This window comes from Ostrinia furnacalis, unplaced genomic scaffold (assembly GCF_004193835.3).
Source record: "Ostrinia furnacalis isolate ACB-3 unplaced genomic scaffold, ASM419383v2 OfSCF6103, whole genome shotgun sequence".
Classification (NCBI taxonomy): domain Eukaryota; kingdom Metazoa; phylum Arthropoda; class Insecta; order Lepidoptera; family Crambidae; genus Ostrinia; species Ostrinia furnacalis.
This window is the reverse complement of record NW_021136342.1, coordinates 12,167-156,345: the sequence shown is the minus strand read 5'-3', so window position 1 is coordinate 156,345 and position 144,179 is coordinate 12,167. Positions and strand designations below refer to the sequence as shown.

Genomic DNA, 144,179 nt, shown 5'->3' with positions numbered 1-144,179 from the left:
TTTAGATTGGAAAAAAACAAAGAGTACCTACCAAAGAGTAATTTCTATTTTTATTGTAATTTAATGTTCATGGATTATAAAAGATTCCAAATTGTACAAAAATAACAACAAGTTTGATTTGATTGATCAGAATTGCGCAATCTTTCCCAATCTGATAGTAACACCCCGTACATCCACAATTTTTTGAAAAAGCGTACCTGTTACCTAAAAGACGTGGTCTTTACTGCTGGTACTAAAGACAATTCTTGAATAAAGCTTAATTTGTAAGGACTAAAATGATAAAAAGGTTTACTAATGATGATAAAGGAGAAAGACAAATGTTCACTTAAATTATGACCACAATATTTAATGTTTATTTCGCAGTAGATACGCTCCGCTCCCGCCAGAACCATTTGTTTCTATTTGAATAGCTAAATAAGGAAGCTATGCTTGCCATATTATGTTTTATCTACAGCAAAGTCGGTGGATTTAATATATTTATTTATATTTTCATAACCTCCTAATGGTAAGTAGGTAGGTGCATGGGGAACGGCGCCCCATAAGTTCTTGTTTGTGATTTTTTGGGCCTATTTATTTTGATAGCCCATCATAAAAACTCCATTCAGAAATGGAGTCTACTTTTACTGAGATAGGTAGCTTGCATAGCTTCGCTGGAAGGTATGCAAGCTACCTATCTACCTATAAGGTAAGTATCAGTGCCTTTGAGAATTAAATAAAGAAAGTAACAACAACCTTTCAAAACTGGACCTTAATTTGGAGGAGGCTTAGTTTGGACACAGATAATATAATACTAGGTTTGGAGGAAAAGCATGTTACAGATACAGTTTCAGCAATAAAAGAAAAGCGGCTTCATAGTATAATGAAAACTACACCTCATCTAAAGCCCTATTAAATAATCAAGTATATAATTTTCCTTTGTTTTAGAGGACTTACCTAACTATAATAAAGTTTCTTATTAGTGAAAAACCGGTTTAAGTTAGTTAGCAAGCTAGCCAGCTATTTCACATTCAACGCAGTTCCAATCATGATAATTCTAGGCTACGAGAGCCAGTTTAATAAATTTGGCAGTTCATCAATACGAAATCCTATTTTAATCCTTATTTCAATTGTCAAAGCTAGCTAACGAGCGTTTTTCTAGTTCAAATGTCTTTACTGGCTTTCATCAGTCGTTAATTATTCAACAGTTAATTCCGCTTTGGTATGAGTTTATTTCTGTGTACATTGGCTTTCATAGCATAAAGTAGGTATCATTAATACGGTCATATACCTACCTTTTGCGAATACTACGTGTCAAGTTGTAGGTACGAGTATGTATAGTACACTTTGAAACTTCATCATCATCTCAGCCATAGGACGTCCACTACTGAACATACGCCTCCTCCAATGCTTTCCATGTTACCCGGTTGGTAGCGGCCTGCGTCCTTTGAAACTTAAGTGAGTATAAATATACATTTGTAATTACCTACATAATAGTTTGCTGGCTTTTCTTTGGATATTATTATTAGCTTGTCAAAAGTCGATGTAACAAGGGTGTTTCTATGAAAGACTGAAATATTTGACTGGGAAATAGTAGGAAATAACGCGAAAGATTAGTGGCTTTGGTTTATATTTCTGTCAACATAAAATTGTGAATTCTGTCGGATTATAATCTGACGTAGTCAGATTACAATCTTACCTAACCTAACCTACTGTTAGTTTACAATCTCACGCGTTATACTTATTAATTATAAACTGACGGAGTTCACAATTTCGCGCATAATAATTTATGCTTTATAGATTTGTGGAGGATCTGCGACAGCATTTCCGTCAAGTCTAGCTTCCGTGATAATTGTAATCTAACAACCTAAGGGCTAAGATTCGATTCACTATGGGCATAAAAAGAAAATATTATAGCACACGCGTTAAGAATAGTACATTACTGATGACAAAATATAGGTACGTGGACATTCTATAACTAACCTTCAATTGCGTTGCGTACTTTCAGACTGAATACTGATAAGAGTAGGGCGACATATTCAAATAAAGAATACTTAAATTCGTCCATGAACTTATACACAGCGTGATGCTGCATAAGTTAGCGGTGTTGTAGTGTTGCCAAATAATCGAATATGAATTAATCGATTATTACGTCCTCTCCGATTATGAAGTAGTCGATTTTCAGATAGAAATATTGATCAAATTTATGATATTGATCTTAGCTTTACGATGATAAATAACTGATTATACAATATTATTTTACTAAAATCTAAGTAATCATTACCTATACTATCGATTAAAAATGTAATACCAATCTTAATTTTATAACAATACAATGGGTTACCAAGTCAGCAATCGATTATAACAATAATATTGATACTCTATCGATAGTGCGACAACACTAGATACTGAAGCACTAGGTCGCCGACAGTTTTTTTGATCGAATAAACATGTATGCGTGACGTGGGTGACAATAAACGAAACATTGATAGAAATAAAATATTTCCATAAATACGATATGTATGAAATATTAAACTGATAGTACGAGAGCCCACGACCAAAACCNTGTATATGTTACGGCTAAAGATAGGTGTGAACATAAACTTAAGATTAGCCGGCGAAACTTAAGTTTATCTTCGACGAGTTGTTAATGTTAGTTTCTTCTATCTTTAGCCGGCTAAACTTAAGTGTAACCGCAGGCCCCTGGCTAAAAATGTAGAAGGAAATGGAAAAGGAAACAATGTAATAATGTTTACTATTTTGACGCGAAAACTTTATTAACACGTTCCGACGCTGTACTCCAGTCCACTATGACACTAACAATCTTCACATAAATGTTTCATACACCTATAATACCCGTACTGTTGTTCACAATATTTTGCAACAACAAGTCTGCTCTCTATGAAACTCTAATGTAAAATCGACGGTTGTTGCCGTAGTGATTTTTAGATTGATTTTCGTGAAAACAGCGAGACCCGTACTGCCATAATATTAATGACTTCCACCTTTACTGTATGTGCCGTTACCGCGGCGGAACGTGTTAAAAATAATCACTTTCATTGCACATACTTTTATGTACCTATGTAGGTATTCAAAATTACAATTATTACAATAACAAAATATTAATCACTTAAAACAATATCTACCCAATCATTAAAATAAAATAATAAGGAACCATTTGGTCATTACAATTGAATCTTCTGTAGGTATTTAAAATTACAAAATAAAACTGCGCGCGCGTTGTCTCCTCACCGCCCCCTCAAGCCCTCCGCCGGCCTGGCGCGCCCATCGAATACATTTTTAGCCGTTTCGTTTTGGCTAATGTGCACATTAGCCGGCTAAAGATGGAATATCACGACGCAAACTAACATGCTATCGAACTTTAGCTGCTTCTCGAAGATAAACTTAGGTTTAGCCGGCTAAACTTAAGTTTATGTTCACAACTATCTTTAGCCGTAACATATACATAAACTCATTTTCGCGCGAGAGTTTTGGCGGAGGCCCTTGAGGTAGTGGGAGTAGTCTTGAGGAAAAGCTCCTTCTCCCACGGCCAGTGGCATGCTAGAAGCTTGGTGATTCTAGCACCTGTAGGAAAATAAAAAAAAAGTTTACCAATAATACTGCGGTAGGTGTAGTTTTCGATTTCGTTGCAAAAAGATAATACCACCGATCAAAGGCCGAGCTGCATATTCATAAAATATAAGAAAATTTTATTTTTATGTTTATTAATTTAACCTTTAAGATTTTTATATTTTATAAGTATTCAAACATTTAGATAATAACGTTAAAAACATTTAAAAATCGAATGAGAACGTTTTCGACTTCTCCGCGGACGAAGTCGCGGGCAAAAGCTATTTGTAAAATAATTAGACTAAATTATTAAAAGTGCCTACCCAAAGTCATTATTCCACGCGGACGAAGTCGCGGGCACAGCTAGTCACAGAAATTAAAATTGAACCAAACCCAAACTTGATGCGATTGTGTCGTTTTATTGCGAATTACCTTCCAGCTCCATCATTAGACCCCGATTACTATATAGAATTAAAATACTCATCAATACAAAACGAACGAGCCCAAACTCGATGCATTTAAGTCGTTTTATTATAGAGTTCCTATGGCCACCTTCCAGCTCCATCATCAGATCAGCTCCATGTCATCATAATATTGCATGGTCATCCAAATCACATGTGTTTGCGAAATTTCAGCTTAATCGGTTGCCTGGAAGTGGGTCTTAATTCAGTTTGCAAGATTCCACCCATACAAATATGAGCCAGTCGTTGTAATATGACGTCACGCGCATAAAATGGCGGGCCGGCCGCCGCCCGCACTTTTAAAATTCAATATCTTGGAAACTAATTGACGTATCGAAATAATTCTTTCACGTGTATTTTTTATTTTTAACAGAGAATACAGAAAGCTAAAAAACAAAATTAGTGAACATTCTTCATTTTAGCGCGAGGTTTTTCTTCGAATTTAGGAAAACCTGGCCGCAAAAATGTTAACCATTTATGAAAAAAAAAAGAAATTCCATTAGCGTTTTGTGTACCTACCTATGTTGGGTTGTTTTATCAATTATCAAGTACAAAAGTAACTCGTTTGAGTTATGCGAAAATGCTGTGATTTTAGGATTTTCTCATTAAATCAAACATTTCGTCGAAACGGATGTGTCGTGCTCTTTGTCAAGTTTAAAAAAATGATTTTACATAATGGCGATTCATATTGAACAATTCAAAAAATAACCTTGAAACACATTAACCTTTCAAGCAAAATATTACAGCTCAAAAGATGCTATTGCGTACATTTGCATATCAAATCACAAAATAACTGCCGAAAAACATGTTACACTGGTAAATACGAATCCTCAACATCGTGTTATGCGTGTGCACGAAATTGAATATTACTTTCGGACTATTTGATCGTAATCAAAACATTTAAATATGCAATAACTTCCGCGTTTGAGAAAAACCCTGCCAAAATCTCTTTTATACGTGCAAATAAAAAATAATGTTGGGAATTTGAGATGAAATCCGGGGAAATAGAGCAACGTATAAAACATTTTTGTGACGTACTGTATCCATTTGCGGGTTAATAAACGTTTACTTCATTCTTGTAAATGACGTAGGCATTTTAAAGACTACGCTTTGAGGGCAAAAAAATTACGCGTTCAAAATGAGGCTTTAAGCTTACACTCATAAGCTACCTCAATTAAGTTGTTAACTGCTGCACGTACGCCACATTCAATAATTAATTATGTTATAGGTATACCAATTTGTACCTAATAAAGATAGCATTCAAGTTATTAAAGTTTAATATTTTACTAATTAATTCTTTTAATTCATACATTATCGTGGACTATTGTGGTGTACTTGTACTTTAGATGAATTAGGTAGGTACTCCTTACGCAAGAATTCTTGTATGAAACATTAGTTAGTAGGTATTTTGTGTGCTAAAAAATACGAGTATAATGTTATTCCATCGTTTGTATCTGCTTCTGTAGCCCTTTCCATAGCGTCACACCAACAGGTTGGAGCTTTGAATAATACGCGATATCGTCTTTTATTTAAAAACTTCATTTTATTTACTGAAAAAGGGACATCAGAATTTTGCGTAATCAAATTAATTAGGTGTCTGTGTAAATTAAGTTCTTTGATTTTCAATGACACTTAACTTAGAGGGCAGACACAAGCCAAGAATGGAAATTTACAAAGCGTGAAATCTATTCCAAGTAATGAAATTCTAGATGTTAATCTTGGGAACTTACTTTTGGGTTATTACTTTGAAAATGCTGAAAACACAGGCTACAGTTTTCTCTAAGTTTAAATTAATAGCAACTATTCTCAAAGGACAATGACCAAAAGTGGTCCAAATGTCCACCACTAATGAGACCTATATTGGCTTATAGTCCATTAAATAGAGATTAACTTTCAGTATGGGACGAAAAAAAAATAAGCTGTCAGTAAAAAGTTATGACTGTTTGAAAAATTGTAATAGTTTACGCGCTAATCTCAGGAACTACTGGTCCGATTTGAAAAAATATTTTTGTTATGGATAGCCCATTTATCAGGGATGGTTTTAGGATAAACAACATCACCCTACAACCAATAGGGTCGGAGCAGTAAAGACAAATGTTGTAAAATGGGAAATATTATTCAAACTATTTTCACGCATACAAAGTCGTAGGCACAGCTAGTATAATATTTAATAAAATTCATCTATAACCCCGCGCCACATGCGACATGACATAACATGCGTAGATTAGTCCAAAATATACAATGGATAGAATGATATCAAGAAATTTTTTCGGATGAAAAGGTAAAAAACAGACTTTTCATTCAGTCGTAACTTTTTACTGACAGCATATTTTTGATTGCGGTTTGGTTATCATGAATCAGTATTTAGTAGAGTATTTTACTACATAGGTCTCGTTAGTGGTGGACATTTGGACCACACTCCATACATTTTTGGTCATTGTCCTTTCTCAAGTTTGGAAGGGTCTATTATTTGGTACGAACCTTTCTCAAGATAGCATCTGAATTGTTATCATTTTACGTTATTATTGTTATGGTCGTAGCAGTCTTGTATTAGATTAGATGGCGGGGGTTAGTTTTCTATACTAATATTATAAAGCTGAAGAGTTTGTTTGTTTGTTTGTTTGTTTGTTTGTTTGTTTGTTTGTTTGTTTGTTTGATATAAAAAAAAGTTTACCAATAATACTGCGGTAGGTGTAGTTTTCGATTTCGTTGTAAAAAAATAATACCACCGAGTAACTTTCACCGGATCAAAGGCCGAGCTGCATATTCATAAAATATAAGAAAAAATATTTTCATGTTTATTTAACCTGATTTTTATATTTTAAAAGTATTCAAACATTTAGATAATAACGTTAAAACATTTAAAAATAATCGTATGAGAACGTTTTCGACTTCTCCACGGACGAAGTCGCGGGCAAAAGCTATTTGTAAAATAATTAGACTAAATTATTAAAAGTGCCTACCCAAAGTCATTATTCCACGCGGACGAAGTCGCGGGCACAGCTAGTAATATAATATAGGTAGGACTTTCAAAGACAATTTTAATCAACAAAACACCGAACGCCTGCTAAACTATGCACCGCATGCCTCTATGAATGTTTATTGAAATACTGAATGATGTTATCATGAAAAACTTCTGTACTGTACTGTAAATTAATGGTATTTAACACGCTTTTACATATAAGGGTTGAAACTTACATTTGTCTTAGAGCTTAAATGTAGAGTTAAGATAATACATTATTACATTCTTGAATGAACACTATAGTGTGCAAGATATATTAGTGAAGGCGAAATGTGTAGATTAATTTCACGAACCAAAAGGCCATTATAAAAACGCTTAAAGCATTTAATCGTCCTTCGTAAATTATTGTCTGTGGTTTAATCTAACATATCCCAAATAGCAATAAAATAAATTAGATCTCTCAAATCAATCTGTAGGGCTTTGGGCAGATATATTGGATAAGTGCGAGCATTGTTAATTTGAAGTGAGTAATAGGTTCAAAGATACTATGTATTTTAACGAATTTTTACAATGGTAGCCTATCCAAGCATTCCCTTTAAATGTTACTTTAATTTTTTTCTTGCATTTCCAATTATAACGAGTTTTCTAATTATCTCTATGCACTGAAAGGCCATAAAGCTCTTTGTGTATTGCGGAAATTAGTCGAGCTTCCATTATAATTATTGCCAGAAATAATACATTCTTTGTTCAAAAGGATACTGTTCGTCACCATAGCGATGAACACACTTATAAATTATACTATTACTTAACAGTCTAGCCAAGAATTCCAATTAATTTAGATAGACTTGAAAAAAATCATACACAAACATAGATAAAGGACCATCAACTGGGTTCATTAATTACAAACCGTCTAGAGATATTTTAACTTGATACTCGATTTAATAGTAATAATATCAGAACACAAAGGGACACAAATGGATTATTTTGAAAAGGGCAATTTATCATCCACAATCCAGATCGAGTGTTGTAATTTCAAACTAAGCTATTCGTTTGCATTAATATTGGATTAAACAGATTGTTGTCAAAGTTTTGCTGCTGCCGCTAATCAAAATAGGTACTACATTTTAGTAGAGTTTATTATTGAGTTTAGATATTTTCGTAGTCGCCTTCCCCTTTTTGTCTGAGTTATCTGGAAGATAGTGTTTCGAGCACGGCGTCGCACCAACAATATCTAAGCTAACTGTACCTACTTATCATAACTTGGAAACGCTAGGCAGAACGAGTGCAAATATTTAAAGCTGAGTTTCTCTACTTATCTTACTTTAACCGTAACTAACCTTATGATTATTCATAACCAATGTTTTTGTATGGCGTTTGATCAATTTTTGACATTTAATACAGTTGAAGTAAGATGGTTCGTACACCCCAGCCTACAAACTGGACGTTTGTAGTTTTTTCTATATATATATTTCTGGATTAAGCCTTTCTTCCTTAGTCTTTTGACTTAATTCATCATCTACATCTTCATCAACAGCCCTTTACAGTCCACTGCTGGACTTTGAGCCTCCTCCACTATAGTGGCGGGTTTTGCCATAATCCCCACGCTTGGCAGGCGGGTTGGAAATCGCAGAGAGCTCTGCTGCCCGTTCTCTGCCGGTACTCTGCCGTCACCAAACTTTATTAAAACTTAATTATTATTATTTTTTACGTTACAATAGGATAAAACCCCCAGTTTGAGAATCTATGAGAAGCTAGATCTTGCTCCCTCCCTTGCACGTATCACGTCCTAATCTCCAAAATTATAATACACTATAAATCACAAACGTTTAAGTGACGCTTTGTTCGGTTGATTCATTTTATTGTAGCCCAACAATGTTGTCTACAATTGGAAAATGAAGCTGCCCTTTATGCTAGATTTAGATAGTGTGTGGGGTAGAAACTTACATAGTTATTTATTTATTGGTTTGGAACATGTAGACACGTGGGAGAGTTTCAAGCCAAGTTCAAACCTTGTAAAGGCTTTAGCGATGAAATACTTCTTAGAACTTAATAGCTTTCGGTAACTCTTATTTAGGAATTATTTAACCCTTCAAGCCCCACGAATCGAGACAATAGATAAATCAATTGTTAGTAGGTACACGGTCATGCGACTGCTTTGGGATTGATGATTGATTTTAAAAATTTACCCATACACGGCATTATACTCACATAACTAATTAGAGATAAGTAAGTACCTATCAATTGAAAAACTTAACTTTTGAGCAAGTTAGATTTGACAAAAAGTAACAAAATAATGGTCAGTTAAAACGCTGAAACAATAGATATTAACTAGGTAATTTAGTTTTTATGAATATTGGAACAAAACGTTTTTTGTCTTCATTGGCGCATTGGAAAATAAAGTCCAATGCGTCAATGTTCGATTGGCCCGTCGAGTTCGGCACGTTCCGCAGATTGCATTACAAACAAACCGAATAGGATTCTCAAATCTTCGTTGTTTATTTATATGCCAATTTCCGGGTGATTGAGGGCATAGTGAGGGCAACACCCTCGGTCTATTTCGCAAAATCTAATTTTACTTGTGGCTGGAGGGTAGCTGCGGTAGTTTAAATTAAATTTCTAGTGTGATATGGGATAAGAAACGTTTATGTTGTAGAATAAGGCGAGAAGCAATGAGATTTAGAGGCTCTATTGCGGTTTACATACACTTCCGTAGTCTATGGTCGAGTGGATACAAAGATAAATTGATATAGTAGGTAGTTAGGTACCCATAGGGGCACAAGGCGTCTGTGTCGTAAATCGTTCAATGTGCCCCACTGTGGGCAGAATCAAGTCTTTAGTCCCATTGAGATAAATCAGATCCCAGTAGAAACTTGGTCAGAAAGTGTAACCCTTGTTGTGACCTTAGTTGTTACATTTTACACAAGGAAATCATATAAACTCATCAAAGTCTGATGACTAGGGGAGGTTGGTGTAACCGTGTATACTTGATTCAGAAAAAAACTCGTTTTTAGACGACCATAACAGACGTTTAGCATCATACAATCAGATGGTGATGGCAATTTTATCGCCTATGTTTTAAGATACGGCGATAATGTCTTAACTCTGAAAAATTATTTTTTTCTTTAAGGTTTTCTGTTCAAAAATTTTATTGCTGGTGTATCTGTCCCTAAATTAAAGGTTTCCAGTATCAAAAGGAATCACTATCTTAAGAATTACGTTAAGACCGAATAATAAGATTCTACTAGAAACTTATTTAATTACTGAGCTCAGGATTTCAAGGAAATACCTACTCAAATCGAACTTGTAAGTACTCCGTTAAAGTAGAATAAACGGAAATTAATTCTGTTTAAGGTTAGCCGAAAAAAATCTATTTTGGGATTGCTTACTTGGTAGTTATTAAAGTCGGTATCTTTATATCAATCAACTTCCTGTTAGTCAATCTTTTATCTCTTACAAAAATTTAGAAAAATATATAATTACCTATCTTGGGTTAAAATACAAATGAGTTAGAGTAATTTAAGAATTGCTTTTCATGACACAGTTTCACAGCTACACTCGTATACCTAATTAATACATTTCCAAAATTAGTTGGCGCGTACTGTAATGACTGTACTTGAAAAACTAATAAACAGTGTCTTTTGAGATGTTTATTTCTAAGTGGGCGATAATTTATGCTCTATTGAAACAGTTCTAGTTAATCGAAATTAGTTGGAACCTTCTGGAAGCAAGGTGCCCAGAGACTTAATTGCTCCAAGTTCGCTTCACTTTGTATTCTCAAAGAGAATAGAAAGTGCTAAGTTTTGATCTTACTTCACTTTTGTTAGTCTTCGTCTGCAGGGACAATTATACAAGTTAGGGGAGACCGAGGAGAGTTGTAACATAGGTGATTTGTTTAAAGTGCATTTCTCTGAACCTATGACATTTTCACGAGCCATCAACTTCGCGAATTCGTTGCTCTTTCGACACTTTACAGTTTGCGTGAAATTGTCAACCCCCTAACTATCATAGGAAGAGAGAAATTGGCTTTGTTACAACTCACCTGTGTTACAACTATCCTTGGTTCCCCTACAAGGTGATCTCTCTACGTAAGACGACCCTGCGGTCAAACGTCAACCTGTTGTTTTCGAAGGTTGGACGATTCTCTTGCTCAAATTAGGTAAAGTTGGTACATAATCTTGTTAAATTCGAGAACAAAGTCCTTTCTTAAGTTTAGAAGGGGAGATATCTTCTTGTTTGAAGTCACTTGGTCGAAATCAAGACGTAGTCCACTTAGATTCTAAGTGTTAGAACATTAGGTGCCATTCGTGCGGGTGCTAAGTGAACTATGTCGAAATCAAGATGTGGAAAAAGCCCGAAATAAAAATTGTACGTGACCTCAATCAAGAGGCCAATTTGATGAGATAATTGCTTTTGTTTTTAAATTGTTTTGTATTTTTATGGTACCAAAAAACATTTTTTTATTTCTAAAAACATATAAATTAACGAGATTGCATAAGCCTGAGTTTGTGATCCTCATAGAAAATGGTTTTATGTATTGTTTCATAATCAAACGTCCAAATTGCTCTGGGAATGCTTGTATTATATTTCTCTGTAAGAAATGAATTCCTAATTAAACTATGTACATAATAAAGAGGTATTGTTACGTATAATTGTCGACCAAGCTCAAAAGGATCTCACTTCTAGGATCCACTTAGGCTGTATTTATTCAGGACAAAACCACGTTTTACAATAAGTCATTGTACCCTACTTTATATTCATTGAAAATATTGTGTACAAAACACAATTTCAGTTGTATAATTTCAGCAGTCCAATGAAGGAAATATTTTTGAATATTCATATTGATGTTGTCCATAAAGCGGTCATAATAATGTGCGGCTACATTACAAAGTTTACCACAAACGGGCCCGATTCTGAAAATTTTATTTATTTTTACTTTTTTTATATTCATGGAAATTTTAAGGGTTAAAGCTGTGGTTAAAGTGACAAAAATATAATTCTCGCTTAGTTTATTCAAATAGAGAAAATATTTCAAAAGGTTTCACCAAGTTTTCCCCGAGGAAAAAATATTTGAATAATTAGGTCTTAGATTTCCAAAAATCTTCGCGACAAAGTACTGACAAAATACCTACTTACCTGATAAAAAAAACACAAATTACTTAGGTACTAACAGTTACATTTTTTAAAAAATTTAATTTGATCATACTTATAGGTATTATTTTTTTAAATAAAGAAGTAAAAGGGAAATATTTTTACTAACATTAAGTTTTACCTATTACAGTAAAATATTCGGAATTGAGCCTAATGAGAACTTTATGCCATAAGTTATGTTTTCTTTTGCAAAATGATATTTTAGAAGTCTAGGTAGAAATTTGGCAGGGCTTTACATGATATTATCATAATGGCACTTCTAAAATTGTTTTCATAAAGTTATTGCCTGGCACCGCCAGTGGAATTATAAGGCATTACATAGAAAATTCCTGTTAAAATGGTCATCAACATAAAAGTAAACGTTATAATCTTATGGGTGCTATTTAAAAAAGTCTGAGTTACCTACAACTAAAAATATACTCGTATAAATGATAAGATATAAAAGAGTTTGAATAGAGCACTGTGAGCCGAAATGTAGTATAAAAATTACAATATGCTATATAATTCAACGGTTTCATAATTAATAAATGACAAACGTAGAGCTGTTTAATTTACAAATACTGACAAACTTAGCAAAATTAGAGATGATGACGGTTCTTGAGGAAGACTTTCGATGACTAGTGGATTGTCATAAACTGAATGATGATGATGATAATGACAAAATTGTATCTTAATCGGTAATTACTGTAACAATAGACATTCAGAAAATACACTCGGCGTCAAATAAATCGCACCTCCCGCGATAAGTACTTTCAAACGTATGCGGAATGCATACGTACATAATATTGGTACCATTTGAAAGCCTAGTTCTAAGCTTCATTTCATTGAAGGAAAGGTTTTATTTACCCCAAAATGTGTCTTTAGAAGGATCCAGTGTCTCTTCATAAAGCGACAGGTAGTTACGCTCGAGCCTTTATGGTTATAAAACAGTTAAATTGGGATTAATCGCTATTCATCTGTTAAAGAGGACACGTGAGATCATTATTTGGTTTCATAATCACAGAAATTGGTCTAATTGGTCCCAGAGGCGAGCCCCAAGTGAGGCATTTTTCAAGCCACATTTATGGATGGTACCTGTTAATTATTTATAAAAAAAATTAACGTATTTTTCTTTAAGTTTATTTATGGGGCTTTCAAATAACACCAATATTGGTGGAACACCATGATGGTGTCAGAAGAAAATCTTCAAATTTATTGTCGCGGGAGGTGCGATTTACTTGATTCCGAGTGTAATTGTTATCTCATTTCTATTCAGCGCAAAATACCTACTTTGTAGGTGTGAATGAAGACTGATTACCTCTGTACCTTTATTGTGGCGAAATTTGCTGTAATCAACCAAATTACGCGAAATCCTTCAAGCTGAAACCTTTTGTACTTACACGAGTACACGATTACGTCCGTAAATTATTATAATTTACTCGTGATAAGTATAATTCGTTTACTCTGAACAAATTGTACACTCATCTCTATTTATTATATCTTCCTTTCAATTAATTAAGCAGGATGATGAAGTGAGCGAAGAATAAGTACATTAATTATGCGATTGTTTAAAACATATTTACGATTGTATGTATAAATTTTAATAAGAGTGCCAGTAATAATAATAGGAGCTTCTGTCTTATTAAATTTATTTGTATTTTTGAGTTTTATGTGGTAACTAGCGGCCGCCCGCGACTTCGTATGCGTGGATCCCGTTTTACCCCCTTCGTCTATATTACGCGGTTTAGATTTTTTCATACAAATGTTTTTTCCAGCTAACTCCCGTTCCCGTGGGAATTTTGCAATATCCTGTTGTAACTAAGCTTTAAGTTTACTAAGGTACCTTCATGCCAAATTTCAAGCTTCTAACTTAAGCGGTTTAGATTTTCCATACTAAAGGATTTTCCCGCTAATTCCCGTTCCCGTGGGAATTCCTAAGTATCCTATAACCTGCCCAGGAGTACGAAGAATAATTGTACCAAATTTCGTCAAAATCCGTTGAACAGTTTTTGTTTCTATAAGGAACATACAGACGGACAGACAGACAGACAGACAGACAGACAAAAATTTTACTGATTGCATTTTTGGCATCAGTATCGATCACTAATCACCCCCTGATAGTTATTTTGAAGATATGTTTCATGTACAGAATTGACCTCTCTACAGATTTATTTTAAGTATATATATAGATAATAAGGGTAGTATACCCGTACACCGCATACAACAAATTATTTTAATTTATTTTTCAATCAAAAGTTCTAGATTGAATTTGATTTGATCTTAGATTGAATTGAAGAGAATCTAGATCGTGATTGCTTTGCTGCACCCTCAAGTTCCGTACAACGAAGTAGATTTAGGGATGCGACTTTTCAAATCACTTGATAAAAAAATATCGGAGATGCACCCTCGCAGCGACCAAGGGTTAAAAAACCCTATTTAAAATTTTCACTGCAATAAACGTTCAGCTAATCAAACTGACAACATCAGGATTCGGCAAGGAATGATATCTATAACCTTGGAGCTCTGGGTAATATGATTAAACGCATACATTTGAATAGGATGCAATTATAAACTTATAAACNATTATATTATTATATTATTATATTATTATAAAGTGAATTTTGAACTTTAATTTTTTTTTTAAATTACGAAACTGAAATATAGATACAGAAAGGATGTATATTAGTAATAGCTATCTACTTACTAAGAATAAGTTCTTGGCCAGTATTATTGAAGATATTTAAAAGATATTCTTAATAAAGAGTCATTGCAAAACTATGAAACGTAACTTAGGTAGGTAACGCATTTCAACATTTAGGTACATTATAACAATTTATTTATATTACTCAAATATTTGTAATAAAGTCAATGGCGCACTTTCAACAAATCAAACGGGAATTCTTTAATACCCACTGTGGCACGACAAAGATTTATATTTTTTCTTTCGTTTAACGACATTATTAACCAATGTAATCAATTATGAACTTATCCCCAAACTCTTGAACATTGATGGGTCCAAAAACCGCGGACCGTAAAGTCCCGTCGAAACGATTCCCCTTCTTTTATCAGGGAGCCAATGAAACGAATGAAGCCCGCTTGGACTGAACTTAATTTTGGGCTTATCCGGACTGGCTTGTCTGTATTCGTTTATAATCTGTGATATGGTTTAAAAGCAAAGTATGTCGCTGTTGGAGTGACGGGCATTATCTAGGAATTTGGCTACGATTTTGGTTATATAAGATCAGTTTTAAAAATCCTGCTGTCAGAATTTGAAAGCTATAGATGTGAGTCTTAGGCTCACTTGCACCGTTTTTTTTACTTTAACAAACGTCAAAAATCTGTCAAACCGTATACAAAAAGCACCGGTTATCGTTATTGTTACTGTTAAAGTTAGGTGGTGCAACTCAGCCTTAGCTATCATTTGGATCTACGGCTCTGTAAGCTTTTGCATACAATCCAAAGCTTCGTTGAACTTGTTTGTGCGTTGATTCAATCCTGAAATGTAAAAACCTGAAATGTAAAAGATAGGTATTTATTTAATTTCCGAAAAAACAAATTCTAAATCACCTGTTACCTCTGTCACGTACAAATGGTTAAAGCTCAACAAATGATGGCATTAATTAAATCGTCCAATTTTGTCAACGTCTAAATAATCTTGAACAATGAAACGTCGGGGTGCCTATTCATTTTGTAGCGTGTAGACGAGATTTCCAGACCTGTATCCGGACCTAGACAAAGATTAAGTAATGCGCGTAGACAAAAATAAATTACTACATTACAACGAGCACTAACACTGAATCCAGCTTATTTATTTAAACTCATGCATACATTTCTTGGCTAGTAACTAGTGCCTAAATAGGTGAGGAACATTTTAATATTCAAGTCTTAATGATATACCTACCTGGTCTACATAATATAAAATATGTATTTGAAGATTTGTCAAAAGGTAGGGGACCATGTTGTGTAAATTTGAATTTACCTATGAATTTTCTTAACCTTTAACCGACGACGTGATTTTTTTGTCACGCCGTCTGCGACGTGCGGTCTGTGGGACCGCTATACTGTTTACTCAAAAAGTAATATTTTTTTGTATAAAAGTATATTGGTTTTATATTTTTTGAGAACATTATAGTATTACAAATAAACATACGTATAATTTGCGAGGAATCAATGTATATTTTTTATTTAAATATGGCTAAAACTTTTTTGATCCTTAATTTCATTGAAATCACACTAGAGCTCAATAATACCTATAGAACTTGTAAATTTTAATCAAAGCAAGAAAAACTATACTCCTTCCTAAATATAGTGAACATAATGAATAAAATAAAAATAAATGACACGTAAATTACATGCAGAAAAAAAATTGACGTAGGGGTAAACATCAGGCAAAATCAAGACATTTTTTTTACCGCATGCCAAGCATTTTCATGCTTTATGCCAAATTTCAAGATTCTGAGTTTACGGGAAGTATCCTGTAGGTTTTGATTCCTTTGCGAGTGTCGAAAATTTGTTGAAAATATCGACATAATCGGCTGTATCTTTTGATTGGCTTGGCTTAGAAGTTTGATATTTTCACAGCTTAAAGGGACAGTAGACCTGAGTATTTCATGTGAATTTCAGCTTGATATGTTCACGCGTTCTTGAGATAAAGGGTCTTGACAGACGGACGGACAGACGGACAACAAAGTGATCCTATAAGGGTTCCGTTTTTTCCTTTTGAGGTACGGAACCCTAATTAACTTCGTTAAACGTTAAAACGTTACATTTCGCAAGATTTAACGCAAGTTAACGTTAATCGTTACTCCGTTAACACATGACAATAAAACGAAAAAAAGAATTGTATGCAAGGTTCAAATAATTTCGAAAGCTTGTATCGCGCATGGAATTTATTCCTCTTTTATGTTTGCGCTACAAGCTTTCGAAATTATTTGAACCCTGTATAAGTACAATTATTTTTTTCGTTTTAGTACAACTGCATTTCAGGAAAATGCTTGTTTTAAAAAAGTTTTTTAAATATTATAATTTTATTTTACACTTTTTAGTAGTATCTCAATCTCAGAGCCTTGGTTCAATTACAATACAATTTAGCACCAAAATGCTCGAAAAGACAAATCCAACAAACCCAAATTTGATAAGTTTCCACCGTTTCGTTTAGGAATTCCTATGGCCACCTCCTGACTCTATCATCAGGACCCTGGACATCATCTAGTACTAAAGTGCTCGAAAAGGCAAATCCAACGAACAGAAATTCGATGCGATGCCACCGTTTCATTTAGGAGTCCCTATGGCCACCTCATGACTCCATCATCAGACCAGCTCAATGGTACCATAACATTGCATTGTCATCATACTTACATAAGTATACCAAATTTCAGCTCATTCGGTTGAGGAAAACTGGTCTTAAATTCAGCTGCAAGAGTTGTCCCACACATACTAACAAGTGTCGTTAGTGATCTGGTTACAAAAACTGTTGTTTTGGGTTCTGGAAGCCCGAACGTACTTGTCAGAACGCGTTTTTCAGCGTGCCTGCTGTATCTTTTTTAGTAAATAGTAGGTACTGGATTAACGATTAACGGACTTAGGATAATTTAACGGAAGTTAACGAGTCCGTTAACATTTTTTAAAGTTAACTTAAAAGTTAATCCGTTAAGAGAAATGTTAACTTCGTTAATTAACGATTAACGGATTAACGAGTTAATGCCCAGCTATGTGTAAACCAGCCAAAGTATTTCGAACAATAAAAGCTTTCGGCTAGACGGGCACTTCATTTCAACGCGGAAAATAAGACTAACGCTAGATTAAAGGAATGATATCCCTCTACTGCAACGCTATACACATTTATCACGGGGATTAAGATGGGTGAACGAAAATATTATGTAGAAGCAAACCGACTTAGTAGTGGAAATAGTGTAGGACGCTTGCTCGACGGATCAACGAATAGCTAGGTATATATGAAAAAAGCCGGTGATAGTGTATGTCTAGATCGATACGTAACATTGCGGCACTCCAACAGTTGAAGAAGTGAAATGATGATAAAACGACAAGGAAATTGTGACATAAATGAACAAAGAAATTTTTGAAACCTAGATTTACGTGTGCTTTGTTTGTGATAGAGTTGGCTTAAATTCCATTGTCCATTGAGCCTGAAAAATTACTAGAAAGTAAATGTACTTTCATATTTTAGGTACGAAGAACTAAAATACTAACAAACAACAGGTGTAGTTTAACATGACAGGTAGGGGAAGAATAATTTATGATTTACACTTCTTTAACTGAACTTATTCATTGCTTTTCCCGTTCACTGGATGTATTCGTATATCAGTCCAAATCAAATTTCCCTTAAACCGTGATATTAAATCTTCACTTAGGTAGTTGTTTATGACGCTTCACAAAGTTAACCGCTTTCTTCTTGTAAACTTAATAAAATCCGAGATAGGTTTTCAAGAGCTGTAACTTAAATTACAAAATAACCAAGTACTAGGTAGCCGAAGTTTGAGGACTTTTATTTATTTTCCTGTAGTTCAATAAACCTCCTGAAATCATTGCGAACCCTTCAGTTTTTCTTCAACTCCTATAAAGTACTTGTAAATACACTACTATATTATTTTCAGAGTTATTATAAACGGTTACAAATAATTTCTTTGTAGCAGAATACGAGTAACTGAAAGGTTTCTACCTTTTCTTATGAATTATTTATTGAGACAGGTATTACTTATATGCTCACTTGGTTGCTAAGGCTAAAGACTGGTCCAAAGTAAAATCACTGTGTTTTCTCTCGACAGATCTTAATATTAAAGTGATTAAGAAAGACTAATGTGATTAAACAAACTAATATTATAATACAAACATTAGAGCCCATTTTGTCAGGTTAATTAAACTTATTACCAAAATATTTCGTTGGTTTCAATAGATCTAAATGGGTAGAATGATGAATGTATGAGCACCAGCATATGGCCCCTACCAGGGTTGGGACCCCTACCAATTGAACACACGTGTGTCCAGTCTCTTGTGTCGAGTTGGATATAATGCTATTATTCAAATAGAACTCAGTTAGATAAACTTTTCAAATAGACACACGACACGAAATGACATAAAATGTACTAACGAGATGAGTTTTAAAATAAAAACTCAGGCAATCATGTGACCACTGAAAAATGAACATTTGGAATCGCATCATTAGGTAGGTCTTTGGTCCTATCTTGTGATATTAATTTATTATAAGAGATCTAAAGTCACCAGCCTCAAAGAATACTTGAGTAATAGTTTACCTACTCGAATTGCTTTGCAAAGTCAGCAAATCTCATTCTATGCCATTTTTCTGGATGTCACAGATTAAGGTCCTGGAACCATTATCTTGAAATGTGTCCAGATCAGTACCAAAATGGCGAAAACGTTCCTTGGCTTTTGGAACATTTTTGTTCACCTCAAGGACACTCATATAAATCTTATACAACCCTTCAATGCCGCGAATGCCTTTCCACGCTAAGTCCCTAACATGGACAGTACTCGTATAATAAAGCAATTAATAACTCGATCCCTTGTCCCATTCATGAATTATTGAACACCCATTGACAAATCTTTCCTCTGATACCATTTGCAAAATCTTGACCCCTAATCCCATGAGGTAAGGTTCACAAAATCCTGTATGACTGGTACAAAATGATTGTTAAAACTTATTCCTCATTTTGAATTAAATTTCACCGTAACATTCCAATCTCTTCTCTCCATACCTCTGCCTAGTACCTTACATAGCATTTTTATTGAAATAGATTACTCACAAATTCTTGACACGACAAAAAATATTATGAAGAAATCTATTTTATTAAGCGTCAATGTAGTCCTGTTCATGAATAAAAGATTCTACTCAAGTAATCAATTACTAGATAAACCCACCTTGTGGCATAATATTAATGGACTACTAACTAATTGCGCTTACACGTGCTAGGAGAAAGGAGTTAGGGGATACACTAGCCTGAAGTGTAAAAAATGCTTGTATAGGATATAGTAGAAAAAAATCACAATATAACGTCCCTGAACTCTTTTTAAGTGTTTCATTCTGAATTATTAACTTTATTTTCCATTCAAAGTAAACATCAAAAACATTCAAGTTCAACAAAATCTTGTATTTAGAAACTTTAAATGTTACGGTAAAATTAAGATGTACATATTTATTACACAATAACATAATGCCATAGGATGAAAAACTTCGGAGCGTGACAACCCGTACCGGAGTTGTAAGAGGGCTTTGTTTTGCAAAACTTTGGGTACAGTCTTGTTTGTTTAGTTGAACGGGCTGTTAGCAAAAATTGGTTTTCTATCCAACCTGATTCCACTTCGGAAATGATCTTCCAAGGAAAAACTATGAAAACACAGGAACAGTAACTTGGCTTACTTCAATAAGGCATTATGTTTATTTTCGCAAGGCTATGTTAGAACAAACGAATCTGCTGGTTGTAAGTTAGTAAGAAGGTCCGAGTAGTTAGTAACTAGGTAATTTAGAGAATTTGGTGGAATTCTAATTAATTAATTATGGATACGCTGAGTGATGGCGTTAAAAACATTAAAATTTTGACTCGTGAAAATCATAGCGCAATAAAGTTCACTAAACATAAACAATTGAGGATCGATTTTGTTCGAAAGAAAGATGAAGAAAAAAGTTTCGTAGTGGNTAACGGAAAATGTTACTTAATTGATACCGAGGCGCAACCTGGAAGCATTGCTAAGTGTGCTCCTCGTTACTGGTTCATCGTTCGTCATCGTCATTGTTCGTAAAAACCGGGTCGCGGCAGGCAAATAATAAAATTAGTCTTATGTCTTCTCCCTTATTAACTTCGATGGATAAATAGCTAAACCTCCTTGCGCGTAACTGACGTTTGTTGGAAAACCGATTTTTTCAGGCCATCGGATTTTAATTTCAAAAGTCATTGACCAATCCCAGTTCATATAATAACTATTATGACGTTTTCTATTGGCCAAAAGATTTAACTCTCTAAAAATCCGCGTGCAACCATATCCTGCTTAAATATTGTGCACTTTATTCAGCACAGATTAAACAAGCTAAATGACAAATAGAATAGATTGAAATGACAGATTGCACTTGAATTACCCTACAGGAGTCACAGCAACCAGTATTTATGACGGATATGATCCCACATTATGACCAATGCAAGTCTTGCTTGATAATAATTGAGTCACAATAAGTTTTGGTGTGTCTATTCGATGAACATTTTCTGAAAGTATCTTCGCTGGTAGATATAAAGGGTCTTCTCATATCTTTTCTTTTGTGGTAAATTTCTTTCACGTTTTTCCCAATCGTTGAAAAGAATCTCACCATCCCATTATGCAAATTGGAGTCGGGACTAATAGTGTTTGAGCGCGGCATTAGCTGTTACAACAACATTTTTACATTAAAATACTTCCTTGGGATTCCCCGTTTGTATTCCATGTTTCTTTTATCCATATCACCGATCTCTACTTTTCCATACATTACGAGTCTCTTAGGAAAGTATTCTAGAATTTTGTATACTAAAGATCTAACTTTAAGCAATCTACTAAGAAACCTAAAGAGTTTCCTGAATGTATTTATTACACAAAGCGTTTGGGCAACGACCTAAGCAGACTAGACACTGTTTAATATAGCCGATAAAGTTATATGAATTGCCTATTTATTTTGGAAACAATGTCTTTATGGAACTTCTTTTCTCGCAAGGTAGGTATACCTGATATATCAAATTATAAGAGAAAACCAATTAGGTACCATGCTAGCTTGCGTTTCTAATACTCGTATATCTAATCATCGCATTATAGTAACTTTTAATACATACAAACTTATAGTTCCTTACAAATAACACAAAAGTATATATGTCGAACTTGTTTATTAGGACTTTTTATGATACTTGTAAGTGCGTACAGAAATAATTAGTGCAAAGTTTTTTATTCCAGGCCAGGTAAGAAAAAATGGAGTAACGTAAGAATATGTTGATTCAGGTTATTCTGAAATTTAATTTCAGGTTTTCAATTATACAACTTTGATGTCTGCGAATCATAAAAGCAGGCGATTAACTGAAAACACCGTTTTAATGTTGGTTTTGAAATCTGAAGTCTGAAGTTAGTAATCGGCATAGTAAAGTTAATGGAGGGGATTGAGGTGAAACAATTAAGCGATCAAAAGTTTAGCGTTCTACCAGCTGTATTCAATGATCAACTTTGTTTGATTGTTGATTGAAATGGAAGGTAATAAACCAACTTGAAGTTATTTAATATACTCGTAATAAGAACTAATATAAGTATTGGTAACTTCCAGTCTTTCGAAAGCTAAGAGTAATAATTATGGTCGTTTCATAATGGACGTCCACTGCTGGACAAAGGCCTCCCCCAAGGATTTCCACAAAGACCGGCCCTGCGCTGCCTGCATCCAGGTACTTCCTCCGACCTTCACCAGCCCCCTTAGACATAATGCACTTTTTGATGGAATCGAAAATCGAATCCGTCAAAACTCCATACAATAAAAGGGCTTTCGACCACTTTTCGACTGGTTTGCGATTATAATTTGCACTTTGTCTAGACCCACAGATTGTCGGTCAAGACATTATTTGCATGCTATTTGCTAGTCTGAAAATAGATAGAAGAGCATGCAACCAAAGATGTTAAATACAACCTCTTATATTAAAATTATTTTTGATTGACATTGGGAAATTATCTATGCCACATTTTGAAGGAACATTGTTTACGTTTCATAGTTGATTTTTGTGAGTTAAATATTGTTGAATATGATGAAGTTTTATCAAACTAAATCAAAATGAAAATTGTACACGCAAGTAAATAGTATAATCATACTCTCACAATGTTTTGTCTCCTATTAATTTTTCGCAGATATACCTACACTTTTTATCCATTTTTATGCCTCAGTAGCTCTATTTGTTGAGTTGGAAATATCCTCAGATCGATTTCTAAAAAGGGCACACGAAAAAAGTGTTATAAGTGATGACAGATCAAGTGATCTGTTGTGAGGAGCACAATAATTTGGCCTCGTTGCAAATCCAACAGTACGTTCTTATCTGGCACGCGAAGCAACAAGCCAAGTGGTTATCGTTTTCATTATTTAACTGGAAGACGGTCTACATTACGCTTGTATAGTCGTGAAGAAAAATACCATGTCCTAGAGTAATATCGTCCAATGCTGGACAAATGCCTTCCCCACGAATTTCCACAACGCCCGATCCTTTTCCGCCCGCACCCAGGTTCTTCCCTTGACTTTCACCAGATCGGCGGTTCACCTACCTTCTTATGTTTTTTTTTTCTTTCAGAGCGAAGGCCTTCTCGTCCTTTTATGGACAGGTTCGTCCATCTGGCGGTGGAACTGGTGAAGCTGGTGTTTAAGATTATAGAAGGCATCATCAGAGCTTTGCTGGAAGTAGCTGTGGACCTGTATTTCTATGGCATCTGTGCTGCCACGGGATTGGTTATAGGATTCTTCATTTTAAGGTCAGTTATTTTGAATTTATGAAGCCTAAAAAGGAATGTTATGTGGATGTTTAAAGTTTTGAAAGTATGACTGCAAGGAGACTACAAAAAAATGATAAATTACTATTACTATCAATTATTTTGTCTCTTTTCATCTTAGCGAAATCAAATTTTAGTGACTGAAAAAATAAGTAATTAAACGCTAAAATTTTTCCATGGACATTGCATTACATTTTTATTTTCGTGGATATTGCGATCATTTATTGATATTTCTACATATTTACATACAAGCAATATTTACAAGCAATGTTCACAAACAAGTGTTAACAATTATTTAACGTTGTATTTTTGAAATCCCTATTTATTTCTATTTGAAAGGTTTAACTTTAAATTGGGATATAACTTCAGCGATAATCCAGGATAAGTCGACAAAACTCCGACACTTATTAGGCTATAACCTAGTTAAAAGCCTATCCTATGCTTTTATGACGGCAGAAAATTACTGATGCTAAAAAGTTCTTAACAAACTTGTATTTTTATAGCGCTTACAAAATTAGGTTTGTTCTCTGATTAATCTCAGATTTTTTACTATAATTTACCAAAAACTCTTTATTCTTTATAGTGTTCGTCTTCTTATCGTGTCAACAACAAACCTACACAGTGTCAGCCCAAAACTCCGCTTCAAGAGTGGCCTTGTCAGCAGCATTCATGTAATCCTCCTGAGTGCAGTTGCTCGGGCACTCAGGGCACGACATGTGCTTCATCGACTGGGGAACAAAACCGCACCTGCACTCCATGTTTAAGCCATCCAAGAATCTCCACCTGACCAGTGTTTATAGTGTTAAAATACCTACAGTCGACTCTGTTAAATCTTTTGATTCGCAAAGAAATACAGCTCTACCACGCAAATTAACGGTATGGCAGCGTATGAAATGATTTTGAAAAAATTTTTCTTTCAGGAACGGGGTCTGCGAAGGGAAGAGTTGCTTCTCCAATAGTACCTTCAACAACCTGGTGATGATGACAGGTTGTGCCCTGACTCTTATAGCCGCCTACACAATTTACAAAAGACTAATCTGATTTGAAAAGTAGTAGCTTAAATAAGCATGAAAAATAAAAACTTTCCTTTTCACAGTGTGTTGTTTACATTTCTGAAAAATAGCCAGATATTATTTCTGATTTTGCATACATTTATGATAGATGAAATCGTTAATCACGATCCATATCAAAATAAACATTTAAACTTTGTTGGAAAGCAATCACAACTTTTCTCTGGGCAGTATGTAATTTGTTAAACATCGAGGGACTACAAAGCGAGTCAGTAATGGTAATTCGTATTTTGCGCTGTTATATTCGAAGTAAAAATATATTAGTTACTCTATAATATAAAAATGAATCGCAAAATGTGTTTTGGTAAGCGCATAACTCAACAACGCCTGGACCAATTTTACCAATTCTTTTATTTTTAATGTTCGTTGATTAAGTAAGTAGTAAGTCCAAGGTCCAAAATTCAACCCCTAAGGGGGTAAAACGGGGTCCACGCGTAGATACGTACCGTACCTACTTTTATAGCAGCTGCTGAAAGACTACTTTGACAAATACTAAGTGCTCGTAGCAGACGTGTTTTTGTGCTGTGTACAGTCTACAACACAACGTATTTTTGTTGTACAATAGCTCTTATTTCAACAGCAATAAGAGCCGCAGTGCTTAACTTGATGTGCCGTCCGTACTTAGTTTAATTAACTCTAACTATGCAGACCGCATCAAGATTCGCATGAAGAAGTTTTTAAGTTCTTTGAAGAACTTCGACTAATCTGTCTCTGTTTCAAGCAACTTTTTCTTTGGAACAATTCTATCCCTACAGGACTGTAGGCAAATGAGATTCTTAATCACTGCTGAAACGGTTTTTAAGATGTTTTTTTCTTTTATTTAAAGCAGCAAACGGGCGTTTTCAATAAATGTTGTAAAATATTAACGTCATCATTTTCTAAAGACTTTTGGATACTGTAATTGTCATGGCATGGATACTTTTTTACCACAGTTCTAGAATTACCTACATACATCTCACAATTTATGTGTCCAAATAAAATCTTGGACGGAAAACTGCAAGACTTGAAAAGTTAAGTGAGCTTTCACGTGCTAAGTGCTAGTAATAATTTAAGCAGTAGCCAATTTGCCTATCCCAATCGTATCTCACAACTATTGGAATACCCAACGCCTGTAATAGGACGTTACATGACGTTACAGGCTGTCGTTACTAAAGCGCTTCATTGTCTTTGATGGTGTTGAGGATTGGCTTTGGAACTGTCGACTTAGGTCTTACCAGGGCTTGAGAGCTAGTTAATTAGCCTAGGCGCAGACCACCGATTTTGTTGGCCGATAGTTGGGTTGGGCTGTTGATCAGTACGGAGATGTATGAAAGTGCGCACATTACACCGATTTGGTATCGGCCGATTTAGAATCGGGCCCAACTATCGGCCAACTGAAATTCGGTGGTTTGTGCCTAGGCTTATGCATGGTGATTTATTTCTTTGTTATGCATTTTTAGAATTTTAGACAGTGTTATGGTATGGATAAATCTTATAACAACAATATTTTCAAATGTAACGTCCTTCGTTTGTTAAAAAAAAGATTTAAGGCCATCATATTCATGTTCAACGATCTTAAGAACAAGCTTTTAAATTACACTGACTTCTAAAGCTTCCAATTCAATATACTGTGAATTTGTGATGAAATGTATTCATAATGTATGTAAATAAATTATTTTGCTTGTACTTGCAAATAAAATTTGCCTGTAGTTATGAAGAGAGTACGCTACGCAACAGCTGATGGATTTGGATTTTTGATGGATTAAGGGCTTTTTACCAAGGCGACATCCCGTTTATGCAGGTACTGTTTTTTGCAGGATCCTGTTTAGTTATAAGCATTTTAATACTAAACATTCACACGAATTGCGATTGTAGTGTCTGGCAAAAACCAATCCGTATAGGATTTTGGTTTTTGTCATTAAACTGGACCAGTGAAAAACAGGATGCAAGTTCCCACTTGTAGCTTCCAGCATAATTTTTTTGCTGACATCCGTACCACAAAACACCGTACTGTCGTGTGAACACACACGTCCAGTTTTGCGGGAGCCAGTAATGCAGGACCTCGGGCTCACAAGTCACGACACTAACCCCCGTTATGTTAATTTCAGATTAAACCATCAGCCGCCCGTTTGGCCCCACCTGTCACCCAGTTCGCGACTCAGTGAACCGAGGGTTACATGTATCACCGATTATATTTATTACGTATTCGTCCTCGACCCAGTTTCTTTGACGAATATATTTTCGGCAGACTATCTGACATCTGTAGTGTGATACAATCTGACGCGAATCGGGGTAAGGGTGTTTTCTTATTACGTCAAAGGCTTTTTCTCTTTGATTTTTCATTTATAAATATATGCTATGTTATTTACTGTATGTAAATACAAGTACGATATTAACATCTATTTACATGACGAAAAGTCAAAATCATGAATGCCCAGTTACTAAAAAGGTAAAAGCACGGTAATACTAATTACCGTGGTAAAAGTTAGGTACATTTCCTTTTTCGTAGCTTCGTAGCACTGTAAATCTGTAGCACCGTAGTCTCGTAGTCGATCGTAGTCGACCGATCACTTCCTACGTCATTTACTTCAACGGTTTCATATTAGAGAGAGCATTGAATATAATTTATTAAATTAAACCAAACGCCTAATGCGTTATGCGGGGATACCTATGTATTCCCGGGTGTGCCTCCATTCCGGTAATAAAATTAAAGTTATGGCTATGCCAAAGGATAGTGGGCAAGTTAATTGGAATTAATTTATCATGGTATAGACCGGATTTGGGCTAATTAATTGGCTAACTTCGGGGTTCGAACTCACCTATTTCGGTTTGTTTAGTAAGTGGAAAGTTCGGAATTAATCGAATTAACTCAGGTCAACGTTCATATGAATTTATTAACTCACTCATCCGAGCATGTTGAGTCATAGTGATTTTATTTTAGGCTTAAAAATATCCACCTATTGCGATATAATATAATTTAAGTCTATAGTGTAGTCTTAAGTATATATTATATATTTAGTGTCTGAGGTATTGGAGCGGCACTCGAGGGTGTTTTTTGTTACGTCTTTCGGCGAGACTTCTTCCTATTCTTTTATTTTGGCTACGACTTAGTTTTTTATTTTGATTTGTATGCTCTGTCACGTCATAAATTATGTCAAAATTACCCCTCCCGTGCCGTCTTCTTAACTCAGGTACTGATTAAGTTAAGCGCTAGTCCTATAAGTCTAGAGCTTTAAAAAACATAAATTGGGTTACATTATGACTTTACAAAAATAAATTGATGTAAGTTACAGTCACCTTTTGGGGGAGTTTCAATTCTTAAAGGGAGCTTTAAAAGCACGAATACAGGTCTAGATTTTATGTTTTTCAACTTGGTTCCTTGCTATATTTTATAACATCAAAATTCCATATTCGTGGCGTTTAAATAAACGCATAATTATGTAATGTAGATTGCACAGAAACGGATTTGCGGCGGGAACGTGACCGAAATCCGCAAAAAACTTAATGGGAAAATCTTGTGGTTAGAATTATTACGAGTTTGGAACATTCCTAATTATATTTTGAACTAGCTTTCCGCCCGCGGCTTCGCCCGCGTGGAATTTTGTCTGTCACAGAAAAACTTTATCGCGCGCGTCCCTGTTTCAAAAACCGGGATAAAAACTATCCTATGTTCTTTCCCGGGACTCAAACTATCTCTATGCCAAATTTCATCAAAATCGGTTGCGAGGTTTAAGCGGGAAAGCGTAACAGACAGACAGACAGACAGACAGAGTTACTTTCGCATTTATAATATTACTAGCTGACCTGGCGAACTTCGTACCACCTTAGCGTAGAGATTTTCTTAATATTTTTTTCCGTAAGAACCATCCTTGGACTTCCACAAACATTTAAAAAAAAGAATTATCGAAATCGGTTCAGCCGTTCACACGTGATGCCGTGACAACGCGAAACGGGTTTCATTTTTATATATATAGATAGTTGGGATGAAGAGCAAACTTACGCACATAATGTTTGTATAGTATTAGAAGCTTACGCACCTTCTACCTATGTCAGTTTATGGGGCTCTATATCTCTATTTTCTGTCAAAACCAACATCATTAGTTATACATTTTTTAAGGATAGTGATTGTAGAATAATTAATTTTATTCATTAGTACGCAGAACTGACGGCCGATGGGGCAGCAAGTTTCTGGAGTGGAGGCCTCGTACCGGAAAGCGCAGTGTAGGACGTCTACCCACAAGGTAGACTGACGACCTCATAAAGGCTGGATGCAGGCCGCCACCACGGCCGCCACCAACGGCCATTGTGGAAATCATTGGGGAGATCTATTTCAGCAGTGGACGTCCTATGGCTGAAAATGATGAATGATGATGATGAATCATTATTATTGTATTGAATTTAATTATATTACATTATTAAAATCGAATAATATTCGTTTCAAAAAGCACTTTTGTAGCAAATAACACACGTGTAAAATACAATGCTTTGAACTTTTATATTTACATATTTCATCAAGAATAGTATTATATTATTTCCTATTATATTATTTCAAATCAAACTTGGTTCGCTTGTTCGCTCTATTATGTTCGCACGTGTTATTTATTACGTTATGTTTAACCTTTCCTTTATTGAAAACTAGCTTTCCGCCCGCGGCTTCGCCCGCGTGGAATTTTGTCTGTCACAGAAAAACTTTATCGCGCGCGTCCCTGTTTCAAAAACCGGGATAAAAACTATCCTATGTTCTTTCCCAGGACTCAAACTATCTCTATGCCAAATTTCATCAAAATCGGTTGCGAGGTTTAAGCGGGAAAGCGTAACAGACAGACAGACAGACAGACAGACAGACAGAGTTACTTTCGCATTTATAATATTAAGTTGGGATGGAATACCTATTACTGCCTATTACGTCCCTAATATACTTGAAGCCCTTACACACAAACTGGACCGAAATAAACGAATTCATACAACTTTTAGGGTATTGTGGTATTAATAAATTGTTGTAACAATATTGGATACGCCTACGAGCTTCTTGAGCTTTTTCAGGGTTCCGTTCCACACTGTGTGAAGTAAACGAAACTTTAATATGTTCACAATGTCATATTTTGTTAGAAACTACAATCAACTACGGCCCAGCACAAACCTCACGAAATTTCACCAAGGCGGGAGGGGGGTTACAAAAATATCCAAAATTGTCTCATGTAATTAATTGTCCCCCCCACAATATACGTAAAAATGCTAATTTGTTAGCGCCTTAATGCGTATAATTCAAGGTGTGAATATTACAAAATTTTCTTTGTCACATACTGCTTGTAGAAACTCACCTACGTATTAAATTACCTATCCATTCAAAAGGAAATGTGGTGATGCTTATCCCTAACAAATCGATCCTGGGGGTATTCCCCGATCTTTATTCATTATTCACTGACAAGCATCGGCTGATTGCTCGTAGGCGAACGTTTTTAGTGAATACGCCAACCAAAATCCCATCCTCATTTCTAATTTGTCAACAGGCACTTTAACCGACCACTTCGGGTTTTTCGTAAAGCAATTAAACTTTGCGAATCAATCACTTCGAGATAAATCGGATCTCTAATCGAATTAAAAGTGTTTTCTCGTTACTACGAGTAATCGCTTCCATGGTTAAGATTGAAAGTTCGATGACTTAGAGCTTTTGGGTTCAAGGCCCACTTTATGTATTTTTCTACAACTATCGTCGAATCATCATCATTATCATAATTTCAGCCACAGAACTGTTGAACATAGGCATCCCCCGAATCATAAAAATACTTATTAAGGTGATTTTAACTAAGTATGGCTGGTGGCTCGTAAAGTTAACTATAGAGGAGTGATCTGTTGCAAGACAGAAAGAATTAGAGTAACCAAGTATGTATAAAATTAGGTACCTAAATACACAATCTAAGCATTTCAGAAATATGTGATAACAGGAACCTAACCTATCTATTGTGTGCCTAATCAAACAATAAATATTTATGATCACAAATGATTCTCCATCCCAATAAATACGTAAACAAGAGAAATTGGATTTATTCATACAAATTCATTGATGCGAAACGGTGGGGTAGGACGGATCCGGATAAGTAAAATATAGGGCTTCGAGTAATAAGTCAACCTTTGGCAATGTTCACGACTATGGGATATAGACCGCAACACCATTCCCCTTTATTATTGCCTACAGCCAATGTGCAGAAAAACCAGTGAACCCAAAAATATTGTGTTCTACTGTCAAGATAAAAAGAAACAGGGGATTCATAAGGGTGATGGCACATTTGCATTGCGAAATTATCGCCCGTATTCACAAACATTACTATGAGGTCTAACAGTGCGCGCTGCTTCACTTAAGCAGACATCATTTGTGAAGCGGGCGTATGACACTTCATAGGATATTGCGACTTATGAATGTTCTATAAAGGCGCAAGAAAAGAACAAGGAAAATTTTACTTATGTATATTACCATTTCGATAAAAAAGAATCACTACAATAGTTTCTCGAGGAAAGAAATACAAACAAACACAACACAAAAACTGAATACAATTATATTACCTACCAAACGCCTGTTACTTTTCCGGAGCAAATGTTTCGCGCAAGGAATATGCTGTAATAGTGTTTGTATTATTTTTTTGGTTGTTGTTGTATTGGGAAATCTTAGTAATAGCAACACAATCTTGGAACTTATTGAATTTCTATGTTTATTTATTTCATGGTGCATAATTATTGTGTGCTAGGATGGGTACCTATATGAAATTTATCAACTCATTTTGCAATAGAAAACAATTCAAACGCTCTCAAAATAATTGTCAAACAGTATCACTTCAATTCATTTCGATATTAAATGCATAAATCATTTGGCTTCTTGAGTAGGTAACATTGCAATACATTTAATATTGCAACCCTACTACTGCAAGCGCGATAGAAATCAACACCGTGCTTAGTTAACGCATATGCATTTACCAGTTAATAACTCCTGATAACTTGTAGAACTTCAAGCAATCGTGAGGAATATGGAACGAAGAGTATTTCAGTTTTGTTACTTTTTCATTTATCTAAATAAAACTTAAAGGTGAGTGACTGACTGACTGACTGACATAGTGATCTATCAACGCAGAGCCCAAACCACTGGACAGATCGGGCTGAAATTTAGCATGCAGGTAGATGTTATGACGTAGGCATCCGCTAAGAAAGGATTTTACGAAACTCCACTCCAAAACTGGATCCACGCGTACGAAGTCGCGGGCGGCCGCTAGTTTATAATAATAGTTTGGATACAATATTATACACTTGCACGTTTTCGATAGTATTAGTGAGATAGTAGAGTGTATTAGTATTAGATAGGTACTTAGATGGGACCTATAAATAAATCATATTAAAGGGATAAGGGCTCAATAAATTCCTAAAGCAACCCATCTAAAACTTAATATATACTATTTATTAAGAACTAGGGACCCGCCTCGGCTTCGCACGTGTGCTAAGTATACATTTAAACCTTCCTCTTGAATAAATATCTACTAAAAAACTGCATCAAAATCCATCGCGCAGTTTTTAAGATCAAAGCATACATAAGGACAGACAGATAGGAAAGCGACTTTGTTTTATAATATGTAGTGAAAGTGATAGTAGTGATTGTGACAGTAGTGATAGTGACAGTAGTGATAGTGACTATAGTCTGGTCCGGGAGCACGTAGAATTTTGTCCAATGACCCCAAGCTACCCATCCTTATCGCTCGCGCGTAATTATATTGCTGTCGCGACTGTGGGACGGGCGCAGTAAGTGTGCGAGCGCGCAACAACATAATTACGCGCGAGCGATAAGGATGGATACCTTGAGGTCATTGTGCAAAATTCTACGTGCTTCTGGACCAGACTATAGTAATGCTTAAATTTAATGTCTAAGATTTAAAAAAGAATCTTATTAGGAAGATGACTACATAAAATACTAAAAACCAAAATTAAAGAGCCAAAAATTCATTTCTTCTATTACTTCTATCATGGAAAACTTATTGTGATTTCCTATTCGGTTATTGTTTTCTTTTATTTCAAAAAGTTCCAGTACAAAATATGATATGTGCCTAAGGCCCATTTTCACTTACCCTTGTCAAAAGGAAATGTTTAATTGACGTCTCGCCTAATTAACTTACTTTAATGAAAACGTCGTAATCAGATTTCCACAAAAATAATGAATTGTCTTTGATATTACGAAATTATAAGGAAAGCTTAGAAGTGTTTTTATTAATTAACGAACCTAGATTACAATTCAAAACTAAGTAAAACTCGTTTATTTTTGCAAATAGGCTTTTAAAAAGCACTTTTACACGTCCCAGTATTAACCCTAACACTGCTTCGGGACAATAAAGCAGCGCAAGAAACTCATAAAAAACTAAAACTCATAAAACTCATTTATTTCTGTAAGTAGGCTTTAAAAAAGCACTTTTACATGTCCCAGTATTAACCCTAACACTGCTTCAGGACAATAAATGGGCCAGTGCTGAGAAGAAGCAGCGCAAGAAACTCAAACACTATTGTCAGCCTCTTTTTCAAAGGTTTACAGGCTTTAAAAATACATAGAAAGGAAGGAAAATCCGGAAAATCAGGAAAAGTGCGTACATTTATACATTTTTAATTTCAGATTTACTTCTGACTTTGCGATGGAAAGAAGAAATACCAATCTTAAGAAGTTCACTTAATACGAGTAATCGCTGCGTCATGCTACCTACCCTTAATAACTTTCACTCTGAGGGTCCAGTTATTGTAAAAATATTCATTTCCTTCGTCTTTCTATTTAATAATAAATCTTTGTGGTAGTAGAAAGTATAAAAATAACGAACCATTATAATAATCATGAAAAGACGAGACAGTAATTAAATCCTCCTTTTATTGTTTTAAAGAATACTCTAAGGACATTGTTTGCAAATAATGGGCGTCAGACGCTTTTTTTCATTGAAAACTTTGCGCTCCTGCAAGTAATGGCTGCCGCAAACTAAAAGTCATTCAGACATTAAGGAAATTGTTATACTCCGAAATTATTAAACCTAAAACGTTGTTTAAAACAAAGCTCTTAAAAGTACATTGATCCTTAGCGTAAGTATTTAAAATTTTAATTTAAGTTAAACAAAGTCTAGGCATAATGAGATTTATATTTTTTGTAATTTTCTGTTTTGTTGACGTTTTATTGACCGCATATCAATCTGAAAAAGGTGCCATCGCCTGAATTTCATAGTTCTTTGCTTTTTAGGGTTTCGTTTTAATACACAATAATGCCTCTGCAGTCTGCCCCAGAATTTGTATTTCCGCTGTCATTTTAGTCTCCACTGAGGAAGCACGACTCTCTCTAATTTAATAGACGCAAATGAAGGATTTGGCACAGTCCCCACATGCTAGTCTTGCATACAAGAAACGTGTTTCGGTTCGTTGCTGTTCTGGTGATGAATCTGATGAAGTTTTGGCTTAGGATAGGATGTGATAAACTTTGAACGAAGCATTTTTCATTTTACGCGATAAGCCCGTACATTTGTCATCTAAAATCATCGATAACATTTTTATCTTGATGCGCATCCTATCCTAGCTGGTACGCAATACTCTTCGACTTCGACAAATGGTATCGGATTCATGTGTATTCTTTTACTTTGCTTTTTTGGAAAATTGTACTCATTTTCCACGGCACAGTGACAAAAATCGTTTCAAGTCACCTTGGAGCGAAATGTTACACGCCATTTGCTCAGCCCCTCGGTGGATAATGAGGATGTGCGTCCGCCGAGGGATATGTCACGCTCGTCATAACTCGTGCCGGGACCTAGATTTGTTGCGTGTAAACAAACGCCGATCAATCAGGTCTTGTCGTGATTAAAAGTTTTCGTGGACCCAATCACGTGGCATAAAGTTGTACGCTGTCTGTAGTGTAGTGTTTCTTGTTGCCTTGACCCGCAACTTCGTTTGCGAGAATTTCGACAAAAAAGCTTTTGTCTTATTCTGATTGTTCATCAAATTCTGTGTAATATTTTTTGCATGAAAGAGTAATCTAAATATAATAACTCAAAGGTGACTGACTGACTGACTGACATAGTGATCTATCAACGCACAGCCCCTCAGATCATAGAAAGAGAATAGATATGAAGTCGCGCGTAACTACAACGAGAACCAGTGTCCCCACATTTCCCCCACCACAGTTCCCACACACACATTCAACTGTGTAAAAACAAAGCGACTGAGAGTCTACGACAACATGTGCAACCGGCTTAAAAGTGCAGTGATTGGCCAGAAGGCGTGCCTTATGGCCAATCAATGGCCGCGTGACGTGACGCACACTTTGAAAAAAGCAATTAGAGAGAAGAAAGATAAAATGGAGTCGATAAGATATCGATACTTTAAATCCTGGGGGCAAGGCTCGAAATTGGTTTAAAAAATGCTTGTATGAAAACCTTTTTATTATTATACGTTATTATTATGTTCTTTAACGATTTTTGCATAAAGGAGTCAGTTCCATTTTGTATGGACGAAAAACTCAGAATCAATTATTGGGACTAAATGAAGTTACCTTATATTAATTTACCCCAACCAAAGCTCAATGTCGTTATCGATGGAGTATAGAAGTTATAGACTGACAAAGTTTGTATGAAAAGTCATGGGTTAAGTAGGTACTTGCGATTTTTACCAGTATTTACAATATTGGTAATATATTATTATTTACTTTAATAATAATAACAGGATCACTGTAATTATTATTAACTACTATCGCGCATTAACTTTTTAATTATGGCGAAATTCGTACCGCCTATGTTTATCAAAAATAATGCCTATATTAGGCTTTCAACTAGCTCTTATAGTAATTACATAGTTGACAGTTACTAATCCCTTCTACTATTGTTATTGTTTTTGTAAAAACTTAAAAATCGCAAGCAACTCATGATTTTTTCATTCAAAATTAGAAAATAGAAAATAATAATTTACTTCTATTTATCGATAATAGGAAACCGTATTAGAACACGAGCCCTGCACTATGTTACGACCGGCACATGCGGCCGTACTGTGTATTTTCACGCGTCAGTGGATATCGGAAGAAATAAAATACATTGCGCAGTAGTTACGCATGACATAAAGTGGTTGCTAACTAAATCGTCAATGTACAACGTGTTTGAATTTTTATCACCACTAATTTCGATATCGCAGTAAATGTCACGGCACTGAATTCGTTCGTAAAAATGTTTAGTTTTTTTATTTATAAGCAAAATACCAATGGATTTGCAATACTTACATGTGGTAAATGACTTCATTGTTCCTGTAGTTCTTCGTTTCACTTATGGTATTGCACGTTACGACGCATTATCCAACAATATCGGAGAACATTTCCTCAGTACGACTGAATCGCGACTAACCTGGCGTCGCGGGCGATGTTCGTTTCTGGGCATATCGCGGAGACACGCGCCACGCCCCCGTTTCACATCTATTCCCTTCTATGATCTGAGCACAGCCCAAACCACTAGACGGATCGGGCTGAAAGGCATGCAGGTAAATGCTATGACGTAGGCATCCGCTAAGAAAGGATTTTACGAAACTCGGGGGTAAAACGGGATCCACGCGTACGAAGTTATAATTTTGTTGTCAAAAAGGTTAATTTGTCACGTCTGTCATAAGTATTGCACTGACTATACATTTAGTCCTTTGAAACCTTGAAACTTTACCGCTTTAAGTTTATTAGCGGTTAAACTATAGTCCTAGCTACTACGGAGTTGAGATGGTTCGAACGATTTCCTACGAGGTAAGAGTAAGAATAATAAAGGTAATTACTTACTAAATTTCAACAGTGTAGAACTGTAGAGAACTATGTTAAAACTTAATGTTTAGTAACCAATGAAGCCCAATTTTATTTTACCAGCAGCAGCATTATGTAGTAACGAAAGAACAAGATTTGAGTATCATCGTTCGTTTCAGCCAAATGACGTCCACTGCTGGACAAAGGCCTCCCCCAAGGTTTTCCATAATGAACGGTCCTGCACTGCCCGCATCCAGGCTCTTCCCGCGACCTTTACCAGATCGTCGGTTCACCTAGTAGGAGGCCTGCCCACGCTACGTCTTCCAGCCCATGGTCGCCACTCGAGAACTTTCCTGCCCCAACGGCCATCATCTCTACGAGCTATGTGCTCCGCCCACTGATTACTTGGTCACTTGATTTTAGCAATTCTGTGAGCTATGTCGGTTACTTTGGTTCTCCTGCGGGTCTCCTCATTTCTGATTCGATCACGCAGGGAAACTCCGAGCATAGCCCGCTCCATCGTTCTTTGGGTGACCTTGAGCCTTCTTATGAGGCCCATAGTAAGCGTGTTGAGTATCATATAAACTATTTTTTATGTGACAGGAGGCAAACAAAAATCACCTGATGGTAAGTGATTACCTACCGTCGCCCATAGACACCCGCAGTCCCAGGTGCGTTACAACTAGACTAAATTATAGTCAACCTTCTACATACTTGTTTAACCATAAATAGTGTTTACTCTCATCACTTTCCTAGCTCTTACTATCGTCGTGAGTCGTGAAGTACTTCAAACGCTGTCGATGCTAACATGTTCTCCAGACGGTGAGCAGACTGGATGTTTATTTTAATATGCACGAACCGAGCCATATTTCTAGATTCTGTTGTAAAACTTTCGGCGTTTATGGTAATATGAAAATGCATAAAATGCATCAAACTCTGCCGAGTCGATTTCGCTTAGTCGCATCTCTATGGAAATGGCGATAAAATTCAAAACTTTTTAGTTTTGGTACGGTAGTTACACTAAGCTGTCGTTGTATAATGGAAGTGTTTTTATTCAACTATTCAATATTATCGAACTAGGTTTTTCAAAAATAAATAAGGTGAGAATACTTGCCAAACTGTCTACTCGTAATCTGAAACTGTTTTTGATTTGTCAGTTATCATCATCGTCATCATCATTTCAGCCACTGGACATCCACTGCTGAACATAGGCCTCCCCCAATGACTTCCACATCGCACGGTTGGTAGCGGCCTGCATCCAGCGCCTTCCTGCTACCTTTATCAGGTCGTCGGTCCACCTTGTGGGTGGACTTTCCACGCTGCGTTTTCCGGTACGCGGCCTCCATTCTAGAACCTTATTGCCCCATCTTGATTAGTCAATTAAATTAAAGTAAAATCAACATGCCTTAAATCACAATTTATTTTATATCTCTATTAATGTTATATTACTATATGTATTTTTTCTAATTACTTTTCCTATGTGTTACCTAATTAACTAAGTTCAATCTGAAATACTTTATCATTAAGTACTTAAACATGACGGTTTAATTAAAGTTATCTCCATCATTCATTAGAATATTAATTTCTTAATATTAATCATGGCAATGAAGGGCGGATCTAGGTTAATTTTATTCATTTATCATTCGTCGTGGTTTATTAGCTGCTTTCAAAACAAATATAAATCAAAACTAGCGGCCGCCCGTGACATCGTACGCGTGGATCCCATTTAACCCCCTTACGGGTCGAATTTTGCAAAATCCTGTCTTAGTGAGCACCTACGTTCTAAAAGGAACCCCCATGCAAAATTTGAGACTCCTAATACATGTAGTTTCTGAGATTAAGTGAGTTAGTGACCTTTCGCTTTTATAGATATATGCCATGCGTTACTAATCAAACTGTAGAGTATTTTAGAATATTTTTAACCCACTAACCGCTTCAGCATTTTCGCGTTCACTTTTATCAACTGTAAAATACGTTCAGCACACAACGCCCAGTTAAAGCCTTGACAAATGATAGGCCCTGTGATAAAATTTACAAAAGCTGCAAAAAACGCCCCGTGCCAACCTCAGCCGGACGTAAGCTGGCCCCGTTAATATAGGGTCCCTTGGTGAAATGGTTTAGGCTGTTATGGTTAACTAGCTTTTTCCCGTAGCTTCACCTGCGTGAAATTCAGTTTGTTACGATCGTCATAAATTATCTGGGTTATAAACAATAATACTGTAAAGTTACAACAAAATCCGTTCTGTAGTTTTTTTGTGAAAGTGTAACAAACATCCAGACATCCACACAAACTTTCGCATTTATAATATTAGTAGAATAGGATGCCATGCGTCCTTCGTGGAAGACACACTGTTTTCTCTGGAATTCAGTTAACTACATGTACGAGGCTGATGCTAGTTGTGTTACAGAATTCTCGTACGTAGGTATTAAAGGCTTTTTAAGGCAACAACAACATTTAACCTTTTAAAAATTAGTGCAGATTTGGAAACCCTAAGGTCTCCCTAGAACTCTTATACATTCCTTCTGGACCCAAAACAATTTTATTATGACTGTGTCAAAATAGGGGATATTAATGAAAATTTTCCGCACGATTTCCCCATCGCGCGTTAATACCAGCTGCAAATCTTCGCGACATGACGACATAATGTATCATGAGGCACCCTCTCTTCAGCATATCTCTAAAACAATTTACAACATTACGCAACTATCTAAATGCTTAATAAAGTTTTTCTTATTTATTAAGATTTTAAAATAAAATACGGAACTCTTATTGTGTATCTGTTGTTAGCCTCACGTCAGTTTTTATTTTCCGTTCCCGTTCAAAGCGGTCCCAGCTTTGTTTCACGCCTCCGGACCGTGATTAAGGGACACGTTAACTTTTGGGAATATCGCCCGTATTTCCTTCGGGCTGATTGACGTTTTCATTGTTTGTTGTGTGTGCACGCTTATTATGTTTGTTGATGTGTTGCTTAGTAGGAAGATAAACTGCTTACTATGGTTTTTGTGAGCTGCCTTAGGCAATATCACAGTTTGCCCTGTGCCTCTGAAAGTTACGGAAATATACAGGGTGGAAACGATAAGTGATCTCACTCGATAATTTCTAAACCATACAAGACATCGAAAAACTGGTTACTGACCCTGAAAGTGCTTTACGAACTCTTTCGAACGGTACCAATAACAGGTTACAGAATAAACTGGAAGTATCTGAAAATTCAATGTTTCCAGCTTCCATACTAAATGTATGCCAACCACACAATATTATGTGTAATTTTTTAAAATTAAATAATGAACCTAAAAAAACTCGTAAATTGCATTTTTATTTAAAATTATTCAAGGAAAAAATTAGTTTTAGGCTTTACTTGCTATAAAGTGTTGTATCAAGTATCAAGAGATGAGTGCCATGACTGTGGTAGTTNAATCGAGTGAGATCACTTATCGTTTCCACCCTGTATTTTAGTCAAGCACTCGGGGTTATGTTGTAACTAAACTGGGGAAAGTAGGTACCTAAGGTTGGGTTGCACCATCTTACTTTAACTATAACAAACGTCAAAAATCTCTCAAAGTCCGTACAAAAAACACCAGTTATTGTTAAAGTTACCGATAAAGTTAGGTGGTGCAACTCAGCCTAAGTAAACACTACAAATTTTCAATATTTTTATATTCTATTTGTCTGTTTAACCTAATTGAAATTGAAGGCAACAATAGCCCTAGTGTTGGGGTCGGACTGCCGATTCCGGACTTGCCCACCGACTCGTAGCACAATTTTTGTGCAATAAGCCATTAAAATTTAAAAAAATCTTTCGTTTTTCTTCAACAAACTTGCGTTCACTGATTAGTTTTTTTCTTGACAAGCAGTCAAGCTGTAATAGCTTGGTAGGAACGAGAGATAAGTATACAGGGTGTTAGGTAAATGGGTATATGAGCCGACACTAGCCCATGTTAACATGGTTATATAAACGGTATGGTGAAGTCAGAAAATTGATATCTTCATTTTGATTATTTTATTTTTCATACAAATCGTATTTTATAAAATTTATTTTGTATGAAAATTTAAAAAATAAAATGATGATATCAAATTTCTGACTTCACCATACCATTTATATGCCCATGTTAACATGGGCTAGTGTCGGCTCATATACCTATTTACCTAACACCCTGTATAGTCCTGTAACATCTCTATAAACAAAAGAACGGTGACCAAACTGTCGCATTGCAGACGGGATTATTTACAACGGGTTTTTCATCCTCAACTAAGTAGCCCGCGCATTTCATAGCAAGTTCCGTAATAAATCAAGGCCCTTTTGCCCTCAATCCCACTCAGATTTACGGCTGTGAGCGAACTTGTCAGAGTTAGAGCATAAAGTAGATAGTAGCAGAAGACAATCAACTGTTCTTTCGTTCGTTCGTTTCAGCCAAATGACGTCCACTGCTGGACAAAAGCCTCCCCCAAGGTTTTCCACAATGAACAGTCCTGCGTTGCCCGCATCCAGGCTCTTCCCGCGACCTTTACCAGATCTTCGGTCCACCTAGTAAGAGGCCTGCGCACGGTACGTCTTCCAGCCCGTGATACAATCATCTGTATGTACTTCATTTTGGATACGCACACAGACGCGTGTCGCGGGCGGCATCACTGGTTTAGATTGGTCCGCGACACTTCGTTGTGCTTCGGGCGCTATTTGGAATATCGTGTCCGAGATGTGTCAAGTGTCGTATACACACCACACATATACACACACCACACACATAATCTACATACAGCGCGCAAAAGTATCTAGTATGTTTATGGAATATTTTTTTACGGAAGTGGGCGTTAGTAGTTGCACCACAGTTTTCTCAAACTATTGCGGCTATTATCGTACACGCTTTTTCATTTACAAATGTTCTTGATTCCAATAAATAAATTTTGAATTTGAATTTTGAATTTGTGATCGTTGTCTATGGGTGTGTTGCCTGGGCGCATTTTGTACGTAGACTGTCTTCTGCTCCTTTCTATTTTGTGGTTAGACTCAGATAACGGTGACAGTGCGTTACAACTTCCAACTGTTCCAACTACTGACAGACCTATCGGATTGTACTCCTGACAGATGAAACGTATTGCCCAATGACGTAAATCTAGAATAATCCTGGTTTAGAAAGCTGGGCTGGCTTCAAATAAACTGACAGGTCTTGAATGATGTATCAGTGGTTGAGGGTTAGTTTTGATTAGTAGGAAACTCAATTAATTTTATTGTGAGTTGTTAATGGTTTATTTATCAGAAAATTGCGATTTTTTGATTAACGGTTTGTGAGCATGATAAATGGATGTTTATATAATTTATAATTTTGACTTTAAAAAAGAGGAAAACTTATTGCTATTATTTTAAAATTTTAGTAGCTGTCTTGCAATACCTACCAAACATCAGTAAGACGATGTCAGTGAACTGGCGCTATAAAATATTGACTGATACGAGTATTTATATAAATTAATTTAATAGGTAATTAACACAGTAAATTAGACCATACACGTAGCAGTGGACACACCAGAGCCCCGATTACGGTAACTTTTAACGTCTACAATCCAGACGCGTTTCTGATTCTGCAATACGATTGGTCAAAACAGCTGACGTACGCTGTTGAACGACCAATCGTATCGCAGAATCGAGAAGCGTGTCTGGATTGTTGACGTTAAAAAATACCGTAATCGGGGCTCTGAAGAATGTTAATGAGTCTTGATTGAATCACTAAACGCACAGATAATATAATACTAGCTAAACGGTAGGAACTATGAAAATTATGTAATAGGTAATTAATAACATAGGTGCTGATTAATGACACTAATAGTTTGTTAAAATTATAGAAGCTGATTTGTTAAATATGTACCAAGCATTGCTCATCGGAATCTTAATAGCCAATACAATTTCCACTCTAATTGCTACTTAATAAGTAGATAGGTACTTATATCACTTATTCTAATGGTTCTCCTTGAGTCTAAAATTGCGTTGACCTAATAAGGAAAGGAGCAATAATAATTAGTCTAGCGATCCCAAAAAAAATGTGATTAACCTACAAAGTTAAATTAAATTAGCAGTAATTAATATCCATGTGATTCAACGATGTTAACAAAGGTATTGTGTCTAAAAGTTATGCTAATTGATCACTAGTCACCTTGCTCTGATAATGATCATGATGAACTTTGAATGCTTCATTACGCTCATTTTCTAATCAGGTTCATATTATACAGATTATGTTCGCGATCGCGCCAAAATGTCGTACCTACTTAGGCTGAGTTGCACCACCTAACTTTGACCGTAACTTTAACGATAACCGGTGTTTTTGTATGGAGTTTGACAGATTTTTGACGTTTGTCATAGTTAAAGTAAGATGGTGCAACCCGGCCTTAGAGTATGATAGTACTGACTACACCTGAAGCATTGTAACAACATAAAATATCATGCAACTATACCTAAGCTTATTTTACTAATTGACTATAAATTAAAAACATGTATAATCTTATTTAACTCTTTAATTTTGTGCATTTGATATAGAAAGTGCAAAACATATTGACAGTTTGCCTTAATAAATTAGTTGACAATAAATAAATGCATAGGCACCTACTTCCTCATACACTTTCGGTTTTTATCAGCAGTAAAATATTTAGGGACCGACGCCGACCTGATAAAGGTAGCGGGAAGGCGCTGGATGCAGGCCGCTACCAACCGTGCGATGTGGAAGTCATTGGGGGAGGCCTATGTTCAGCAGTGGACGTCCTGTGGCTGAAATGATGATGATGATGAAATATTTATAGGCAACTAATTTAATTTGTCAGTGCCAATAAAAACTGTTTATTTATCAAATAAAGCCAAATAATACTGACACCAAGCAATCTATGTATCTATTTTTTCAGTAACAATAAGGCCCGGACTACAAAAATTGCGATCACACAACTGAGACAAAAGACGTCCGAAAAAAAAAGATTAGGTATTTTAGTATGATTTAGTTATGTACAGACAAATCGTAATTTTTGCTTCAAAGATTTGATATTTCATCACAAGCATTAATAAGCTCGATTTGAGGTGTTCATCCCAAATACAATTAATTAAGCTGACGAAACGTGGCGGGGGTGTAAAATTTCACTGTCCCACTTTTGCGAAGCCATTTTGTTTATAGCCTCAGGTTATTCGGGACGGTTCCTTATACAGGGTGGTGTCAAATGTATATTGGGCAAAAGATGTGTTATAATATAGCATAATAAAACAGAAGCCTACAAGCCTATCTGCAAAAAATAAATTACCTATTTTGGTTTGGTACCAAGTAATTCGGTTTTACTTGACAAAGTAATATACTTATGCGAAAAAATACATAACGTCATAAAAATTATGCAAATGAAATGGATCCAATTTTGACTGTCTTTTATGGATTTTTCTGGTAGGTAGTGCAAAGTTAAGAACAAGATGTGGATATTTTTTTCTTAATCTTTGTCCCTTTGATGATAACAATTTAGCAAATAAACTAAAACTGTGAAAGAAAATAGGTAAATCGTTCTGTAAAGCAGACGAAATCACGGCTTCCAACTAGTTACTTACTAACTTAGTTACTACTAAACTAACTAGATTAGATTTCTTGCCTGCCGAACTCGACTGTTTTACGTAGTTTTTATTCTTTAAAATTCTTTATTTTCCACTTTAAAGAATCTTACAAGACAAATTAATCATCTTATCGACTCGACAAATTAATAAAAAATAGCGCTAATTACAAACTAAGTATGAAACCATTGCATCGAGATTCGCTACATTAAGTTTTATGATACTCTTTTTCAGAGTTCCTATTTTATTTAAGGTGCTTAAATAATTTTATTTAGTGCAAAAAGAGTTAACAAAGTAGTTTGAGTATAAAAGAACAGAAAAAATAATATCAATCTGACCGCTTAACACGTTGACCTCTCAGTCGTGCTAACCACAAAAAAAAACTATTTAGGTAAAACAAATGTTATAATACTGTACCTAATGAAATGCTTAAAAAATATTTCAAGTCAATTATCAACAGAATCGAAGCAGTTAAATTTAATATAACAATAAACCAGTTAGTTTCGTTCGTTATTGTAAAGCGAATGTTTTCTTTATTAGTAAACATTTATCTATGACAGCATAATATTATCACGCAAAGAATAAGCAATCGGAAAAATATTAAATTCTTTGCATTTTCAGTATTATTTGTTTTAATTTAATATCAGATTGGTTAAGGATGCTGTAAGGTGAAATAAAATTGGTTTTTAAGCGAATAATTTGAAGTTAATCATATTATTTAATTGCAACTTAATAAGTAAACAAAAGTATTAAGATGCAAATTGAAAATTCCAGCGGTAGCGATAGTAGAAATTATTAATTAAAAAGTATCGATTGCGATTCGTGCGAGTTTCATTCGTGTGGATCGATATTATGCGAACATTGATTAATTTATCTTTACGACCTTGTTTAATAATAATAATAAACAAAACAATCTGTTAATAGATAAATTAGTACTATTAAATGAATTAGTTGAAAACTTTTTTTACAAAATGAAAAATCCCTAGCTACCAAAAGCACAATTTAAAGCACAACTACAAACTCAGCCCTAAATATTCAGAATTAAAGTAAAATATTCTTAACCGTAACATTTTACTTATAGCGTTTTAGAATTGTACTCTAAATTGAACTTTATTGTAAAGCAATAAAACTGGAACAGGTTTGCACTTTGAAACATGAATGACGCAGCCAGCTGTGGCCGTACGAGAATGACTCATTCCGGTTGTACCGTCCCATGACGAGTGCTAGATTAGTTATCAATCTTACCATTTTGTGAATAGAGTTTAAATTGTTGTGAGGTTAAAGCCTTAGCGTGCTTGTATTGACAATGCGCATGGGCATTGTGCGTTACCGTCTACTATTTGATTGTGACGCTCAGTGTGACAGATACCGTCATCGGCGACGCACGTGTGTACGAATATCTTGCCGCCTTTTTCGTAAAAATAATATTTATGTGACAAAAAATATTGTGATGAACGAAACGGTCAGATATGTGGCGAGGATTGTTATAGTGACGATTTTTTATTATACCATTTTGAACGTGTTCAAGGAAGCTAAAAAATACTGGTACGGGATTGAAGAAGATACTGTGTGATTGTGATCTCCGTTTGCTGACAAATTTTCGTAAGTTTTTTTCTACCCACTTATATTTTTTAATTCATTACAGATGTTGTCTGTTAAATAACATAAATTGATTAATTACAATTCTGTAAAGAAAAAGTGTTATAATAACTTCTTCCATTTTAATACGTAATTAATTAAACAATTATTCTATTAAAAATTATTGTGAAAACGATTTTGCTATTTAGATCATAGATAACGAAAAATACACGAAACTTGAGACATTTTAAAATATGTGACCGGTTATCCGTGAAATAAAATAGATCATCGTAACCAGGAAATTAATAAATATACCTTTATGATTCATAAGCATTTCCTAGTGAATAAAAAAAGAAACAATCGTTAGTCTACATGTCTACGGATTGCACGCATTGCTATGACTAATATGCATATTTTGTAAACACGTCATAATTGCAAAATAAATACCTAGTAATATAATACCTACTTAGTAACTGTCAATAAACTCGGAATTAGTATGAGGAACAAACACCTCACTTCCTAATATATTCACGCACGTATCATTAATGCGAATAACATGTTGTGGTTGGCGTTACGGCTCGCCGGATAACTGCGAAAAACATTACAATCTTTTGTTTTAGTCACGGCTTTATCATAGTTTAATTAATTGACCGTAGATCGCGTTTTGCACGGGGTTTCTTCGTGCCGGTAGTCATGAAATAACGAGATTACTTACCTAATATTTGTGTGGATTAATCAGATTTTTTTGTTTGAAATCTGATGCTGCTCTGGCGTTTGAAATAGACATAGTTAGTTACATCTTACAGACAGTATTATCCCGATACATGTTTTTTTTTCTTGGGCAGTTAAAGTGTTAAGTCTTTTAATTCTACAACCAATTTACATAAACATTTAACTTGTCCCACTTGAATTGGGTTAAACTTTAAAAGTACTTTAATTCACCACAATAAAACCCACAGCATCTAAAAAAAAACCTTTTGTACAGTAAAATAATTGCAGTGCTAATTAGACTATGTCGAGGTGATAAATTATTTTTTTAAATCTAATCAGCATTATCTTGCTTTTTAGACTAGGACTCAAAGATATTTAAAAAGCCTCTTTTTCATCACTGTCAAGTTTTCCAGATTTTTCTCATGACAATATTGCAGCAGCTACAAGCAATTATTGGGATATTCTGAATTCAGGTTTTTACAAAACGAACGCCCTGTATTGTTTTGGGGATAATTCCAATATATTTGCTTGGGATACTCTAGCAGCTCATGGATATTGTATAAGTTTGTTTAGGGTAAACGTTCATTTTATATCGTGTATCCTTCATCTTCAATATCTCATCCATATTGAGTTAATTATGCAATGACCCGTCAGTCCGTCAGTCACTAGAGCTGGAGTAATATCTTGTAGTATTGGATCTGTTTTACTTTTCTGGAAAACAAATGACTCGAAAATTACAATATTTTCATAAGCATTTATTCTTCTTCTTTTCGTGGTGACAACAAACCTACACAGTGTCAGCACAAAATTCCGCCACAAGAGTGTATTCTAGAAATACCTAAATGCAAAAAAAAAAACTTATCGTTACTTACCCATAATAATTAAATGGGAATGTGTAAATTATACCTATTATATAATTGTCAATTTATTCATAGAAAACCTTGTATTCTACTGAACATTAATCTTGTTCTTAACTAAAAAAAAACGTAAAACTTCTAGACAGATAGTACGTATCCAAACAATAGACCATAGATCCTATTTTGTGCCATAGACATCTACTCGTCAATCAGAACCAAAATACTCTTCTGTATTCATCTATTAAACAAACGTTTACCCTAAGCGGGAATCGACCCCCGATCGCTTCTAGCTTTGTAGTCTGCTGTGCAAACCACAAAGACCACATGCCAATTAAATTTCTTATATTATTCACAAATTATTTACCGTCAAGTAACATTTCAACGGTGTATTTCCGCGATGCTAGTTGTTTACCACAACTCGACGACCAAACTAAAATTGGCCACTACTAAATTAAGCCTACACTGTAGAGCAAATAAATCGAACAGTTTAAAGCTGGTAACTATTAATTCATTTTGAGGTGATGTTTACTTTGATGTTGGACTGAACAAACTGACTGTAGAATTATTACTTTTTTCAGTTCATGCCTGTGTTGACAATTTGTAACAGCAACACTTAGGTGCTTATTCAGTGTCGAATACAATTTGTCTGACTCAATTTATTCCACCAAGTCTTTACAAACACGTCTTACAATTTAAAATAATTGATTAGAGACAAGCTGGGTTTTTCAAACATAGCTGAATTAAATTCAATTATTGTGTACGAGAGGGCTTTCGCCCGTCTCAATTCCTATAACCCACGATCAACTAAACACGCCGTGTGAGTTCTAAAAATAACGTCAATAAATTCGATTATTTTGTCCCCGCGTGTAAGGTAGGACTAGGGTTGCCAGGTCCAAAAACACAGAAGCCGGACACGCCTTTTTTGCCATGTGTTAATTAGTGTCATAGCTCATGAGTGAATACTATCAACTATCATCTTCGAATCGGTAGCCCAACATCCTGATACGCGCATGACGTGTGCTTTCGACTGGCGCGATAAAAAGCCTTATAAAAGCCGGACAAGAGAATTTTTGGCCGGCCAAGTCCCTAAAAAGCCAAACATGTCCGGCTAAAGCCGGACACCTGGCAACCCTAGATAGGACGCACCCAACGGATTTCAGTGAAACATGAAATAAATCCCTTTCACATCGTAAACGTCGGTTCAAACGCAAATGAAAAATTACTTCGGTTGATCTAATTTTGTTTCAAACCAAAATTAAAGCCGATTTTTTGTAAAAGTTTTCGGAAGGAAAGGGACTGTATTGAAGCAATACAAACGATAACAAATTGACCTTTTTAATGTCCTTTGAGATATGATTTATTCATTTCAGAAGTAAAATCTTTAATTTTATTTGGTTTCTTAGCCGATGTTGATGACCTTTTGCCCTAGGGCAAAGGTCAAAAATCACAAGGTATAAAAAATAACAGACAGGTCAATCGCAAGTTAAATTTCCTGCTCCAATTCATAATTAGTCAACTGGGACATAGTGGCATCACATAGAACATAAAATGTGATTCATGAGCCATTTCAGCTGCCTTTATAAAACTTGCACTGTTAAGTGTCCATTAACCGAGACCACAGTAAAAGGGAATAGTAAATCATCTTCAATTATTTTTTCGTTGAAATAGTTCCTTGATTTTTTAGTCAGAGAGCCTGAGATAGCCACTTTTACTAGTTTGTTCGGTATAAATTTATTTTGTTTTATTCGGTTTTCCTTTAGCTAGCTTTGCCATATGGATTTTAGACTACGGGGATCGCGCAACCCCTAGCGGTCTAAAACACCGTCCTACAAAATATTAACTAAATTTTAAAAAATCTCCCAATATCCTAACACTCTAAGCCTAGACCATTGATTTTTCGTCGGCCGATGGTTTAGTCGGGACGTTGATCAGTGCATCATGTCAGTCATGGGCATGTATGGAAGTGCGCACATTACACCGATTTGATTTGGCCGATTCTTCATACAAATTAAAATCTGGCCCAACTATCGGCCAACTAAAAATCGGTGATCTGCGCCTAGGCTAAATCAGGACAAAAACTTAATTTTATTTTACTTCAAGTTTTACTATGCCTTGCCCACCGCCGGCTATTTATTCAGTTGTAAATATGTGGGTCACATACAATACAATCACTCAAGACAATGGGAAAATTATTCGCAAGTAAGGTCTGCAAATTACAACTAAACTTTTTTCGTGTTGACCTCACAGTGAATCATAAGAAGAAATAGGTTTCTCACCCAAAAAGATAAATTGATTCTGATTCTGATGAACTATTCATAATTTAGGTACAGTCAGCGTCAAAACAATAGGCCGTGATATCCAAAGTGGCCAAAAAGTCGATTCCAAATGTATTTAAGGCGATTATCATACTGCGCCGCGCTCCGCCGCGCGGCCGCGGTCCGCGTGATTTCATATAAAAAATCCCGCGCGCAGATGCGTTGTCGTTGTGCCGAGCGTGTTTTCTATACAAACTGAGGTACTTCCATACAATGATTAAATCAGTCGTCTCACGAACCGCGGCGGAGCGCGGCGCAGTGTGATAATCGCCTAAGTACAAAAACGTGTTGCGAACTTTTTGGCTACTTTGGTTTTCACGACGTATTTGACGCTGACTGTACATATCGTGCATACAACTGCAGGTATTCTAATCAAAGATGATTTACTAATATAGGTAATTCTCATTTACAATAATTTATCTGATGAAAAGCGAACCTAAATATCCATCTAACCAGAAACATGCTCATCACACATCAATAAAACGGTTTGGCGTCCTATGTGGTTGTAATAAATACTATTATTCAACAAAAAAAATATGTTTTGATGCGCACACTGTATACCTAACAAGTCAAGATATTTAATTAACCGTTACATGTAGGCAGTAAAAGACCAGTTATGATCATAATCAACCGCCTCTGTGGTCTAGTGGTAAGACCACCTGCTTCAGACGCAGAGGTCCCGGGTTCGATTCCCAGTGGGGGCAAATTTTTCTGTTCGGTTTGGTTGGTGGTAGGGCTTGTTCTAAGCCCACCTGGCTAGCTACCACCATCTTACCTAAGTCTGTCGCCATAACAACAATGTTAACAGCATTGTTGTTCCGGCAGTTAGAGGTAAGATAGCCAGTTCCTCCGTGGTTGAGGATTCCGGGTGAAGCTCGCTTTCACCTTCGGCCTGATCGTCACTTACCATCAGGTGAGATACAGGCCAAGAGCTTCCTCGTTGTAGATTAAAAAAAATTAAACATGAATAGGAAAAAACTGGCTAACGAGTTTGTTATAAAATAAATAAAAAATCATAATGATTACATAGTCTCAAAATAAGCAAATCGTGTTCCTATTAGGGAATTAGATAACAGTTGTTCACATAAAATGTTATTATAACAAACATAATAATCCTTTTTGTGCTATTATTAGTACTTTACCTACTTATTTTGAATCATTCATTGACTTTTACCCAGTGACTGTGCGAGGTTTGTGTAATTAGATTATTAATATAAAAAAAAAAACAAATAATTATAATTAATCATCAATTTATAATTATTTAAAAGACCCAAATTGTAATGAGTTAATGAATTTAAAGGCAAACAAATGACTAAATAGGCATGCTAAACAATAACGTCACAGTATTTTATACAGTTTAAAAATATTAATTCATAAAGTTTAAACTGAAATCTATGTAGTTAAGTAAGTACATGTAAAAGTAAACTCTACTCAAATTCTCTGTTTTGCCTAACTTTTTGGTTAGCTGGAAGAGAATGCCATATAATATTGGCATTAAGCTCGCCTGTTTGAACCGCTATTTAGTATGTGTGTGCAATAAAGATTTTAAATAAATAAACTATAAAACAAGTTCCCTATTAACCAGGGACTTCCATCTCATCTCATCTTTTCAATCGGCAGAGCACGTGCATGGCGATTACAGCTGTCTATATTTCTAGACTAGCTTTCCGCCCGCGGCTTCGCGCGCGTGGACCATATTATCTACATATTTTACGGAACCCTACTTTTTTTCAAAATAAAATTTAGCCTATGTTACTCGTGGATAATGTAGCTTCCGAATGATGAAAGAATTTTTAAAAACGTTCCAGTAGTTTTTGAGCCTATTCATTACAACCAAACAAAGAAACAAAGTTTTCCTCTTTATTATATTAGTGTAGATGGATTTCCAGGGCACTTAATGTTAATGAAACCCTTAATCTCTCAGGCTAGGCTGTAGTTCCCGAGGGCATAACGTTTTCCTGTGAAACCAATTTTCTTTATCACGTGGTAACAAATGCTTTTAGATCGTGGTCCTTTTGACAGCCATCGATTTATCACTTTTGAGTAAGTACACCACCAAGTATTTGTGTTAACTTTAATTTGGTACAAAGTGTCCTAATTAAATGTTCTAAGTTACAAAAAAATACACTTTATTTACTACAAGTTATAATTATGTTGCTGTGCTACCTATGTCATAAAATATGCAATAAACTTCATTGGCACAAAACGGAACGTCTTAATAGCGTTGAAAACGAATTAAATTTATCGTAGTGCGAAAATCTGTAAATGTGGTAAGTAGGTATTAGTCAGTTTTAATCATGAGTCGTTCCATCAATCCATAGCCATACAATGTGCACAGAATATCTAGTACCTACTTAGGTAACTCAAAATCAAAAATATCGTTATTTGTTTAGACTAATTAAATAAGTTCTTTTACAAATCATCAAAGGCGTCTGCTTCAACCAGAGTCTTTGCAAAGGTTGACAAAGCGCCGCAACAAACTCAGTCACCAGTGTCATCCTGTACTAGTCATCATCATCATCATCTCAACCATAGGACGTCCACTGCTGAACATAGGCCTCTCCCAATGCTTTCCATGTTGCCCGGTTAATAGCGGCCTGCGTCCAGCGCCTTCCTGCTACCTTTACGGTGTCGTCGGTCCACCAGTCGATACTAATAATCATCAACATTCAATTCTCTCTTATTTCTGGAAAAGAAGTCATAGTATTATCAATTGGAAGTCCTTGCACTTTGGCACAGTTAAAATATATTTCGCTAAGACGGACCGGAAGATAATTTAGTGGATTCAGGTCACGATAAGATGTTTAAGGTCAATTTGAGTAACGAACCATTCGGATGATAAACGAAGCAAGTGACAATATACCGTGGAGAACGCTTTGAATTTTAACGATATTTTTTGCATTTCTTTTTCTTAGATTCGAACCGAATTAAATATACTTTTATTCATGACATTTGAAGTGTTTTTTTTATTAGAACACAGTGTTTTTCCAAATGAGTAGATAGGTGATAGGTATAAAAAAATAGGTTAATAAAGATAATAGTCACATGGTGGATTTGGTTTGAACGCAATAAGTAGTAGCGTAAAATACATATTAAAGAAAATTAGTTTTAAGTAAAAGGTGTACCTAGTCGCATGTGCTAGAATATATATATCTACATACCATGATTTATATTAATATTCCACGGTAAATATGTATAATTGGTACACTATTTAACTTGTTAAACACTACACACACAAAACATTGCACAGCCGCCATATTAACTGACAGATTGAAATTCAGATTTATATAATTCGTAAATTAGAATTTATTGTAAGGTTTTTGGTTTCTTAATAATTCAGAATTTAACTATCTCCGATTCTAAATATGAACGATAATATTACCCTATTTTTAATATATTGTAAAATGAGAAACTCCAACTTCCGCTTCCGAATAAAAATAGTTTTAAGATCCTGTGCCGTGATTGGTCGACTGTTCTGATTGGTCGTTTTAAGCCGACCAATCGGAGTTGAGTAAAAAGAGGGAGAATTTGTGTATAAATGGATGGAATTTCTCATGGAGAAGTAGTCTCGACGGATCTTTGAGGTGATGCTGACCAAAGTTAAGTATACATTGTTTATTGGTACTATTATTATGCTTGTTGTGTAATTGTATTGTATTATTGTGATATTGTATTAATACGTGGCTATGTGGCTGCGCCAGGCCTATTATATTGACACCTGGCCAATTGATGGTGACATGCCACGGGGTCGGGTCGGTAGTTTGATGACCAGTATAAAGAAGGACAATGCTTATAGTTGCCGGTTATGATAAGGTACAAAACCTAAGTCTAAACCTAACCTTACCTAAACCTAAGTCTTAACGTAACTTAACTTAGAACTTGTGTTCTGTGTGTTTGATTATAAATACTGGTTATACAAAATACCGTCAAAATGTTAATAATAAATAAGACTTAATTACTGCTAGAGTACTCATTTTTATATAAGTTATAAATATAAATTGTAACTGGTTGAAAAAGAGGCTGACAAAGGTGACTGAGTTTCTTCCGCCACTTCTTCTCAGCACCAGCCCATTTTGTCCCGAAGTGGTGGTAGGGCAAGCTATATTTGGGACGTGTATAAGTGCCCTGGAAAAGGGCTTTATACTGAATAAACCATTTGAATTTATAATTGGATTTTTAATTTGGAACTTGCTTATTTATTAAACTACAGTATTATAGTCCTATATATTTCCACGATATAATACGATATGATAGGAATATAACGTAAAGTATTTTATGCTAGATTTTGCTTAATTTTATTCTTCTTTTTGTGGTAACTTTATTAATTAAAGAATTTGCTTTGATACATTAATATTTACTAATTTACAAATGATTAATGCCTAAAATTCTAACACATGCATTTACATAACATTACAATGATTCTTACTAGAATCTACCTACTATACTTTTCTTAGTGAAATCTTAATTACTTGCTTATTTTCTGAAATTAAAATAATATCTTCTCCTGAATTTTAGTCTGCAGAGTCCTGAAAATCGTAAGCGTGCCATAAAAAAAGGTTTTTTTTTAAATTCCACTGAAATCGGTTCCTTCTCTTCTAAAAATAACATTGCGAATTTTGTTAAAAACAAATAATTCTTTTTATCCTTCAGCTCAAAAGTTACCTATTCTTTTTGTGTTAGCAAGCATGTTAAAAATACTTATCTGGATGTTACTTAACTTACTTCGGTAATTATTATTTTTTACACTTGATTAAAAATTCGTCACTTTGAATTCTATTTACATCGAATGTCAAGCGACTTGTCATGTGTACATAGTAAGGCTACTTGAATGTCTGTGCTATTTCTATATTTACCCCTAAGGTCGTAAAACTACGTAACATTATATCATTGCGTATAAATTGAATTAATTAAATTGCAGCGTCGTACAAAGACCATTCTTCATCAAGGCCAAGACCTTATACTCGTATTATATCGGGAAGATACCAAGTGTGACTAATGTGACAAATAGTTTCTTGTACAATCAGCACATCAACCTACATACAGTTGCAAAATAGTACTTAACACAACTACAATAAGGTCCTACAGTCTTCACCTTCTGCGTCGTCCGTACTCACGATAAAATAAGGTGTCGTAAATTAGTACGCATCAAAATATTACATGCGTACATGTGTGATTTATGTTATTAAAGTCTTATGTACGATTATGAAATGTAACACAGATATACTTTTCATTCTGTTTAAAGTAATCCTAGCTGAGTAAGCAAATAAATTAATTGCGTTGTGGTAACATTGATATTACGAATTTTAAAAAGTAAAACGATCAACTGCTGTAACGCCCCTGGGTCTGCGGGTGTCTATAGGCGACGGTAATCACTTACCATTAGGTGATCCGTCTGCTCGTTTGCCTCCTGTCACATAAAAAAAAAGATCTTTGTTAACATTTAAACATTACAATTAAAATTTTGAGAAGAAAATTGAACTAATAGTTAAATCAATTACCAAAAAGTGTTAAGAATATACATAAAATAGTCTAATGTCTACATAGTACAAATTCTTAAAATCTAGAAAGTCAAGGTGGGATTCCATCTGTAAAGACAACAATTGATAAACACAAACTTGAAGTTGTTTTTCATGAATTCATGTACAAAGTTTATTGTTGTGACTGTGTAAACACAAAGTTTTATGAAGGAAAGTTGACGTCGAGATATTGTTTAAGCAAAAGACTTGTCTCTGGCATGAAAGGTCACCAGTTAAAGTCATCAACCTATCACAAAAGACGGATGTTGACTGGAAAAGTTTGGTTCTGGTACACTTGCGCGAAAGACACTAGCACGAAAGGCATTTTGCCCGAAGACACTAGCGCGAAAAGCCATTTGCGAGCATGGACACTTGCGTGAAAAGACATGAGCGCGAAAGACACTAGCACGAAAGACATTAGCGCAAAAGACACTAGCGCGAAAGACACTAGCCGGAAAGACATTAGCGCGAAAGTCATTTGCAAAATTTTTCGCGCTTGTGTCGTCGCGCAAATGTCTTTCGCGCAAGTGTCCCGAAACGGAAAAGTTTCAGTAAAATTCAGTAATTTCCAGATTGTTTATGTTTATTGTTTACTGTACTATCTATCAACCTGCGCGTGACTAAGACAAAATATGTTTTGCATATTTAAATAAGTATACTTAAATAATTTATTTTTCATAATTTTTAGTTAAAGGAAACCATCGAACATCAATATCTTAACTCATTATAATAATTAATATTCAGTTTGTATTCTTTATGTGGAGGAAAAACCAAGTTCACCGTTATGACAACAAAAATAAAACAGACAAATTATTAAGTAGGTGTTTTTGCTTATAGGAAGTCTTCCAATGACTTGGCCCACTTTTAGCTTGGTCCACGAGCCAAGTCACTGGATTGAATTTTAAATATTTTTTCTTGCATCAACTGGACTCTGAGATTCTACAGTAGATGTTTGTTGATTTAGTATTTAATTTATTAAAGAAAACTTTGAAGGTGGGTCGAGTTACTGAAAGAAAAAAATGATAAAATTTCAATCAAGCGATTTGGCCCGTGGACCAAGCTACCAGTGGGCCAAGTCACTGGAAGACTCAAGCAAGATAACCCTTCTTCTGTCGCAGTCGGGTAAAAACTGGTCAAAATGGATGGCTACGGAATACACCGATCCACTAATGACAGGTCATCATGCATTTTGCGATGTTTATTCTCAGTAGTCATTATTCATTCATACGAATGAATAATACAAAGAAAACTTTGTAAAATACATGTAAAAACGCGAACTTGCGTAAGATGCATGCCAAATCGAGGAATTGTAGGAAAGTTTCTGTTTTTTCTTGGATAATGCAGTGGCCGTATGAAAAATACATGTATTGTTAACTCTGTTTGTATTACAAAGATAGAACCATAATTTTCTCTGTATCCTTTTAGATTATAGTGTGTGTTGTTAATTGAGACGTAGGTATCAAGTTAATCTCAAATAATAAAGATGTAGAGTAGAGCTTACTACTACAGACTTTCAGTACTGCCCTGGAACCAGTATATCATTAGGAGATTATGACACTTCTGAAAATAAGAAGACATGTAAAGAGACAGGCCCCACAAAGGCACCAAAGTGCTAAAATAATGGGTACAAATGAAAAAAAAAAATATTTCGACCATTGCACTTTTGCCTTTTCTCAATACTTACAGAGATAAAGTTCGCTAAACTCAGACAAACACTCGTTTGTCACATAAATTAATAATCAAGTCACAGTTCAACTAATTCCACAGTTCACATCATTTGTATTAATTGCAATCCAGAAAACATTTCGCGTCTCTATTACCAGTAATTAAAGTTTAAATTCTCGCATACAATTTGATGGTATAACCTTACATCTGATATCAACATAACATCGCTGTTATCAAAACAGAGGACTGTTATGTTACCTTTTGAACACACTGGCATAATTCAGGAGATCATTTGATATGAGAATAATGACTTCACCCCGTCTGCGGTGACGTAGAGTCAGCTACAGACAAAAAATACTTTATAATAGTTGCTATTTTGCATCAAATAATAAGTCGTGTAGGTACCTACATGTTAATATTTGCATTTTTTTAAGATTTATCATTATGGGCACAATTTTAGAATAATTACGAGTATAATAGATAAGTAAATCGTAACAATTTTTACGGTTCCTAGTTTTTTATTGCTCAAAAACAATATTTTGTCGCAAATTATATTGGCTTTAAATAATAATACCTACATAATATCTATCATTTTATTACAAAATCATGTATTGACGCTACTTGTCAATTACAATCCACCTATTATAATGTTTGGACCATTCTAATTATGTTGTAGGTAAACAACGATAAATAATCGCATAATATTCCTACAAAAAGTGATAACCATCGGAAGAAACGGATCACACCAAATGTGTGTTTCCTTCATAAACTGAACAAAAGTAATTATAGCTTTCATAACAGTTACTATGAAAACATAAACAGATAATAATTCATTGTTTCCGTTTATTTGGACAACGTTTCACATATTTTCCCTGTACAAATGCCTAGTACAAAACCAAACGATGCAAAAGTTAATTCGTGTCATAAAGTACGATTATTTGTTGCTACGGCTCTCCGGGGTAATTTCAAATGTAAGACTTACAAAGACTGAAGTGACAAACGGCGTCTGAGAACCTCTATAGACTTCTCTACAAAACAAAAGTAGGTATGCGTGTCACATATGTATGTATGTATAACAATGCTTTGCAGAAGCAAGTAATAATTACAATTATTATAATAGGGTGTGTTGCAGTAATTTGTTAACTTCTTGGTTTCCAGAAAGTCTTTAAGATTTTAAACTTTCGCGTTCCATTTTAACTAAAACAGAGAAACACGGGTCTCAACTCGTAATTTTTATATGAGTATTCACAAACGATGCTTGCTTAAGTGTAGCAGCAAATTGAACGCACAGCGTCAAGCTCTGTGATTGGGCCGTGTGTGACCCTGTGCGTCCACGCGCACTGTGAGACTTCATAGTAATGTTTCTGAATACGGGCGATAGTTACTTATAAGCATAGCAGCCGAAACATTAAGCCGTAAATGTCACTCATATCAAATGTCGCGTTTAGACCTGTGATTTTCTCTCCAGAAAGTCACCTTTATTAATGTCCTTCTAGAAGAAAACTTGTCTACTAGGTATTTAGAGGACACCAACTTACTAAGTTTCTGAAGTTAGGGTCTGGAATCTGGAATTCGATTCCTATCGATTTGTTCCCCGGGCAATATGACCCTTTCAGGGCGAAAGTGAATAGATTCTTGCTAGGCAGGTTTATAGGTACCCTAGGCTGTCCCAATGTATGTCAAGTAAGATCTAGGTCGAAATACGTTCTGAATAAAAATTACTGAAATGTAACAAGAAATGAGACTAAAATGAAACATGCATGAAACAGAAAAACTCTGATGCTATTTCCGATCGTCTTTTATTTGGTATTAAGTATTAGGCTGATAAAAATGTTTCCCCTGTAGGGATTCCTGAATTATTAACGGACTCTTCATTACTGAAACTTTTTTACAATGTCGTATAAATGCGAATGAAATTCAAACAAAAAGCTGTTTGAAAGTAGCAAGATGAAACTTATTTTATATTAAAGAAAAATGCCCAAAATGAAATGAACAGAACAAAGTTTTTAATTCAACAAGGTGCGGCTTTTTTTTTTAATTGTCTCATTAACATTAAATATTCCTGGATTGGATTTACGTCAAGCATGCTTTTCGCTAACTTAAAGAATTCTATTATCCTATATAATATCCTATATTATATAATATATCCTATAATGTATATAATATAGGACCTATATCAATTAAGATTGGATTCAGGCCGGAACAGCCGGTGAATCACATACTCGTAACATCACATCACACTAAAAAGGCGAAAGTTTGTGAGTGTGTATGTTTGTTACTTCTTCACGCAAAAACTACTGAACGGATTTTGATGAAACTTTACTGTATTATTGTTTTTAACCCAAATAACATATAGGCTATAATTTATGACGATCTGTGATACTGTATTTCACACGGGTGAAGCCGTGGGAAAAAGCTTTATCACTATAACCAAACTTTTTCCAAGAATTATTACCGCAATTTGCGGCATCACCATATCGATACACTTTCCCCATCCGTTCGGATGTATAATTAGAGATCCCTGGTTAATTAATATGCTCAGTGGGTAGGTGGTCGACGACCGCCGAATATGCCGGGCATAGGGTAACCTTCAAACCAGATCCATCCGGACACAGTCTCTTAACTCTTTAACTGGATTTTTCTTGTCTTAAATAAAAAAAACCCTGCGCATTATTTTCCTTTTCCATGATAAAGCTTGCTAGTTCCTTATTTAACTACAGCCAACGGTGGTTGCATCTTCAAAACCCTCCAGGGACTTTTAACGTCATGAATATTTTGTACGTCGTTTACTGGACGTTTATTTATTTCTAATAACGTATTTTTTCATAGAGAACAAAATCACATTAGTAACTCTACATACTAGTTTATTACTTTGTCATGTAACAAAACATAACCCTCCTTCTGGCGCAGTCTGGTAATAATGTGATCCCAATTGAACTGGACTTATTCTACATCCGGATTTTCATGGCTTTGCAAATATCTAGGTGGTCACCCTTTTTGACCTAGGAAAATGGCTACTATCGGAGGCGGCAGGTTATGTGGGGGCTTGATCGTACTAAATCAAATCAAATCAAGGGTACTAGACACGATCAAGACGCTGTCCGTGGACATCCCGCCCTTGGTGGTCACCCTAGCTAGGTCTAATGGATGCTACCTACGCCATTTGATGCCCATTCAGTAAGTTGGCAGACGGCTCTAATAACAGGTTGTTTTAAACTTAGCAAAGTAGGAACAAGTAAAGCTAACAGACTTTCCTACAAATTATTTAGATAATAAACAATATTATTTTAACAACTGTAATTGTATTATTTCCAAATGTTGAAGTTGAAGAAATATAACTTTAAGAAGTTAATTTTAACGCTTGGGTACGAAGCGAATTTAACAATATCAAAGAATTATTTCCATAAAGTGCATTGACACGTAATTTAGAGACTTTTTACCTATTTCTTATATTGTATAAGAATAATATTTCACGTACTTATTATTATGCAAATAATTAATAAAGTTGCTGTGATTGCTGCCAGTTATTAGATAACTCTGTTTTTTCGATCAATTGATTTCTAATAAGTAGTCTGCCTCTATTATTATTTTTTACAAACATAATCATTATCGTAACATGTAAATAATTGATATTGTGCTCTGTTAGCAAATATTTTCATGTACAAATATATAAAGAAAAATTATTTATTTATTTCTTAAAAATTATATTCGCATAAAGTACAGTACATATGGCGAACTTAATGTCATTCGACACTCTCCTCCAGTTAACCTTACAACCTATGAATAACTCTGTTATTTATGCATAAAATATGTCTTCTTTAAGCTTCTTGCATTCATAGATTACAATTTAGTGTTATTTTTATCTTCTTAGTCGGTCACTCTTGTCAGAGTGGTCGTGGTTGCGCTGACGAGGTACAAGTACAAAGTGGGTTGATGTCATCTCCGAGGGTAGCTCTCCTGGCGATGTGCTTCCATTTCTGTGGTTTAGAAGCGTCGCGAGTATATTGGACCATGGTGAACACAGTAACCTTTGTGATAGCATCTATCCAGCGGATTGACGATCGACCGCGTGCTCTCTTGTCTTCCACCTGGCGTGACCTGGCCCTGAACTACTAGTCTCTTCATCGAGTTCTCATTTCTAGAGACGTGACGTGACGAACTTCAGTATTCGTGGTTGTACCTTGAGATATCTCCTTGAATACATTGGTGCGAAATTGAGGCGTCTCCAGCACCACATCTCTAATGCATCGATTTTACGACGATCCTGCAATCTCAGAGACCAAGTTTCATAGTTTAGTATTTATTTCTATAGATCCCGATTATGTCAAATACTGCAATTATTAGTTACTGTATATCTTTAATTCTAAAACAGCCGACGCAAAGGTTTCCCTATAACCGGCGTATACCAGATGACCCAAATGAATAATTGCAGCACGTAATGAGTGGACGCCCGCATCGTCGCGATCTTGTCCCAAATGCCCCAATTAGCTTTAATTGTCGGCGACTATCCCATTACAGGGACTTACAGACCGCGACATAACTCGTTGGGTTGAGTAGAGCATAGAGCCAGCCAGTACGTTCAAGGAGTATTTTATAATAGAAAAATAAAAAAGGATACCTATTCTATTTTTCTTTTTTGTTGTTGGCAAATAAAGTATATTTTGAGGCCAGTGTGTTCAAGGACTAGAGTTTGAGATAAAAAGAGTCAACCCTAGTGCCACAAAAGAAATAACACATACGAGTACAGCCAACGGCCACTTAGCCTACAAGGCTAAGGAATAAAAAAATAACACAATAAGCATCACTTCTAATAATGGCAAAAGTTGACAGTTACTTTTATGTCGAGAAAAGTGAAAGAAAACAGCAATATTAAATCCAATTTTTCCTGTTTACTCACATCATACAAAATAGGAAACTCGCACGAAATAAGTCATAAATAATTAATGCGGCAAAAATAAAAAAAAAACTCTTTGTGAATAACATTAAATTAGAAAACCTTTTTATTCTTCAAGTGAGGTAAGACGTTTAGTGTAATTGCTTAAAATTAATGACATCGTTAGAAAAATACCTCATGTTATTCGCTGAAATTTTCTCTTCGATAAAAGATCCCTTCTTGAGAGAAAATGGAAATGTTTGCAGGGACGGAAGCCACGAAATTATGTCCGCGCCTTGACCTAATAATGTTGGAGGGTAAATCGCCATCTGCGTTACGTAAACTTACAGAATTCGGAAGATTGATTTTGGGGCACATTTTTGCACTAGCCTTTTGCTTGTTACAACGCTCACTGTATCAAAATGTCAGGGCAAAACAATTAATCATAGTTCGAAGAGTGATTTACAGTTTGCTATTAAACAATGTAAGTCGCAATATGCCTTAGACATAGCTCATTCGAATGCCCTTAGAAATACAAACAAAAGCCCAAGAAAAAACGAATTTATTTTAGAATGTGTCTATCTGAAAATTAGACCCAATATCTGTGAGTCAATATAGTCCAATTTTTTAACCACTAGGACACTGTTATCTGTGACAATCAATCAACTTGGCATTATCCACTGCAGGAGCACGGTCGAATCCTCTATAATTTACCAGGGACAAATGGAGGCATCTGCCTACGTTCCCCACGTTGGCCAGACGGATTGGGAAGGCCTGATGTTCGGAAAAGTGGAAGAGAATCTTGTTTACTTTATCGGAACTATACGATATCTNGAGTTTAGTATAGATGTATATTTAGATAATTATGCTAAAAGAAGTAGCGAAAACGTGATAATTATCATTAAAATATTATGCCAAAAGAAGTAGCGAAAAGTTATCCTTGAAACATTTCATTTAAAATGTATAACACTTACACAACTTGTTAACTGGCAACTTACTTGAAGTCTCGAAACTGGGCTGACCTAAATAACGCCATCTGTGTCGTCAAACATGACTGAGTGCTGAAACTGGCTGCTAATGGATTAGCTGTAAAATTCGCTAATACCAATGTAAACGCATTTCGGTAATCGATTTGATAGATTATGGATACGTTATGTTTCCCTCCATCAATTTGATTAATATTCTGGCCGAAAAGAAAGCACTTAAGGCTGTTTCGTCTCTTTTTGACATCAGAATGATAGATCTCGTCGATTCTATGTTCTAGGTTTTAGTCATTTTACTTCTCAAGAGATAAAGTTCATATCTATATTCTAGACAAGATCTTTAATATGTCAACTAACTACATAAAACGCTTTCATAGACAATAAAGATTATTTAATCTTTGGCTATAACATAATCTATGCTCTACTCCGGCATAAACACCCATAATTTACGACAGGGCCGTTAACAGATTTAATTGTTCCAATGCACAGACAAATTAAATCTAGATACCACCGATTAACAATACTTAGATTCATCCATTCAATTTGTAATTTGTTATTGTGGCAGTTCTTTCAATTAAAATTGCTAACTACATTCTTTGATGTGAAAAATTCAAGCATTGAAAATACAGGAGACAAAGTATGCGTAGTAGTTATTGCTTTAAACTAAACAAACTAGGCTTTCAGGTTCAGGTATCTTCTTAGCGTAGATACTATTTATTTATCAGTCTTAACAGCACGTTTACTTAGCATTTAATTATTTTCAAATAATCACTAAACCGGAGGTGCTCCCAAATGTAGGTCAAATTCAAATTCAAATTTAAATTTAATTTCGACTCTATAAAACGCGGAATCTATTGTACTAACTTGCCTATGCCCGCCCCATAAAGCTCAAAATAAGTCAACAATACGGACGCAATAAATCCCATATTAGGATCCGAGTTCATTGCACCGTCCGTATCAATATTCAGATCCTAAACACCAAATACCGGGGCTTAAGTTGACACTTAATACTATTGTCCTACTCTGAATAGAATAATTCAGATTCGGTAAATCTGTGTTAGATATTAATTGGCTTACTACGTAATATTAATGACAAACTCGGCTTGGTAATACGGTAATTCGACGTTAATTCGCGAATATACAGGGTGGAAACGATAAGTGATCTCACGCGATTATTTCTAAACTATACAAGATATCGAAAAACTGATTACTGATCCTGAAAGTGCTTCACGATCTCTTTCCAATGGTATAAGTAATAGGTTACAGAATTAACTGGATCTATCCGAAAATTCAATGTTTTTAGCCTCCATACTAAATGTATGCCAGCCACACAATATTGGAACTGTATTTTTTTTTATTAAATAATAAACACTTAAATTGAACTTGTAAATTGCATTCTAATTTAAAATTGTTCATGGAAAATATTGGTTTTAGGCTTTACTTGCTAAAATATTATCAAGACATGAGTGCCATGACGGTGGCAGTACTAAATGTATGGAAGCTGGAAACATTGAATTTTCGAATAGATCTAGTTTATTTTGTAACTTATTATTGATATCGTTGGATAGAGCTCGTCAAGCACTTTCAGGATCAGTAACCAGTTTTTTAATCCCAACTAATATTATAAATGCGAAAGTAACTCTGTCTGTCTGTCTGTCTGTCTGTCTGTTACGCTTTCCCGCTTAAACCTCGCAACCGATTTTGATGAAATTTGGCATAGAGATAGTTTGAGTCCCGGGAAAGAACATAGGATAGTTTTTATCCCGGTTTTTGAAACAGGGACGCGCGCGATAAAGTTTTTCTGTGACAGACAAAATTCCACGCGGGCGAAGCCGCGGGCGGAAAGCTAGTATCTTTTATAGTTTTTAATATTATGTGGTTTTACTAAATGTATGGAAGCTGGAAACATTGAATTTTCGGATATATCCAGTTTATTTTGTAACTTATTATTGATACCGTTGGATAGAGCTCGTGAAGCGCTTTCAGGATCAGTAACCAGTTTTTCGATATCTTGTATAGTTTAGAAATAATCGCGTGAGATCACTTATCGTTTCCATCCTGTATAGCCTATTTGAACGTCATGAATCGCGGCTTTACAGTTTGAGATATGTAAAGCAACGGAAAATTACATAATTAATTAAATAAACATAACAAACTACTTAAGTGAGTTATAATTTTGATGAAACAAATTTAACACAATGTTTATTCTTATCTCTAATGTTAGTTAACTTTAAAATCTACCTTTTACATTATACAGATGACTGCACAGCAGACTTAGGCTGAGTTGCACCATATTACGTTAACCGTAACTATAACAATAACCGATGTTTTTTGTATGGAGTTTGACAGACTTTTGACGTTTGTTAAATTTAAAGTGAGATGGAGTAACCCAGCCTTAACATTTTTCGAAGGATTGTAGTGTCTCTACATTACAAGGTCCGTTCATATCAATTCATTAACTCTTGATACCTGAATAAATCATATCTTACAAAATAATATCTCTCCTGAAATACAAGTCTTCATAATTGGTTATTGTTCAACTGAATTAAGCAATCAAGTAAACATGGTAACCGTTTAAAATTGAACAAAACCATCCCAGCCATAGGTCGAAATTAATTATGAGGATGTTGTGTATTTATGGACATGATTCATTTGTTTCGTACAGCGAAATAAGAACATTTACTATGGCTTGTTTAATTGTTGCTATACGATATTCAATAAGTATAATGCAAGATACGCATGCCTAAGGCTATGTTTTTAAATAGTTTTGTATGTTCGTGATCCAAAGTATTACGGGCCGTGTTAGTAAAGGATTAGGTGATTTATTGATGAAAGCTGGAACTAAAAGCTCCAAAATGCTCACAACCAAAATATCATTCTTAAAAAATCTAGAAACTGCATTAAAATTAATTGGCGAACACTTGTAGCATAAATCTACTGCTTCCCAGAGCTGGGTATCTTGAAATTTCTTTGAAATTCACGTTTTGCCCGTCGAAAGTTTCCCTTTGTTGCCTGAAGAAAACTTAATAAGAGGTACGGAAACTAAAGAATGCCCCGTACAACGGAGGGCCTTTCACGCTTTGATTTATATTTCCTACGAAATGTTTCTGAGACAGCTCTGAGAACAAAGATTTATACAAGAAACTCTTACAAATAATGTACAGAACATAGTAAGAGTGTCAGAAGTGGTCGACCCCCCCACCCCTATAAAATTTTTTTGCGAAGAAAAATTGTGATAATTACGAGTAGCTAATTACAACTAGTTTACTTTAAAGATACAAAGTTGTCTAAACCTTCATGTATGTTCGTTTGGTCGTAGATCAATCATAATTTCAATCATCATGTTTTAAAGTAGGCCTGTGTAAGGGCAAGGGTAGGCCTTTTTCAAGTGAAAAACTTGTGATTCTACGAGCAAGATTGATTTGTGATTGTCAACAGAACTTAAACTCACCCATCCTACATTTAAGTGTTAAGCGTCGTATAGGAATATAGTATCCATAGCTGTATAATTATGTAAACGCTGATAATGTTCCCTGAAATCGTAATATTATGTCGATATCTCACATTCGTTATCAAAATCGATCCCATAATGTTAACAGCTGCACTCACTCTATTTTTAGCATTAGCGATTAGTAGGTACTCGTAATATGCAAAATATCGACTGCTTAGGTAATTGCTGCTTCGCGTTTTTAGGACTTTATATGCTTTGAATTAACTTGTGATATGGTTCATTTTACCTTGAAGTTTGAATCGGTTTTAAATCTTTACGATAATGAACTGTCAATCAGCTCAAGATTCATGTTATGAAAATTAACAAGACGTCTGATTAGCAGCAATGAGCAAACCAGTAGTCAAGAATGTAACAATGCCTTGTTCAAGTCATATAATAAACGATATAATAACCAGTTAAATGTTTAACTGTAACGAAACAAAATAACGATGAACATTTGAAACGAAAGCATACATTACAGAGTGTTGAATATGTATTGCGAAACGAGCCGGAACGTAGTTACTTATTGAATTTTGCGTCATGGTAACGAATTCATCGTTTTTTTGCTATACTCCAGTAATTGAGTATAACAGATAAACATTTGTCTTTTGAGAAATATGCAAAATACTCTTAATTGTATAAAGAAACTAAGATTATGCTAATGGATTGTTTTCATTTCAGATGTTGTAGGCGTTTACAACAAACTTCTCCTGTAGTACACGAAGGTAAGTCTCTTTTTTATGTTTTTATTGGATTAGCGATTATGTAAAAGCAAAAGCAAATTTGGAATAATGTTACAAATTCATGTAAATGTCATTCCTAAGCAATTTGAATAATTGCAACAAAAATATCAAGTTTACAACAAAATTTTCAAAGCTTGTATTTTCGTGCGTATGCAGTTACAACGGGGACATTTTCATAAATGTGTACAGTTCTGTTTTATTTAGGTGGGTTACTTAAAATATTTAAGCTCCAATATTTGAAACATCTATTCATCATAACTTTAAACAACTAACCCTTATCCCGTAGCTGACTCTACAAACTCAAACTACCCACCTATTTTCCAGGTCAAATATTTCTATAGTTTGTGTTTATTCGGTGGACGAGTGACCTTTCCATTTAATATAAAAAGTATACTAGATTCACCTTCATATAATATCACGGGTAATGTCACCTACAGGGAAACTCATAACAGGATATTCAAATTGGCCTGTCCGTCTGTCACCTTTGTTTATATGTATAACGTTTTGCATTTTAATAGGATGATATGTCACGTGTCACGTTAACAAGTAGTTAATTCACCTAGACCTAATTTGTCTAGGTCTACGCTGTGGTTAGGTCTAGACTATTAATAGTTTAATTTACTTTAGATCGAATAATGTGTGTTGTATTTCAATAAATACTCAAAATACGAGTAAGTAGGTATTAATCCGTATTTTTTTCGATGTAAGAATTGAATACTTAGGCTTAGTTGCACCACCTACCGTAACCGTAACTTTAACGATAACCGGTGTTTTTTGTATGGAGTTTGACAGATTTTTGACATTTGTCAAAGTTAAAGTATTAGTTCTCTCTATGGCTTAATAAAATATTTTTTATGACAATCTTCTATTCATAATAACCCATTTAAGAACAAACTATGCAAGTTTTTTTACTCTTTTTATAAAACATACTCTTTTTATACTTTACTCCATTTCTGATATCGGAATCAACTTTTGAAAGTAGTGAGAGTCTGGAAAATTATAAGGAACCAAACAAACTTAGTTTCAAACTGCAAGTGCTACGAGAAAGCGTAAATTGGCCTGCATGTTCAATAGTTATGAGTAGTTTTGAGTTCTTACCTGTGTTGAAAAGTTCTGCTTTATATCTCGGATCTTGCCGCTACTAGATCTAACTTATATTTATACATATATCATGAGAAAAACTCTATATCCATTATGATACCACTCAAACTCACGATAAGTAAGTTTAATCGATTCTAGCTAAAAGTCTGTTAATACGTCATACTAGTTGTTTACTTTCGTAGTTACCAAGTTACTTCAACTTACGGATAAGATAGAGAACTAGATAATTTCGATAAATATAACTTATACAACCGTGTGGACAGTCAATTACCGCCAATATGTTTGCTGAACAAATTCACGGCAGTTGCGAAAACACGCTCATCGGTCTAAACGCGTAATCGATTTGCAAACGAGCACTCAATACTCGATAATAACGAGAATCGATCATCGGGATCTAACGACAGTAGCGCTCTACTAATCCCAATGTTTCCACATCGGTAATCCCCTTATTTGTGATGCGAATTCTTCGGTAGGATGCTACCGCTAAATGCTCAGCGTTCCCAAAGCACACGGATATCGGAACAACATCCTTAACACCTTAGAAACACAGTGCATTATTAATTACCACACACCAGCGGTCTAACTAGCCGATTACGATGACAGTACAAAAACTAATTCAATCCATCAATGCAAAAATAAACTCAATCACATTGTTTCAAGGAACACAGCTAACGCATTGTTGATAGCCGTTCCGATGATGCGGTAGATTTGGATAATGGTTCGACAGAAGATGTATGTTGGGTTAAAAAGCGTGGAAATGGGCCTAACGGATACAGATTAGGGATATCTAGTCGAATGATATGTGGATGCACGGGACGTGGAGCCACAAAGCGTTATAATTACCGACCTTAATGGGAACACGGTTCCATTTTCGTGCAAAAACCTTTGGAATTAAAACAATCTCGCTCTAACGGGGCCCCACACATATTATAATCCTTACAGAAAACGCTATGAATTTCATCATCATATTTAAAGGTCGGCTTAGGCCTGTAATTTGTTACAGGTTGTAATTACATTAAGTTAGGTAATCACATTACCATGTTTCCTAATAAAAAAGCTTTGATAACACTTAAGTAGGACATAGAATATCATTTTCATCAAGTAATTGTGAGAAGTCCGGGTGGCCTTGATCCAGTTATTAAAATATTTTCTACCCTTGTTTACGCCATAACTTTTAACGTAACCAAATGCTGTAGTTTGGTAATATTTTCCCAACACAAAAGAAAGTTGTCTGGGAACAAGACAACTTCGGGAAAATAGGGCAGATTCATAGATACTCTAACATTATATTTATGTTTGTTTGTTATACTAGTTTATGAAGCATATTAATAAACATTCTCTTCTGCCTCATGCTAATTTCCGTTTGCAAGGAAGGAAGGAACTTGCAAGGAACTTTAGAAAAATTTTTACTCCATTTCTCACTATCTCAGCATATTTTTTTAAATGTTATAGCCTATCCCTAAGTAAAAATTCAGATATTCCTTATTTTTATTCAAGCCACCCAAAGTCATGTACTTAGACTGCAAGCAGAACCGTGGTATCTCACTAGTATCGAATGAACTTTGCGTAAAAGTTGTGTTGTATAAAAAAATATAGGTTAATCACCTACGGAACCGGCATTTGTAAATATCAGAAGGTCGGTTCGCGTATCCTGAAACCGTTCGGTTCAGCTTCAGGGGATATTGAAAACAAATAAACGATCAGAAATGATATAACTGGCTTATATTTTTTGGAAACAACAAGAAAAAGCAAAGGCATATTATATCTGTACTTACAATGCTTTTGTTTATAAGTAGATAAATTATGTATATTAGGTATACCAAAATCGTTAATCCTTACAATAATGTTAAAGTATCTTATATTGCCGGTATTCGGTATGTATTAATTTCCATATACTTACTAAACTTATTTATAACGCGTGTCACAATATTTCATATTTATTATTCAATAAAATAGAAAGAAAAATCTACCTAATCAGATTTAAAATAATGAAGTCTTATTAGTATTGCCACAGATTATTAATAAGTTAGTATTGCGGCGTCAAAGATGCTTCTGAAAAATAATCATCCAATTTTATTTGAATAAAAAAAAAACAAGAAAAAGCAAAGGCATTTCAATACAAGGTTTCTGTTTTCAAATCAAATAGTGTAGCATGTCAAGTTGTTCGCTGAGTCAGTACAACAGCAATGAATACAAACTATGGAAGGAGGAATTGCCAAGTGAACCGACCACCCATAGCGTGTAATAAATACTTACCTCTTTGAAGTAACGTCAACAAAACAGGTCATTATAACATAATTTTTCTAAATTACAACATTATTCGAGCTAGTTAAGCAACCTATACCATGGCCATGGCCTTTAATGGATGGGTATGGCCGACCATATAAACTGGTATCTATCACAATCACTCCACTTATATCGCATTCGGTGTACCATAGATATGGCGAAGGTCGCACGAAACCTGGATACAGACAGCGCAGGACCAACCATTGTAAAAAGCCTGCCTTTGTCCAGCAGTGGATGACACTATGTTGAAACAAAAGAACTCTACTTAAACATTGCGTGTAGGTTAATTTTTATGCTGCAAAAACAAAAAGTTACATCTATAAGATATTTTTAGGTAGATACTTGTGATTTTATGTAAGATGAAACATTAATAGCCGGGCCTTTATAGGCGAACAAGTTATTAGCACGGCCCTCTTATGGTGAATATAATTTAATAAAATAGGTGTCAATGATATCTCCGCTTACCGCTTATCGTTCTAGAAAACTATATTATTTAATTTCCCAGCTTATAAAAGACAGAGTACCTGTGAAACTTGCTGATGGAATATCCAACGAGAGTTATGGGCAATGTGGGCATCGTATAAACTTACTTGATGTTTCAGGCCTTTCACTAAAATAAAGCCTAGGAAATGGCCCTAAAAGGATAAGCTTCCATCTTTTGTTGTTCCTTCAAAATTATTCAACATAACGAAACAAGGTAACATTTATATAACTTTTTAAAAAAATAAAACCGACTTCAAATGCGTGAACACAAAAAAAAACTAAAAATTGAAAATATTGGGTATAAAAAGTTCATCCAATTTTCCACCCCTTGGGGGTTGGTTATTCTATTATTAAATTTAAATGGGACCACCCTTGAGGTATTACCTATACGCAGAAAAAAGATTTGTTAAAATCGGTTCATAATTGGCGGAGTTATCGCGTAACAAACATAGAAAAAAAAACATACGGGTCGAATTGAGAACCTCCTCCTTTTTTGAAGTCGGTTGAAAAGCAATTAGGTATACCTACTTATTCAGTAAAAAATATTTTTCAGATTATTTTATGTAAGTACCTTTAAAAATATTTTAAATGACAAAAGATATTAGATAACACTTTGTTATTAACATTTTTTTTTTCATAGAGTTCTAATTTTAAAAAAAGTAGGCATTTTCTCGACAAAGTAGATAGCGGGACTGTCTCATTCAAAATGGAACTTATGGTCAACCGGTTCTTTTGTAAGCACTTTTAACCAAATTCTTCACGGAAACTTATTTAGCGTTATTCGGTGTTACATATCAGTAAATCAAATTCAGGTGGAAATCCTAAGCCAATGACTCACTAAGATGCTGAGTCAACTCTCATAGCGTGCCATGAGTCAGTATACGTCACGTTTATGTTAATAGTGCCCCGTACAGGTATATTAGCAAATACTTAAATGGTGATAACGTAAATGAATATTTATGTCTGTTCGCGCAACCTTATAAGCGGCCTTAGGGAAATTAGATACGTCCTTGTTTGGTAAGTCTATTTAGTACATTTTACTAGGTGCTTTGTATCATAAGGATTTCTTATAAAATATGCAGGAGAACAGTATTAGACTCCCTTGATTTTGTTCGTTAATCAATGTGAGATTTAAACTTTATCATATCTGAAACAATCACAATCACTAACTTCATTTCTTAAACAATAAAGAACTAAAGACTTCTAAATGAACTAGACAAGCTGTTCAAAATAAAAGGCGGTGTAGCTTATAAAATTTTCAAAATAAAATGCCTGGGAAAACCTCGCATCGTAGCACATCTGCTTGCTCTTCATCGACTAAATGAAGTTTCTAGAGATCTACTTGTAATTGAGCAATTATTTTTAAAACAGCTTGTCTAATAGTAATACTAGAAGTCTGCCTTTTACTCACAAACCGTATTCGAAATCGACATTGAGGTGGCCGTGACTAAGCGACCTGTCGTTTGTAAGTATGCAAAAAACCTTTTACCTACCTTTTGTGGTCGTGATTCACCGTGTCTCCACCACAGACTACGGGCACCACATAATTGATCACGACTTTAAAACTTCATTAGAGTCCTTTTAGATGTCAAATTTTACTTTCTACATGCTCACCACATAATGGAGCTCAAATATTTTAAGGTTCGTTTTTGGATAAAGTTTTTCATAAAAATAATTAAAAATCCATTCAAATTCGAGATGTGAAAGAACCTAAAACAAAGGAACGTCTGATTTATAAACATGATGAATGAGATTTTAGCCGATGTATTCGACTTCAAAGCTATTAATTTGATTCGTAGCTTCACTGGACTATGTGACAAGCACATAGCTCCAAAAAACGAATTGAACGGCGACTTTTTGTAAGATGAATTTATCTCAAATAGAAATCTAAATGGAATAAACTAGCTATATCATTTGACCCGTATAAAGGTCCAACGCATGATTCTCTATTCATTTTACTCTAAGCGATAAGCCAATTAAAAGTGCATTACCAACCCTTCGTAAAAGCTCTTTTAAAACTGCTTGTGTGCTTTTATACGATCTCGAATGTATAGTTTTCAAATTAAAGTTATTGAAAACGTATTGAGACAAAATCTAATAGCCATTTGATAGATTAGAGTAAATGTAAGTTAGTAACTTATATGACCTTATTTACATTAAAGAAATTTAATAGGTAGATAAACTAAGTAGGTATTAGGTTGAAAATGTACATGCTCAATATTTCGAGTTAGGTAAGTACTAACTTTTTTAAGTCATTTGTTTTCTTGGTAATTCAATATTTTCCTTACCTATGATGCATCACTGTCTTTTTAACCGTAATTAAGTTTCAGAGTATCACCTGTATTATTTAGCATTCGAGTATCCGTTATGCGAGTGCGACCATTGCATTTAGACTAAAATCAGTCGCTTGACTGACTTTGGAATCCATTGATGACTTGGTAGGCCTAAATTGGTCAAAGTGCACTATAAGTGATAGTTCCTACCTATCAAATAGCATCGAAAGGGTTACAACGATGCTACTTTTACCACATTATCACCACAATACGCCAACGCTCTGAATCTGCTCACTTATGAATCATTGGAAAGTTCAAATTTTAAAAAGGATGTCAAGCTTCCCTCGTAGGAGACAATGCCTTATCCACTTGAACATGTGTTGAATTAGTTAATTGTCAGTGCAACGCTCTCGACCGATATATTTTAACGACATCATACCAAAGATGTACTCTGTCGTCAAGTCAGTGGGCTCATGAGTAATGTGCATACTTACATTAGTAAGTAGGTACTTCAGTTAGTATTAGAAGTCGTCTATTTTATTGGCTTCAAAGGATAATTAATTTGTAACTTTTGAAAAGCTTTGATGCAAAGCCAGGGAGCTTTTATTCAGCGTTACTTTGTACTCGCTATTAGAAAGCATTTCCAATTTGAATTTAAATTTCCACGAAAGTTTGTACGAGGAGATTCCAATACAATTTTTATTGGCACATGTAAAAGGGCTCTTTACGAGCCATAACGCCCAAATGAATTTGAAAGCGCTTTGCAGGCGTCGATCTTGTGTAGACCTTTTATGTCTCATAAAGTACGACAGAACAAGAGTAACTTTTACTGATTATCATGAAAAGTAAACCTACTGCTCATTATTTCGAATATGATCAACGATCACACTGACTCCAACAATTGAGTCTCATTTATACCGCCTACATCACTATTCGGTCGCGGCGACCTCTTCCACTAAACGGTATATCAGTTGAGTCTTTCAATTGAATTTGTTATGCTAACTACCCAAATGGAATCATTCCGAACTGAAATTGTAACTGATGTTTCAAGTTTCATAAGCTTTATCTATTAAACAGCTTTCGGTTATGTAATAGACTATTATTCAGCTTTTAGTAATAGAGTAGACGTTCCACAGATAGATTGAAAGGTCTAGTTTATAGTTGATTGCAAACTATGCCATTTACAACAGAAATATTATAGCAAACTTAAAAAAATCAGATCTCGATCCGCGTGGGTGATCTGCAAGTCAAAGCGATGAATAACTCAATGAATCAAATATGTTATTATTTTTCATCACTTGCAATTCGATGACACGATTTAATTTTCTGGAATTCATTTGAATTCTAAAAGCATAATATCAATTTCGTTTTAATGAAGAACTAAACTTTGAAACTTTTAATACAGCTTCACGTAGATTTCGAGTTATCAAATGTAAGTAGCTCCAATAAATCTTTTCAGAAGTTTTCAACTGTTTTTACACAAAATATTGTCCAAGATTCAATTGGGTCGTGAATTTATTGATATACCTAAAATACCTGGCTACAGTATAAAAGTAGAGTTTCTACTCTAGTTCTAGCATAAAAATCTTAAAATAATCTCAAGTGATGTATAGTTTCTATACATTTTTATAAAAAATACGATAATAATTTATGAAATGAAACGTAGGTATGTACATATATTTTCAAGTAAAGTTATTATTTAATTTAGGTACCACATAATAAGATTTCACAGTGTATTCCATGAAGCAGGATATGAATCACAAAATGATTACCTAAGACCTCATCGTATGATTTGAACTTCGACCGAGTTTCAAGAAGGCAGTTACGAGTTCGAAGAAAATAGTTTGACCTGTTAAAAAGGTTAAGACCCGTTGGTGTATTCGAATTGAGACATCTCTATCATTATACCTACCTATGTTGATTTATGCTGGTACCTACCTAAAAACTGACATAAGTTACTAGACTGCATACATATCGCTGGACAGTATACAAAACATCTTTTGACAGTCGCCCTGTTCAAAATGTTTATCTTTTATGACCTCTTGCGACTTTTATATTTATTTAGTTAGTATAAAGTTAGTAAGTATAAAGTTGCTTAAAACATGTGGAGTGGACTCACTAAATACTTTTGTCCTTTACTTAGTAACTCTTCACAATGCGTCTAATGCGTCTTTTATTCATTAACAGATTCACTGTCTCCTTACAATTTAATTTTACACTACACCAAGCAGCTAAGTTATAAAGATTTATTCGAACTAGAACAAGTCTTACACCTAATTACCTACCTAAGTAACTTATAAAACTTCGACTCAACGGACATTTAAGTCACAAATTCGTCCTTCATTATGCTAAAAAAGGTCAAACTTTTACTTTTTCTCAAAATGTTAAATAGACCAAAGAATTTTATGCTAAAAAGTTTTTAGTGAAAGTATTTTTGACCGTTTGATGTTAATTGATGTTTCTACTCAGTAGGTAGGTATTTGAATTTAGCCAGTGAATATTGTTTTTTATAAATCAATCAACCTAACTTTTTTAAACCTCCATAATAATTTCACAGTGCGATACTGAAATTAGAGAAATTCATTGAATTTTTATGTTCATTGTTAAAAAATAATTTGCTAAGGTACTTAAATTTACTTACCTTACTCATTTTAATTTATAGACATTGGCAGCAAAACCATCACTTTTCTAATGTTACACAATTACAATCCTGAAATAATTTTATTTCAAGGCCACTTTAAGCAATAACAAAAGAGAATCTAATAAAAAACTCTTTAATTTTCTTTAAGCAGACTTAAATATTTAATTACTTACTACTCAAACGATATCAAAGATCCTGTAAAAAGTATTATTAAATTTTTGTTACTTTATCCTTTTTTTCTAAAGGAGTGTTCACACAGACTCAAGATATTGCGATTCAGGCGACGTTTTGTGGGTCGGTGGTGTTGGGTCGTGACATCGCTAGCTTTAATAAATTATCGTTAAAAATCTGGCTGTTCAAAGAAATTAGTATTTTTGTATTGAAAATATTGAAGTCAAAAGATTTATGCTAAGATTTATGATTTAAAATTAATTAAAAAAGATTCTACCTAACTAGTTAAGTTTAATTAATGTGACTGTGAAAAGAAGTTTTATTCAAACGAAGTAATTGAAATAAATTTAAAATATATATAAGACAAAGAAAATTATACTTTGATTAATCTTTTTTGCGCCCTCGTAAATTCTTTTGTCTTTGTTATTTAAATTCTCTTAAATTTTTAACAAGCGATAGTCCACGTCTCGTCCCACATGATACGGTGTAGTTTAAAACGATGTTATCGCTTATAACTCTGTTAAACAATGTATCTAGTGTCGTCTGATAATACCAGACGCTTTAACAGATAAATATCTGACACCAGAAATATTTGAGCTATTAAAATTAAGTATAAAGTTTTATACAGTAGAAGATTCAGAAAATATTCGGTGCTATGCGCCTTAGCGCGATAAAGCGACTTCCAACTTAATTTGTTTTGCGTTGAAATTACTAACTTCCTGCTCCGTCACGTGTGGCCGCAGCCTTATAATATACATCTATAAGTGCAGTGTAACCTCTAAGTGGACTAAATTGGCGTTTAAACAATTGTAGCGCAATGGCAGGCCGGTGCTAATTACAAGTCACACCATAGCTTGAGTGTTGAATCTTTCTTTATTTTTATTTCGGTGCATGGTGGGGACTTTCATTATTATTTATCTTCGTTCTTGCCCTTCGCATTTCGTTAAACTTAGGACTACTACGTTGAAATGTTTTGTTTATTCTAGCTTACCCAGAAGGTTAACACGTTCAGTAGTTTTAGTAAGTAGAATACATGTGCGTGATCTAGACAGATGATGTCGGTCATGCCTCTAGATCTTTACAATTACTATGACATTATAGGTAGGTGCACTCGAGGTAAATTCATTTGATTTATTTTTTCTTTACTCTTGACGATATTTTACACCTGCGTCGTTGTAATTGCGATAATCCGTCGATAAAATAACGTTATCACTTTTTAAACTTATAATATTTAACAATGTGTATACTGTCTATCTTTAATTAAAAACTTACGCACAACACATTCTAGGCTGGGTTGCACCATCTTACTTTAACTTTAACAAACGTCAAACATCTGTCAAACTCCATACGAAAAGCACCGTTAACGTTAGTTACCGTTAAAGTTAGATGGTGCAACTCAGCCTTAACGATACGAGGCTAGGAAGTACATTGCAATCGCATAAATTTCATTGTAAAGCTATAAATACTTCAAGAATAAAATGTTTTTACGTCCGATTTTTAGTGCGGCTTCAGTGCGTAAACAACGCACCAATCAACACAAGTAATGAAAAATTCCAATAACTGTAACATGAATTCAAACAGAATTTAGATTAATTTCAGCATGAACCTAAAAGATAGACTTTTAAACCCTTTGTCAAATCTAAATAAAACGTGATTTTATGTAAGCACTTTAATGCTTAGTAATTGAAATAGCTTGTGAAGCTTCAAAGCAAAATATCTAAGACTTTTAATAATACTGTGGAGATATAGTGAAATGTACGAGTATGTACGAAAGTCAATAGTTTTCAAGCAAATATTGCACCTAGAGGGTTATATTGTAACTAGCTTTCCATCCGCGGCTTCGCCCGTGTGGAATTTTGTTTGTCACAGAAAAACTTTATCGCGCGCGTCCCTGTTTCAAAAATCGGGATAAAAACTATCCTATGTCCTTTCCCGGGACTCAAACTATCTTTATGAGAAATTTCATCAAAATCGGTTCAGTGGTTTAGGTGTGAAAGCAAGACAGACAGAGTTACTTACGCATTTATAATATTAAAAGTATAGAAGTATAGATTAGTATAGATTGCGCAATGCCAATAGTGCTACGTAACTATAGTTTATGGTTCTGTACGCTATACACTCTGCAGGTGCAGTGTTTACAAAGCATCGGGAAAACGTGTCTTCGTAATATTATGAGAACGATTAGCCATAATGTTTTTACTTCAAGCCTTAAAATCTCCTACCTACAAGAGAAAGATGGAATTTTAATAAATAATATGACTATAGCAAGGATCTAGCAATCAAAACGTCAGTATGTGTATTAAATGCGAGTTATCAACAAAAGTCTAATTTGTTTGGGAATAATTAGGTTAATCAGTACAGTAGGATAAAAATAGGTGAAGGAATACCGGAAGGATAATCAATAAATAAATAAGTAAACACCGCAAGCCATCTTAATTACCTATAGTGGTCTTTAAATACCCAATTGAACTGATAAAAGTAAAATTTAATATCCGTATCGTTAAACAGTTAGAGCTATAAATGTTTCGCTGGAGTTTTTAATGAAGGAATACAGCAAGCAACTTAATTATTAGGCTTTATGAAACTGATATGAGTAAGTAATACTTCGTAGTGTTAAAACAGTTAGCTGTTTTTAGTTCGTTATTTTTAGTTAGAGCTATAACTGTTTCGCAGCATGTTTTAGTTACAGCAAGTACATTTTACAACCAAGTTGTAACTCATATCCATCGATCTGTGAAAGTAACATGGTGTCTTCAATTCTTGGTCCGGTTTCTCCACACTAAACTGCATGACCAGCTGAGCGTGGACGATGATTACTGACCATAAATCTGATATAACATGGATTACCACATGACTATGGATAAATGACGCCTAGAAATTGACGGATCTTGAATTGTAGATTATCTGACTTGATTAGTGTCGATGCAGTTATGTGGTGAAAAGATGGGATATGTGTGTTACACTGTTTAACAGCTTCGCTTTTTCTTTTTTATGGGAAGAGAGTAGCAATTAAGTTTACAAACCTTGGTGTAGATTTCTTGATCCGTTTGGGCATGAATTCTCTATCGAACTAAGTGATCTTTCATTTTTGTATAAGGCCCCATTTGGAAATCGTATCAAACTGAGGACAAATTGAAGACCTTATATGATAGGAATAGTCCACCTCTTTACTACTAAAAAGCACAAGTTTTTTGTGTTACTTACACAGCAATAAAAAGCAGTGTAACACAATGAAGCATGTAAAGAATTCCGTCCTTCCTAAACTTCACCCCTTCATACAAAAGCAAGGCACAGGTTCATACAAATCATACCCTTCAGCGTCTATCAAGCCCGATATAAATATTCGTCGTACGAAAATTACTTAGAATTTTCATCCCGCTCCTTTTCCGGGTGCTAGTATTTATTTGACAGCTGAAGAATCCAATTTTGGGCTTTGTCTCCTTCAGACTTATACAGTCAGCCGCAAAAAGCTTGTTTTATTACTATTACTACACACTATTGTAGATATAGTAGCCATAAATACATACCTCGTACATTTCGTAAAATATTGTATTTTTAAAGATGACTAACCAAAACCATTGATGACGGACTTTTAAACATTTTTAGCCCCACAACTTCATACCTAAGCAATTTATTTTTCAGAAATGAAGAAGAAATAAAAATGTTTTAATTCAAAGAAGAAGATGACTACACTGCTCTACCATCATTGTTAAAGTGGACATATGTACCGATATAAAATGCCACACTGTTTTGCTCGATGTGTCATAGTCTCTCCCATCAATCGATAGGCCTGCTGACGTTTTTATAATGATTTTGATTAAACTTCCGACTGTACAATCCAACAAAGAAGTATTTGTCTGTATTTTCGTAACCGGTGGCCCGTGACGTGTATTGTTGTATGCCATTGCTCATGCATGGGCGGACACGATTGGACGGTGACCTCATGGTCGGTTTGGGTTATGGGCATCTTTATTGGGTGACATTTATTATGTATTTTATTAAACAATGTATAGCCTATCGAACATTCCAAAAATTTTCGTTCTTTATTATAATATACCAGATATTGGTAGGTACTTATTGGTCCAATAAATAAATCAGTTTCAGATTTTTTGTTAATAATCATATTTTCACTTTCTGCTTATTTATATTAATTAAACTAGATTAAGTCCACTTTCTACTGATAGTTATGAAATTGATTGGTAGGTACCTACTGATAAAAGATATGGCCAATATTCAGAAAAAATGCACGCTTTGAGTGGGTTTCAACAAGATAATCTACTTCCTTGTTACCTAATCGTATGTACCGCTAAACACTGTGATTTATCTCGAGAACAGTCCGACTCAAGGTCTAATGAATAACAGGAATTATACCTAACTGGCCATCTAAGAAAAAACCGAGTCACATTGCGATAAGTGTGCAATGACTCGGCCAGTAATTGGAGGGGTCATTTCCAATTGTTCCGCTAACCTTAGCCGGGTTATATCATAGTTACCAGTCATGTAACCAACTCCGTTTGATGCTGACTGAAAATGAGACATGTGTCTCACAATTTTATACATATAACGCAGATAACATAATAAGTCCAAAAGTGTGATCATACTTTCGCAACTGACTGTACTTTGAACTGCGTGATGGCTTTGGTGTAAGCTTCGTGTTTTNGCTACCCATACCCATTTTCCGGATAAAAAAAGAATAGTAAACAGGAAAAGTTTGTTTTGAATAGAACCGATTTGAAATAATCTCTCACCATTAAAATTCAAATTTTTTTTTGCTGAACATAAGGCTGTATAAAATATTCTCAAAATAGTAAAAAAACCTTTGATAATTTACTATTTGATAAAGAATTTACGTATTTATTATTGATAATCACTAATGTATACCATTATTTATAATTACGGAGTCGGTGTTGGAAGATTTAAAGATTTTATAGTTTCCTTGAGCTGTCACTTGACAGCCTGGCACACTTTTACGATGGTGGATCAAAGTATTTTGGTTTGACTATAGAGCGTGAGAACACGCACACAGTCATAATTATTTTAGTGTGAATAAAACTAGCATCGAAATTACCTAAACTTGACATGCCACGCTAGACGTAAACGCTCTTAAGAAAGTGATTCAATAAGATGTTTTTTATAATGAATGATAAATTTTAAGCACCGTTTTGTTTGTTTCAGATTTCTCAAAATGGCAGATTTCTTTAACATATCAGAAGAAATAAACCCCAGCGTGGATCCGGGAGTAGAGCCTAGTGAATTATCAAAGTAAGCGAACTTAACTGTTTTGGCTAAATAAACTGGTAATTATATATATTAACTGAAACCCTTAAAAACTTCAACAGATAAATTTTGTTTAAAACTGTAGGCATCTCAAAATATTGAAATTCAATATTCACCCTTGTACCCCCAAATCATTTTTAGAATAAGTAGAATCGAATCTTGTAAAAAGGAACTTTGAACAAACAAGTACGTAGGTCAATATTAAAGAGATTCAAGCCCTACATTTCTTCGCAGGGCAAGTCGTGTAAAATAAATAATTTTGAAGCTCTACAATGCCTTACTGAGGCCTTTCACGGATCTTCCTGTCTTTTATTCTGGCCACATTTAGGGATCTTGGTACTTCCCTTTGGTAGCCCTATTTAGCATTTGTGGCATTCATTTCTTACAATTGAGCATATTTCGTAAAATAATACTGGCGGATATTACCATAAAGTCCCATTGAATTTGCATTCGTGCATTTGTTTGGCTCAATTTAGAATTTCCAATTGTGTATTTGCCGCCGAAATTGCTTTCGTATTAATCAGTTTTAACGTTGAAATCAGTTTTAACGACAATAGCGATATTTTCGTTCACTGTGTTTACATTTTAAATTAAAGTTATTAAATTTTATAAAAATAAATTTCTGCTCCAATCCAACAAGTTTCGTAACTAGATCTCTGTGTTAATACTTCAACAATTTTATTTAATACTCTGTGTTAACTTCAACAATTTCATGTACTTATTATTTTCTTGATGCTTTTCCCTTGATTGACTTTATTTGATTTCATTATTTTCCTCACCAGGTTTTCACCAGGTCTGCTGACGTTCGCTGCTGTGGTGACCGGCTTCATCATGGTCATCGGTCTCTTCGGCAACCTTTTGACAGTGGTGGCCCTGCTGAAATGTCCTAAAGTTAGGAACGTGGCTGCTGCTTTTATCATCAGGTAAAATATTTTCTTCAATTTGCATAATTTTGTGTGTAGAAAGGTGCTCTCTTTTATGTACATTATAGTTATAATGTTTTTTTGCTAAAAATAATACAACTACGCAAGACGCCAGTATCGAAAATACAAGTTTAACACAAGCATTTAATTAAAGCAATTTGATCTACGCGTCAAATGCTTGGTCTTTATTTAGGAACCAACTTATCTATAAATTGAAATTAATGAGCTGTCTCTATAATTACCGTGTTTACTTACTTTCCTATTTTTATTAATGTAACATTTAATTGTTCGTCAAACATTGACTCTGCGATCCGTGAACAATAGAATATTTTTACCTTTTACGATAACACGGCGTACGCAGGCCACCGTTACCAACGGAATGTAGATTGTCCATTTAATGCAACTAGTTATTACTGCAATGACTCAATGGCAGACGTATTTAATTTGCGCAACTAACTGACAGACAACCAAATTAAATAAAGCCCATCACAGTCACAGTAATGATAACACACAGAACACGAAATAATAAGTTTTCTTTAACATGGATGTTGAGCTAAGAATAAATACGAGAATAACCCAAGAAAAAGAAGCTCTCTGTGTATAAAATACTTAATCATTTCACGGATATTCTTAGAAACAGCTCAATATTGTTGTCCCCGAGATTCTTTCACTTACTTATAAGGGTTTATAATAAGAAAAATGTCTCAAGACAACCTGAACACAAGGCTCATTGAAAAAATACAATCTGTCTTTAAGTTACGCATAAAACTGAATCATCACATGACATAACGGTTACTTAACAGTTAATCTGACACACTCTAACGCGCCCATTGTTTATTCCAGTCTGTGTATAGCCGACTTCCTATTCTGCGCCATGGTGCTCCCATTCGCCATATCCGGCTTCTGGACGAGGACCTGGTCCCATGGGGGTGCCTTGTGCCAGCTGGTGCCGTTCTTGCGGTACGGAAACGTTGGAGTGTCACTTCTGAGCATCGCCCTCATTACATTGAACAGGTATGTATAGTTTATCGTACTTTTGGGAGGTTATCACTGACCTGTATTACCTATTACACACTGGACAGGCAGCTAATTTTGAGTGACAATTTGAAGCGCCACTACGATTGACCCGAATACTAATTTTGACGTACTTACCTACATCGCAAGGAGTAAGTAAGCTACTTTGGACGCCATCACTAATATTAGTTCCATGGACAATCGTATCTGCCTACAGTATGGCCTACAGCGCCAAAATGGCAAAACTCAAATAGGCACAGAAATATTATGGCAGCAGCCAGTCCAGTGTGTATTAATACAGGTCACTGAAGGTTATACTTGCCTAAGTATAACCTTCAGTCATATAATATAAGTCGTCATCATTTCAGCGAAATGACAACCACAGCTGGATAATGGCCTCTTAGAAGAATTTCCACAACGATCCGTCCTGTGCTGCACGCATCCATAGTTTATTTATGAGTATCTTTTCAAAAGAGAATCTTGGGATTACATAATCAAAGTCATAAGTTGATGATAATTAAGCGATATTTTTCCGTCTACAACTTACCGAGGATGAGGAATCTTAAAGCAAATTAATTACAAATCTGGCACCTTTTAGGAGCGTTATTTAATGCCAATTAAGACGTGATTAATAATAGAAGAGCTTCTCAAGAGGTATCTTAATGAGCATGGCAAATAGGAACAGAGTAGCTACCTAATAGGTATATCATGTTTCTGAGAAACCAAATACCTATTCTGAAACAGAAAACATCTTAAAAGTTAATCATGTTAAGCAATCATAAAGGGCCTGAAATTGCCAGAAGCTGATGATAATTAGGAATAATAGCAGCCACTTAGGCATATTTATATCTTCGACCTTTCATCATTATAATAATCTTAAGACTTACTCATATTTAAGTACCTAATAATTTCTAATCAAATCGTTCTTAATGTCCATAATCGACTGTACTAACGACATCACATAAACCTAAACTGTGGCATCTTAAAGCAATAGTAATAAGTGCTATTTTCACACAAAAATGTGTATAATCTGGTGTGCTGTAGACTGTATACATTTGCCATAATTGTCACAAACTGTATCAATTGACGGTCACACAGTCCCCGATTCAGTCCACTGCGCTCATTGCGAATTTGCGAACAATCGAATCCTCCAACCGCCAACAAAGTTTTCGCCCAGCAAATCCTTTTCCAAACCAGAATCGTTATTCAATATTGTTACAACGGATTTTGCCTAATGGAATTGCAGAAATACCGTGTAATCCGACGGAGACGTGTCCAATTATTTTAGATTTGATTAATTGTAGCGTTTGATAAGAACAAACCCAATTTGAATCAGATGTTGTTACATTGAAATTGAATTGAAATTGGTATTGTGCACAAGTAACATTAATTTGTTTTCCCTTTTGTAAGCCACATTTAGTTGTAAGTACCTAGCTCTTAAATTAAAAAAAATTGGAACCGTCACGAAATAAGATTGACACATTAGAGCTGAGTGAGTAGGTATCACCGAAACCAATGATTTGCATTGTTATACAGACAGCGTCCTTGGTAAAATTTACATGGATGAATGACCAAATTGCTTTGTTAAATTAACTGACAAGCGAATGTTTAGTGCAATAACAACCAGTTGTGGAATTTGACGACGGCAATTTAAGCAATACAAATTCTTATTAGCTCAAAATGTGCTAAAGCGAATCCAAAGTTTCTACCTATCAACTTTTTTTTGGTTGTCAATCCCTGGCGATATACATATAAGGGGTATTTTTAATAGTCATCATTATTATGATTTTGTTTTGTTACATTAATGTGTATTTCAATCACGTTTGTTTTCTCCAGGTACATTATGATCGCCCACCACAGCTGGTACGGGCGGGTGTACCGCAAGCACATCATTGCCCTCATGATTATCTTCTCGTGGCTCTTCTCGTACGGGATGCAGATACCCACCCTCATTGGCATTTGGGGTAAGTGAATTTTGAACTGTAGCTAGGTAACTATCCTTTGTAGTACATCTCCTCTTTTAAGCAGTGGGGTGGGCCCAGGCAAGACGTCAGAAGATTGAATGTATGTGTGTAATGTTAGCAACAGAAACAGATGTGTGGCGAAAGTGACTGGCAACTAATGCCCGTTTTCACCATCAATCCGTAATTTTTAAGTGACCCCTATGACAACAAAATTCCTGATATTTGTTACCATAGGGGTCACTTTAAAATTAGGCATTGATGGTGAAAACGGGCATAAGTCTTATAAAAACTCTACATTTTTGTAGTGAACCTTCGTTCCCATTACCTTTACCCAGCAGACGAACCTACGAGTTACTACGACGTAAAACCCAAATGAAAATGCATTCGGGGCCGAAATGACGTACTTTTAACAACCCAAATGTCGGTAAATGTAACTTTTATACACTTCCTTATTTTGTTCAAATCCCTATTTTTGGACCAGGGCTTTTATGGGCTTTAAATGAAGACGTATTAGCCAATAAAAGTTTATTGCTAACAAACATTTTAACTGCAAATCTGAGACCGTATCGTGACTCAAAAATACGGCCGTTGCTAGCCTATCTTATACTCCCACACATACAAAATGTCATCCTCAATTTAGACTGTGCATTGAGACCGACAACAGAAGAATGCGACATCCTAGACACATACAATGCTCACTTAGAAAGTATCACTGATTTAGATTTGTTGAATCTTTTAGTTAAAATTACCTTAGTACCTACTTATAATCCGTCTATATTACCTACCTACAGAGTAGGCTGCGTTATTTTCATTGTCATTGATTCTGTAAAATTAGAGGCTTCTAATAAAAACTTATCCCAGATTTGAAGTGAGTCTAGATTATACAAAATCTTTAACAGAAGTTATCTACGCAATAATATCGTTACACCTGAAACAGTCGTCAAGTGTTAAACATCATCTTTTTCTTGGTTTTAGGTAAATTCGACTTCGACCCGGAACTGGGCACGTGTTCCATAATGCCCGATGCCAACGGCCGGTCCTCCAAAACTGCGCTCTTCGTGATAGCCTTCATCGTTCCTGCGCTGCTGATCTTTATCTGCTACGCCAGGATCTTCTGGGTTGTTCACAGGTAGGTAATTGATGAATTTTTGACTTTCACTAATACTTCAAACTATCAGACAGTGACCCAGAAGAAACTCTCCTGACTTTTTAACTCTCGGGTCAGGAGGACCAAACCCAGGGGTTTGATTCCCAATTCCCAGGTATAAAATTATTTTGTGTAATTACAGTATGGTCAGTCAGCTGTGTTAATAAAATTCCAACAACCATTTATGGGATAACTTCAAACTTTAACATACCTCTATTTACTTAAGTAGGTATCCCATATATCGATCAAATTAACCTTTTTCTTAAATTCAACTTTATCAATTTTCAGCTCCGAACAAAGAATGCGCGAGCACCAAAGGTCTCAGCACGCCAGCCCTGGCTCCCTCAACAACAGCAACGACAAGCGGTCCACGGTCAAGGACAACAGAGAGACGAAGGCCAGGCGCAACGAATGGAGGATCACCAAGATGGTGCTTGCCATCTTCCTGTCTTTCCTTGTATGCTACCTGCCCATAACTATCGCGAAGGTCGCTGACAGTCATGTGCATTATCCTGGTGAGTGCTGAACTATAGGCAGTTCAAATTAAGTTTTCCGTGTACCTAAACTATAGATCCTATTAGGGCTATCTTGAAGACGTCAATCCAATTTAGGGCTAGGAGGAAAAAGGCCTCTGGTTTGCGGTTCAAAACACGCAATCACTTAGTAACAATTAACGGAATGTATGTTGTGTATGCCAGAATTCTAGATTTCTTTATTATTTTAGAACTAAAAGGCTAATAAAATTATTTTAGATCCATAAGTACTTATTTCACGAGTGTTTGGTAAGGGTCTCAAGGACTCAAGCGTGCAGAAGAATGCCAATTCTTCGTTCGTTTCAGCCGAAAGACGTCCACTGCTGGACAAATGCCTCCCCCAAGGATTTCCACAAAGACCGGTCCTGCGCCGCTCGCATCCAGGCGCCTCCCGCGACCTTCACCAAATCGTCGGTCCACCTAGTGGGAGGCCTGCCCACGCTACGTCTTCCGGCTCGTGGTCGCCACTCCAATTCTATAACAACATTATAATCTTCTTCCAGTATTCCACATCGCGGGCTACCTGCTCCTGTACGCGAGCGCATGCGTGAACCCAATCATCTACGTGATAATGAACGCGCAGTACCGCGCCGCGTACGCAGCCGCCCTGTGCTGCCCCCTAGCGCGGCTATCTGGGCTCACCAGCGGTGCGTATCCCTCCTCGCCCGCATGCCAGGCTGTGAAGAAGACAGAGCGAACCTCTGCCATCGCGTCCTACGTCCGCCCGTGAAGGTATCACATGACGATACTCTGCGATGCATATGCTGCGATTGGTGCTGTTACGCTGGTGGAGCTTTGGTGGTGGATTCGATTATTGAGAAATTCGTGTCACTTCAGATTTTCGTGATTTGACTGGAAAATTCTTGCATGAAATCACCAATCTGTTCTGCAAAATAAACCTACAGGCCGTTACTATGGGACTTGTAAAACATTTCCTTTTCAAATCAATTACCTAGCTGACTACTTTAATGATAAATTGCTTGATAGAATGTACCTATACCTACCTACTGCCTGTCACCATGCATACTTACGTCAATCGCAGCATGTTTACCTATTCCACATTATTATTGACGCACCTTTCCTGCACCAAACTTCATAAATTGTGCATTAATTATTTAAAGGACCTAAATTGCATGACCTATTGATGTAGGTACCTACTTCTTATTTCAAACTAGCGACTTTTATCATAGCAACTACACTAAAGTAGGTATACCTATTCGCCTTCATAGCAAACCTACATTCTCATAAAATATATGGAAACGTGTTTTTAAATCCAATTAACTAGTCCCCCATTCTTTTTAGAGAAATGGAACGAGCGTCACGGGTACAGCTACAGCAACACACGAACGGCGCTCAGCCAAGTGTCACTGGGGGAATCCAGGGCAGACCCTCGGGGCTTCCCTACGGGCCTCGGGGGAAGGTAGACAGGACTCCGGGGAGCAGAGGGCCCTCAGTAAGCGGAGCGACAGGAGACGAGCTGAGAACTGAGCCAACTGACATCTCTATTAGAAGTAAGACGCTGAAAGAGTCAAACGAAACACCCCGAAGACATGGCAACATGAAACCTGGCGGGTCATTACAGAATGTAAGGCTGAAAACCGGGTCATTGCAGAACATGAGAAAGACCGGGTCCCAGCAAAGTGTTGGCCCAAGAATCCGGTTTCAAGTTGACAGTGGTATCATTGGGAATGTTGACAAAACCGATAAGTAGTGACTTGTCGTTCATTACTGTGACTAACCAAAGAATTTTCTATTATACGCGTTATAGACTGCATGCTGAGAGCATTTTATCTTGATAGTATCTTTATACAATAAAACTTTATAGTATTTCAACAGTATATTTACTTAGGAGTAGTACCTATTTAACTAGGTATATTTAATGCCACCTCAAACTTAAAAAAGTCCGTCCTATAATGAGCGACAAGTCAAAACGCACTTTGACTCGAATATTCTTAATTAAGGTAGGTATTTTAAAAAAATGTAAATATTAATACTTAGATACAACAGGTCGTAATATAATTATTTTTAAATTATTTTCTGTCGTTAATGTGAATCTTATTTGCGTCTTCCAAGAGGTTGTTTTAAAAGTAAACAATAAATTGTAGTTAGACTATTATTTTGACATTACAAAACATTCCTTTTTAATTAATTAAGTGTATCAATTAGCTGGTAATTTCAAACAAAAGTGATAACATTCCAAATGTAAATTATTGAAACAATCATGGACCAAAGATTTCTAATTAGCTATGATGTTTAAATTGTTATTGCAATTTTTTACTGATTGAAAATGTTTTCAGTGCCAAAATGTTTTTATTTCAAGTCTTATGAAATGCATAATAAGTAATAAAATTAATTTACCAAAATTAAAATACCATATTGAATCAAATGTTTTCATCAATTTTGTAGGTACTTTTATGAACTGAGCAGTATTTTAGACAATAAAGTTGTTAAATCACTTTGCCATAATATTAATAAGTTTGTGAAATCGTGTAATATCGTGTAGATATTAGATTAAGTAAGTAATCTCACTATTTATTACTGATTTTATAATGTTGACAATGGTAATTGTTAAAAATAAACAAATGAACTCTGATGTTGTTTTGTTTTTATTAAGTAGTTACTTACATTTACTGTCTATCGGGGTGGGGGATATGCATGCACTACAGCAACGACTTCTACAGCCGACAGCACATTACCGTAGGCATAGACATAAAATAAAATAAGTAGCTACCTAAGTGAGGCTGTGCATACGTTTTACATTTTTTGGTCTGACACTGCTTAGGTATACCTATTATCACAGGAAACTTATTATTGGTTCGTTGTGGTTGTGTCCAGTTGCGGCTATCCTAAAGCCGTGTCTCCACTAGAGGCAGCCTCGAGCCGAGCGAGACGGGTCGAAGCGGCCGCTCGACTCGATGCAGGCTGCTTCTAGTGGAGACCAGGGCCGTCTTTAACCTACTAGGGGCCCTGGGCATTTAAGGATTAAGGGGGGCCCTTATAGGATTTCCGGGTCCTAAAACACATAAGCCGCACTCTGTGCTTCATTTGGCCGGACATGAAATTAGTGTTACGAGTGAATTCTGTCATTCTCATCATCGGTTGCCCAACATCCTGATGCGTGCGCTTGATATTATTCTGTAGCTTGACTTTCGCCTGGCGCGGCAACCACATAAAAATCCTGGCCCTTATCTATCATCTGGAAAAAGGTCTTATTAGCAGATGGGGGCCCCCTCGGTCACGGGGCCCTGGGCACGTGCCCAAAGTATTGTTAGAATTTTATACATAAAACAATAAAAAAGTGTAACTTACCTATACAGGGTTTTATGTAAATGGGTATATGAGCCGACACTAGCCCATGTTAACATGGGCATATAAATGGTATGGTGAAGTCAGAAATTTGATACCTTAATTTTAATTATTTTAATTTTCATACAAATCTGATTTTACAAAAATTATTTTGTATGAAAATTTAAAAAAATAAAATGATGATATTAAATAACTGACTTCACCATACCATTTATATGCTCATGTTAACATGGGCTAGTGTCGGCTCATATACCCATTTACCAAACACCCTGTATACCAAATTGTTGATACATAATTATTTAGGTAGGTACTTAGTATTTTTTTCTAGAAACAAAGATTTCCATTAAATAATACGTACCTACTTAGTTAGGTAGTTCGCTTCCACTCAGTAATAATATTGACTTACAACATGAGATCTTACAACTTTACGGTAAAAATCACAGGTCATCCTGAATCCAATCCATAAATTCCCTAACTTTATAACCGTTTGCAGAGGCAAAACTTTTTCTTTCTATTTTTCTGGTAGAGCCCAAAAGATAAGGAGACATGTAAAGTGCCCCATAAGGGTACCTTGTGGTCTAAACTGAATAAATATTTTTGATTTTGATTTTGAAAGGGTTTTAACTCGACACTGGCAAGAGGCATACTATAGATAGAATAGGCATAAAAAATAAGGCGGGAATTTTTGTTTTTTGATTCAATTTTTTTTTATAACGAAAGGCAAAGGCATTACACCATACAGCCAAGTCTTTAATTTTTTGACTATTCGTTCAACCTTAAAATTAATTTGATAAGTTATTATTGAAGATAAATGATAAACAGAAAGGGGGAATTTCCCTTTCACATTCCCTTTCCCAAGTTTCATTTTTTTTCAACTTGCTTGTAGCAGGAATCTTAGGCAGGCAGCTATGTTACAAGGGCTTAAAGCTTAGTTTCAAGTGTGGCGAGCAAACAGTTGTGGTGACCAACACAAGAAAGAACACAAGCTTAGATTTTGTTTATAAATTTTAATTGTCTATGGATTGTAGAATCATAAATCGATTAAATAATCGATACGACTCAAAACCCACTGGGCCGAGAAGGAAAAAAAGTAAATAAAAAAGCAAAACGTCAAACGAAAAAACCCCACTGTTGTCATTACTGTCAATTGAGTCAAATTGTGAAAATGTATTCGCGAGTGTTTTGGTTTTTGGGTTAATTTTGTCGAAATAGTACAAATTACAGGCTGAAATCGCAATAACGTCATTTTAAAATAGTTATTTCTATATTTAGTGTTAGTGTGTATTCTTAAAAACTGTTAAAAACAAACATCAAAATGGATGTAGTCGGCAGCGAAATCGGACAAAAGATGCGGGTAAATACCACTGACTATTTAAATATTTATTTAATTGTGTATATTAAGTTTATTTTGATACTAAATAATAATTATTCAATCTCCTTTTGTTAACAAATTTGGCTAGGTTACTGAGAATTCTTTCATACACCCATGATCTAGATCTATCAAGCATAGTTACTTGTATTGATTCAACTTATTCTTCAAGCAGTGGAGTTAAATTCGATTTATTTATATTTGTATTCTGTGAAAGTAGTGTTCTTGAATTCTTACTCATTAGCTTCTAATGTTCGGTTAAAGTTCTGCTATTTTTTATATAACTGCATAAGTTATTAAATACCTGGATTATGCTATTATTTGGATCAATGCCATTAGTCACCGACTATACAATAATTGCTTAATAATTGGTGTGTTATTTTTTATAGTCTGCCATCAAGGCCAAGCTGACGGAACTGGGTTGTTATGTGGGTAAGTAACAGCTGCTATTGATGATTTTTACTAAAAAGCATAGTTCTACCATAACTTTGTCATAAACCTAAAATTTTTAATGACAATGGATGAGATGTGTATGTTTTGTCAAAACTTTTGACTTGTGCGTTAACAACACAAGACAGAGAATATGTGTACATTATGGCCGATGGATATCTATTTTAAATTCAATAAAGCGTTCAATGCTGGGAAATCCTAGTTAATGACATTAAAACAGTATCAACATTGGCAATATGATTCATGGAAAAATTGTGTGGTATTTATTTTTAATACCATGGTGTATTCTTAATCTTCTAAACTTGAAAAAAAATTGTTTTGGTGTGTGTTAGTTCAGCAGATAAGTATATCTTTTTAACCTCAAAAGAGAATCTTTAGACAAATGGTTTGCTGTTCACCTGTCCCATGAGTTAATTTTCATTAGTTTGTTAGTATTCTCATGTAAATAACCTGTTAAAAGACAAGGGCAATCTAAAAGTTGTAGCATCTTGTAGTGTGATACCCTTCATTAAGTGCTTTAATGTTTGTCTTGATATCATCTGTTGTACGCAGGGTTCGAAAATATCCGATATTTATTATAAATATCAAAATATCGGATATTTATGATATATATCCGATATATATCAACTTTGATATATATCAATTTTGTATGAAAGCCATAGTATTATTTTATTGCATTATTCATGAATACTATTGCATATGTGTTACATAAACATGTTTTTAATGTTTTTAAAACTTAAAATCAGATAAATAAAGCAAAAACATAAAATATCTTTGAAATACGGCCAAATCACCTAAAAAAATAAAAATCTTATGTCAAAAAGTACAAATACAGTAACAAATTTTAAAAGTTGATATATATCATCAAAACCGGCTTGATATATATCGGATATATATCCGATATATATCTTGATATATATCCCTTGATATATATCCTCGAACCCTGGTTGTACGTGGCAAATTATACTTTGTTGATTAAAATGAGTACCATCAATAAAAGCAATAAATAAGTTACTAGTATAATAAGGCATAAAGTTGCATCTAATACTTTGGAAAGTTAGGCAGATTATGTAACTTGGTGACATAGTCCTTGAATTATAATCTTCACTTCCAGATGATGAGCTTCCAGACTATGTAATGGTCATGGTAGCCAACAAGCGCACCCGAGGACAGATGGAGGATGACTTACAGCTGTTCCTGGGAGACAATACGGAGCTATTTGTCAACTGGCTGCACCAAGTGCTGAAGAAGTTGCAGGAAGTTACTGTCACTGCCCCAATAAGTGAGTTTTTAAGTCTAAATTACCGTACCTTAAAATGTGCTACTAATAACAAAATTATGCTCTTTGTACTTATTATTTGTTCATTCACAGAAACAGCAGAACAGGAAAAGAGCAAGGAAAGATCAGCTTCTAAAGACAGAAAGTCTAAAGACAAGAAAGACAAAGATAAATCAAAAAAGTCTGACTTAAAGAAAGCTAAAAAGAAGGAAAAAGAAAAATTGCATCGTAAAAAGGAAGAAAAAAAGGAAAAAAAAAGCAAGAAAAAGAGTAAACACCATGACATGATTCGTCCTAACATACCACCACTGTTAATGAACATGGAAAAAGAATCGGAACCATCTATAACAGATGTTTTTGCTGGTCAAATTCTCAAGAGTCATGGGATCAGTATGGAGTCTTTAAAAGAGGATAAAGTTTTGGAAAAAGTTGAACAAAAAGTCATTATTAAAGAACACAAAAGACCTATTGTTCCAATAATTGATCCTGCAACTATTTCCTCTCAACCTGATCCAGATGTTGTTTCACTAAATAGCGAGAACACAATGGATAGTCAAGAAAAAATTACAAAACCTAGTGTTTTACAAGAAACAGCAAAAGAGGACCAAATTAAAGAAATCAATGAGATTGAAGCTAAAATTCAAGGCTTGAAGCAGAAGTTGGCAGAGCAGTTAGATTCTATGTCAGAAGATGAAGATTTCTTAAATATAAGAACGGAGGCTGAGGAGTTGATGAATGATTTCGCTGAAGATGTATTTCAGGTAAATAAACGTACTATAGATCTAACGCTTTTCTGATAAGCGAAGCTTAATATTGCTATTAATGTAGCGCTTAAATGAGTCAGTGCCTGAGTTATGGGAGCGACACGGGAGTGGTGATTTTGACATTTATCGTCATAACGTTATGTCTCGTCAGACAGAGCATACAAATCTGAAGTCTCGCTGACATTTGACGTAACAAAAAACACCCTCCCGTGCCGTTGCTATACCTCAGGTACTGACGCATTTATGCCCTACAGCTATAGCAATAGACAGTTTGACACCATACCCCAATAATTCGAAACCACAACTTTTTTTAAAATACCCTTCATTCTGGTCTTAAAAACTTAATTAATTTTAAATTAACTGTAAATTACGATTTTTGGTCGCATTGTAATTGAAAAAAGTAGTTTAATTGAGTTGACAAAATAGTGACGTCACTTGCTTGTAGTGCCATACAAAATCTATGGGAGAGTTTCGTTTTGACAGTTTTAAAAAGTACTTCAATTGACTGGTGGTGTCAACATGTCTATACTAAAACGCATAATATTTTCATTATTTCAAGTATAAACACTTACAAATTAAATTTTACAGGAAATATCTCAACAGGCGCCAGTAAGTACGCCCCCCCTTGAAAAGTGCAAATCCCCATCTCCACCCAAAGAAATACCGCCTAAGCCGGTAGAGGTTCCTAAACCTATAGAGACGTTGCCTCAAATAGAGCTGAATCTACCGAAAAGGCCAGTTCGGGAAAGGCTTGGGGCTCGGGAAGAACATAGGAGAACAGCAGAAGTGGAAAGAAGAACTGAGCAAAAGTCTGATAGCCAAGAAAGGTAGGTAACCAAGTTATTTACTAAATCTAGTAAATAATCCATCAATCCCAGAGCTGTCGTATATGACCGCGTAATAATTGATTAACCATTGTGTTTCGATTTGCGTGGCTTGAAGAGATAAGAAGTTTTTCATCTTATGCGTTTATTAAGTTAAAAAATTAAATACCACAAAAATGTATAAGTTCAACATTACTTTCTATTCTTAAGTACTTCTAACTCCAGTCAAAAGAACACTTTCTACTATATGTTGGTACTGGCTCATGCATACAAGCTTATGGCATGGTATGTAAAGTAACGTTGTTAATGTTTTTAATCAACTTCCAGATTCACGCCCGAACCGTTGCCAGAATTCATGACAAAAACGAAGTCTGCTAAGAGTCGCCTCAGTGATCCGCCTGAAAGAAGCGGCGACTTCTCTGATGATTCGGACAAGCCTGAGCCCAGTATAAAGAGGCTCACTTCTAAGTAAGTTTAATGTCCTTATCATTTCAGCCAATGACAGTTTACTGTTAGAAGTAAGCGGTACCAAGGAGTGCCATAAAGCACGACCTACCCCAATGACGTAAATTTGACATTGAATCTCCCAACTTACTACTTTGCAACACAGCTAATTTAATAAATACAACCCAGTCAAGTTAACTGCTCACCTGGCAGCCGTGACGTCACATTTCAGCGAGGTGCGCAGTTAACTGGGGCGCTGTACATTAATCTGTAATAAAAAGCTAAATTCAAGTTGAAGTTCAAAAGTTTATTTGTCCAAAAAAAACCGGTCTTCAAAAAGGTAAAAAAAAACTGCACATACTTTTTCGTCAATTGATTTTGAACTCTATATGTGAGACATAAGGTTGAAAATACCTTAAATACATTTTAAGTATAGGTCCTTAAAGGCCGGCAACGCATCTGTAACGCCTCTGGGTCTACGGGTGTCTATGGGCGACGGTAATCACTTACCATCAGGTGATCCGTCTGCCTGTTTTCGTCCTGTCACATAAAAAAAAGGTCGCGCAAAAAGAGTTGAGGCGAACACGGTACTCACACTGCGAAACCTATACCACAGAATAATAATAAGTACTACGTACAGAAGTTTTACTTCGCGAAGGTATTTAAAAAAATGTATGCTCAATGTCATTAACAATATGGTGTAATTTAGCCTGTCTCAAGAGTCAAGCACCATTTTGTTGACAAACGTCAGTGATCGGCACTGCGCCGAAGCTATAGGGCTGACTTCGGTCAAATGATGTGACGTGAGGTGCCAAACCGCGGAAAATGGCGGAGGAAATATATGATTTAGCATGAATTATCATGAATAATATTAACTACTTATTTACCTCTCAGTGTCTTGAGGCAACTTAAAAAAGTACATTCTGTGTTTTTATTATTATTTAGGCAGTTAAATACTGCACAGTATTTAGTACACCATTTTCTTTATTTTCTTCCATCATACACAAGAATACGCATGCGTGAGTCAATGTTCGCTCGTATGTGAGGCCTTGTCGAATAGTATCCTGTAGGTGGGCCATCGTGCGTGTTTTGTTTTCGATGTAAACTCGTGGAGATGAACAGGCCTGCCTATACTTCTTTCACACTTCCCCAATCAATCAATCAATTTCAAGTCTTATTGCCAAGGTACTAAGTCCAAAATCCATCGACACATTCTCACCTCTCTCTCTCTTTCAGGGTATCAGTGCTTGAGAGCCGCGTGCGTTGCGCGAGCGTTGTACGCGTGCGACCCAGGCCGCGCGTGTCCGCGCCCGCGTCAAGTTTGCTTATGCGCGCTGTAGCTGATGCGCATAAAAGCCTGTTGACTGTAAGTAGCTATTCTTACAGAGGGCCGAGTGTTAGTTTAGACGCTCACTAGTGAGCGCGTAAAAAATGACATTAAATGTATGTCGGATTGTACAGCGCCCCTAGCGGAAACTTTCAAGAACTAAAATTTTTATATATTTTTTTAACGCGGTTACTCACTATTTTGATGTAAACTCACACTAAGCCCTCAGATGTGTAATTCCAAACTCAAGTTCCCAAAATACAGGATCACCAAACTAGATAATCCTGTTAATGGATTTACGGGACTGCTAGTAAGTCGCAAAAATGATAATGTGCTTCATGTAAATACTACAAATTGATATTATTTCTACAAATTCGGTTGTAAATTATGAGATAAATATGTATTTAATCAGAAGTATCCTAAAAATCTCTACATTTTAACCAGTGACAGTCCGCTGCGTATGCTACATAAGCTTCCCCCGAGGAACGTCACTCGACCTTTTACTTTTTTCATCCAACGGCTGCCAAAAAATTACGCCAAAAGTATGTATCAATAATAGGTAAAGCCCGGTCTGTGAGCACGTAGAATTTTGTCCAATGACCCCAAGCTACCCATCCTTATCGCTCGCGCGTAATTATATTGCTGTCGCGACTTTGTGACGGGCGCCCGCAGTGAGTGTGCGAGTATTATGATCACACAGTCACTTCAATGTATTTTGTAATATCGTCCACACGAGATACATCAAATGTCTCAAAGGAACCTCTGTCTACTCATTAACGATGGAGCTTTCCATTATATTCTTATCCCTGCTCAATAAAGGCCTCTTTATTGACGGCGCCCGTTCTATAACAAAGGTATTCCAAGAAACAACTAACTAGCAAGAGCAAAGCAAAAGTTCTCAGAAAATGTATTAACGTGCTTATGCCTAACATAATTACACATTTCTAAGAAGTCAGTAATAAGATATTTAATCATTTCAATCAATTTGTTTCGTTTTCTCAAACAAACTGGATACAAATCTCCTTAAGAATGTTTCTGAAATTGCTAAAGATTTCCTAGAAAGGTTTTAACGATTAATTGCTAAAAGATTCAGAGTAATGAAAATTTCGTTTATTAAATAATGATTGACATAAAAGCAATTATACCTTGAAGTTGTAAACACTCCCTTTGTGATATTTCCAAGTATTGACTGATATCAGCTACGATGTTTTAATCTGTTTGTGACTTTGTAAGAATGTTTTTGTTGTGACTCATTTACTTGAAGGCTTAGCTTGAGAGATAAGCAGATCAAAGCCATTATAAAAGATCTAACTAACAAAGACAGGTAATAAGTTAGGATTTTAGGAAGTCTATTTAGCCTAAGCGCAGACCACCGATTTTTAGTTGGCCGATAGTTGGGTCGGGCTGTTGATCAGTACAGAGATGTATGAAAGTGCGCACATTACAGCCATTTAAGATCGGCCGATTCTTCATACAAATTAGAACCGGGCGCAACTATCGACCAACAAATCGGTAGTCTGCGACTAGGCTAAAGCACGGTAATACTATCTATACAGTATTCCAACTCAGCCATATTTTCGAAATAAATGTCAACAGTCGCGCGTCACGTCACAGTATGACAACATGCGATAGGGCTGCCCACCTACATTACCCAGTTTAATTACATCTGCCTATTTAGAATTTCTATCTAGTTTTGTGATTGTATTTTTTTATTTAGTTAGAATAACAAAATACTTTGCGAATGGAATAAGTTAAAAATGTGTGTTGTTTTGTGATTAGTAGATTTAATTTAGTAAAAACAACTTATTATATTTAGTAAATTACCTGTTATTTTAATTTTGGGCGGGCGAAGTCGAGGGCAAAAGCTGGTTTAATACAATATAATTTTCATTTCAAATCAAACTGACTGAAAATGACAATTTGACTAGTTTTTGACCAATTTGACCGTAAATGACGGTCAGTCAAATTCAATCAGTTTTGTCATTTTTAACACTTGGCCACCGACGTCCATTCGGCACATTCGCGACACTCCCGACTTTTGCATACCGAGCGCATACCGAGATTTGAATTTCGAAAGAAAGTTCTCGTTTCGTCTGTTTATATGAAGTTACAATACTGTATGATATTATTACCGTGGCTAAAGCATGATAAAAGTTCTAATTAACAAAAACAGGTATTAAGTTAGGATATTAGGAAGTCTATTAATAGCTCGTATGTTTAAAAATTAAGGTGATTACGTTCTTTTGCGAGTACTAAAACGCACATACATATTAAATTGTTTTTAAAGCGTGACTCGTCGTTTATGATAGGGCAATAGATGCAAACGGACAACTTGTCAGTTTTACTGTTGTAACTTTGGCGATGTTAATGACATCTCTCCAGTAACGTTCAATGTTTCCAGACACCACCAAAAGTAGACGCTGAGCCTCCAAAGATAAAACGAGGCATAGTGCTGCCGATGCGTCGCGTCGGGGACCCCAACATAGTCATACAAGTTCCGGGGGAGCGTACAGCAGACAGCCAGGATGACAACATTAGTCTCGAGATAGACAGCGATGAGGAGAAGAGGTATGCGCCAATATTGATTTAGAAATTTTAGAATTAGGCCCAGAACAGACGGTGAAACGCAACTGCAACGAAACTGCAACTTTGTGATGATTCTGATGAATGAAACTGAAACTGAAAGTTTCAAACTGGTCGCGTCATGTGTGGTCTCTCAACGGACGCTATGGCAGAAACTTAGATGCAACTCAAAAGTAACTAGCAGTTGCAGTTTTGTTGCGTTTCTCCGTCTGCCTTAGAATTTGAAGCAACGATAGCCGAACGGTGATGGGGTCGGACTGGCCGACTCGTGATCCGGGGAACGCGGACTCGGTCCCCGCCGCCGCTCGACTATAATCAAAATTGTGGTGAGCTCACTCGTGATACAAGCATATTTAGCTTAGTACGAGGGGCTAACGGGAGTATCAGTAATTTCTGTAATAACTAATCTTCTTAATTGCATGCATTTTGATAGACGTTATGATTCCGAAGTGGTAGAATACTTGTGTTGTACTCGTTATATCATACTCGTATAGGCGAATAAGGGACAAATATGTGTAATATCGGCCACAGTGTTAATTACCCATTTATCGTTCTATCGTAAAGAATCACCATTTGATGAAAGCGAGAGCAGAGTAAATGGGTAGTTAACACAGTACATCAGTCCTCCTCAAAACTAAGGTTTGAGAATTCCGATTCGTTTTGCATGATGGCCTCTATCCTTCTGGGAAGAACGGTTTAACGTTCGTCGTACATGATTCGAACTAGAAACATTCAATAGAATTAATATTCTATTGGCAATTTCACGCTGAATAATTTCAGCGTACGTTCAGCTTCCTGTGTCGCTTGAATAATATTATATTAATATATAATAATAATATCTGGCGTTCTGAGAAAAACAGGTTGCGTATTCGTCTTGTGTGACTCAAAATAGAAACAGAGAATAGAATATTATTCAGCGAACTTCTTCCCGTCTCGCTTGAATAATATTGAGAATTACGTTCTCTGTCGTTCTGAAAAGAACGGTTTAGTATTCGTCTTGTGTGACTCGAAATAGAAACAGAGAATAGAATATTATTCAGGGAGCTTCTTCCTGTCTCGCCTAAATAATATCCTTTATCGTTCTGAAAGAAAAGAACAGTTTAACGTTCATCGTTCGAACAAGAAATATTCAGTAGAATATTATTCAGCAAGCGGCAGCTTGACCGGACCTTGAAAACTGGTAAATGTAGGCAGGCTTCCCACTCGGTGGCCCGACGATCTGGCGCAGGTCTTGGCAAGCAGCACAGGACCGATCGTTGCGTTCAAGCGGTATTTTGAGACGTCTTCTTCGTGCAACACGCGGCGATCGACTGTGCGACACCGAGGCGCTACTATACGATGTAAACTTTCCAGCATGACATCGCGTGACAGATGCGCAGCGTGCATGAAAGAGACAACACTGTATTTGAAAGAGACAACACTATATTCGAAAGAAACAACACTATATTCGAAAGAGACAACACTATATCATAGACAGAGACAATGCCTAAATATTGTACGTAGTTTGAAAATATGTCCGTCCTTTTTACACTATTACGACTGAATAGATAGACCGACCTAGTTGTCCGATATTTGAACTTGAATGTTTCTGTATTCAAATATTACATTAGTCTGAGTACGTGTTCGCCTCAATTTTCGCTGAGCGACCTATACAGGTTGAATGTTCTTCATGTGGTACTCGAAACAGAAACAGAGAATAGAATATTATGAATAATATTCTATGGTTTGCTTATTCGTCTTGCGTGACTCGAAAAAGAAACAGAGAATAGAATATTATTCAGCAAGACGAAAATATCCCATCTCGCTTGAATAATATTGAGAAGTATGTCCTCTATCGTTCTGAAAAAAAAAACGGTTTTAATGTTCGTCGTTCGAACAAGAAATATTCAGTAGAATATCATTCAGCGAGCGTCAGCTTGACCGGTCCTTGAAGGCGGGCCTCCCGCGCGGCGGACCGAAGATCTGATTAAGATCGCGAGAATTACCTGGCAGGCAGCACAGCTCCAGCGGTATCTGAAGACGTCCTGTTCCGAAATAGAAACAGAGAATAGAATATTATTCAGCGAGCTTCTTCCCGTCTCCCTTGAATAATATTGAGAATTACGTTCTCTGTCGTTCTGAAAAGAACGTTTTAGTATTCGTCTTGTGTGACTCAAAATAGAAACAGAGAATAGAATATTATTCAGCGAGCTTCTTCCCGTCTCGCTTGAATAATATTGAGAACTACGTTTTGCTGTCGTTCTGAAAAGAACGGTTTAGTATTCGTCTTTTGTGACTCGAAAAAGAAACAGAGAATAGAATATTCAGCGAGCTTTTTCCTGTCTCGCTTATATAATATCTTTTATCGTTCTGAAAAGAACGGTTTAACGTTCGTCGTTCGAACAAAAAATATTCAGTAGAATATTATTCAGCAAGCGGAAGCTTGACCGGACCTTGAAGACTGCATCTGGTGAAGGTCGCGGCAAGCATCTGGCAGGCAGCACAGGACCAATCGTTGCGGTCAATCGGTATCTTGAGACGTCCTCTTCGAGCAACGCGCGGCGATCGACTGTGCCACGCCGAGGCGCTACTATACGAAGTAAACTTTCCAACATGACATCGCGTGAGACATGCGCAGCGTGCATGAAAGAGACAACAATATTTGAGAGAGACAACATTATATTTGAAAGAGACAACACTATATTTGATAGAGACAACACTATATTTGAAAAAGACAACACTATATTATAGATAGAGACAACGCTATTTAGAGAGACTGTTAAATATTGCACGTATGTAGTTAATTTGAAAGTATATCCGTCCTTTTTACATTATTACGACTGACTATCTTTTCTATTAATATTGACCTTCAAGATAATGAACTTGAACCATTTGTGCAATTAATATTAAGCATAATAGAAGCTTTCTGTCTCGCTTGAAAACATGTTGTAACCCTTTAACATACCTAGTGTATTCGATATTTGAACTTGAATGTGTTCTGTATTCAAATATTACATCAGCCTGAGCACGTGTTCCCCTCAACTTTTGTTGAGCGATCTATACATAAAAATGAATAACATTATTTTATATCTCTCTGGTAACGCTTTACAGTCATGAAAGGAAGAGAACATGTGAAATATTCTTCATGTGTTACTCGAAATAGAAACAGAGAATAGAATATTATTCAGCAAGAATCTTTCCGCTCGAATAATATTGAGAACTACGTTCTCTATCGTTCTGAAAAGAACGGTTTAGTATTCGTCTTGTGTGACTCAAAATAGAAACAGAGATTATAGAAAATTATTCAGCAAGCTTCTTCCAGTCTCGCTTAAATAATATCCTTTATCGTTCTGAAAAGAACGGTTTAACGTTCGTCGTTCGAACAAAAAATATTCAGTAGAATATTATTCAGCATGCGGAAGCTTGACCGGACCTTGAAGACTGCATCTGGTGAAGGTCGCGGCAAGCATCTGGCAGGCAGCACAGGACCAATCGTTGCGGTCGATCGGTATCTTGAGACGTCCTCTTCGAGCAACGCGCGGCGATCGACTGTGCCACGCCGAGGCGCTACTATACGGTCTAAACTTTCCAGCATGACATCGCGTGACACATGCGCAGCGTGCATGAAAGAGACAACATTATATTTGAAAGAGACAACGTTATATTCGAAAGAGAACACTATATTTGATAGAGACAACACTATATTTGATATTGGAAAGAGACAACACTATATTGGAAAGAGACAACACTATATTATAGATAGAGACAATGCTAAACATTGTAACCCTTTAACATACCTAACCTTTAACAGACAATGTAACCCTTTAACATACCTGGTGTATTCGATATTTGAACTTGAATGTGTTCAGTGGGCTGAGTGTGAGTTTGTATGAAAATTTTAGTTTTTGAAATTTTCCCGCTAGGGGCGCTGCACAATCCGTTATACATTTAATGTCATTTTTTGACGCGCCCACTAGTGAGCGCGTTTAATATAAACTCACTCTAGGCCCTCTGTATTCAAATATTGCATCAGCCTGAGCACGTGTTCCCCTCAACTTTTGTTGAGCGATCTATACATAAAAATGAATAACATTATTTTATCTCTCTGTTAACGCTTAACAGTCATGAAAGGAGAGAGAACATGTTGAATATTCTTCACGTGTTAGTCGAAATAAAAACAGAGAATAGAATATTATTCAGCAAGAATCTTTCCGCTCCAATAATATTGAGAACTACGTTCTCTGTCGTTCTGAAAAGAACGGTTTAGCATTCGTCTTGTGTGACTCGAAAAAGAAACAGAGAATAAAATATTATTCAGCGAGCTTCTTCCTGTCTCGCTTAAATAATATCTTTTATCGTTCTGAAAAGAACGGTTTAACGTTCGTCGTTCGAACAAAAAATATTCAGTAGAATATTATTCAGCAAGCGGAAGCTTGACCGGACCTTGAAGACTGCATCTGGTGAAGGTCGCGGCAAGCATCTGGCAGGCAGCACAGGACCAATCGTTGCGGTTGATCGGTATCTTGAGACGTCCTCTTCGAGCAACGCGCGGCGATCGACTGTGCCACGCCGAGGCGCTACTATACGAAGTTAACTTTCCAGCATGACATCGCGTGACACATGCGCAGCGTGCATGAAAGAGACAACATTATATTTGAAAGAGACAACGCTATATTCGAAAGAGACAACACTATATTTGAAAGAGACAACACTATATTGGAAAGAGACAACACTATATTATAGATAGAGACAATGCTAAACATTGTAACCCTTTAACATACCTACCTTTAACAGACAATGCAACCCTTTAACATACCTGGTGTATTCGATATTTGAACTTGAATGTGTTCAGTGGGCTGAGTGTGAGTTTGTATGAAAATTTTAGTTTTTGAAATTTTCCCGCTAGGGGCGCTGTACAATCCGTTATACATTTAATGTCATTTTTTGACGCGCCCACTAGTGAGTGCGTTTAATAAAAACTCACACTAGGCCCTCTGTATTCAAATATTACATTAGCCCGAGCACATGTTCCCCTCAACTTTTGTTGAATTTTTGAATGCATGAAAATGAATAACATCATTTTATAGCCTGACCAGGAACATAAAAACCCTCGCCATGTTGCGGAAAACTAATGGTACTAATTTCTTTTAATGGCAACAATAACTGAAAACTTCATTGTCATGTCACCTTGCATGTCAGTCTATTGCTGTCAAAGTATAAACAAACTTTATTTTAAATGTGCGCAATTGATTTTGTGAATTAAATTGCTAAAATCTTTTTATAGTCGTGAAAGAAAAGTGGTTTACAATGTGTTAAAGTATTTCTCGAAGAGAAATACTAAGGGTTCGGACAATATTTTCATTGAATAATGTTTCCGACAAAGGTTGTCAAATTGACTGACATGTTTATCGCATAGTACAGTCCACTATGAAAATTAGCTGTGGTTTGTTTCAACTACCTATTAATTTTTTTTGTCACTTTCTAAGTGTTGAATTTTATGGAATTGGGAAAGAAGTACCGAGTTTGAAGCGTTCATGAGCAAACATTGCAGTTGAATATTCAAGTTCTGAATTTGATTATTAATGAATAATAAAATAAATCCTACTAACTCGATTGACGGTTTCATTTAATTTATTTAAACCAGGTTACCTATAATAATATTTTTTCGTTAATTTATGAAAATATCAAATTAGCCCGTAATCCTGAATCCTGATACATATAAAGTTAGCCCATTAATTTAACACAGGTACGACTGTACTCAGTGTTGCACTATCAAATGCAATTGACGCGCCTCTATGCCAGGGTTTTTATGTTCCTGGTCAGGCTATATTTTTCTCTGTTAACGCTTTGCAGTCATGAAAGGAGAGAGAACATGTTGAATATTCTTCGTGTGTTACTCGAAATAGAAACAGAGAATAGAATATTATTCAGCAAGAATCTCTCCGCTCGAATAATATTGAGATCGTTCTGAGAAGAACGGTTTGCTTATTCGTATTTTGTGGCTCGAAAAAGAAACAGAGAATAGAATAAATAATATTCAACAAGATGAGAATATCCCATCTCACTTGAATAATATTGAGAACTACGTTCTCTATCGTTCTGAAAAGAACGGTTTAGTATTCGTCTTGTGTGACTCGAAAAAGAAACAGAGAATAAAATATTATTCAGCGAGCTTCTTCCTGTCTCGCTTAAATAATACCTTTTATCGTTCTGGAAAGAACGGTTTAACGTTCGTTGTTCGAACAAAAAATATTCAGTAGAATATTATTCAGCAAGCGGAAGCTTGACCGGACCTTGAAGACTGTATCTGGTGAAGGTCGCGGCAAGCATCTGGCAGGCAGCACAGGACCGATCGTTGCGGTCGATCGGTATCTTGAGACGTCCTCTTCGAGCAACGCGCGGCGATCGACTGTGCCACGCCGAGGCGCTACTATACGAAGTAAACTTTCCAGCATGACATCGCGTGACACATGCGCAGCGTGCATGAAAGAGACAACATTATATTTGAAAGAGACAACGCTATATTCGAAAGAGACAACACTATATTCGAAAGAGACAACACTATATCATAGACAGAGACAATGCCTAAATATTGTACGTAGTTTGAAAGTATGTCCGTCCTTTTTACACTATTACGACTGAATAGATAGACCGACCTAGTTGTTCGATATTTTAACTTGAATGTGTTCTCAATTTTCGCTGAGCGACCTATACAGGTTGAATATTCTTCATGTGGCACTCGAAACGGAAACAGAGAATAGAATATATACAGGTGATTCTCGCTGAATGATAGCGTAGAATATCATTCAGCGAGAATCACCTGGCAGGCAGCACAGGACAGCTCCAGCGGTATCTGAAGACGTCACGTTCCGAAATAGAAACAGAGAATAGAATATTATTCAGCGAACTTCTTCCCGTCTCGCTTGAATAATATTGAGAACTACGTTCTCTGTCGTTCTGAAAAGAACGGTTTAGTATTTGTCTTGTGTGACTCGAAAAAGAAACAGAGAATAAAATATTATTCAGCGAGCTTCTTCCTGTCTCGCTTAAATAATATCTTTTATCGTTCTGAAAAGAACGGTTTAACGTTCGTCGTTCGAACAAAAAATATTCAGTAGAATATTATTCAACAAGCGGAAGCTTGACCGGACCTTGAAGACTGCATCTGGTGAAGGTCGCGGCAAGCATCTGGCAGGCAGCACAGGACCAATCGTTGCGGTCGATCGGTATCTTGAGACGTCCTCTTCGAGCAACGCGCGGCGATCGACTGTGCCACGCCGAGGCGCTACTATACGAAGTAAACTTTCCAGCATGACATCGCGTGACACATGCGCAGCGAGCATGAAAGAGACAACATTATATTTGAAAGAGACAACGCTATATTCGAAAGAGAACACTATATTTGATAGAGACAACACTATATTGGAAAGAGACAACACTATATTATAGATAGAGTCAATGCTACATTGAGATATTATCAAATATTGTACGTATAGCCTGACCAGGAACATAAAAACCCTCGCCATGTTGCGGAAAACTAATGGTACTAATTTCTTTTAATGGCAACAGTAACTGAAAACTTCATTGACATGTCACCTTGCATGTCAGTCTATTGCTGTCAAAGTGTAAACAAACTTTATTTTAAATGTGCGCAATTGGTTTTATGAATTAAATTGCTAAAATATTTTTATAGTCGTGAAAGAAAAGTGGTTCATAATGTGTTAAAGTATTTGTCGAAGAGAAATACTAAGGGTTCGGACAATATTTTCATTGAATAATGTTTCCAACAAAGGTTGTCAAATTGACTGACATGTTTATCGTATAGTACAGTCCACTATGAAAATTAGCTGTGGTTTGTTTCAACTACCTATTTTAAAAATTTTGTCACTTTCTAAGTGTTGAATTTTATGGGATTGGGAAAGAAGTACCGAGTTTGAAGCGTTCATGAGCAGACATTGCAGTTGAATATTCAAGTTCTGAATTTGATTATTGATGAATAATAAAATAAATCTACTAGCTCGATTGATGGTTTCATTTAATTTATTTAAATCAGGTTACCTATAATAATATTTTTTCGTTAATTTATGAAAATATCAAATTAGCCCGTAATCCTGAATCCTGATACATAAAGTTAGCCTATTAATTTAACACAGGTACGACTGTACTCAGTGTTGCACTATCAAATGCAATTGAAGCGCCTCTATGCCAGGGTTTTTATGTTCCTGGTCAGGCTATACGTTAATTTGAAAGCATGTCCATCCTATTTACACTATTACGACTGACTTCATTAATTTATGATGCTATTGATATATTGATTTTTAAGCTTCAAACCATTTTTATTTATTTAGCTTAATATGAATTAATATGAACATGATGAATATGAATTTACGGAAAATAATTCATTCTTTACGTTACGTAAACAGTCCTTGTCGATTTGTATCTGTATACGCTGACGTCTTGTGTAGTCCGACTGACAAATGTTTTTCGTCTCGCTTCCAAACATTTAACAAGAGGTACCTAATACATTCAATATAAAATATGAACTTGAAGTTGTTATTGTGTATATCTACCGAAAAAGAAACAGATAATAGAATATTATTCAGCGGGCTTTTTCCCGTCTCGCTTGAATAATATTGAGAACTTCGTTCTCTATCGTTCTGAAAAGAACGGTTTAGTATTCGTCTTGTGTGACTCGAAATAGAAACAGAGAATATAATATTATTCTGCGAGATTCTTCCCGTTTCGCTTGAACAAGAAATATTCAGTAGAATATTATTCAGCAAGCGGCAGCTTGACCGGACCTTGAAGACTGGTAAATGTAGGCAGGCCTCCCACTCGGTGGCCCGACCATCTGGCGAAGGTCGTGGCAAGCAGCACAGGACCGATCGTTGCAGTTGAGCGGTATTTTGAGATGTCTTCTTCGTGCAACACGCGGCAATCGACTGTGCGACGCCGAGGCGCTGCTATACGATGTAAACTTTCCAGCATGACATCGCGTGACACATGCGCAGCGTGCATGAAAGAGACAACAATATTTGATAGAGACAACACTGTATTATAGATAGAGACAATGCTATATAGAGATATTATCAAATATTGTACGTACGTTAATTTGAAAGTATGTCCATCCTATTTACACTATTACGACTGACTTGATTATAGCTATTGATATATTGATTTTTAAGCTTAAAACCAATTTTATTTCTTTAGCTTAATATGAATTAATATGAACATGATGTATATGAATTTACAGAAAATAATTCATTCTTTACGTTACGTAAACAGTCCTTGTCGATTTGTATCTGTATACGCTGACGTCTTGTGTAGTCTGACAAATGTTTCTCGTCTCGCTTCCAAACATTTAACAAGAGTACTAATGTACTAGGTACCTAATGCATTCAATATAAAATATGAACTTGAATGTGTTGTTATTGTGTATATCTACCGAAAAAGAAACAGAAAATAGAATATTATTCAGCGAGCTTTTTCCCGTCTCGCTTGTATAATATTGATAACAGGTACCTAATGCATTCAATATAAAATATGAACTTGAATGTGTTGTTATTGTGTATATCTACCGAAAAAGAAACAGTAAATAGAATATTATTCGGCGAGCTTTTTCCCGTCTTGCTTGAATAATATTGAGAACTTCTTTCTCTATCGTTCTGAAAAGAACGGTTTAGTATTTGTCTTGTGTGACTCGAAATAGAAACAGAGAATAGAACATTATTCAGCGAGCTTCTCCCCGTCTCGCTTGAATAATATTGAGAACTCCGTTCTCTATCGTTCTGAAAAGAACGGTTTAGTATTCGTCTTGTGTGACTCGAATTAGAAACAGAGAATAGAATATTATTCAGCGAGCTTCTTCCCGTCTCGCTTAAATAATCTGGGGGCACGGCAGTGCCCCCGCCAAGTCGAGCGCGAAGCAAACACTGCCGTACCATCCTTTACTGGAACCATTTCGCCGCATTTTCAGGCCCCTATTTGAGAACATCTGGATAAGACCAGAACGCAGAAATTTTCGTCATCTAGTAAGCTATAATCACATACTTAAAATCCAAAATTTCAAGTCTGTAGGTCATTTAGTTCCAAAGTTATGCGAAAGCAAAGTTTCGCATTTACGACACTCACTCACTCACTGATGATCATCAAAATAGAACTAGTACTTCCCATCAACTCAGAGAGCTGAAATTTGGTACAGAGTTAGGGTTTAATGGCCATATAAAGGGAAAACTATAAAAACTAGGAAAATCGAAGATCTGGAGTAACACCACATTCATAATCAATACTACTCCGGCACCGTGGTGTTCGCCTGTATCGCTCACCGCTAGATGGCGCTAGCGGCGTCAAAGCGGTGTCCAGATTTTTTCCTTTCTAGAGCCCCCCGTCGATTAAGTTGATGTTGTGTAAATTTGCAGTTCGTTGATTTCGTTTATTATATTGTAAGGTTCGCTAAGGTTATGTTATTAAAACAATTCTGATTCGTTGTCCATTTTAAAGGTCGTTGAGTTTATTTGTGTTTAATATCGTAAAAAAATATCGATAAAACGACGACGTTAAATAATTTTGCCACTTTCTACAAAAAGAAGTGAAATCCCACTAAAAACATTCTGTAAAAAACTAGCCAAGTCTCGATGGAGCTGCTTGTTTATCTCTAAAAAGTAATGAAATCTAGACAAAGTCGTGCCAAGTCTATGGTTCCTTACTGCGATTTCTTTATTATTATAGTTAATGTTGTGTGACTTGGCCGTTGAACAATCTTTATTAAGATAATCATACATAAGTATTATTGAAATACGCAGCTTTATTAAACCTACAATTGAATGGTTATTGTTGAATCAATGTTTTCCAAGTGGCAATTTTCCATCGTCAATGGGTAGCGGTTCTGGCGACAGATTGGTGCAATGGTATCATGGAGCACCTGGTTTTGTACCCTTCAACGGCCAAGTCAAACAACATTAACTATAATAATAAAGAAATCGCAGTAAGGAACCATAGACTTGGCACGACTTTGTCTAGATTTCATTACTTTTTAGAGATAAACAAGCAGCTCCATCGAGACTTGGCTAGTTTTTTACAGAATGTTTTTAATGGGATATCCTTTATCGTTCTGAAAAGAACGGTTTAACGTTCGTCGTTCGAACAAGAAATATTCAGTAGAATATTATTCAGCAAGCGGCAGCTTGACTGGAAAACGTAGGCAGGCCTCTCTCACTCGGCGGACCGACGATCTGAAGGTGCGGGAAGCATCTGGCTGGCAGCGCAGGACCGCTTGAACCGTGCGCGTCTTCTTCGTGCAACGCGCGGCGATCAACTGTGCGTATGCGGCCGCTAGGGCACGTAAAGCGTGCGCATCGTGTATGAAAGAGACAACGCTATGCGTGTGACGTCTCTTTCTTACATAATGCGATTACGCATCAAATAGCACGTGGTAATTTTGAAAGTATTTCCGTCTTTTTTACACGCATGCATGACTCTAAAGATGACGTAATTGTAGTGCTAAAATTCCTCAATAGGATTTAAGACACTATTAAATCAAAAAGTAATAGTTAAAATAAAAAATGACAATGTAAAGGAATGGGAATCGTATTAGGTTGGTAAAGTTATAGTATATCGGTAAATTACTATATTGAACCCTGATGAACCGTCTTATGCGTATGTGTATTTTAAAATCAACATAGTTATCAAAGTTTCTGACCAGAGATTTTTTATGTACTGAAATTCAAACAATCAAAATCACCAATCTATGCGTGTATAGAATCGAATTTTAAGCTTCGTTCTGTAATCTGACCTTAGTATTCATATTACAGAACGAATAAAATAATCTAATAACTTTCCAATTTGAATCCTTAGTTAGTAGTATTCAATTAAGATTCTAATTGTCACTCTTTCTTCCTTACAGAGTGTTTAGTGAGTTGGATCGAGACGAGTACGTGCCTAAATCACTCACAATGCAAATAAAAAACACCGATTATGTGCCTTCAAAACGCAACGAAGTTCGGACTGCCAGCAGACGGGACGACACACTTGTTATTGAGACCATGTAAGTATATATTCATGTTCATTTATTTATTGCATCACATCATGTATGTACAGTAAGAGTAGGCGCACACCGTTGATTTTTCGTCGGCCGATAGTTTAGTCGGGCAGTTGATCAGTATGGGCATGTATGGGAGTGCGCACACTACGCCGATTCGATTTGGCCGATTCTTCATACAATTTGAAATCGGGCACAACTATCGGCCAACTAAAAATCAACGGTGTGCGCCTTCTCTAAGGGCCCTGCAAGTTCAATAATCGATTCTGTACATCATCAGCGTTATTGCGGGACTATTCCTTCCAACCTCTCGTTCCCACCGCTGCAACTTCTGTGTAGCCAGGATCTGCTTGACCGCCAATAAAAATCCAACCAGTGAACGTCAAGTTTGTCCTGCGATACAGGGTGTTACTTTGCATCCTTGCCATATTCACAGATATAAAAGTAGGAAACAATACCCATTACTTTAGATAAATAAGAGACTCCCGTAAAGAAAGCACACTAAGTTTTTAGTAAATTTTATTTCTGCAGTACAAACTGGAATAAACCAATTTTGTCTAAACTTAAAACGCTACAAAAATTAAAAGAAAACACCAACAAAAGATATCCGTAACCGACACAATCCTTTTTTACCCCATTGTCATTGTTATTCTCTTATCTTTCTTACTAAGTAGGGTGTATTGTTTTTCTTTAATAAATACCCCGTGTTTCATTGAGCTTTACAAAAAATATTGCGATAAGCATGTTATTTTTTGTTTGTTAACATGAGCTTATCGCAGTCATTTTTATTCTGAGAATTCCCTTTCTTACCTTAAAAATTAACACGTGCCAAATTTGTACTTAATTATTTGCAGAAATATCCACAATCCAACTGTAGACAAAGACAAAAATACTCAATTTATTGTGACCATGGACGGATTCAATCCCAATGCGTTCCTTGCGAAAAAACTCATGACTGAAGGTCTACTCAACGATGATGATGTAGACACTGAAAAGGCTAAAGACACTAGCAATAAAGAAAAAGATTCTCCAAAAGATGCCGATAAAGCTGAACCCCAAGAACCAGCAATAAGAGAAAAATCTCCAGAACCTTCTCCGCCTAAAAGTAAAGAAGTGAAAACGATAGAAAAAGACACTCCAGAAATAAGCAACGAGGAACCAAAAGAATCGCCGAAAAAACGTCTCAGTAGCGAAAGTACTGAAAGCAATACTCAGGTTGTGATTAAACAAGATAAATTGAAAGAGTCAAAGTCTAAAGAAGAAAATAGTAAGATATCAAAGGCAGCTGAAAAGAGAAAAAGTGATACAGTAACACAACCACCGAAAGTAGAGGAAAAATCTCCTCCAGTGAAGAAGCGAAGGACTCCTATAGTATTCGATGTGGATAAGAAACAAACGGAGGTAGTAAAGGAGAGGGTGAGGACGGAGAGCGCGAGTAGCGACAACAACGTGATACTCACCACGGCTAGTAGCTCACACAAATACGATGCGTTGCCGCCGTGTAAGTAATTTCTTCTTTTGTGCAATGTATTCCCAAGATTTTATTATTCCGTAAATTTTCTTTTCTTTCTTACTAACGATATAAAATTTCATCCCCTATGAAATTAGTTTTTGGGACCTAATCTTAAATGCATCATATTTGATTAAGGGGTAAACCCACCGATTTTTGTTGGCCCATAGTTGAGTCGGGCTGTTAACATATGAAAGGAGAAGGAGAGAAAGACATGTGCGCACATTATTACACCGATTTGATATTGGCCGATTCATCATACAAATTAGAATCGGGCCCAACTATCGGCCGATTAAAAGTCGGTGGTCTGTGCCTAAGCTAAGCTAAGTCTTATGTGCTTCATTAATTAGAATCGGGTCCAACTATCGGCCAACTAGTCTGTGGTCTGTCCAAATATATTATGATTATTAAATAAAGATGAAACTAACCACGACCACGGGCTGGAAGACGTAGCGTGGGCAGGCCTCCTACTAGGTGGACCGACGATCTCGTAAAGGTCGCGGGAAGAGCCTGGATGCGGGCAGCGCAGGACCGTGCATTGTGGAAAGCCTTGGAGGAGGCCTTTGTCCAGCAGTGGACGTCATTTGGCTGAAACGAACGAACGAACGAAACTAAATGGAAACTGTTTTACAGTGTCTACATCAGAACGCAAGCCGGTATGGTGTCGCGCGTTCCCGCTATGCCGCTACGGAAGCGCGTGCGCGTTTCAACATCCGCGCTGCAAGTTCGCGGCCGCGTGCACGCGTCGCGGATGCGTCTACGCGCACGCAAACCCGCCTGTACCGACGCCTACGCCCACCATATGTATGTAATGTTTATTGAACCAGTAGGCCTAAGAAGCGTGCCACGATAAGCGTTTATCACGCCATTTTATCGATTTTCTAAATATATAAAAGGAGAAACTGACTGACTGACTGACATATCAACGCACAGCCTAAACGGCTAAACGTAGGCACTTGAAATTTGGACAGGACGTAGCTTAGGTACCGTAGAGGTGCACTAAGAAAGGAATTCCCGAAATTCCCACGAGAACGGGCCCCTAAGAGGGCAAAACGGGATCCACGCGTACGAAGTCGCGGGTGGCCGATAGTACGGGATAAGCTCATACATTTGTCATCTAAAATGATCGATAAGATTTCATCCTAGCCCGCCTGGACTGTAACTCAGTTCAACAACCCCGCCTGTAGCCGCGCCTACGCCCACCATATGTATGTAATATTTATTGAACCTGGACTGTAAGGCCCAGAACAGACGGTGAAACGCAACTGCAACGAAACTGCAACTTTCTGATGATTCTGATGAATGAAACTGAAACTGAAAGTTTCAAACTGGTCGCGTCATGTGTGGTCTCTCAACGGATGCTATGGCAGAAACTTAGATGCAACTCAAAAGTAACTAGCAGTTGCAGTTTCGTTGCAGCTGCGTATCACTAAGCGTTTATCACGCCATTTTATCGATTTTACGGGATAAGCTCATACATTTGTCGACTAAAATTATCGATAAGATTTCATCCTAGCCCGCCTGGACTGTAACTCAGTTCAACAACCCCGCCTGTAGCGGCGCCTACGCCCACCATATGTATGTAATGTTTTATTGAACCAGTAGGCCTAGGAAGCGTGCCACGATAAGCGTTTATCACGCCATTTTATCGATTTTACGGGATAAGGTCATACATTTGTCGACTAAAATTATCGATAAGATTTTGAAGAGGGAGACGGAAATGGATAGTTAACAGTGGGGCCGTGTGTACGACACCGACACCATTGGGCTTTTTGAAAGCATTTATCGCTCTTTGCGCGATAAAAAACGCTTGATTTATTTTCAAAAGAATATTTAATATATTTTTTCGTATATGAATGTCAATTGAAAAAATATTACCATAATAATTATGATTTCGTCCCCTTAATGACTTATTTACTACCCTTACAAAATTTCATCCCCTCAATGGCTTACTTTTGCAATAAAAATAATTTAATGTTTTACATAAAAGATTAGTAAATAGGCTAGCTATACCAAAATTAATTTAATTTAACATTATTTGTGCGTAAACATAAACCACAGACCAAGATACTTTTGCTTCTTATAGTACCTATTTGTTTACCGACCGTCCATGTTTCATTTCACTCGTAATTTCATTAATTTGTTACTTTTATTTGATTGCTCATTAGCTAATTTATTCACCGAGTAGTTAATTAACGTAAGCCTTTAATGCATTAATTACTTGTGAGTCATCTTTATCTCATTTACTTATGAGTCACTTAACTCAAAAATATGTTTTCATAAAATACTAATGGACGGATTGAATCACTCTTACGCATGTGCTTTATCTTCTTATTTTTTGGAATCGTTAATTTTATGAATCTATACTAATAGTATAAAGCTGAAGAGTTTGTTTGTTTGTTTACTTGAACGCGCTAATCTCAGGAACTACTGGTCCGATTTGAAAAATTCTTTCAGTGTTAGAAAGCTCATTTATCGAGGAAGGCTATAGCAGGCCTGGCTCACTCCGCGCGGTACATCCGATAATTACCTACAGCGAAGCGCCCCGCCGGCGGGTATTATATCAGTCGAGTGTCACGCGCGCGCTCGTCAGGACGCTGGCGTGCGTTGTAGTATGATTATAATTCTATGATCGAAGTATTATTTAAAAATGGACATAAAGAGAAAGAAATATTGTGCGGCGTTCGGGTGTTTAAATTCGAAAAGTAATCTACCGGATTTATCTTTTTTTTTCGCTTCCCAAAGATGCTGAAAGGTATGTTGGCCATGTAGGTAATCAATAATTCTTAGGATAGTATAGGAACCTAACCTACTATGACTACTGCTCAGAATGCGTTCGTTCGTTCGTTTCAGCCAAATGACGTCCACTGCTGGACAAAGGCCTCTCCCAAGGTTTTCCATAATGAATGCATACTTACCTACATACGTACCTCATTACAAATAAGTAGATTAATTATTTTTTCACTAGACAGCAACCCTAACAGCGTAAGAAGAGTTCAGAGGCACGCGATAGAAAGAGACAAAACTTGTAGGTGAATAAAATTGTAGGTACGTAGTGCTGTGCGAGCTGAATTCCACTGTATCGCGTCGCAGCAAGACTCGCATTTATTTAAATCGACTTGCGGAGTAATCCTTCTGTACCTGTACTATTACTTATTCTGTGGCTATAGGCTATTACCATCACGATACGAGTAATAGGAGCAGAGCAACAATGAAAAATGATGCAAAAACGGGTTTTCACGCGAACGAAGTCGCGGGCACAGCTAGTTATCTATAAAATACAAACCACCTGTGTTCTGATTTTGAATTAACAAACTGATGACACGATGATTTCTCCCACAGCGTCTCACGTGGTGCCAGTAGCGAACTACAAGTCGATCAGCACCGCGCCCACTCCTGGCATGTGCAAGTATTACCCCTCGTGCAGCAATCCCACGTGTGGGTTCTTCCATCCCAAGGCCTGCCGTTACGGCGCAGCGTGCCTCAATAAGCTGGAATGCAACTTCTACCATGCCGACTTGCCGCCGTCTCACTGGCGGCACCCGGCGTAGATTATACAATATTTATTTAGATTAGATTTTAGCGTATTATATTACTTAGTGTAAGGATTTTTTAGAATATAAAAATGAATTTTATTCACTTGTTTTATTTTAAGGGCTGACAGATCAAATACATTTCCAACAAGATTCTTAGCACATGATGTGATTTTAATGTTTAATGTGAGTTTAGTGCTAGGAAAGGCATGTTACATTTGATTATCAGCTGACAATAAGTACTATAGGTACTTACTGCATTGTCGTAACATCCCAAAACGTGACTTTTTCCTTTGATTGAAACTGTCCGATGTATCTAAATATTTAAAATAAAATGTTAATGTAACGTATACGTTACATAGTAATGTGAAACCAAATGGGTTATAATTTTTAGTAAGTTACTAGGTACTCAAAATACTTTATTAATCATATATTCAAATTATAAAGGAAATCGTTATGATTGAAAATGGTCATGACGATTATGAAGAAAAGCGTTGACATTTCTTACTGATCTGAATCTAATACAAACACGCATCAATATTCATCCCAAAGAAAGAATACTTGCTCAGTTTTCACATTTGCACTTTTTCAACCGACTTCAAAAAAAGGAGGAGGTTCTCAATTCGACCCGTATGTTTTTTTTTTTTTTTTTTTTTCTTTGTTTGTTACGCGATAACTGCGCCAATTATGAACCGATTTTCAAAATTCTTTTTTTGTTCGATAGGGTACACTTCTGAGGTGGTCCCATTGTCACCAAGTCAGGATCTGATGATGGGATCCTAGGGAAATCGAGAGCAACCCTCAAATTTTATAGGCACGTATATCGTTTTTCAAACTTTTTCTTAAGTCATTCATATATTTGCTCCTGGAAATCATCATCTCATATTGATGAGCTGATGATAGAAGGTAAAACTCCTTAATGCTTAGGAGTTGGAGGATAATTCTTTAAATATTATAAGTACAAATAGACCAACAGTTGTATTCTTTCATGTTTTTAAGGTGGGCTGACGGTTTAAGGTCTTGTCTACAGTATACACAGCGGCCGGCAAGCCGGTGTATTGCAGTACGTTCCCACGGTGTCGCTTCCGCGCCGTGTGTGCGTACCAGCACCCACGGTGCAAATACGGGGCCGCGTGCATACGACCCCGTTGTATGTACGAACACGGGACCCCGGCGGCACAATCGGCCCCGCCGGCTCAAGCGCCTTCGTCCATGGACATGGACGAGGCCTCGCCGCAACCGTCCCCGCCGTTATCCCCACCGGCGACACCTAAGCCCACCCTATGTAAGTAATGCCGTAACATTTGACATCGTCCATTTTATTCTATTAACTCTAGTATGTTTCCTTTATGGTCGCCTCTTTTTTAACAAAATAGTAATTTGTTCCTAATAGAAATTTTCATCCCCGTAATGTCTTATTTTTAAATAACATTTTTCTTTCTAAATTCTTCCTAGTGATCTCTATTTATGTTTACAAAATAAACTAACGTATCGTTGTTTTCCGCAGCGTACAAGGCGATCGCCGCGCCCACTCCTGGCATGTGCAAGTATTACCCCTCGTGCAGAAATCCCACGTGTGGGTTCTTCCATCCCAAGGCCTGCCGCTACGGCGCAGCGTGCCTCAATAAGCTGGAATGCAACTTCTACCATGCCGACTTGCCGCCTTCTCACTGGCGGCACCCGGCGTAGATTATATAATATGTATTTAGATTAGATTTTAGCATATTATATTACTTAATGTAAGGATTTTTTAGAATATAAAAATGAATTTTATTCACTTGTTTTATTTTAAGGGCTGACTTATCAAATACATTTCCTACAAGATTCTAACACATACAAGATTCTTAGCACATGATGTGATTTTAATGTTTAATGTGAGTTTAGTTCTAGGAAAGGCATGTTACATTTGATTATCAGCTGACAATAAGTACTATAGGTACTTACTGCATTGTTGTAACATCTTAAAACTACTTATTAATCATATATTCAAATTATAAAGGAAATCGTTATGATTGAAAATGGTCATGACGATTATGAAGAAAAGCGTTGACATTTCTTACTGATCTGAATCTAATACAAACACGCATCAATATTCATCCCAAAGAAAGAATACTTGTTCAGTTTTCACATTTGCACTTTTTCTTTAACTATCTCTATCTCTCAACTCTATAGTTATCTCTTTCGTAGCGTTCACTACTCTAACAATTATCCCTGTCTCTGTTCCACTCTCTTTGTCATTAACTATCTCTTAGCTCTATCTTTCTCTTTCTTAGCGTTTCCTACTCTAAGCACTCTTTCGGTCTCTGTCGCACTTACATTAACGCACTCGTCACTAATCCAGGTACCCCTATTAGCGCATAAATACACGGGATGGGGTTAAATTTATTCAGTTCATATTGTTTCGTGAGACTCAGTAGTGATATTTAATAAGCGCAAACGAAGAAGACAGCTGCGATGCATAAATCCGTATACAAATGTAAGTTTATATTGCAATATTTTTATTTTGTTTTATTTATAGAATTCATTTGCTAGAAAAAATATTAACTTGAGAAGTGAATAGTTTATTTGCTAGTCTTATAATATTTTGGTCGGCCGTTTGGTGTAGTGGTTCGAAACGGACTACTATTCCGGAGGTAGCGGGTTCGATTCCCGCACAGTACAAACATTTGTGTGCATCAACATATTTGTTTGTATCGGACTGGGTGTTTTCTATGTATAATAAGTATGTATTTACAAAAAAAAAAGTATTTAAGTATGTTTATATCCGTTGTCTAGTACCCATAGTACAAGCTTTGCTTAGTTTGGGACTAGAAGCCCAGTGTAAAGTGTCCAAGGATATTTTATTTTATATTTTTAAGTGATTTACATTCGTGGTTCGACTCCCGGATTAACTTTTTGTTCTTAAATAAAGGTATTTCTATTTTTCTCATAAATATCGTACTTTCTATTATTAATTCTGTAAAATTATTGTTTTCAGATAGTTTCCAGTTACGCCACGGTGTGGCAAAGGCGAAACATTCTGGGAAAAAACCGAGTGTATTCCCGAAGGGTAAGCAAATTTTTTAATGCTATTTCCGTTCCTTCTTTACATTATATACCAACAATTTTTATAGCATTATTTTTAATATTTATTTAGTTTTTCCTTTGTTTTTTTCTTTAATACTTTTAGAACAGAAGTGTAAAATGTTTTCTTGTCTACAGTATACACAGCGGCCGGCAAGCCGGTGTATTGCAGTATGTTCCCACGGTGTCGCTTCCGCGCCGTGTGTGCGTACCAGCACCCACGGTGCAAATACGGGGCCGCGTGCATACGACCCCGTTGTATGTACGAACACGGGACCCCGGCGGCACAATCGGCCCCGCCGGCTCAAGCGCCTTCGTCCATGGACATGGACGAGGCCTCGCCGCAACCGTCCCCGCCGTTATCCCCACCGGCGACACCTAAGCCCACCCTATGTAAGTAATGCCGTAACATTTGACATCGTCCATTTTATTCTATTAACTCTAGTATGTTTCCTTTATGGTCGCCTCTTTTTTAACAAAATAGTAATTTGTTCCTAATAGAAATTTTCATCCCCGTAATGTCTTATTTTTAAATAACATTTTTCTTTCTAAATTCTTCCTAGTGATCTCTATTTATGTTTACAAAATAAACTAACGTATCGTTTTTTTCCGCAGCGTACAAGGCGATCGCCGCGCCCACTCCTGGCATGTGCAAGTATTACCCCTCGTGCAGCAATCCCACGTGTGGGTTCTTCCATCCCAAGGCCTGCCGCTACGGCGCAGCGTGCCTCAATAAGCTGGAATGCAACTTCTACCATGCCGACTTGCCGCCTTCTCACTGGCGGCACCCGGCGTAGATTATATAATATGTATTTAGATTAGATTTTAGCATATTATATTACTTAATGTAAGGATTTTTTAGAATATAAAAATGAATTTTATTCACTTGTTTTATTTTAAGGGCTGACTTATCAAATACATTTCCAACAAGATTCTTAGCACATGATGTGATTTTAATGTTTAATGTGAGTTTAGTGCTAGGAAAGGCATATTTTATTTGATTATCAGCTGACAATAAGTATTATAGGTACTTACTGCATTGTCGTAACATCCCAATACGTAACTTTTTCCCTTTAAAATTTAATTTGTCACATATCGTGATAATTTATTGTTAAATGTTATTGCGGGTTATAAACAATAATACTGTAAAGTTTCATCAAAATCCGTTCAGTAGCTTTTACGTGAAAGAGTAACAAACATCCAGACATCCACACAAACTCGCATGTATAATATTAGTAGGATTAAACAGCTGAAAAGTGTTTTTACTTGATCGCGATAATCTCGAGTCCGATTTGAAAAATCTCAGTCATAAAAATATAGAATTAATATTCGATCAAAAGCCTCAATATTTCAACTTTTATATTGTCTGAATTTAGTTTTTAGCTTCGTTCTGTGGAAAATGACCTTAGTCTTGACTTACTTGACTTATGGTCCTATGTCCCCTAGATGGGGCAGAGGGCGTCCACAACAGACCTCCATCGCGTTCAGGCTATCTCATTCTAAATTGAGTATCGATAATTTGTGTACCCATCATCTTATTTATATTTATGTAGTGTGAAATAGATATTTGTTCTTCTCCTTCTGTCTCGCTCTGACCGTTTATTATAATGTTTGTAGGTCGTCGTCGCCATCAGTCCCCTGCCCAGTGTGTTCAGGCTCGACTTACATAAGTAGCGAATGTTTATTTATTGCACATAGCTAGTTGGTTAGTAAGGACAGTACCTACATTTTAAACCAATATTTTTTGCAGAGTTTTTACATTATTAACAGTTTGTCTTTCATTATCTCTTAGCTCTATAGCTAGCATCTTTCTATCAGCTATCTCTTTCCCAGCATTCACTACCCCCAGCTCTATCGCGCTCTCTGTCGCACGCGCTGCGCGTGCCAAGATTGGCTCGTGCGCTTCGGTGAATTCGTCACTCGTTCAGGTTCCTAATGAGCTGATAAAGACGGGTTCGGGTAAAGCTTATTCATTTCACGTTGATTTATCAGAGTGAAGCTCCTAAACAAAACCTTAGAAACGCCATCATGTCAGCATCCCAGGATAATTCTATAGAATTATCGAAGGAACGTATTTGTGGCGATGGGGAGAAAGCCGATGGTGCTGCCCGTGTTGTGCCGTACCGTCCGTGCCTGTTCGGCGCTGAATGCCCGCGTCACGGCTTCCCCTACGCACAGGCGGCCCCCAACGCGATGCCTCAGCCTCTGAGACTGACGCGAGACCCGCGGCTTCTCCGCAGATTCAACGCCTGAGCTCCATCCATACGTAAGTGTACACATTTTTGTCTTCGTTTAATCCTTCGTTAAGATCTAGTATCAAAGCTTTCGCTGCAATTATTAGTTTTGTTGTTCATCTGCATTTCTATTTTCAGTAACTAAATGCCTTTTCTTTTCTTCTACAGATTTTCGGATTATACCAGCGCCAACTGCGAGTGCGACAGCCGCCAGTCCCCTGCCGTGTGATACGACTTAAGTAGCGTTTATTTATACATAAATAATGTACATAGCTTAGTTAGTTAGTAAGAAATTCATAAGAATATAAAATTTAATTGTAACCTTTAATTGTTTTATTCTTAAATTAATTATCGTCTCAAAATTCTGATCCACATAAATTAATCAATGACAATACTTACCTTACTCCCTGAATATGTGTTCAATTATTTGCTCAGAGTTTTTCACCACAATAACACTTTCACTATCTCAATCTTTTAGCTCTCTCTCTCTAATCTCTTTCCAAGCATTAGAGATCAAAATCTCTGACCCGCAGCGCATGTATTCTCTTCTGCCATACTCTCCGTTCATCTGCAGAAGCAGATGACATTTCTGGTGTGTCAAGGTACCTATGATACAAATTGTCACTGTCTAGGTGTGTTTCTGGATCTCGCCAAGGCCTTCGACACCGTATCAATTCCTATACTTCTATCCAGGCAAATTGGAAAATCACGGAATCAAGGGAGAGACCTATAAGGTGGTACAGGAGCTACCTTAGTGACCGTAAGCAAATTGTCTGGATAGATGGGATCACCAGCGACATGCATCCGGTTCCCATCGGGGTACCGCAGGGAAGCATATTGGGACCACAGCTGCTTAGTAGCACTACCTAATGCTTCTCGTGGTTGAAATGATATTTTTTTTTACATTTTTTAAACGCGCAAACTCACACTCAGCCCACTGATGGTGCAACTCAAGTTGCTACCGGCATCGCGTGTGTTCTGTTCTGCCATACTTTCCGTTCGGCATGGACTTTATTAACCATTTGTCAAGCTACCTTGACTTTATAGTTATAGAACCTATTGAGGAACTGGCACTGTCACTGTCAGGTAGGGCCTATACACGGAGGATGCTGTTCATCTGCAGAAGCAGATGACATTTCTGGTGTGTCAAGGTACCTATGATACAAATTGACACTGTCTAGGTGTGTTTCTGGACCTCGCCAAGGCCTTCGACAAAGTATCAATTCAATACCTATACCTACTTCTAGGCTAACTTGAAAATTACGGGATCAAGGGAGAGACCTATAAGGTGGTTCAGGAGCTACCTCATTGACCGTAAGCAAATTTTCCGGATAGATAGCGACATGCATCCGGTTCCCATTGGGGTACCGCAGGGAAGAATATTGGGACCACAGCTTTTAGTAGCAGTAATGCTTCCCGTGGTTGAAATGATGATGTGTTGTGTTTATTAAAATTAATAGGTACCTACTATTAACTCAAACACTATTATTTTCATACATGTATAAGATACAAATCCTAATCTTCCTACTCGTTTCTAGTGTCACGCAATCTTAGGCACGTGCACTTTAGCCATTGTCTTAAACTATATCTATCTCTTAGCTCTATTGCTATTTCATCCCGCGCATTCATTACCCTCCGCACTATCGCGCTCTCTGTCGCACGCGCTGCGCGTGTCCTGATTGGCTCGTGCGCTTTGTTACGTTCATCGCTAATCCAAATACCATAATGAGCCCTTAACGACGGGTTCGGGTAAAATTATTCAGTTCAAGTTCACGTTGAATTTCATTGCCAACATGTCAGCCACCCAAGTTTATTCCGAGGAGATTAGTGGCGATGGAGACATTACTCAAGCTACCGCCGTAGCTTCAGTAGCAGCTGTTCCGGCTCGTCCAGATGAAGGAAAGCTAATTGGCTTCAGCCAAAGATTGACGGAGGCGTTATTGCACCTGCGGTTGGACGAATTCCAAAAAGGTACTTATTTTACTCTATCCACTTTAATTTATTTTTTTCTATTACCTTAACCGACATTTTTTACTATTGTCTTTTTGCCCACAGAAAATGTGCCCCTACCGGGAAAGAAGGGGAATTGCAAAGAATTCCCTGAGTACCGCTTCGGCGACGTGTGCAATCTGGAGCATCGTCAGTGCAAGTACGGAGTGGAATGCCCGCTCCGTGGTTGCACTGAATCACACGTGGCTCCAGACGAGGCGACGCCCAACCGTACACCTCAGATGCGACGTCCGAGGCTCCTCCGCCGACACATTGATCGAGCCGCCGTCGCTGACGCGACTTCCGAGTTGACACGTCACCCACGCCATCTCCGACGACGCATAGCCCGTTCAATTTACGTGTAAGCATTACACTACTTCTCTCTTCTTATTTTGTTTGATTTAATCTAATTATTATTGAAATCCTATGGGCTCTGGCCTGAAATATTTTTTTTTACACACACTTAAGTGATTTTTACCAATAGGATGAGGATTTAGTTTTAACGTTCAAGCTCTCTCTGAAATAATACTTCTTCCTCTCATCTGTTTTGTTTAATTTAAGTAATATACTGTTTACTTAAACGTACGTTACGTATACTAAAACTGTTTTCTTCTCTTCCACAGAATCCCTCATCGCGCCAGGTGCTGATTTATGAAGCAATTAATTTATACTATGTACTATTACTAGTTTTTCTACTATTATTATTACTACTATGTAACTAGTTATCCTTAAGAATATAAAATTGAATCTGAAGCAATTCTTTTATTTATTAACTATAATGAACCACACACACATGTAGGTACATCGTACACCACACAGCTCAACATTTTTCTACTCAGATTAACCCAACTTCATCAATAACATAAATTCTAGTCACAAAGTTGAGAAGTGACTAAATTAATTTTACTAAAAATAGGATTGAAACTGCACATAATTATAATGTTTTATTTAAAACATAGTAACAGAAAGTAGATAGGTAGGTACTCCTCCTGACTCCACACGTATGTAAGTGTACAGACTTGCATACAGACACTATTAGTGTAGTTTGTCGGACTGACTGTACCACTAACGAAAAAAATGTGCAAATGCGGGTGGGTGAAGAAAATTAATCGCGCCGGAGCTGACGACGCCGCATCTCTTCAGTCTGCCCGCGACCATGACTCTTGCTACCGAGTTGAAACGTCGGGAAATATCTTATTTACCGTTATAAAAGTTTTGTTGTAAAATCCCGTGGAGTGATAATTTTAAAGTGTACACACACTTGTATTCGTGAGACTGACGCGAAACCCGCGTCTCCTCTGCAGATGCACGGCGTGAGCTTCATACATGAAGTATGTATTCATTTAATCCATCGTTAAGATCTAGTACCAAAGCCGAAGCTCTCACTGCAATTATTTAGTTTTGCCGTTCATCTGCATCATTATTTTCAGTAACGAACGCCCTTTTCTTTTCTTTCACAGATTTTCGCATCATACCGGCGCCAACTGCAGGCGCGACAGCCGTCAGTCCCCTGCCCAGTGGATTAAGTCACGACTTCATGTAGCTATTNCTCTGTCGCACGTGCTGCGCGTGCCCTGATTGGCTCGTGCGCTTCGGTGAATTCGTCATTTTCAGGTTCCTAATGAGCTGTTAAAGACGGGTTAATCTCTGACCCGCAGCGCATGTGTTCTCTTCTGCCATACTCTCCGTTCGGTATGGACTTTATAACCATTTGTCAAGCTACCTTGACTTTATAGTTATACAACCTGTTGAGGAACCGTCAATATAGTTTCAGGAAGGGCCGATACACGGAGGATGCTGTTCACCTGCAGAAGCAGATGACATTTCTTGTGTGTCAAGGTATGATACAAATTGTCATTGTCTGGCCGTGTTTCTGGACCTCGCCAAGGCCTTCGACACCGTATCAATTCCTATACTTCTATGATTTAGGAGGTTATATTATTATAGTGGTTCAGGAGCTACCTCATTGACCGTAAGCAAATTGTCCGGATAGATAGCGACATGCATCCGGTTCCCATTGGGGTACCGCAGGGAAGAATATTGGGACCACAGCTTTTAGTAGCAGTAATGCTTCCCGTGGTTGAAATAATGATGTGTTGTGTTTATTCAAATTAATAGGTACTTACTATTAACTCAAACACTATTATTTTCATACATGTATAGGATACAAATCCTAATCTTCCTACTCGTTTCTAGTGTCACGCAATCTTAGGCACGTGCACTTTAGCCATTGTCTTAAACTATATCTATCTCTTAGCTCTATTGCTATTTCATCCCCCGCATTCATTACCCTCCGCACTATCGCGCTCTCTGTCGGACGCGCTGCGCGTGTCCTGATTGGCTCGTGCGCTTTGTTACGTTCATCGCTAATCCAAATACCGTAATGAGCCCTTAACGACGGGTTCGGGTAAAATTATTCAGTTCAAGTTCACGTTGAATTTTATTGCCAACATGTCAGCCACCCAAATTTATTCCGAGGAGATTAGTGGCGATAGAGACATTACTCAAGCTACCGCCGTAGCTTCAGTAGCAGCTGTTCCGGCTCGGCCAGATGAAGGAAAGTTAATTGGCTTCAGCCAAAGATTGACGGAGGCGTTATTGCACCTGCGGTTGGACGAATTCCAAAAAGGTACTTATTTTACTCTATCCACTTTCATTTTTTTTTTCTATTACCTTAACCGAAATTTTTTACTATTGTCTTTTTGCCCACAGAAAATGTGCCCCTACCGGGAAAGAAGGGGAATTGCAAAGAATTCCCTGAGTACCGCTTCGGCGACGTGTGCAATCTGGAGCACCGTCAGTGCAAGTACGGAGCGGAATGCCCGCTCCGTGGTTGCACTGAATCACACGTGGCTCCAGATGAGGCGACGCCCAACCGTACACCTCAGATGCGACGTCCGAGGCTCCTCCGCCGACACATTGATCGAGCCGCCGTCGCTGACGCGACTTCCGAGTTGACACGTCACCCACGCCATCTCCGACGACGCATAGCCCGATCAATTTACGTGTAAGCAAGCTACTTAATTTTTTTCTGTTTGATTTATTAATTTCATGGGCTCTGACATGAAATAAATATATCTTTTTTTACACATACATAAGTTATTTGTACCAATAGGATGAAGATTTAGTTTTTTTCTCTCTCTCTGAAATAATACTTCTGCTTCTCATCTGTTTTGTTATTTTAAGTAATATACTAAAACTGATCTCTTTTCTTCCACAGAATCCCTCATCGCGCCAGGTGCTGATTTATGAAGCAATTAATTTATAATAAGTATAATTACTACTATGTAACTAGCTTTTTTTAATAATATAAAATTAAATCTGAAGCAACTCTTTTATTTATTAACTATAATAAACCACACACACACACACATGTAGGTACACTGTACACCACACAGCTCAAGATTTTTCTACTCAGATTAACCCAACTTCTAGTCACTTCTCAACTTTGACAAAGTTTAATTACTTAGTAAAATAGGATTCAAACTGCACATAATTAAAATGATTTATTTAAAACATAGTAACAGAAAGTTGATACTTGTACTCCTCCGCAGACGCAACTCCTGGGCTCCACACATGCATGTAAGTGTGCACACTTGCATACGACACTGTTAGTGTAGTTTGTCGGATTTGTGATAATTTTAAAGTGTGCTCTTGTATTCGTGAGACTGACGCAAGATCCGCGTCTTCTCCGCAGACTATTCAAATAAATAAAAATCATTTATTGTTTCCCACAACCAAAATTTAAAAGTTACAATTAAAATTAAAACTAGAGTAAATTAAATACAGGAAACAAAAGGCCATAAGGTTCAGCTCAAGTTGCCTCGAGAGCAAGTCCCGGGCTGCGCTGTTTTTCAACCTTGCCCAGCTCTCTGAAGGTGACAGTTGGAGCAATTCGAAATGGTGCCGCTTTAATAATGCTGTCTTATATTTCATCTTGAATGCTTGGTCAGACATTTTAATCCTAAGAGGTGGAGGTAAATCATTCCATATTTTGGCTGCATTGAACTTGAAATTCATTCATTAATTTAATCCTTCGTTAAGATCTAGTATCAAAGCCGAAGCTCTCATTGCAATTATTTAGTTTTGCCGTTCATCTGCATTATTATTTTCAGTAAGGAACGCCCTTTTCTTTTTTTCCACAGATTTTCGCATCATACCGGCGGCGCCAACTGCAAGCGCGACAGCCGTCAGTCCCCTGCCCAGTGGATTAAGTCACGACTTCATGTAGTTATTATTTATTTATTGTACATAGCTTAGTTAGTAAGGATAGTAATCAATTTATTGTTTCATTCATAAATAAATAAATTATTTCATCTAAAACTCTGATCTACATAAATAAATATAAATATAAATANAAACGCTCTTAAAAGAAAAATAATGGGTGTATTAATGTAGACTAGACACTTAGATACTCATGAGTAAGTACCTATTTACTTTATAAAAATCGACGTTTTGCATTTTGAAAGGAGAAATAAACCAAATGTCGAGGCCAAATTCTAGATTACATACATTTTAGTTGACTCGGATAAATGCATTTACATAGCATTGTCACATAGCTTTTATTTATTTTATTTTAGACTTTTAATGACAAAGATCGATAATTAGAAATCTTTGAATTTTTGCTAACCTTTACATTACAACATCCTGTACAAAATTGTTAGGATAAGAAGCATTTGGCCAGCAGAACAAAACTACTCAATGTAGATACCTACCATAAAGTAGTTTTAATTTTATTAATAACAACTATATCTGGACTAAATAAGGTAAACGGCTANGTTGATACTTGTACTCCTCCGCAGACGCAACTCCTGGGCTCCACACATGCATGTAAGTGTGCACACTTGCATACGACACTGTTAGTGTAGTTTGTCGGATTTGTGATAATTTTAAAGTGTGCTCTTGTATTCGTGAGACTGACGCAAGATCCGCGTCTTCTCCGCAGACTATTCAAATAAATAAAAATCATTTATTGTTTCCCACAACCAAAATTTAAAAGTTACAATTAAAATTAAAACTAGAGTAAATTAAATACAGGAAACAAAAGGCCATAAGGTTCAGCTCAAGTTGCCTCGAGAGCAAGTCCCGGGCTGCGCTGTTTTTCAACCTTGCCCAGCTCTCTGAAGGTGACAGTTGGAGCAATTCGAAATGGTGCCGCTTTAATAATGCTGTCTTATATTTCATCTTGAATGCTTGGTCAGACATTTTAATCCTAAGAGGTGGAGGTAAATCATTCCATATTTTGGCTGCATTGAACTTGAAATTCATTCATTAATTTAATCCTTCGTTAAGATCTAGTATCAAAGCCGAAGCTCTCATTGCAATTATTTAGTTTTGCCGTTCATCTGCATTATTATTTTCAGTAAGGAACGCCCTTTTCTTTTTTTCCACAGATTTTCGCATCATACCGGCGGCGCCAACTGCAAGCGCGACAGCCGTCAGTCCCCTGCCCAGTGGATTAAGTCACGACTTCATGTAGTTATTATTTATTTATTGTACATAGCTTAGTTAGTAAGGATAGTAATCAATTTATTGTTTCATTCATAAATAAATAAATTATTTCATCTAAAACTCTGATCTACATAAATAAATATAAATATAAATATACTTGGATTTATTTTGCGTCAAAGTACTGATTTTAAAAATGCTAACACGTTAATTTTACTTTATAACTCTTACGTTCGCTCTCAGTTAGAGTATGCATCGCCTGTTTGGAACCCGATGTATTCCAAGTATATTAACATGTTGGAGGGAATTCAGAATAAGTTTGTAAAACGTTTAAAATACAGGTTTAGGAACTTTGATTCCAATAAAATTGAATCCTTACTGGTTCGCCGAGAGCACAAAGATCAAATATTTTTATTTAAAATACTCAACGGATTAGTCGACTCTCCTTTCTTGTTAAGCAGTCTGGCTCTGAAATGTTCTAGACCTGGCGCGAGGCGTAAGTTCACGTTTTCAACCCCTGTTTGCAAGACTAATTACAGATGTAACAGTTTTCTTATAAGAGCTAGTAATAAGTATAAATGATGCTTACAGTGATATCGACATACTTCATTTGAAGTTGGCGCAGTTTCGTCGCCTATTGAAGGGTTTATAGATTTCAAACTTCATTATTATAAAGATTTTTTTTTAATCCACTATTAAGAATGTAAGGTTTTGTTGTGCATTTTTTATATTTTGTGATTTTAAATTGCTCGCGCTCTGCATAACTTTCGATTAACTTGTAAAGTTTATCTGTGGAAACTGATTAGGCTACTGTACTGTTTTTATTTTTTAAGTTCACATGTATAAACTCATGCTGTTTGTTTCCTTAATAAAGAAAAATAAAAAATAAAATAAAATAAAAATTCATCACTGACAATACCTCACTCCCTGAGTACCTACATTTTAATCCAATTGTTCGCTCAGAGTTTTCACATCTACACTTTGTCTTTCCTTTCATTATCTCTTAGCTCTATAGCCATCTCATCACAGTTTTCACTACCATAATCTATATATATAAAAATGAAACCCGTTTCGCGTTGTCACGGCATCACGTGTGAACGGCTGAACCGATTTCGATAATTCTTTTTTTTAAATGTTTGTGGAAGTCCAAGGATGGTTCTTACGGAAAAAAATATTAAGAAAATCTCTACGCTAAGGCGGTACGAAGTTCGCCGGGTCAGCTAGTAATATATAATAATGGTATATTATACTCGTAGTCGTAGCAGAGAGCGAATAAAATCCAAGAAGGTAATAGGTACTTCTTACAAAATTTTATAACAAGGAAATCAGTGTCCAAATCAGCGCCTACTCGATCAATTGGGACAAATTGTCCCGGCCTTGCGACTTATTTGATCTCCATTGGAATTTGCGCCCATTGCGTAGTGACCTTCAAATATTGTGACCTACGCTTGGAAATGGGTTCCCGTTGGCTTCTTTCATTTGAGACCGTAGTAGTCTAATGCCCGTTATCACCATCAATCCTTAATTTTAAGTGATTGATGGTAAACACATAATAGGAATTTTGTTATCTTAGGGGTCACTTAAAAATTAGGGATTGATGGTGAAAACGGGCATCAGTTTCTAGTCCAATTCAACATTATTGGTTGGATTGGAGCACCCAGCAACGTTTCTCAGATATGGGCGATGGTATAAAATATAGATATAGGCGTTTATGGGATATCTACTGACAACATGATCACATGGTGTAAAAATAATAAAAATAGCAGTCAAAATTAAACAATTAAGTAGGTAATTGATAAAAATATATATTATATAACTATTTACCTAGGTTTCACAGAAAGACTGTCAGGCGATCGTCTCGCGGCCAATAATATTTTCAGCAAATATAAATGGTTAACTGATTCACAAGTTATAAGTAAACAATAATCTGCAATTTCTTTTATTTATCAGTAACCCAAGTCTACCCTGTAACCTACATATTATATGGTACAAAGTTAATAAAGTTAGACTTTCATTTCACTAAATAACATAATCGTTAGCGACAAATCAATTAGGTAGCTAACTTGTGTCAGTAAGCGGTATCATTTAATTCAGTAATTACTAAATTGAGTGCATTGAATATTCATTTCCTCATCCTGCATTCATAATTTACTATCTTACCATAATAATATCTTTAGAATCCAGATTAAAACTGGACAATGCAATGACGATAAAATTTTATTTATTTGATACAGCTCTTAAAATTTAAAATGGCTCAGGAAAGGTTTTGTTCTAAATTCTAAAGTAGGACCCAAACGTACTCCAATTATCTACAGGATTTATCCTAATTATTATATCGTATATTTAGTTTACTTTTATTACAAAAAAGTATTTTGTTGTAAATTTTCTTTACCACTACTATGTTTGCTTAGTTACTCCTGTTGAATTCAAATGCTCATAACTTAATTCTCCAAATCTTTTCAGCTACGTATATTAAACAGTTGTTCCAGTTCGTCATTAGGTACCTAAGTAAATATATCTGCAACATTAACCCTACGGAAGCGACACTACTTTGGCTAATAAACAATTCAACTATTCGATCCCAGCGATCCACTCCACACATCCTGCTCTCCTGAACAACCGCGAGTGACACCCCGACACCTATCCTATTACCATTTAGTGTCACACACTCTGGCCGATCGCATCTTGATTCCTACAGGACTGCTCCCAGTGACACTTTATAATCTTGAGTGCTACAGAACTGCTCCCAGTGACACGTTAGAATCTTGATTGCTACAGGATTCTGTTCCCAGTGAAAAGTTATAATTTACCGAAAACGTATTATTTTGATTCCTACAGGACTTTGTAATACGTTAGAATCTTAACCGCTACAGAACTCTGCTCTCAATAAAACCTTATAATTTTCCGATAGTTTCGAAAAGTTTTCAAGCCAAAGTAAAAAGTTTTGTAAGCTTAAAAGCTTCCAATGTACGCAAAAGGACTGTGCTCCCAGTGACACGTTATTAGTTTTAAAGCCAAATTAAAACAGTTTCCTAAGCTTAAAAGCTTCCGTTGTGACGTGGTAACTGTTGATAAAGTTGGTGGAAATTGTTTGTTCCGGAGTGTTCCAGGAAATATCTGCATCGGGATTCGAAGGTGGAATAGTGTGGTGAATCAATCACGTGGTTTCAGGTAGGACTTTTTCCGTAATTTTTTTTTTGCAATGCCCTGAACTAAAATTATTACTATTGACAGTTTTTCCTACAATGGAGTTGTAAATTATCTAAGTTATTATAAAAAATACCTGTAAAAAGTAAGTAAATAATGAATTCGTTCGTAAGGAACCATTTAAATATTTTTAGTCATTTTTTTCTTTCATAGAGATGATTTTAAAGTCAAAAGAACCTCCTCCTTTTTTGAAGTGGGATAATTATTCGTGCAGTTATTAATTTTTACTCATTTGATTAAAAGCAATCTTGTAACCAACCATTAAATTGTCTTACTACTTATTTGGACATGTGTCTTGAGTCTATCAGCCACCATTTCAATTAGTCTCGCTGTTTATTGATCAGATAACCCAATCAATTCCTAATTGTTAACTCAATTCCTAGTACGACCATCGCTGGCTTGTAAAGATAGTCGTCAACAGCAGTTCTTATTGCCACAGCAATGGATTTAAAGTCTTTGTCAAACTGAAAGAAACTGCAGTAGGTACACGCTGAATGTAAATTCGGAAATTAAGAATCAGCGCATCAACAAGTTGACGAGAAACGTCTAAAGTCGAGTCATAGATTTTAAGTACTTTAAGATAATTAATACTATTACCAGAAAAAAAATAGAAAATTAAATAGTACCTATTGCTTATCTGTAATTTTTTGGCTTAACTGTTAGCTTCAATCAAACGCAAAACTATTACACGTACTTAGGTAGATAGATATGTATACCAACACGTTTGTGTTCGAGTATTTTTTAATATCTTAAGAGCGTTTACGTCTAGCGTGGCATGTGAAGTTTNTGTTATGTAAAGTTAGCCTATTCATATAACACAGTTACGACTGTACTCAGTGTTGCACTATCAAATGCAATTGACGCGCCTCTATGCCAGGGTTTTTATGTTCCTGGTCAGGTTATACATTATAATCTGTAGGTTAATGGACTCTAGACACTAAGCACTATAGCGGTTTCATTTCAAAAGGATCATGTCGACGACTTGTATCTATGACTTTTGACAACATGGTCAAAAGTCAACGACTTATGTCGGCGAGTTTGATGTGTAGACTACCTTTAAGGTACATTATTACAGTAAAGTTTAAAAAATCGTGTTTGAATTCAAAAACCTCATTTTTTTTCTATACTTCTGTACAGAAAAAATTAAGATTAAGGCAATAAAATTAAGTAAACATCAATTTTCTTTGTGTCTGTGTAATGTGGGGGGGTTACCCCCCCCCCCATTTATATACATATTTACATTACATATACATACATTAATGGTTATATAAATATTTTCACATATCGCTAGAAATAACAAATCTAAATTTTATGGGTACGAGGGGGGGGGAAACTTACCCCCCCCCCTAAATTTCTGATGGTTATAGAAATATTTTCACATATTGTTAGAATTAACAAATCAAAATATTTTACTAGACTCACATTATTTCTTATGAATATTTCAGGTAAGTAATATCGTCAATTTCACATAATTATTTTATTCTAAATTTTTATTATCGTTTTTAAATTTATTAAACCCTTAATCATTATTAAAATATCCTAACTGTATGCATAAAACCTTATCCCGAAATAGGGGACATGAGTTCACGAACTTAGAAACAGAGCAAAATTTTGTCACGAAACAGGATCCAAACAAGAGGTCCGCAGAACAATTAATAAAAAAAAAAGTTCAAACTATATAACTATAAATTATGTATTAACTTAGGTACTGTCAAAAGACCAAAGTTTAGCATACAAAAGCTTTCATACTGATATCATGCTTGGTTATTTTTAAATAAAATGTTAAAGTCGTAAGAGCCTTAATATACCGAAGTAGGGGGCACTTACCTTAGTATTTGAATTTGTATCTAGTAGCTTTTCCGACATTATTGTATACCTAGTACCTACTTGTAAGGATACTTAGTAATTACGATATCCTACCATTTATGTGATGCATGCGGAGTCAGGAAATCCTTCATAGAACTATCGATTCCATAATATAAATCAATAGCTTTGTTCCGCATAAATCCCGAGTATGTACAGTCAGTATAGATAGGTGGTAGGTATATAGATAATAGACAACTAGGATATTAAACCATTCCTTAGGTAACACAACACATAACGTACCTACATACAGGTACCTACATTCGAGCTTAATGTCCTTCACGTACATATTTTCGGGTAGATATATCAGCTGCATTCACTTCTATATCTTCTCATTATAAGAAAAATATAGTAAATTATTATGCTTTTTTGTAGTGACAAGTGATAGACAAATCGAAAATATGGACATCAATGTAGAGATCAATATTTTTGGCCTCGAAAGCAGCGCTTTCGCATGCTAATGTAGTCAGTATCATAAATCAATCATGGTTTACGGGCTTCGGCCTAGGTCAATAAATACTTATGTATTCCGTGGGCAGGGCTCACTATAGCTACATAATAATTACCTAACATGTTCAAAATTGTTTACTTATAAGTGGCATAGAAGTGTCATTGACTCTATGTCTAATTACCTACTTATATCGTAGCGTAGATAATTCGATTAAGATTTTGATTGAATGTTTCTCAAAGTTTAACTTTGCGTAAATTTTTTAAAGAACTTACTCTCTTTCTTGATAGAGCAATATAGAATTCTAGTACTAGGCTTAATTTTCATCAAAACTTTACCTGGAGGATGAAGAATGTCTCTAATCTAAGATGAAGCAACTACATCAATCTAGAAGATGTAGGTAAGTATATTCGTTCGTGTCTTGAGACTTAAATAGATGTTATTCGAAAGATTCGAAAGCACAGTTTATGTGTGTGGAAAATTGCACATCTTTTCCATATTGTGTGATCTCTTTACTATTTATGTAAGCTGTAATATTTTTGACATCAGAATCTCTAAGGTTTTGACATAGTTCTGACATAGGTCGAGTGACCGATACACAAAAGGTTGGGCATCTCTGCGTTTAGCAGTCGTGCCCATGGCGGCATTGGCCTGTCAGGCTTTCTTAGGAAGTTGTCTATTGTCATCAGACGGAAACTAACTTACTATCAGCATAGGAAGCCGAGACCACCTAGACTTTATAGTCTTAGTTATCTGATGGTAAAGTACATTCCCATTTCTGATTGATATATTGATTTAATCGCTGGCAACTGCATTAAAAAGAGCCTTTTACTTCGTAAATCTATCTACCACATAACTACACACATAACTACTTAGGTATATAATATTTATAGTTCTTGCAACTCACGAAGGCGAGTATGAGCTTTAGTTGTGTGTGTATGTGTAAATGCAAATAATGATTTTGTAACGTCTATCAAAACTTTTGAAAAACGAACAGTAGCGAGCCACCACACATGTAGGTAAAGCTCACTCAGCAACAACTAGGTAGGGTAACATTTGTGCAGTCAGTAAGTATACAGGTATAAAAGCAATTTAATATTCGGAAAACAGAGACTGATCCTGAAAACAGTTTACCAAGATTTAGCCTCAAACTGATGTACCTACCCTAAAATTAAAAATAAACAATGTTGTAACTGTGCGTGTGCTAATGAATCGATGTTAATTAATTAAGCGGTAATTAGCACCTTCATATCTGATCGATTAAGCATGTGAGGACTTGATAAATCGATCGTTATGTCGGTCAAGAACACTGAAGACACAAAGAAAATTGATGTTTACTTAATTTTATTGCCTTAATCTTAATTTTTTCTGTACAGAAGTATAGAAAAAAAATGAGGTTTTTGAATTCAAACACGATTTTTTAAACTTTACTGTAATAATGTACCTTAAAGGTAGTCTACACATCAAACTCGCCGACATAAGTCGTTGACTTTTGACCATGTTGTCAAAAGTCATAGATACAAGTCGTCGACATGATCCTTTTGAAATGAAACCGCTATAGTGCTTAGTGTCTAGAGTCCATTAACCTACAGATTATAATGTATAACCTGACCAGGAACATAAAAACCCTGGCATAGAGGCGCGTCAATTGCATTTGATAGTGCAACACTGAGTACAGTCGTAACTGTGTTATATGAATAGGCTAACTTTACATAACAGGATTCAGGATTACGGGCTAATTTGATATTTTCATAAATTAACGAAAAAATATTATTATAGGTAACCTGGTTTAAATAAATTAAATGAAACCATCAATCGATCTAGTAGAATTTGTTTTATTATTCATCAATATTCAAATTCAGAACTTGAATATTCAACTGCAATGTCTGCTCATGAACGCTTCAAACTCGGTACTTCTTTCAAATTCTATAAAATTCAACACTTAGATAGTGATAAAAAAATTTAAAATAGGTAGTTGAAACAAACCACAGCAAATTTTCATAGTGGACTGTACCATACGATAAACATGTCAGTCAATTTGACAACCTTTGTCGGAAACATTATTCAATGAAAATATTGTCCGAACCCTTAGTATAGATGACCCACACTGAACTGTCCCACTAAACTCAATGACAGGGGGGCGCTACCATCGTTCAACTATATGGTTTCCAACATGGCAAAAATCGGAACCAGCGATCCGGTATTGACGGTGGCGCCCCACTGTCAATGTCATGCATAGGACAGTTCAGTATTTTAGAACTTATNAGAACTATATTTCTTTTCGACAAATACTCTAACACATTGTGAACCACTTTTCTTTCACGACTATAAAAATATTTTAGCAATTTAATTCACAAAACCAATTGCGCACATTTGAAATAAAGTTTGTTTACACTTTGACAGCAATAGACTGACATGCAAGGTGACATGACAATGAAGTTTTCAGTTACTGTTGCCATTAAAAGAAATTAGTACCATTAGTTTTCCGCAACATGGCGAGGGTTTTTATGTTCCTGGTTGGGCTATAATCTCGTATACTGTGAAATATTGCATGTGTATAATAATAATCAACTTGCTCATATAGGTAAAGTAAGATTTATTAGATATGTCGTCACTCTTACACGCACGACGAGCATTTGAGATGTGATTCTAAACGTGTGGACTGGTATAAAAAGTCTTACTTCCGTTGTTGACTGACCGATCAAAATGTTATGATAAATGTTTGAATTTATAATCAACGTACCAATTTTGGTAAGTTGACGTTGGTAACGTAGTGATCACACATCAACAAGCATTTACCATTCGCCTATTTTAATTTTTTCACAATTTGATTAGCCACTTAGTACCTAACTAGTCCAAAAGCTAATTCAAACTAAACACTCATTTCATTTCAAAAACCTTGAACGGTTTAATTTTTCATTGTCTCCCAGAGAAATTACATTGGCGTCCACGTAATTATTTTCATTCATAAATGTGGCGTGATTACCCTTAGTTACATAATTAGTTACTACCATCCATCGTAAGCAGACACCGATAAATGATATTTTTTATATTATTCAGTAAGTACTTCTTACAAAATAATTAAAACAGACAGTCTCTTCAAACAGGGTATACCTAAATGCAATTGGGAGAAAATCAGGCGGTAAAACCACTTGCCCTGGGTTCTATTTGGGACAAAATTTCTGATCGGTTTGAAAAAGAAACGGAGTACATAGCCGTATATTATCATTGAATAAATACTAGTACTAAGTAGGTCTACAAAATAAAAAGTGAAAAATATCGAGTTCATTGTGTACCTACATTAATCACAGCTTAAGCTTACAATTTATGACTTTACAATAATAGTTGTTTCTCTTCGTGATAGCATTTAGCGTAATTGAGCAATCACATTCTGAGTGGAGTTTGTGCCACAAGTTTTGATATTTTAGAAGTTTATAAACCAATAGTTACAACAAAAATATTAGAGGGGTCAGTGCTTGAAAGTTTATGTAAAAAAAAATTGTAAAACAAGGAAACGAAACATAATATTAGCAACATTGGCAACCTCACATGGCATAGAGGTACAGTCAGTAGAAAAACATCTGTTATTATAATAGTATAAAGTAAAAAATGATGGTCAGTCAGCTCTACTACCAAAATATGCCATGAGAATTAATAAACCGCTAAATATTCACAAATAAATCATAGTTTAAGAAAGTGTTATTAATAAGATAATTACATCCTGAAACAATTTATATTATGTACCAAAGAGTTACATACACGTGTAGTTCTACTTTATTAATTTAAGAAACAAACTATCCGGTTTTGAATTACGGCTCCGCATTCCGTTTTTTTGCACTGACGTAGGTACAATCACCCACTGTTCAAATTACAAAAGCAACTGATAGACACTGCATTTGTGTCAATCAGAGTAGGTACGGTTACCAATTAGTAGCAATTCGCATAAGCGAATCGGTAGTTGGTAGATATTAAAAATTCTGCTGTGTGTGTTTGTTGTTTGAATGTAATGCTTGCACTCGCTTACGCACACAAATGTTAAAGTAACTGCACAAAATATGCATCAATTTGATGACACACACGAAAAGTTATTGGGGTTCTGCATCTGAAAAAGTTTTCACTATCAATCCCTATTTTAAGTGACCCCTATGAAAACTTCCTGTTATTTGTTACCATAGGGGTCACTTAAAAATTAGGGATTGATGATGAAAACGGGCATTAGGCCCTTCTTGTTTACCTATCTAGAATCATGAAAAATCTATCATAATTCATTTAACAAATATTCAGATGTTTGTAATAACTTTGTTTTTAGATAGGTACCTAATGGACTTGAAAAGTAGAGACGATAATAATTGATGAATAACATTTTTTTTATTAGAGTAGGTACAGAATTAGAACACAGCACCCTGTTATGCACGAGTCCCACTCACACTTTGCTAGAGAATTAATAAGCTTTGTAAGCAATACCCAACGCTCCACATAGACATGGAACATTGCTTAGTATGTACTACTAATTACAGTAATGCCACTGCTTAAGTTAGTTTAAGTCGCATTCAAGTAGTGTTAGGCTGCCCAAGTTACAAATACATTTTCTACTTTAATTTCGTCATCGTCATTTAATTGGCGCAGCCGGTAGGATTCTTGTAGTCGGGTTCGCGATTCTTCCAAGTCTCGAAAATAAACTTTGTACACTTCGCAACGCAACGTCTGTTTCAACGAAACTTAGATCGCTGAATCAAATAATCACGTCAAGGGACACAGTAGGTGAAATTAAGCACATCATGGGAAGAACTGCGGGTTTGTGAGTGTAAAACGTAAAACTTTTAACTTTCCTGTATCCTGTGAGAAGATAAACGGAAACTCTCTCAGTAAAAGTAACTCTACATTAAACAACAGGCTCCTGAAAAGCAGTTGCTTTTCTTCAGGCTCTTGACGCTACAAGTGAAGTCAAGATCGAAAAAATAAGAGTCCAGCTCATCACCGACAACCAATGAATGCTGTTCTGCAAGACAAACACAATAAATGTCACGATGAAACTGGAAACACACTACACGGCACATTAATCCTGTCACGAGGCCAGAACTGCGAAATACAATAGATCTTATTCGCAGTCGTTTCGCCAGAGAGCTCGTATCGTGCTTACGTTGAAGCCACCACGATTGTAAAAGATACAGGTCAGCACAATCTCCCGCCATCTCTCCCTGTTGGCGGACTGCCTGATGCCATAAGAACGCGGTTTCGTACTGTGGATTTCACTTGGTCAGTCATAGGTGACCTGCTACATGATACTATAAAAATGGCTCTACAATCTACATTATCATCTCTGACAAATGCATCAACTAGCAGAACTACAACCAGAATTGGACAAGGAGCAACCTCGTTGGACATAACATGGACCTCAGAGACATAAGTGCAGTGTTAAGTGACGTAGGAATGGACTACCGTGATGACAATAGTTTCAGTGTTACCACTAATATAATGAGTATAATTGTATGCACATGTGTAGTTGTAAGTCATACTTGTTATATTTTTTATTAATTAATTGGAATTTTCATAAGACTACAGCTGTGTTGACCTTGACCTTAGGTAAATTCCTCAGTAGGTTCTGGACGAGCTACGATGGATAAGGAATTTGGTAGGTGGACAAATATGTTACTAACTTTAATTTATTGACCCGTTACTTCTAAGATCATTGTTACCAACCCTACTAACATAGTCTCTAAAAACAAATTGTAACTAATCAAAATATGGACTGCATTTTTTGACAATAAAATTATTTTATTTTATTTAATACTTAATTTTATTATTAAAATGTATTTTATTTGTTGATAAAAATAATAGACAAAAGAATGAAATCAATTGCCAATAGGAACCATAATTGTTATGAATGTTGTTATTTATTTTCATAGTTATGTATTATTGTTCTTTTTTAAATGGGGGAGTATTGTGCCGGGTGTCTAAATACTAAAATCATAATTATTAGAATAAGTAAATAAGACATGTAGAAATTGAATAAGTAGTATATAATATAAGCTAGAATTAGAATAGGATTAATTTGAAATCCTAGAAATATCGTCTCATTTCGCACCATATCCATTCGTGGTTATAGGTAGGTACGTAGTATGAATACATACTTAATAAATTAATAAATTATAGTAATTATACTAGTGCATAAATTAATTTAAGTTGAATTAATTGTAGTTGTGTAAAATTGTAAGTTGTAAATTGTGTTTTGTCTCTGCATATTTTTTAAATTATTATCTTGATCACGTTCAGTGTCAGCAGATTTACCACATAAGCTGGGTTGCACCATCTTACTTTAACTTTGACAAACGTCAAAAATCTGTATACACCGGTTATCGTCAAAGTTACCGTTAAAGTTAGGTGGTGCAACTCAGCCATAGTGTTAAAATGCTGTGACGTTATTTATCTTTAATCTCCTTAGGGCAGATTTTTCAATCGTCGGATAACTTATAACTGAAGAATAAGTTTGACAAATTGACAGTTTCAGAATGGGAAATATGTCAAAATGACAAGTTTATTCTTCAGTTAAAAGTTATCCAACGATTGAAAAATCAGCCCTTTCTTAGTGTAATCAGACTAATTACAACTTTTGTCTCACTTATACGTTCCCCTACTTGTCGTGTACAAATTGGTGACCCCAATAAAATATTTTTAACTTCAATTTTGTCGTTGTTATTTAATTACCTAAGAATAAATTATGCAATGTGCAATTGCATACCCTTGCAATTATTTGATGCAATTCAAAATGAGTGGGTGATAAATGAGAGCAATTAAAAATCTATAGCGCCATCAATGTATTGAAGAAGGAAATGATATACTGTCCTTGTTTTGATGCCGTAGGTCCTGTTTTATTTGAAATAAAACATTTTAATGTTCTCTATCTATTCAAAATTGCAATTGAAAATTATAGAGTGCATGCAAAGGAGATCATTCAGGCTTCATACATTTTTGGGCCTTTTTTGAAAGTGCCGGCCAACAAAAAAAAATGGTGCGTATTATTAGAACTAGCTATTTGGAGCAATAGTTAATATGGCATAAAAGTTGTAGGACCGCTCTGAACCAAGTTATACAAGTTCGATGATTCATCATTTTCATGCATTTATTGATTTTTGAAAGTGCAGAGAATCATATAATGATTATTGATATTGATAGAACTAGTTATTTGAAGCATCTGTCATTATAGTGCGAAAGTGTGGGTTCATTGTCTGTTCAGTTATTTAAGTGACAAAAAAGTAGTTTTCATGTTACTTCATTTTCCACCAGTTCATCCATTATAATCTGAGCAATATTTATAAAACTTTCCTCTCACGAAGCCCAGGTGTATCTACGCCGTGTACCAATATCTCCACGACAGCTTATACACAAATGATCACACAACAAACGGAATCTGAGTCGAATATTCACATATAGTCCGGTCGCCGAGCACGTAGAAGTTTGGCCAATGACCCCAAGCTACCCATCCTTATCGCTCGCACGTAATTATACCTATTGCTGTCGCGATTGTGCGACGGGCGGCCGCAGTGAGTGTGCGAGCGCGACAGCAACATAGATTCGTGCGAGCGAAAAAGATGGATAGCTTGGGGTCATTGGACGAAATTCTACGTACTCGGCGACCGGGCTTTAACAATGATGTTTAACGATAACGCAAGCAGGTAGCCGTTTGATGTAACGCGAGTCGCATGGATAACTGGATGACCTTCACTTCAGTTTTCAATGTCCCCGTCTCATTCACTGACGGGTATGCTCCGAGCCATCCTATTGGCTGGAATGTTTGCTCGTTTCTTCCCGGCCACAGCGACACTGCTAACGCGGGCCACGGATGTATCTTTTTCGTTTCGTCATCGCGTCATTTGATCGCTAATTGTTTTGGATCATGAGTTTCTAACAAAACATATATATATATGTAATTATTTTCAAGTTTGCCAACACTTTAAAAGTCAATAAATGTATGAAAATGATGAATCATCGAACTTGTATGACTTTGTTCTGAGTGGTCCTACAACTTTTGTGCCATATTAACTATTGCTCCAAATAGCTAGTTCTAACAATACGTACCATAATTTTTTGTTGGCCGGCACTTTTAGAAAAGGCCCAAAAAGAATGATGTCCTTTACATACAGAGTGCTTGAGAGAACACGTAGGTAGGTTTAACATTAAGGTGGTTTAGGTTATAAAAAATATGACATTAAAAACATAATAGAGTAACCTTAGAGTATTCAAAGAGTTCACCCATAGAATACATTTTCAATTTCAATGCAAGTAATAAAACTGTAAATGCAGTTGCTTGAAAACTAATTGAGTTTTAGAATATCCTCTTTACTTTTTTCTTTGGAATTTTATTATGGTGTTAAATTAATTATGACAAAAACTAATGAAAATGCTGAAAGTATGATCGTGAGTTTTATTTTTGATGGCTAGAAATTTGCATACTTCTGTGCCAGATTACTTACAAGGATCCTGATAAATATCTTTTTACATTTTTATTTAGGTTTTTACATAGGTACCAATTAATGTCGGCAAAAATATTAAACATCCGATGCCTTTTTGTCTTATTTTCATAAATATTTTGCTGTTTCATGTTTACGAACTACACTCGGCGTCAAACAAATCGCACCTCGCGCGACAATAACTGAAGATTTTCTTCTGACACAATCATAGTGTTCCACCAATATTGGTGTTCTTTGAAACCCCAATAAACTTTTATTTTTTTTAACAATTAACAGTTACCATAAATGTAACTTGAAAAAAGCCAATGTTAGGGCTTACCACTGGGACCAATTTTTGTGGTTATGAAACCAAATAATGATCTCACGTGCCCTCTTTAACAGATGGATAGCGATTATCTAATCCCAATTTAACAGTTTTATAACCACAAAAGTTGGCTTTAAGAAGACACTAGATCCTTCTAAAGACATATTTTTGGGATAAAAATCATTCCTTTAATGAAGTTTAGAACTAGGCTTTCTATCGAATTATATCGAATCTTATTTTTTAGAGACCTAGGATGCTTTGAAAAAGTCGTCTTCTGTCTTATTCCTTCCCTCTAAAAAACACCTGTAGGTACGATCTGGTAAAAGAGTGCATTTTCCGATACATAGATTCTGTCTGGGTTCGATTGCTAGACAAAATAAGACACACAAAATCCAACAATCAACTTTGCATTATTAGGTATTACTAGTTTCAAAAACTCCTACACATCACAATTATAACTTTATGAATAAGCAATATATTGCTTATAACTTTATGAATAAGCAATATATTGCTTATTCATAAAGTTATAATTGTGCATTTTGAATAACTGCTATAGCAGTTTTTCAAAAAGCATTTCAAAGTTCATTCACTATTCAAACATTGTGCTCGTAATTAACAAAATTGTTTCAAACGTAATTTAATCGGTCATTTAACCAATTTGCATGATTGATTGATAGTTTATTTCCTAAGCTGCATTTGAATGTTCTTAAAAAGGCAATTAAAAGTTTGCAAGTTTATTTTTGCAATGCATCTAGCACCGCAAACATTAGGTACATTTAATCGTACGAGTATTATAATTCATTTTTTGGGGTTCCGTGAAACACAGAACACAAGGATTTTAATTATTAGATAAAAAAAAAGAAAGGCACATGTAGACATGGAGAGCAAAACAATCACAGCAAAATTTAATTTGCTATTATTAAAAAGACGTCATCATTAATACCACAGTATATATATGAGCTAAAGCAGTACGGAAACTTAGCCCTTTCGGCGAGTTAAATACCTACACTTCAACTGAGTGTTAGGGTTGGCACTCTTAATCTTTATAAAATAATAAGGTTCTTACTTACTTATTTATTAAAACGTTTATTTAGTTTTTTTTAATGGTCAAATACCTAATGGACTAAATTAATTGACTAAGTAGTTAACAAAAAAATAAAACGTTAATTAGGTTCTATAATGATCGAATACATCATCGAATAAATCGATTAAGTATTATTAGAGGCCGGTAGA

The 144,179-nt window shown here is 35.9% G+C and overlaps 7 protein-coding genes across 12 annotated transcripts; all 7 read left to right on the top strand.

Annotated features, from left to right (window-relative positions):
* The first annotated feature begins 22,897 nt into the window (after window positions 1–22,897).
* Window positions 22,898–24,659, top strand: LOC114362001 (uncharacterized). The gene is made up of 3 exons (XM_028317234.1): window positions 22,898–22,916; window positions 23,406–23,583; window positions 24,522–24,659. The coding sequence occupies exons 1-3, from the start codon at window positions 22,898–22,900 to the stop codon at window positions 24,640–24,642; spliced, it is 318 nt and encodes a 105-aa protein (XP_028173035.1). The 3' UTR covers window positions 24,643–24,659.
* Window positions 24,660–45,329: 20,670 nt separating this feature from the next.
* LOC114362005 (G-protein coupled receptor moody) lies at window positions 45,330–89,110 on the top strand. 4 transcript variants are annotated; one of them, XM_028317241.1, is made up of 10 exons: window positions 45,330–45,575; window positions 66,643–66,686; window positions 80,835–80,921; window positions 81,719–81,859; window positions 82,703–82,873; window positions 84,710–84,837; window positions 85,813–85,966; window positions 86,273–86,499; window positions 87,021–87,164; window positions 87,822–89,110. In XM_028317241.1, the coding sequence occupies exons 3-10, from the start codon at window positions 80,845–80,847 to the stop codon at window positions 88,226–88,228; spliced, it is 1,449 nt and encodes a 482-aa protein (XP_028173042.1). In that variant the 5' UTR covers window positions 45,330–45,575; window positions 66,643–66,686; window positions 80,835–80,844; the 3' UTR covers window positions 88,229–89,110. The 4 variants fall into 4 exon arrangements, with proteins under 4 accessions (XP_028173042.1, XP_028173043.1, XP_028173041.1 ...); XM_028317242.1 differs by lacking the exons at window positions 45,330–45,575; window positions 66,643–66,686 and adding an exon at window positions 79,305–79,383; XM_028317240.1 differs by lacking the exons at window positions 45,330–45,575; window positions 66,643–66,686 and adding an exon at window positions 80,277–80,302.
* Window positions 89,111–90,948: 1,838 nt separating this feature from the next.
* Window positions 90,949–116,024, top strand: LOC114362003 (Nuclear polyadenosine RNA-binding 2). Of its 2 annotated transcripts, XM_028317236.1 has the most exons (12): window positions 90,950–91,177; window positions 91,582–91,624; window positions 92,757–92,924; window positions 93,015–93,682; window positions 94,274–94,512; window positions 94,837–94,977; window positions 96,190–96,319; window positions 98,682–98,848; window positions 110,745–110,885; window positions 111,734–112,380; window positions 113,023–113,193; window positions 115,732–116,024. In XM_028317236.1, the coding sequence occupies exons 1-12, from the start codon at window positions 91,139–91,141 to the stop codon at window positions 115,938–115,940; spliced, it is 2,763 nt and encodes a 920-aa protein (XP_028173037.1). In that variant the 5' UTR covers window positions 90,950–91,138; the 3' UTR covers window positions 115,941–116,024. The 2 variants fall into 2 exon arrangements, with proteins under 2 accessions (XP_028173038.1, XP_028173037.1); XM_028317237.1 differs by lacking the exon at window positions 113,023–113,193 and having other exon boundaries at window positions 90,949–91,177.
* Window positions 116,025–116,378: 354 nt separating this feature from the next.
* On the top strand, window positions 116,379–117,695 carry LOC114362002 (zinc finger CCCH domain-containing protein 14-like). Its single transcript, XM_028317235.1, has 3 exons — window positions 116,379–116,415; window positions 116,953–117,207; window positions 117,430–117,695. Exons 1-3 carry the CDS (start codon window positions 116,379–116,381, stop codon window positions 117,609–117,611), a joined length of 474 nt encoding a protein of 157 aa, XP_028173036.1. The 3' UTR covers window positions 117,612–117,695.
* Window positions 117,696–117,969: 274 nt separating this feature from the next.
* Window positions 117,970–119,866, top strand: LOC114362004 (zinc finger CCCH domain-containing protein 14-like). The gene is made up of 4 exons (XM_028317239.1): window positions 117,970–118,398; window positions 118,900–118,971; window positions 119,124–119,378; window positions 119,601–119,866. Exons 1-4 carry the CDS (start codon window positions 118,377–118,379, stop codon window positions 119,780–119,782), a joined length of 531 nt encoding a protein of 176 aa, XP_028173040.1. The 5' UTR covers window positions 117,970–118,376; the 3' UTR covers window positions 119,783–119,866.
* A 2,947-nt stretch (window positions 119,867–122,813) lies between these two features.
* LOC114362006 (uncharacterized) lies at window positions 122,814–123,961 on the top strand. The gene is made up of 3 exons (XM_028317244.1): window positions 122,814–123,190; window positions 123,275–123,569; window positions 123,832–123,961. The coding sequence occupies exons 1-3, from the start codon at window positions 123,013–123,015 to the stop codon at window positions 123,854–123,856; spliced, it is 498 nt and encodes a 165-aa protein (XP_028173045.1). The 5' UTR covers window positions 122,814–123,012; the 3' UTR covers window positions 123,857–123,961.
* A 1,440-nt stretch (window positions 123,962–125,401) lies between these two features.
* Window positions 125,402–126,221, top strand: LOC114362007 (uncharacterized). Of its 2 annotated transcripts, XM_028317246.1 has the most exons (3): window positions 125,402–125,837; window positions 125,921–126,009; window positions 126,055–126,221. In XM_028317246.1, the coding sequence occupies exons 1-3, from the start codon at window positions 125,660–125,662 to the stop codon at window positions 126,217–126,219; spliced, it is 432 nt and encodes a 143-aa protein (XP_028173047.1). In that variant the 5' UTR covers window positions 125,402–125,659; the 3' UTR covers window positions 126,220–126,221. The 2 variants fall into 2 exon arrangements, with proteins under 2 accessions (XP_028173047.1, XP_028173046.1); XM_028317245.1 differs by having other exon boundaries at window positions 125,412–125,837; window positions 125,921–126,221.
* The last annotated feature ends 17,958 nt before the right edge of the window (window positions 126,222–144,179 follow it).

What these genes read in the sequence shown, in the direction of transcription:
- LOC114362005 (XM_028317240.1), top strand. An exon ending in GCTGCTGCTTTTATCATCAG is followed by an intron (nt 81,860 to 82,702) that starts GTAAAATATTTT and finishes TGTTTATTCCAG; the next exon opens with TCTGTGTATAGCCGACTTCC. An exon ending in GCTATCTGGGCTCACCAGCG is followed by an intron (nt 87,165 to 87,821) that starts GTGCGTATCCCT and finishes TTCTTTTTAGAG; the next exon opens with AAATGGAACGAGCGTCACGG.
- LOC114362004 (XM_028317239.1), top strand. Translation starts at nt 118,377, where the DNA reads ATGCATAAATCCGTATACAAAT. An exon ending in ACCGAGTGTATTCCCGAAGG is followed by an intron (nt 118,972 to 119,123) that starts GTAAGCAAATTT and finishes TCTTGTCTACAG; the next exon opens with TATACACAGCGGCCGGCAAG. An exon ending in GACACCTAAGCCCACCCTAT is followed by an intron (nt 119,379 to 119,600) that starts GTAAGTAATGCC and finishes TTTTTTCCGCAG; the next exon opens with CGTACAAGGCGATCGCCGCG.
- LOC114362006 (XM_028317244.1), top strand. Translation starts at nt 123,013, where the DNA reads ATGTCAGCCACCCAAGTTTATTCCGAGGAGATTAGTGGCGATGGAGAC. An exon ending in GTTGGACGAATTCCAAAAAG is followed by an intron (nt 123,191 to 123,274) that starts GTACTTATTTTA and finishes TTTTGCCCACAG; the next exon opens with AAAATGTGCCCCTACCGGGA. An exon ending in ATAGCCCGTTCAATTTACGT is followed by an intron (nt 123,570 to 123,831) that starts GTAAGCATTACA and finishes TCTCTTCCACAG; the next exon opens with AATCCCTCATCGCGCCAGGT.
- LOC114362007 (XM_028317245.1), top strand. Translation starts at nt 125,660, where the DNA reads ATGTCAGCCACCCAAATTTATTCCGAGGAGATTAGTGGCGATAGAGAC. An exon ending in GTTGGACGAATTCCAAAAAG is followed by an intron (nt 125,838 to 125,920) that starts GTACTTATTTTA and finishes TTTTGCCCACAG; the next exon opens with AAAATGTGCCCCTACCGGGA.
- LOC114362002 (XM_028317235.1), top strand. Translation starts at nt 116,379, where the DNA reads ATGATTGAAAATGGTCATGACGATTATGAAGAAAAGC. An exon ending in TGACGATTATGAAGAAAAGC is followed by an intron (nt 116,416 to 116,952) that starts GTTGACATTTCT and finishes TCTTGTCTACAG; the next exon opens with TATACACAGCGGCCGGCAAG. An exon ending in GACACCTAAGCCCACCCTAT is followed by an intron (nt 117,208 to 117,429) that starts GTAAGTAATGCC and finishes TGTTTTCCGCAG; the next exon opens with CGTACAAGGCGATCGCCGCG.
- LOC114362003 (XM_028317236.1), top strand. Translation starts at nt 91,139, where the DNA reads ATGGATGTAGTCGGCAGCGAAATCGGACAAAAGATGCGG. An exon ending in AAGTCTGATAGCCAAGAAAG is followed by an intron (nt 94,513 to 94,836) that starts GTAGGTAACCAA and finishes ATCAACTTCCAG; the next exon opens with ATTCACGCCCGAACCGTTGC. An exon ending in GACGCCTACGCCCACCATAT is followed by an intron (nt 113,194 to 115,731) that starts GTATGTAATGTT and finishes TTTCTCCCACAG; the next exon opens with CGTCTCACGTGGTGCCAGTA.
- LOC114362001 (XM_028317234.1), top strand. An exon ending in ATAGGATTCTTCATTTTAAG is followed by an intron (nt 23,584 to 24,521) that starts GTCAGTTATTTT and finishes TTTTTCTTTCAG; the next exon opens with GAACGGGGTCTGCGAAGGGA.